Below are 144179 nucleotides of genomic sequence, written 5' to 3' on the forward strand. Positions count from 1 at the left end.
ATGACTAGTCAAGATCCATCATCCATCAACACTAGGAGATACTCTAGGACTCATACTTCGTTTAAATGTTTGACTAAATTCAAAGGTTTTGGGGTTCAAAATTATGTTTAGGGGGCTGAAAATGCTAATTATGTTGGTTGGATATGCAATATGAAAATTTCCTAAGATGAAAAATAATATTTTGGCTGCAAGATGTGGTTTTGGGTCATGTGAAGAATGAGGACCTCAGAGGCTCCTAAATGCACTTTTAAGGTCCCAAAATGCAGTTTGGAGGCCTAAAATGGTCATACAAGTGCCCAAATGCACTCTGAGAGCACTAAGTGTTCTCTAATAGTACCAACTAACACCTATGGTGTAGTTGGGTAGGTGTAGTTGGGGCCAATTTGGGTGCATTTGGTAGTTTCATGGCGTAGTTGGGAGACTAGGTTGAAGGGTTGCTAATTCTGAGTGGGCTGGTTGCCAAATTGTTCTACTAGAGAGCAAGGATGATAGGGTTGATGTTGTGATGGATAAGGAGATGTATAATGAAGATTATAATGTAGGGAATTGTGTCCTAAGTGAAGAAAAAGAATATTATGGGGTGCATCATGCAAATTATTGAATGCTAATGCAAGGGGACCTATCTAGGGACCTGTGAACACCTCTGAAGCCTCAAAATGCTATATGGAATCCAAAATTGGGTTCTCAAACTACCAACTATTCTTAGATAATACAAAGTGAACCTATGGTTTAGTTCGGGCTAGTTTGGGTGCAATTGGTCATGTGAGAGCACAGTTAGGAAGTTGGACTAAAACTAAGGCAATTTTAGGTGCTAGGGTTTCTAGATTTATGTCATAATGAGCTAAAAAATAGAGGAAAATGCTAAGACAATAATTAAGGTTCAAAATGACATTCAGGACACCTAGAATGATGGTTAAATTGTGCAAGATGAAGGTTGGGTATGAAAAAATGCAAGATGGAAGATGAAAAGTGCAAATTTTGAGGTGGAAATGCAAAAAACTAAGGGATGCACACTAAACCCTAATGAATGAAATATGAAACATGAGGTATACTAAGTGAGGAATAAAATATGTAAGATTAATCCTAGATGATTCAAGTATTAGGCATAAACTAGGGTGAATGAAAGTGGGTTCTATGCAAGTATGAAACCTATGTTATGCTAAACACATTTAGGATCACAAGTTGCCATGTTTTCTAAGCCTTAAATGTATTGTACCAAAGTTTGCAAATTTTTGACCAAGGTTTTAATGTTTTTATAGTGGTTGATTTTATCCAAGGTGTAAATTTGAATGTTGTCTTTTATCTTGATTAGTTTTTCACACACACACAAGACACATTAAGACAAGAATAGCTATTGTTAAAAGTGAACAAACACACCACAGCCTAGGCTTTAGGATTGTATCCACTGAATTCCTACTTGAACCAAAGTTCAACCACACTTATCTAGAGTGGAAAACCTAGGATCTTTGCACCACAAGCTCCCCCTTATAGCACACTCACTTCTCAGGACTACCAAGATCCACTTTCCAAGGGGCATAGCTTCCCAAGGGACTGTTGTCTCTACTAAGGACCACGAGAATGTAGGATGTCTTCATGGGCATCAATGACCCTTTTAGCAAGTGGATAGAAATGATTTTGGCCAATAAAACATAGTTTTTAGTAAGGGAATTCCAATTAATTGCAACAAATTTCAACAATGCATGATATTCTATATTCATTCTTCTAGGTGAGATTGTGTAAGATTTTTTAGCATCAATGTTTTGGATCATACTCCATGATCCATCATTAGGATGTTAATGAGAGAGCTAAGAATGTAGAATAATGATAAAATTTCATTCAAGAAGTGAATGATAAACTTCCTTAGAAGGTCTCCTAGCCCCGAGAACTGGGGTTTAATGCACCACAAGGTTAGTGCAGGAGAGATATCACTCAGCAATACTACTAACATGACTTTCACCATAATAAAATTTTATATAGTGCTTGGAACATGGACTTGGATTTTTTTCCATTACTACTCTCAAGTCATCCCTTAGCATACCCAATATCGAGTATCTTGGTCCAAGCCAGGCTTCTTATAGAAGTCACATGGATTTTTCTTACACCCAAGATCCATGAATCGTGAGGAAAGAGGATACATCCATGTAACCCATAGGGTTTTAAACACCATATAAATGCCAAGAAGAAAAGAAAAGGTTCATTTTATGCACCAAATGAAGTGTTATCTAATCTAGGAAATCTGCACACAACTTTTTGACAAACACACAAGGTCTTCGACAATGTCTTGCAAACAAGCATTAGTAGTTTTTCAATGATTAGTTTTCATCTAATGATCACCACATGCTACAAATAGACCATTAGTAATAAAAAATCTAATCTATGTCCTAGAAGCAAATGGAAACCTTAGATGTAGATTCTGAGTTATGTGTGTGTGTTTTCTATGAACCAAGTGTGCTCTGACAGAGTAGATTGCACCCTAGAAAGCCAAAATGGCTTAGAATGCCCCCAAGTGCACTCAAATAGTGCTAACTACACCCATGGTACACTTGGGGCCTAGAAGGGCATATTTAGTAGTTTCTAGGCGCAATTGGGAGGTTAGTTGTAGACTGTGGGGAAATGGTGCCCGCACAAGACCTAGAAAGTAAAATTTTGAAATATATTGTCCCAAGTGCACTGAGATAGTGTAGACTATATGCATGGTGTAGTTGGGGCCTGGAATGGTATATTTGGTGGTTTCTAAGTGCAGTTGGTAACTTGGGAATAGTAGACAAGTGTTATGGTGGCTCCTAGACTCCTAAAACTACCTTCTAGAGGTCCCAAGTGCACCCTGACAGAAGAAAGTGCACCCTAGGATAGAAAGCTATCAAAATGCATGAAACAAGAGCACACAAGCATGTTATTGGACCCCATAATTAGACTAGGTGTGATAAAGGAGAGTGAATAAGTTTTATACCCCTTTGAGTGAGCTCCTTCCTTGCACCTACAAGAACAAACACAAGCAACCCAAGTTAGTTAAGCATGTTCACGTTGGGTTCACCAATTGTAGGACCAAAAAATGGGCTAATTCATAATATACTATGAGAAAATCACAAACTCACTAACATACATTGACACCCTCTAGTCTACCATGAAAGCCAAATTAACAAAAAGGAAGCAATACAAAGTTAGAAACCCCCTCTTTCATTTGTAGCCCCCATGTGCTTCTTTCTTCTCCATATCATGTAGCTCCAAATTTCCTATGGTGCACACAATGTTGAAGCAAAAGCCTAATATAGTGATCATGCTATGAGAATACTAGAAGTTGTGATTTTAGTGTGAGAGGAAGAGTGAAAATCCAAAACTAGGGACCTGAAGACACTTAAGAATTAGGACTAGAAATGAGAGGAAGAATGTTCATTTTATAATCAATGCGCAAGATGAGAGCATTGGAATTATCACCTTGGATATGCAACTTGGCAAGAGATTCCTTTGAGAATCTATAACACATATGACACAAGATTCCAAGTGTAGGATTGGACAATGCTTGGAAGTCAAACTTGGCTAAAGATGGAAGAGGATCTATGACATATCATATGACACCTCAAACCCACTTAAAGCCAAGAATCCATGACAATGTAAGCCAAATATGGATGTGTCTAAGAGAATAATAATATTGGATTACGACATATGTTAGCTAGGTGTCAAAGGAGAATCCTTGAGGTTTCACACCCATGTTTCACAATGATGTCAATATTTGGTGAAATATTTGAATTGAAAATCCCTTATTCCACACAAATAGATATTAGTGAAAATGGAATTAATGGTGGAAAATATGACTTGGGAAATTGAAAATTTCCATGGTTTGTAGACAATGAAACAATTAATTAATAAAATATCAATTAATTGAGAAGATTAGTTAAGAAGAATAATTAGTGAAATGACATAGGATTAAATTATGTGTTATTTAATCCTTTAGAGAAAATTAGTAGATGATTGGCCAATTTGATTAAATAAGTGTGATAGTATCCTTCGATGAAATGTGATGATAATAAAGATTGACTAGGATGATGGAAGATAGACCAAATCCATGGTCAATTTGATTGATTGATACAAATTGATAACATGTCAAGGACACATGACATGAATTAAAGACACATAACACTTAACTAACATTGTAAAATGCTAAAAGATCAATATTGGTTGATATGGTTGATCATAATAACATTGATGAATGCTATCAATTTTGTTAAATGGTTTATAAGGCCATGATCCAACACTAAGGGACTCGATAATGTCAAAGATCAGATGATGTGAATGATAGTTTGACCTAGCACTAAGATTCATGATAGTGCTAAGGTCAAATTGATAAGATTTGATAGATTGATATGATTTCGAGGCACTAAAAGCCACAAAAATGCCTAGGATTGGATGAAAGATAATATATTTGGGATGTTTGACATGTTTCAGGTTGATTAGGACTTATTCTGAGTGATTCTAAGTTGATTTTGGGTGATTCTAAGTTGATTTGAAATGGTTTTGAGCTGATTTGAAATTGTTTTTGATGATGTTGAAATGATTCCAAAATGATGTGAAATTGATGTAAAAAAGGATATGAATGATGATAGACACTATTGAGATATAATTAGATTGGCCAAAAGATTAGAGTTAGTGGAATTAGAAAATGGTATGAACTAGTATGAAAAGTGATGTCGATTTATGGGCCAACAAGTATTTTCAAGAATTACCACCCAAGATAGTGACTAAATAATGAAAATAATAGCTCAATTTTTTCACAAAAAAGATACAAATCCAATGCAATTGATGATTCATAAATTGGAGATAAAATGCAAAATTTAGGCCCTCGAGTGTGCAACATAGGGGATATGGGAGCAGTTTCGAGCATCTTACTACCCCGAGTGCACGCAAAATGCACCCAAGTGCACACTTGGTAAGCCCAAGTGCATTATGATAGTACCAAGTGCACCCATTGTGCACTTGGGAACCCCAAGTGCACTCAAAAAATGTAGATTACAACCTAGAAGGATCTAGGGGCCAAAATCAACTTGACTAGACTTAGAATGATCTAAAACTTTGTGTGCATGTCCAAAATGTTGGAAAGATGTCATAACATGAGTAAAATCACTCAAATATGGTCATATGTGATCAAAATTGGTCAAACAAAGGTTAAACTAAGGCTGGACTAGGTGGAAAGCCACATAAGGTTGATAGATATTGTTTGGTGATGCATGAATGCAAGAATGTGAGATGAAGATGATTTGGTGCATTAGAATACATGATAATGGTGTTGGATGAAGAGATGAATGATAGAAGACCGAGGAGACATGATGAGTACTAGATAGAATGATGTGAACAATTTTTATTTCAAAAAGTGTGCTATATATGTCAAATGGAGCTTCATTTTGATGAAACCGTAGACACGAACCATTTTTGAGCATCTACACCTTCTCCAAGATTGGAAAAATACCTAAGTTTTAGGTTCCAATGTTTCTTGAAAATCTTAACCTAGAGGAGTCGATCGATTAGATCAATGAATTGAAGGAGTACTTTGAGTATGAATATACTGAGGATCCTGATAGCGTCAAGTTTGTGAATGCAAAATTGAAGGGACATGCAAAGATCTAGTGGTAGGAGGTTTAGTTGGAGTGAAATAGAAAGGGAAAGGACAAAATCACTAGATTGGATTGAATGATAGCTAAAATGGAGTAACAATTCATTATTATGGAGTATGAGCTTGATTTTTTGAAGAAAATGCAAGGGTTTTTTAGCAAGCGAGAAAATATGTTCAAGAGTAAACCTAATAGTTCTACCATGTTCTCATTAGAACCAACCATGTAGAAGCTAATAATGAGAAATTAGATTGTTATCTTAATGCTTTAAGGCCACGTATTCAGGATGAGCAGAGTCTAGTTTGAATTAATATTATTGAGGAGGCATACTAGTTTTCCCTATGGGTTGAGAAGAAAGTGAGCAAGAAGTTTAAAAATAAGAATAACAAAAGTAGTCATGATGGAAGATTTGGTAGATGATCTTATGGTGGTCGAAATGATGATAAAAAGAACAAGGATGAAGCTAGAAGTAGCAATTAGAACCAAAGGGGAATTGATTCCAATAAGAAGTTTAAAAATAAGAATAACAAGAAGTTTAGAAATAAGAACCGCATGAAGTTTAAAAATAAGAATAATAAGAAGTCTAAAAATAAGAATAGCATGAAGTTTAAAAATAAGAATAGCAAGAAGTTTTAAAATAAGAATAGCGAGAAGTTTTAAAATGAAAATAGCAAGAAGTTTAAAAATAAGAATAACAAAAGTAGTCACAGTGGAATATTTGGTAGATGATCTTATGGTGGTCAAAATGATGATAAAAAGAACAAGGATGAAGCTAGAAGTAGTAGTCAAAACCAAAGGGGAAATGATTCCAATCATTTCCATGATCAAAAGAATAGAGATCAAAGAGGAATAGGTAGAGGACAAGGATCTAGAAGAGTATGCTTCTATGGGAAATTTTTTCATTGTAGAGAAGAAGGGCGTAGAGAATTTGAAATTTTTGCAATGCGAAGGAAGGATAGATCAAATAATCGAACGCACGGGCCAGAGTTGCATATGTTGATGAAGATGTAAGATCATCACATTCTAAAGATGTTGAAAGAGAAGAAGTCCTAGTTAATAGAAGATACCTAGTATGTGGTAAGAATGAACCTGATCAAAGGAAGAGGTTGTTTCACACAAGGTGTAAATGTGAAGATAAATTCTCTAATGTGATCATTGATGGTAGAAGCACTGATAATCTGGTGTCAAAAAATATGGTCACAAAGTTGAAGCTAAAGAGATAGAAACACCCATGTCAATACCATATTGCTTGGGTGCAAGATGACCATAAGGTCATGGTCAATGAGAAATGCTCAATAAAGTTCAAGATTGGAAGCTAGTAGGATAAGGTACTATGTGATATCATACCTATGGACATATGTCATATGTTGATGGGTAGGCCATGGTATTTTGATAGGCATGTTGTACATGATGGGTGAGAAAATACCTACACTCTAACCAAGGATGGAGTGAAGCATAAGTTGAAGTCATTGAAGGAGAAAGAAGAAAAGGTATGTAGTGCTTCTAGAATATGTTTTGTTGATGCAAAAGAGTTTCTAAAGGTATGAAGCATGAACATATATGTTTTGTTGTAATTCCAAAAGATAGTAAAGAAGAAGTAGAGAATGTACCTACAAAAGTTGTAGATATATAGGAAGAGTTTTTCAATATTATATCAAATAATGTACCTGATGGATTTCCCCCAATGAGGAAGATCAATCACCAAATGGATTTGATTCCAGGATCCAATTTGCTTAATAAGGAAATGCATACAATGACACTAGTAGAAAGTGAAGAGTTGAACAAACAAGTTCATGAGTTATTTCATAAGGGGTTGATTTGAGAGAGTCTAATTCAATGTGTTATACCTGTGTATTAGCACCAAATAAAAATGGAGGAGAATGAAGGATGTATATAGAGGAGAATGGAAGATGTACATAGATTCTCATGCTATCAACAAGATCACAATCAAGTATAGATTTCCAATGCCAAAGATGGATGATATTATGGACTATTTGAGTGGAGCTAACTATTTCACAAAGATAGATATGAAGAGTGGGTACCATCATATTTTTATCAAAGAAGGAGATGAATAGAAAACATATTTCAAGATAAGGGAAGGACTATACAAGTTGTTAGTCATGCCTTTTGCATTAACCAATGCACCAAAAACTTTCATGAGGGTCATGAATAAGGTACTAAAGGAGTTTCTAGGTAAGTTTTTCATTGTTTACCAAGATGATATTTTGATCTTTAGTAAGAGATTGGAGGAGCATTTGATGCATATTAAAAAGGTGTTTGGTAAGTTTAGACAAGAGAAGTTTCTGATAAATCTTTAAAAGTATAGTTTTGTAAAGGAGTTGGTGTATTTGGGATTTGCAGTATTAGAAAAAGGTCTAAAAATTAATCCCGAGAAAGTGTAGGCTATCCTTGAATGGCCTACTCCAAGGATTGTGACAGAAGTAAGATCTTTTCATGAACTAGCCAATTTTTATAGAAATTTTATAAGAGGTTTTAGTACTATTTGTGAACCCTTAACTGAAATAATGAGAGGGGATATGGATGAATTTAAGTGGATTATAGGAGCAAAAAAGAGTTTTAATGTACTAAAATAGAAAGTTATAGAGTAGCTTGTTTTAGCACTTTCAGATTCTAACAAGATGTTTCAAGTAGACTGTGATGCTAGTGGTACTACAATAGGAGTTGTTTTGAGCCAAGAAGGCAAACTTGTTAATTATTTTAGTGAGCAATTTAATGATGCAAAGAAAAAATATTTTGTTTATGATTAGGAATTTTATGTTATAGTTCAAGCATTGAAGAAGTGGAGACACTATCTTCTTCCTAAGGAGTTTGTTTTGTATACTAATCACCAAGATTTGCAATATTTGAATAGTCAAGGAAAATTAAACCAAAGGCATTTGATGTAGGTTGAATTTTTGTAGAGTTATACATCTATTTTAAAACACGGGAGTGGGAAGTCTAACAGAGTTGTAGATGGTCTTAGTAGAAGATACCTTTTTCTAACAAAAATCTAGATTGAGGTGGTTAGATTCAAGGAGCTCAGTCATTTGTATCCAAATGATTCTTATTTTGGTGAAGTGTGGAAGGCTTACATATAGAACTTGTTAGACTTAATAGGACAATTTTTTTGAATTTCATGATCTAGGATAGTATGTTGTTCAAAGGGAGTTAGTTGTGCATTCTAAGAAATTCTATGAGGAAGAATTTCATTAAGGAGAAGCATAGTGGAGGATTGGCTAGAAATTTTGGTAGAGATAAGACCATTTCTTTGGTTGCTAAGAATTATTACTAGCCATAGTTAAAAAAAGATGTGAAGAATTTTGTTCTTAGATAATTACGAAGAATTGAGTGAGGACATGGTTCTATTTTTGTGGTGGTTGATAGGTTTTCAAACATTACACATTTCATTCCTTGCAAGAAGATCAGTGACATTGTTCATGTAGTAGAGTTGTTTTTCAAAGAAGTGGTCAGACTAGATAGTCTACCAAAGAGTATAGTATCATATCAAGATACCAAATTTTTTGGGTATTTCTGACATACATTATGGAAGAAGTTGAAGATAGATTTGAAGTTCAGTTTATTGCATCATCCATAGACTGATGGATAGTCAAAAGTTGTAAATCTGAGTTTGGGAAACTTGCTACAACACTTGGTTGGAGATAAACTAAAAGGATGGGATTTAATTTTTTTACCATATGTAGAATTTGCATATAATAATTTTGTCAAGAGGAATACTAGTCAATCACCATTCCAAATTGTATATGAGAGTAGTCCTAGAAATACTTCTAAATAGAGGCAGTTAGATAAAGGAGAGATAAGTAGTGCTAATAATAAAGAATTTTTTGAACATTTGAAGAACATCCATGTGGATGTGAAGAAGCACATTATAAAGATGAATACATAGTACAAAGCTAAGACTGATGTGAAAAGGAGGTATAAGGAATTTTAGATTGGAGATGAAGTCATGTATCATTTGGGGAAGGAGCATTTTCTAGTGGGTACATGTAATAAGCTCAAAATGAAGAAGTTTGGACCATGCAAGATTGTAAAAAGGCATATTTTTGGGAATGCCTATGAAGTAGAGTTTCCTACCGAACTAAATACTGCAGCAGTATTTAACATTTCAAATTTGATAGAGTTTTATGAAGGAGGAGATAGAGATGTACCTGCAGAAGAATAGTAGAGTATTCCAAAAGCTACTTTAGATACAAAGGACAATAAGGAGATATTGGATAGTTATTTGGGAAAAGTACAAGGAACAAAACCTATGAAGGTTACTTAGTCAAAGGGAAAGGATGATTAGTCAAAGATTCGTCATGGCTAGCAAGGGAGGAGTTTGACCACCTTGGTCTTCCTATGAACATTTGAGACATGACAATGTCACTTCTCAAATTACCCTGAGTGTGTGATGCAAGAGCATATTGGGTGTGAGGGTAATCTTGCATCACCCAAAAATATTTTAATTTTAGCTTGCATCTTTCTTGTTTTAGGCTTTTCTATTTTAATCTGGTCTAGACAAGGGGGTTACTATTTTTGAGAACTTTCCTTTTTAGGAATTTTTCATACAACCTCAGAATGTTCTAATTTTTTTCAAGCAGGTTCTTTTCATAATTATAAGCGTACCATAAAAAGCATATGGCTCCAGCTTTCGTATTGGAGAAGTTATTGCAAATTTTTGGTGGAATTTTTTGCAAAAATATCTTTGAACTCATATTTGAAGGCTTTAGGGGCCCCACAATGGGGTCAAATGTCAGCTAAGTGCTCCTTTGCATCTCATGTGATGTAGTTCAGGATCCGCCTTTTACAAAAAGTGGTTATAATAGTCAATTGGAGCTATGGTAAGTGAGTTATGATCTTTGGAAGTTTTCTTACCTTACTCATGGTCATAAAAATTAAATTTGTAATTATTTTGAGCTGACTCTAATTTAATAAATGTAATTTATGTAATTTGGGGTTTGTCGACATCAATGGTTAATTTCTAGAACCTTCCTAGGTAGCATAAAATTGTCTATTGAAGAAAGGCCAGTAGGATTATTTAGGACACTTTTGGGTGGCTCTGGGTGAAAGATTTTAGCTTTGCATTTAGATTTCTTTAATGAAAATGCCCATGTGGGTTAGCATATTGTAATCCTAAATTTTGTAATACTACATTTATAGTCATAATAGAAAGCCCATATTTTGTTCTTGCAACTTGTTGTTTCTTTGCTTTCTTTTATCTGTTTACAGTGTTAAGGGGAGAACTCTTCATTAAGAGTTGTACCATTGTATTTAGGGGTCTTTGATAGATTAATACCCTAACCCATTATTTTATTAACTCCTTTGTTTTCCACTAGCCATTGGACATTTCAAGAGTCAAGGTATAAACCATAATATTAAGGAAGAAAAATTGTTGACCAACATAATTGAATTCTTAATTTAGTTTACGAAGTTGATTCCTTAAAAAATGACAATATGTCCTTGGTAGAAAATCACATCTCTTTCATTCACTGGTGTCATGATTTCATTCTATTTAAACATTGTTATGAAAAAAATTATAACTGGACTTTTCACATACTGTGAGCAATGCACTTTCTCTCACTTATCTAAACAACCAACAATTTATAGTAATCCAATGAACCAGAAAAATGTAAGGAAAATAAAAAAATATTTTTTCTTCTTTTCATTTTACAATTCAATAATCAATTAATATGTAAATTCTTCCTTTAAGAATGATGTCGCCTACCCAAAATTTCCATTTTGTATTTTTGAATTTGATGCTTTCCTTATTGAAGAGGATTATATTGATAGGTATGTTTGCATGGCATATGTCACTTTCATGGTTCGAGTTGATATTATAAACTTTTGTAGTTTCCATTTCGTATAAAATATTTATTAAAGGTTAATGAGAGTACTAAGATAAAAATTTATGAATGTTATTCTTTGATTGAGAATTTTTTCTATAACTTCCAATTATGGTGTGAATTATGTTGATATCTTCTTGCACTTCATTGACATTCCTTTCAAATCTATTTTTTTTAAAGAGGGGTAAACGCTTTGACCTAGAGCTATGAACCAGTGAGGCCACAAATGGGGGACCTCATCCCCATGAGATTCGAACTTTGATGGCAAGGATAACAACACAACAACTTAACCATCTCAAATGCCACTATTGGCAACATTCCTTTCAAATCATTGTACTATGCGATCAAGTGTATTTTGAATGACACAATTGTAAATATTATATGAGGTAGTTTGAGTGCTTGGGTTGGAAGTCTTTGTATTCTTGTCCAAGTTAATTTCTTTTGTTCAGAGCTTGATTAAATGGTCTAACTTTTAGGGCTACACATGAGCCTTTTTTTTCTCTTGGTAACTTTATTGAAAGACTTATGGAAACTTGTTATGCTAGTGAGTTTTGTTTTTAACTCATCTTTTCTCTACAAATTTTGGGAGTTAGTTATCATGGAGAAAATTTTGATAATCATGGAAAAATGGGGCCTCAAGTGGAAAAATATCTTGTTAGAATGAGGCCTTCTTTGAGGTCAAGATCAATTAGGATTCAAATAAAAACTTCCATATGTTGAGATGTTTGAGCTGAAATAGTAACTCTATGAGGATTTTGAACAAGTGCAAATACAGAATCACAACTTCATCTTTATATCTAAAGTCAAATTAAACATACTAAAGAATATTGATTAGGTGAGGAAGAAAAATAAGGTTTGAAACTTAAAATTTTCTTATTGCATTGTAAAGATAAATAGAATGCAGACATAGATGAACAACAAAGTTATGTATTGTTCTCCTGTGAAATAAGGAATTATATCTTTCTTTGTATAAAATAGAAAGTTGTAAATGATAATAGAATTGATTACATATTGAGTTGTGATTTATTTGGATACTATTTTTTTACTTTATTTTCTATTACATCTCCTTATAAGGTTACATTATTGTGTTAAAATTGTGTTGTCAAGCTATAGAATTGGCATGAAAGATTAAATTCTTAGTTTTTGATGTTATAGTGATACTTGTATAGTAATTTCAATTATAAAAAGAGATCTGTGCCAAAATGAATTAAATGTTTAAATAGTGCAAGCTTTGTTTCCATGCTAAAATAGTAAGAATTTCTTTGCACTCTTGATGTGTATTCTATTGGTTGGATTGAAATATTGGGGTGGGAGTTATCGTCTAAATGCATTTGAAAGACCTTGTGTGTTATTTATCTAATAAATTATGATATGAGATTGATTATTTTTATCTTTTTCGTGAGAGGATAGGAAACTATTGGAAGGGAATTGAATGTGGGAATATAGAGAAATGTAGCTTAGAATAAGTGGTATCTCTCTTCCTACTTGCTAGCAGAAGTTTGATTATAAAATGCTTTGGGCAAAGCTATATAATTGCATATGCTCTTCTATGCATGGTTATGCTTCATCTCTCTACCACAAACGTGATTATGTTCTACATTCAAGCATATGTGCTTTATCTAGTATAATGATTGCACCAAATCTATCTTATTCACCAGTTCCATGTTGCTAGGCTTCTTGGAATAGGTTATGGAATTCTTCGTGTCAAGGAGAACCCCTAGGGGAGCGAACCACTCTGTAGTTGTGTAGAAAAAGTTTTTAGGCCACACTCTTTTCTCATGATAGTAGATGGACATTGTGCAGTGTCTTAGGATGGGTTTTGTTTGATGTCTTAAGACACAAGGATGGATGCAGATGGACAGAGGTCGGATAGCATTTTTCTTATGTAAATATTTTATTTTGGTGATCTATTACTAATATGGGGTACTTAAGTTATTTGAGGATTGTCATTTCTTCAATATGTTTGTTAATGCGTGACACACCTGACTTAATATATGATGTAATCTCTTTGTGCAATGAAATTTAGTGTCTAGGTCAACTTCTTCATTTATTTAATTATATGTTGCATTTATGTGATGACATTTTGTGTTTGAAGATTTGGTTGACACTTTACATATTAAATATAATTTATACTGTGTACTTATTTAACATATAAATCAAAATTTTATAAAATTTTCTTTATTATAAAATTTAATTGCTAATCAACGAGACTGTAATTATTGATTTCAACATTTCTACATTTTGATACATACATGCATACACACATCCGCACACATATATTGCATAAAAATTAATTTTGCCTTTTTATTTCTTCCAAGACCTCTCTCCCAACACTTCTAGAGATACTATGGAATATTAATTTTATTCAAACCACCAAAATGTATTTGTTATGCATTAGACCATAAAATAATAACAGTAGTTAAAATGATCAATCAGTCAGAAGATGGTGAACTTCTACGGGTATATTAGTTGTGGATTGAACTCCAGATACGAAAAGAGGATCCAGTCTTAATAACTAAAATCAGATAATATGAAAGAACTGACAACAAAGCCAAAAACGTCATTAAAGTGTTACAAGTGCGAGGAGAATAAAGGGAGATCGCAGCTGGCCTATTGTTATTTTCAGACAGAAAGTTACCCACGTGAAACTCGCCATCAACTTTATCTACAACAATATATGAGTACAGCTTTATTCACTAAATATATAAATGAAATGAAAGAAAGGAAAATGAATACAGTGAAAGCCAGGAAAATTGCTGCAAAATTGGAAGATGCTTCCACTTTTACGAACTACTTTATAAATCTTTATATTGATTGGTTTGTTTTTGGTCGATCGAGGATCTCGTGTAAGCAGTTAAATAAGGCTAACATTACCAATTGAATGGTTGTCGTAGAAAATAATTTGAGCATTGTGAGAAACCAATGAAATGTCATCTAATAGAATAAAGATGCCATAAACAATTATACAATTAATTGAATTAATAAGTTTAATTCATATACTAAATGATTTTAGATTTTGACAATTTTTTTAAGTTGTTTTTGTATGCAACTTAACTATTTTAAGTTAAGATTTTAACTTCTGATCAATAATGATGCACTTTACAGAAGATGGTATATTTAAGAATAAAATATTAGAAAATAAAAGTGTTGAGGGATACAAGATTTCATTACACTAATGATTATTTACTTAAATCATCATAAAGTTCTAATAGTAGTTCACAAATTTCTAACAGTCACAAATCTTTAAAAAATACACAAATAGACTAATAATAAAACAAAAAGTTAAAATTGATAAACTATTAATAAATAAATGATTTAATGCGCGTAACTGTATTGTGTAACAACAAATAAACAATTGTTACACCATAAACCACTACTAATCTAGTTGCTTTACTAAAAAAAAGTTCAATCATGATGAAAGGAGGATGAGGTGACTGAAGGATTATGATATTTATATCACGATTCAAATAAATAGTTTTTCTAGTCAAACTCATTGACTAATGTTTCATGAATAGTAGTTTGTATGAGCCCATCTCTAATGAGAACGAATGGAACACTTAGTAGTCATTGGATCTAGGTGATGTTCACATAGGTGGAACCCTCAAACTTTGGAGGAGGTCATCCATCTCAATACTACTCATACTTGAACATAGAGTCTTCTCTATAATTAAACCTACTCTAGGATATCATTTGTTATACATTAGCCATGGTTGGCTTTTCCAATTAGAACTTAACCTTGTCCAATTGGGGAGCATCTACTCAAAGTACACAAACCTTTTGTTTACTATAAACGTAAATGACTATTTGAGATTTAATGCAGAGAAAGGAAGGATGAGAGTTAATGCGTGTGAAAATTTCCATTACAGTCGCTGATTATTAATCTTGTATCATAAACAATTATTAAACAACCTAAAATAAATTCCCATCTAATATCAAAAAATAACACAACTGCATCTTCACCAATAAAAATATGGAAAAAAATCACAACACAAAGAACACAATATTTTTGGACAAATCGTCCCTAGAAAAATTCCTAAGGGAAAACTAGTTCTGTAGATGAGGAAGTATATTAGCTTCAAAAAATTAAGAGATTCAAAATTCCTTGCCTCTCACTAGTAGAACTCTAACAATCTCATTATTTCTCCTATTGATATTCCTCCACTACTCTCCCAAACTCTATCACTGCGCCCATGCTAACACTGCAAGATAGTTTGCTATCACTACAAACTCATTTCCTAATACTGCAAATGCTTCTACTTTCTTGTTCAAGCTTCTCAAAGCTTCTTGTTCTCCAAATACCCCCCTTGACCCCCTTTTATACTACTCCTGTTGGAAAACCAATGGCTGAGATTGATTCTCAATTGACAGTCAAGATTAAATCAATTTAACAACCCCAACCAAGTTAGTTTCTGGTTGCTTCCAAAAGTGGTCAATTAATTAACAAATATTTTTCCCTATACTAATAAATTAGTTAGCAAAACAATTATTTTCTAATGTACTACATATGGATGAATAGTTGTCCAAGCTACGAAAGCTAACACTCCCTCTTAGTGAGGAAGCTATTCTACATGACACCTAACTTATCTTTGAAGAAGATGAATTTTTCCTTCCCCAATGCCTTAGCTAAAATTCCTACTACCTTCTCCTTCATAGGTATGTATTATAGCTAAACAACCCCCCATTGTACACAATCTCTAATGAAGTGATATCTTATGTCCATATGTTTAGACCTATCATGAAATACTATATTCTCATACAACTTGATACAAATTTGATTATTGCAGTGTATCATAGTAATCTCAACCTTCTAATCAAACAAGGCTACTAACTACTTTCAAAGCCATATAGCCTCACATGTCGTCATGCTAGCTACTTTGTATTCTACTTCTACTAAACTCAAAGCCACAGATTTATGCTTCTTGCTAAACCAAGATACAAACCCTGATTCCAAACTAAAACAATGCCCTTAAGTGATCCTTTTGTCCATTGTACTTCCTGCCCAATCTGCATTAGCATAGCCTATCAATATGATACCATTACCTCAAACATATCTGACCCTATACTCAACTATACCACACAAGTAACATAGCACATGCTTGGTCAGTGTCCAATGCACTATCTTTGGTTCAACCATGAATTGACTAAGTGAGTTCACTAAAAATACAATATCCAGGCTACTATTCACCAAGTGCATTAATGAACCAATCAACTTCCTATATAAAGTGGGATCTACATCCTTTTCCTTAGATGTATCAACCTTCCTCCAATTCATGATCATGGGTGTAGACATGGCTTTGTAATCCTCCATCCTAAAAATTTTCAAGATTTTAATGCAATATTTCCCTTGACCAAGGAAAATCTCTCTAGCTATTTGCCACACCTCCATGCCTAGAAAATAGTGCATAAGTCCATCTCAAACTCTTTTGCAAGGTCCCTCTTGTAATCCTCTATGAGTCCTAGTGCACCTATAAGAAACAAATCATCCACATAAAGAACAAGAATGAGAACTTCACCGCCAACCACCAAGTAGTAGAGGTTAGCATCTACTTCACTCTTCACAAAGCCAATTTCATGTAAGTATGTATCAATGAATTCATACCACACTCTAGGAGCTTTCTTGAGTCTATATAAAGCTTTCTTCAATCTACACATGTGGGTCTCCTTGTTGTGTGCTACAAAGCCTTTTAGTTGATTTATATATACCTCCTCCTTCAAGTCACCATTAAGGAACATTGTCATGACATCCATTTGATGGATTTGTCATCCCATCTGTGTTGCAAATGAGATTGCAACTCATATAGAAATATACCTAGCCATTGGAGAAAATGTCTCCTCATAGTCTATTCCCTCTTTCTGAGAGAACCCCTTGACCATGAACCTTGCCTTCAATTTCTTGATGCTACCATTTGCACTGTGCCTTATCTTGTAGATCCAATGTGATCCAACCACTACTCTATCTATTGGTCTATGCAGTATCTCCCACACATCATTATGCATAATTGAGTTGCACTCCTCAACCATAGCATCCTACCATACTTGATGTTGTGTAGCTTCTTGATGGCTAGAGGGTTCACTATCTACCAACTAACTAACTAATGCCACATAGTCATTGAAATTGGCTAGTTATCTCCGCTCCCTAATACTCTTCCTAGGAGCTCCCACAAACTCTTGAGTGTCCCTTTACATTTCTTGAATCTCACAATTCCAACTATGAACTATAGAGGATGAAATATCAACCACTAAGTCTTGTAGATGCATTTCTTGTTGCACATGTTGATCCATGCTCTATGAAACTTCACCACTTGAGCTTACACTTGTACCAGTAACTATACTTTTTCTTTGCTACCCTTGATTTGGCCTTGGAGCTTATGTTGGCTACTCACTCTAATCATCTGCTAGAAAATCTTTGGACCTTCGAAATGCCTTTTCCTCCATGAACTTAACATCATGTGTGACAATAATTCTTCTGGTCATAGGAATAAAAATCCAATATGCCTTTGAGGTTTCACTATACCCAAAAAAGTACCCCTTCTCTACAATCTAATCTAACTTGGTATGTGTATCACCTAGAATATGAAAATATGCCAAACTCCCAAACATTCTACAGTGACCAACATCTGGCTTTTTTCCTATGAAAGCTTCCTCTTATGTCATCTTCCCTAGTTCCTTGTGTGGAAACCTATTCTAAATGTACACTATCGTAGTACACACCCTTTCCCATAAATAACAAGGCATGTCTTGGTCATGTAGCATAGCCCTTGCCGCCTCTGATATAGAATGGTTCTTCCTCTCAGTAACTCCATTCTGGTATGAATTATAAGGAACAATTCACTCTCCCTCTATTCCTTGCCTAGTGCAAAACTCTTGGAAGTTATTTCCTTTGTACTCTCCTCCATTATCTGAATGAAGAACCTTTATCTTCTTTCCTATAGAGTTCCCCACAAGAGCCTTAAACTCTTGGAACTGACGAAAAACCTTATCCTTGGTCTTCAAGAAGTATATCTAGGTCTTCCTAGAGAAATTGTCAATAAAAGTAACATAGTACTCATATCCTCTAAGAGATTTTGTCAATATCGGTCCACATACATCTAATATACTAGATCAAGAACACCTTTAGATCTATTGTCACTCCTTGGAAAAGATGCTTTTGCAAGCTTTCCCAACATGCATCCCTTACGTACATCATCATTCTCTATGCTCACTTTTGGAACACCTATCACCATCTCACAAAGCAATTTGAGTTCTCCGTGGTGAATATGGACCATCCTCCTATGCCATAGCTCTCCAAGATCTCTAAGATTGTGGTTGCTCATGAGTTCCTTGGGAGTATCAAACTGCAACCTATAAAGGTGACCACTCCTAACTCCAATAATTATGGATGATTTCCAATCCTTGTGCTTAATCAACACATAATCCTTGATACCATTCTCTTCCAACAATAAAGAAAGTCTACCCTTCCAGAGACCAAAATTTGAGACACCATCCAATCTATCCTAATCTCTCAAACCAATTGAAGCCATATCAAGGGATTAAAGCAATAATAAATCTAAAGAGAACAATCTAAGTTCTATAAACCCTCAATTTATTTCTGAGGGAAAAACTCTTCTACCCTCAACTAGTCTCTGATACCATGTGAAAATTCCTATTATAGTTACTGATTATTAACCTTCTATGGTAAATGCTTATTAAACTGCCAAAAATAAATTCCTAGCTAATATCAAAAAATAACACAACTACAACTTCACCAATAAAAATACGGAAAGAAATTCACAACACATAGAAAACAATATTTTTAGACAAATCATCCCTCGAAAAACCCCTAAGGGAAAACCAATTCCTCAGATGAGGAAATATATTAACTTTAACAAATTAACAGATACAAAATTCCTTGCCTCTCACTAGCAAAACTTTGACAACCTCCTAATTTCTCATCTTGATATTCCTCCACTGCTCTCCCAAACACTATCACTGCAAACTCATTACTAACATTGTAAATGCTTCTACTTCCTTGTTCAAGCTTCTTCAAGTTCTCAAAGCTTTTCTAAGCTTCTCAAAACTTCTTGTTCTCCAAATACCCCCCCTGACTTTATTTTATACTACTCTTGTTAGAAAACCAATGGCCGAGATTGATTCTCAATCAACTGTTGCGATTAAAACAACTTAACAACCCTAACAATGTTGATTTCTAGTTGCTTCCAAAAGTGGTCAATTAATTAAGAAATATGTTTCCCTATACTTAAAAATTAGTTAGAAAAAAAATTATTTGTTAATTAACTACATATAGATGAATAGCTATCCAAGCTACCAAAACTAACAATGTGTTTGTTGCCTGTACAAATGGTGATCTGAGAAGTATTGAAAATATTTACATAGAGAATCTAGGACTTATCCATGAGTTTATATTTGAAGGAAACAACCTTCTTCACATTGCTACAAGGGAAGGGCACACTAAAATTGTTTCATGGGCTCTCACCCATTTGAGTGGTTGCCTCTGTATGAAGAAAAAACCAATACTGATAGAAATACGGGATCACATGGGGCTGCTAAGGATGGTAATGGGCAAGTGATAAGAGCTATGCTCACCTAGAACAAGTTTTCCACCTATAAACTCAATCAGTTTGGAAAGATAGATCTAGTTATAACATCTAAGCATGGTCATGTTGAAGTAGTGGAGCTCTTGTTAGAAGCCACTCCTTGGTTTTGATTATATGGCCCAGGAATGACTACCAAACATGTCTTCACATCACACCTTACAAAAACCATGTAGGTAATATTTTCATGGTTTTAGGGTTTCTTCTTGTTGTCTTTCTAAACTTCTTATTGTGATTTTACTTATAATGTTTCTGATTTTGATTTTGATTGTGTATGTAGTTTCTGTATCAATTTTTTGGATTACATTTTGTGCTACGTCATTTTTTTATTTTTGTTCTCTTCTATTCTGATGATAGATCCCAAAATATGATCTGATCTAAAAATTGATATAAAAACTACATTATAGTTGATCTCTAGCTTTGGGCTATTTGAACTCACAGGGTGATCTTGTATCGCCCGGCCCCTTTTTTGTGAATATGTATCTTTAAAGTTTTAAATCAATGGAAAGGTTCTATTCATCAAAAAAATCATGAATTGTAAAAATATAACAGCATTAACCTTATTTTAAGATAAGTGTTTTCTTATTGAGTGAATTGATCGATCTTGCATTTTTAAAAGACACGTCATCTCCCATTATAGTAGTAGCATAAAATAATGTCACTCTCTTCAAGGATTTTGATCATTTCGTTCAACTAATCCATAAATGAGCTAATGATTAAGGTAATAAAGTTCATCTAAACATTTATGGTTTGTTGATTGAAATCTTATAGTTTAAATTATTTTTTGGAATCTTATGGTTTAAATTATCTTATACTTATTATTTCATTTTGATAGGTAATACAGATGTGGTCAAGTTGATCCTAGAGAGGCCAAGCTATTAGTCTCCATCTTATATCCCTTGTTCCTGATGTGCATGGTGACAATTCATTGTATCTTGCTATTCATGGAAGACATCTAGATATATAAATATAATAATGAACACACCACTAAATTCATGGTGGTGTAAGCTTTGGTTCAATAAGAGTTTTATGACAAAAAAGGATAAGCTTGGTCAATGCCCAATTCATGTGGCAATGTTGAATGGTTTTTCTGAGGTAGTTGAAAGGCTTATATCTATAATGCAAGATTGCATAGAAATTCTTAGCTTAGATCTGAAAACTCCCCCATATTTTGTAGTGAAGTATAATTAATTTGATGTGGTATAAATAATCCTTTCTTAAGTCAAGTCAAAAAAAAGTAACAATGTTGGTGAGCTATGATCATGAAATAGTTGGCAGTACATCTTTGCACTTGACAGTTATGGAAGTAGTGGAACCTCAAGTTTTTCTTCCTTTTCTAAATATTCTTTTTTTCCATATTATCCTTATCCATGTTTTATAATTATGACTCATTGTGATATCCCTACTAATAAAAGATCTATAAAATAAAATTAATAATTACTATATAAAGAGAGATAATATACCAAATAATGATATAATTAAAATCATATTATAATATGATACAATATATTACATACTAAATATGTTGAAAGAACTTCGAATAGTGAAAAAACTGCCATATGCGAAAATGAAGCCTATGGGAATATCAGGCACGAAATGGAGGAAACAAAATCAAAGACTGCAACTCAGAGATTTAGAGCAATATAATAACAATAGGAAATCAAATGATAGATATTTGGTCTCGACAACTAATAGCTTTGTGGCCTTAGAAGAACAAGTAGAAAGAAACCCGATGCATTCATGGGTAAATTGGCAACAAGAATCTTCAGACCATCCAATAACCCCCAAGAAACCCTCAGGTAGCTGTGAAACACTAGCCCATCTCCCTTTCTCTACTGTAGAATAGCTAGACAACCAAATCAGAATCTTCAATCTAAAAAAATATCTGCAAACCACATTTTTCATATCATCATCCCAATCAAAGAATATTTCTCATGTGAATGTGGTCCCATTGGCGGAGCCTCTCCATAAGTCCAATTCCCCTCCATCATACATTCCTCCACATCATAGGATAACTAAAACCACTAGGCAATCTAACCCTAAAGTATCTCCAAGATCACACCTTGTTAAACCCCAAGATAGGCCCATTAATATTGCCATGAAATCCATCAACAAAACATGGTACAATTTCCTTACGGGGTCTTTTCCATCTGGAATAGTCTTATAAAACATATCCCTCTATTAACAGACTGGTTAAAGGATAACTATTGGGAACAAGTAAGTATCTTCCATTATTTGGATAATATTTTGCTTTTAAAATGTGAGGAAGAATTTATTAAAGAAGAGTTAATATTTGTTTCTAATTGTTTCTTTAAAGGTCATTATGTGAAATTTATAGAATGGTTTCATAACTTTAACATAGAAATGGTTGATTGTATGATTCCCTTATGGTTTACCTTGACTTCTCTTCCCTTGAAACTGTGCGATGTAGATATTATTTATTCCTTAGGTTCTGCAATTGGGGAAGTAATTGCTATAGATACATCCTTTTTCTATTGTAATAGTATCAAAATTCTTATTAATGTCAACATTAAACAACCATCTATAATCCAAAAGAAAATCGAAGCTGGTCAAGCCTCTTGTGATATTAAATTCCAACTCTATAAAGGGAAAATCATTGATATCTTGAGATCTGATAATTTACATCAAATTAGACCCAAGATCCTCCCCCTTACCATGGATTTCAGAAGAAAATTTCCAAAATTGAGCTCTGGGTTAAACCACAGGAAACAAGAACAGGGTGGAGAGTACTACCATCCAAAGCAGCAAAATGGGCAAGATAACTAGAATAATCAAAGAATATCCTTAAACAATATCATAGTGGATAAGGGGAAAGAGTTTGCAGCTGCACCATTGTTAGACCCCATGGAGAAATTGAAAGGAGGGAAGGCTCGGAGCTCCTCAAAGAAAGTTGAAAAACACAAGAAGAAAGGAACATGTATTTCCAAAAAGGACACTAACAAAAGTGGAAAGGTCTTGAGTAAAACATAGCAATAGATTACCAAGGAAAACAATACTGAGACTGGAAAGGAATTTTCTCCTAAACACTTCAAAGATACTAGCACTATTGAAAACCTAGGAATCTACATAGATATTGCTCCATCAGTCATGGGAAATGAAAACATTAGGACCAACAAAGAGGCAGGGGATGATTTGGAAAAGCTCAACACAAATTTTGACCCACCTATGAGACACATAGTGTAGGGTGAACAGGAAGAACCCACAAGCAGTGATAAGGAAGACACAGTTACAACTACTCCTATGTTGGGGCTTGCAGATATGTTAGAAGTAGAAAATGCTCTACTACTTTTGACACTAGAGATGGGAAGGAAGAAAATTTCATTCTCTTCAGAGGAGCAAGTATAGGTCAGATCACACAACCAGAGAGAGTCTAAAACAAAGCATCTTAATCACAACATCAAAGAAAATAGAGAAATAAGAATTTCCAAATGTTGGCAGACCCCGGCTGAGTATGCTTCATCCCCCTCTACTCTAGAAAAGGACTAGGAAGAACCCTCTACATCGCATCAAACAGGAAAATTAGAGGACAATCAATTAACTCTGTCTCTTTCTCTAAATATCTTGAAGAAACCACCCAGAGTGCTCAAGACATGTGGGCAGAATCCCACTATAGTTAATAGCTCAATTGATACGCATTACAACATGACCCAGCAGATGCACGAAGGAGAGACTCAAGCAGAGGATTCTCTAATAATTGTATTACAAGAATTTTTGAATGAAAAAGGAATCTCAGATCCTTCAAACACTATAATAAATATGATAGAGGAAGAAGAAGTAAAGATTGACCAGCTTGCCAAAGAAATGGCCCAAGTTTTTTGTCTAGACAATCTTGATAAGACATTGGAAGCATAGAAAAAGGAACTTGTTCTAAGCATCCTTAAATTGGGTGGCAAGAATTATTCTTGTGAAAATCTTAGAAGAGACATATTGAATATCCAAATGGAAGAAAAGGTAGCAACATCTTTCAAACAATCGAAAATAGCTAAGTACATTATTGAAGAAAGCAACTCAAAGGATCAAGAACATTTATCAGATAAGAAGATTGACATAGTTTAGACTGCAGAGGGCAATATTGGACTACTTGGTATCTACATGACACAAGAATGGCCCAAGGTTCCATGCTATGGGAAGCCAAAAGGCAAAAGAGGAAGAAATTCATTAAAGGAACTTAGAGAATCAGAGAGCCTCATCAAGGACCAACAGAAGATTGACCAACTATTCCACAATGGGAAGGGGAAGTACCTTCCTGCTCAAGTATGAAGCTTACTTCTTGGAATGCTAGGGGCCTTAATGCCCCTAGAAAAAAGAGATTATTTAAACATAACCTCAAAGAGTTCAATTTTGATATTTTTTTTTATTCAGGAATCTAAATTATATTCTGTAGAAATGGATAAATTTAGTAAAATGCTTGGAGTATGGTGCTCTGTGTTTCAAGAGTCTATAGGGGCCTCAGGGGGTTTGGGCATTCTTTGGGATCCTAGGAAGGTTAACATTAATATTCTTAAATGAAAAAAAAAATTCGATAAGTGGGAAGGTACATAGTTTAAAATTGGATCTTAATTTTATTGTCATTAATGTGTATGGACCAATCAATAACTCGGAAAAACTCATAGTATGGAAAGAAATTGGGCATTTCTTGGAAAGTATAGATAACGATCTTTGTATTTTAGGGGGTGACTTTAATACAATCTTAGATATTAATGAGAAAATAGGAGGTTCACAGGTGCTTTCACAAGCATCTAAAGACTTTAAAGATTGGTGCACCTTGCATAACCTAGTTGATACGCCTACTAATAATGGGATCTATACTTGGAACAATAAAACAAAGGACTTTGCCTACATCACTGAAAAACTCGATAGATTTCTAATAAAAGGTGAATTGGATACTTTTAACTTAAACTTTCATTCTTCAATTCTCCCCATTTCTAGATCCGATCATTTTCCTATTAGGTTTCAATTTATTGAACCCATCAAGCCATCGAGAAACCCGTTCAAGTGTGAAAAGATGTGGTTTCTTGACCCAAACTTTCTCAACAATATCAAAGCTTAGTGGACTCAAGACAACTTTGTAGGATCTAAAATGTTTATTTTTACCCAAAAATTAAAGATGTTAAAGGAGCGTATTCTCATATGGAATAGAGAACATTTTAATAACATATTTCAAGAAAAATTGGACTTAGAAAAGCAACTTAAAGATTTAAATTCAGAAGTTATTAGTAAGGGGATGGACAACAAAAGGTATTATCTAGAAAAAGAATTGCTAGCAAAGCAAGAATCGATCCTATCCAAAGAAGAAACATTCTGGAGATAGAAATCAAGAGAAAGATGGTTGGCTGAAGGTGATTGTAACACAATTCACCAATGAAACCATTCTTCCAAGTAAGAGTGAGATCTTTGAAGCTTGATCCCTCAAGAGCATCTTAAATACATACATGGAGGCCTTAGGATAGAAGGTTAATGCTCTCAAATTAGATATTTTTTTCATTAACACCTCGTTAGATATGGAGTCACAAATATGTAGGATTATGGGCTTCAAGAAAGGATCCTTCCCTTGTAAATATCTGGGTATAACCTTAAAGAAGGGACAAAAATTAGGCAAAGTGTGGGACAATCACTTGAAAAACTAGACTCTAAATTATGCTCTTGGAAAGACAGATGGCTCACCAAGGTTGGCTAATGCACTAAGATCTGTGCAATCCTTTCAGCCATTCTAATTTATCCTCTATCATATCTTCCTCTCTCCAATCAGAATTTGAAAAAATTTGATTCCAAGATGAGGAATTTTCTTTGGAACCTTGGGACAAAGAAAATAAGCTAGCTCTCATTAAGTGGGAAAATATATGCAAACTTAAAGCCCTTGGGGGCTTAGGGATTAAAAACTTACAATGGAAAAATGAAGCCTTAGGGGCTAAACTCATTTGGCAGCTATACCACAAACATAATCGTAAGTGGGCCAAAATCCTCTATAATAAATACCTTATCGTCGAAGATCCACTTTCTATTTTTTGTATTAACTCTCTTCCTAAAGGATCAGAATGTTGGAATTTTATGGTTAAGTGTCACCCTTTGATCAACAAATTTCTAACTTGGTATGTTGGATCTGGGGATGAAGCACTATTTTGGGAAGATTCTTGGGAAGGAAAACCCCCTCTATCTTCACACATAGTTCCTCTTACCCTTAAATCTAAACTAACTGATCTTTGGGGTAATAAAGTAAAGGACTATTGTGTTAGGACAAACTCTGAAGGTTCTCCAATTTGGCAGTGGAAATCCCTTAGTGGCTTAGATTTTGATGAAGCATCAATTACCCAACTTGAGAAGAATTTGGAAGGTAGAAAACCTTTGCAACCAAATAAAAGAGACACACTTATTTGGGTTGTGGCTAATAATGGTAAATACAATGTTAAAGATGGCTATAAGGCCATTTTAGTAGCAAATAGACCAATAGCCATAGATATCCCTCTGAAGCTATGTTGGGATCCTTCCTGCCTCCCAAAAGCTGGATTCTTTTTATGGCTTGCCATTCAAAATAGGATTCTCACTATGGATAGATTGAACAATGTTGGCTTTCAAGGCCCCTCTAGATGTTTCCTTTGCTAGCATAGCAATGAGAATGTGGATCATCTTCTATTTCTTTGCCCATACTCCCAAATATGTTGGGAAAGACTCAGACAGATGTTAGGTTGGTCCTCCCCCTTTCCTAAATCCTTAGTGGATTTACTCTAGGGATGGCCATCAAACATGGGCAAAAGCATTTATAGAAAGCTTTGGAACATCTCCCTTTCTATCTTGATGTGGGAGATTTGGAAGAAAAGGAATTGTCGCATCTTTCACAATATGGAGCTCAAACCTAAGAATCTTAAATCCAAAATTGAAGTCTATATAGTAGAAACCATCAATTAATACTTAAAGAGGGTGAATATAGAAGAAGGATCTTTTTCCAATTGGGATGGCCTCATGAAGAAACTCTGGACTAACTTGATCAATCCCCCTCTATACTATACTAAGGTTAACAAAGAGGCTAGGAAAAACTGCAAATGGGAGCCACCTCCCTTAAGATGGGTCAAAATGAACTTTGATGGGGCTGCTCAGGGTAACCTGGGTACAACTAGTATTGGTTGCATCATTCACAATGAGAATGGTGATTGGATCACCAAAAAAGCCTCGTCTATTCAGCCCACTTCTAACAATCTAGTGAAACTTGAGGCCCTCCATCAAGGCATCAAGCTTTGTCACAAGCTTAATTTATCTAAAGTTTATATCGAAGGAGACTCAAAAATTATTGCTAATGCTATTAGGAAATTGTCCACTCCAAATTGGGTCCTCCACTCCCATCTTCAAGTGATCTTGTCTTTTATAGATAAACTTGATGATTATAGGATTAGCCATATTTTAAGAGAAGGCAATCAACTTGCTGATCAATTAGCCAATTCAAGAGTAGAAGGTATTAATTCCTTGCTTATAAACAAGAGCTTTTCCCTTATTCCTTAATTTCTTCTTCCTTAATGTGATCCTTTATTTTAGTTCCTGGAGCTTGTTTTTCATATACATTTTCAATGAAAATGAATCCATTTAAATTTAAATTTTTTAAATTTTTTTTTAAAATTCTTTATTTATTCGACTATTATGTTTAGCTAAGATGATACATCTTCTCTAGCTATTTAGTGTCCTTTCATCATTTTTGATCTTGTTATGAATATGACCTCATCACCATTCATCATTAACTTTTAATTGTTTATGGCTAAGGTACAACACTCTTCATTCTGATAGCAGCATTTTAAGTAAAATTACCAAGTATATCTAGTAATCATCATCCATCATGGTCTCTCACGAGTGCAGGTATTTTGCACTTATTTATCACGATTTTCTCGCACTCATGTATTTACCTTTTAAGTTCTCTTGCCTTTCTCCAGCAGTTCATGTGTGTTGCTCCAGGGAATGCAGTTTGGGGTGTATCCTTCATCTTTTACCCTTAGCTATGGAATCTAACATATCCCTCTTTCATGCTTCTGAAAACTGCACTATGGCCTTTTGTGGAACGGTGAAACCAGAAAGATGGAATCAGATTCTACTTCCACTGGACAACATGTCAAGGTTTTCATTAAATAAATCCTTGGGTGAAGGGGTTTTTGACTATCGTTTCACTTGGAGAACCAATAGTGACATTATAGGGTCACTGATAGGCTATTTGGTTAGAGCCAAAATTCAAGCTAATGACATAGTTAGGCTATGTTGTGACCTATTCATCCTTGCTTGGAGAAAGGGGCTCAAACAAGCGGTCTATAGCATAGATTCCAAATTTTGGATTTCGTTCCCAGAAAACTATATGAACCTTCCTATTGGCTATCTGGATTTAGTTATAGCTCCCTGCCATCAGTCTTTGGTTATTCGTGAGAACTTAACCTTTTATCGTGAATGGACGAAGATGGAGGCTATCCTAAACTTTCTTCTCCGCTAGAGGGGCATCATTATGGAAGATAATGTGGAATGACTTTTTAGTTATCTACATCTTTTTAATGCCCATATTCAGGCAGGGGTGACTTTTGAGAATCTGGGCGAGTTGGACCTTTTTATTCCTAATGCAAAGAAAACAAGCAAAAGGAAGCACGTCACTGAGTTCCCCACGAATCTCTAGGTAGAGCATTCTAGTGACACCATGGATGTGATCAAGGTTCTGTGGAAGGAAGGCAAAGGACCGACTGAAATGTAACTATCTATTAGGTTTAGAAGTATTATATTAGATCTCTGCTACATAGTTCAAGCAATTTTGTTAAGTACGCCCAAGTTTCATCGACTCTAGTGCTATAGTTGGTTTTGTTTATATAGTAAGTCAAACAATCTACTCTTTGCTGTGTACTCAAACTTTTTGGGTCAGAAATATCATGTGGCTAATGGTAAGATAATTACACACTTATCCACTTGTATATTTGAAATTTTGGATTTTATATATATATATATATATATACAATATAACTACTGTTAAGGAAAGCTTCGATCTTAAGCCCACTTGATGTATACTTCTAGGCTAGACGATTGTTTGCTCGAAACCCATGTAGGTCATGATTCAAATTATGCTTTCTTTAAGAAAGTTTTACTGTGGTCTGGAAAGATATCCTAATTACATCTTTAATATGGTTTCTTATGCACCCTGTGAACAATTGCTTATCATCAGGTTTTTGCTACCAGGTTTAGATTTAAATTTAATGGTACCTGCCAATTCTTTAGATCATAGATTATAATTATGACATGAAGGATTCTCTTTAGTTGTTGAAGTATTTTTTAGGCTGCTGGATCCTTAGTGAGAATTCTTGAATTGGATGTTAGTGAATGGATAAACTAGCTATCAAATTTGGGTACAACACATGGATTTTTTGTTGATATGGTGATTTTTTAATATCCAAAGGGCTTGAATTTTGATTTATGGATCAATGCATATAACTGACGAAAGATTAACCTTTTAAATATTGTATGCATTGTTTATAATATTTTCTCTAACTCTTCTTGGAATGATTCTACTAGTCAGGGTCTCATTTTGTGAGAAGAGGGATTTGGAAGGGATTTATGGCCAGTCATCTAGCAGAAACCCTTCCTAGGATGGCTTTTTGAGGTTCTATAAGGATTAATCTTCTTTGGCCTATCCTCTCTTTAGTGATTTACATTGCTCTTTCAATTATTTGATTAAATAGGATCTCTTCTTACTCTATTTTGATTTCTAGTTTATATCGGATTGAGCTATTTAGAACAGATCTATTTATAGTTTAGCTTTAGTTTGAATTTTTAGGGTAATCCTCTTATGGTCTCATTTAGTGTCCTCTTACCTTTCTTGTTTGTATGTTCGGTTGACCCCCTATGGCGGGATGTTCCCTTTCTCTCCCCTTCTATTGTTATATTATTAGTTTTACTAACGTTTTAACTTTCCTAGCTAGCTGGTTGTCTTCAAGCTACAGACGTACGTAGAAATTGATGTATTTAGGGGCATTACCATCTATTGATGATATTTTGTATTAATTAATTATTTTTTCTAGTTTTATTTTACTGGGGTATGCCCCTTTCATTCTATAATAAGAAAGGACATTTGTCCCAGGCAAGACTGGAGGTTTTCTTCTCCGTTCTTTCCTACCAATGCCCATTTGAACGGAGAACGCTATTGTAAATTATTCTTTTCATATAATAAAATTATTATTGCCTAGGCCATTTACCGATCAAAAAAACTATATATATAGTACATACTAAATAATGTTACAATGTTCTAATAATAAACTAATAATCAATTCTAAAATATATACATAATATTTATATTAAAATCTAAATATATATGAATCAAAGATTAAAGAATTATATATATTCATAATATAAATATTAGTTAAATATTATTACTAATAGTAAATAATAATTATAATATTAATACTAATAAATTAATTAAATGAAAGGACACACCCCCTCTCTAAGTAAGATATATAATAATATTACACACCAAAAAATAGAATCATGAACCTAAGCAATGGGCAAAAAATTGAAAAGATCAAGTAATGGCAAACTAGGGTCATTACAATTGGTATCAGAGCATGTTCCTACCAACTTGAGAAAAAGAGAAAGCTATGAAATGATAGAGATGCCTCTAAAATAAGAAATCACCTACAACATTATTTGGCAAAGGACATATTTGAATGCATATAGATGGAGTGTACATAATGCTATGATTGCAAATTATAGAGAATGAATTCAATCATTAAATTTTCAAGTCAAATTCTATCACCATCTAATCAACCCATGCCAAAATGAAGTTATCTTTATCTGATAATGTCATTACAATAGTCTGATGAGAAAGTATTGGAAATGTGATGCCCTTCAATGAATTTATTAAATGAGAACACTATAGGGCTTGATAATGAGCTTCTAACATTTCTCTAGTGTTACCTCATGAAGGTCATGCCTTAATTTTGAATGACATGTAGATTCATCACTATTTAAATCTACTCTTCCTTGCCATTTCAATTAGATAATATAATGCCCTATTTTCAAAAGAAGGGGGTATCAGGATCTATAAATCCTCTTTTCTCAAAATCCATGGCATCTTTTAGTCTTTACAAAGTAGACATTGACAGAGATGGACTAGAATGAATAGCTAATTGACAAAATAGAAAAGTACATGATGTATCTATGCATAAGAAAATAAGGAACTATGATTATTATATAGAATCCATAGCACAAGCATTGAACATTGAAGAAATTGGAGAGATTCGAATAAAATTAGATTAAGTTTTATAGATCAAGTTGAGGAATTGATTTCCTATTAATGGTGCAAATGCCCAAGTAAATAAGTGATACACAAAAAAAGGACTTAGTATAGCAAGAAATGTATTGAGGGTAGTCAATGTCATGTGTCTAAGTCACTTATGACTATGTGATTATAGTATTATAGGTTGTGACATATACATACATACATACATATATAGATATATATATAATAAAGGACAAAAATTGTGAGGGATTAAGAGACAAAGGGATTAAATTTTGAATGACATTAATGTTGGAACTTTATAAATATTATTCCCACATTTGGATGATAAAATTATAACAGAGGAGAATAATTCAAATAAAAACAAATACTTAACTAGTTTCAAAAGCAAAGGGACCAACTGTTGATGATATCTCAATCAACTAAAAAGAAAAAACATTTCATTGCCAAAACTAGGCTATGCCACACATTACCCAGACATTATATAGGGAAGGGTAGTTTATATTGTTTCTGTAGAGATTTGTGAGATGAAGCATTTGTTGGACTGCAATAGTTGGTTCACAAGCCTTGGTTTCTTAGTCCAGTGTCATCATGATGCCATTATTTCAATTAATATCTTTATCAGAGACCAAACATGGGAAATAAAGAGAAGTCTGATCTGACATGGTTTTCTATCAAATATGAACACTATTTTTCCATTGTTTGTCAAGCTATTTATAAGAATGAAGATAGTACCAAAGTCATCAAAAGTGAATACTCAAAATGAATAATGAATAGTTAAATGTGGGTGGCGTGGCAAGGACATATGCCACGTGTGAAAGGAAAGATCCATTGATAACTAAGGAAAAATCATGAGGCCAACTCACATTTAATGTTTCCAAAATCATTCAAGATTATTAAAGGTGACCTAGAGTACAATCATCCAACGTCACATTACTAGTATGATATTAACCAATGTGGAAGATTTATGAATGGGTTTGAAAAAGGCATAGACCCCATAAGGTAAGTATATATAGAATTGATTTTACATACATTTTGATAAATATGACATGTTATGATTTGGTTGAAAATAAATATGTTAACTTTATTAATTTTGAATTATATTTATATTTTATAAATGTATTATAATTAATCCATAATATTATAAATAATTTGAAAAACTAAATCTGATATACTATACATCACAATTATATACATGTATATAATGTTATGAAACATGTCTAATCAGATTTTTTTAATGTAAATTGAAAGGTAAACTATTAGTGAACTAGAAGAAAATCCTTTTTGTGTATTCTTGCATAATGATTAGGGAGTATGCATAGGGGATGAGTAAATCAGTTACATTGGGGCTAGAGAATCCCAATATGGATAAAGATTTAAAGAAGCCCCAAGTTGAGCATGTCCAAACTCAAGAAGTAGTAAATCTATCATCCATAACATAATTAAACATGTACCTAGTGGGTAGGGAGTGTGCACAGGGGGAGAAATAAATTGATCATGTTGGGGTAAGAGAGTCCCAATATGGAAAAAAATATGAGGGAGTCCCAAGCTAAGTGTGTCCAACCTCGAGAAACAATAAATCTACCATCCACATCAAAATTGAACAGTTTTCTAGTGGGTAGGGATTGTGCACAAGGAGGGGATTAAATCAATCACATTGGGGCAAGAGAATCCTAATATGGATTTAAAATATGAGGGAGACCCAAGCTAAGCATGTCCAAACTCAAATTGTAGTAAATCTACAATTCACTATCGAATTATAAACCCTATTATATTACTAGGTATAGAAATGTTGTTAAAAATATGCATCTTCAAGAACTTTTAATTTCGAGACAAAAGAAAGGAGCATGATATTCACCACAAACAAAGTGGTAAAACATTTCCTTACATTTTCCTATTTTAAATTGTAAGCAAGACTCTAACATGTATACTATGTGTCTACATCGTGTGTTTGTGCATTAAAATGTTTTCTTCATGCCTTCTTCATGTCATCATGTATTCATGTGTCTACCTCATGTTTGCATCATGTCTTCTTGCATTAATGTATCTAATTTGTGTCTTTATTCATAGACCATAATATACTAACATGTGTACTTTGCAAGTATTTTAACACATATGCAGGAAAAAAAATGTTTTTTAGTTATAAATTGCCCAAGAGGACAAGCAAATTAGAGAGGGGAGGATTGTGATATCCCCTCTAGTAAAAGATCCATATAATTAAACCAATAATTACTATATAAAGAGATATAATATACCAAATAATGATATACTTAAAATTATATTATTATATGATACAATATATTACATAATAACAATGTAATGTTTTAATAATAAAATAATAATCAATTCTATAGTTTATAATTTATATAATAATTATATTAAAATCTAAATATATGAATCAAAGATTAAAAATTTACATATATTCATAATATAAATATTACTTAAACATTATTGCTAGTAGTAAATAATAATTATAATACTAATATTAAATAATAAATTAAATGAAATGACATACCCCCTCTCTAAGTAGGATATATAATAATATTACACACCAAAAAATGGAATCATGAATGCAAGCAATTGGAAAAAAATTGAAAAGATCAAGTAATGGCAAATAGTGCACTCATTGAGAACCTTGTTTGTGCATAAAAACTAATGTATCAAAAGACCAACATAAAAATTGATGTTTTTAGATCATTTTTTTTTATGTACATTAAAATTAATCTACTAAGTTTTTAATGGTGTAGCTTGACCAATATTTGCTATCATTTTCATGTGTAAAAGTGAATGTTCTAAATAGTGAAGGCCAAATTGCACTTGATATAGCTACTAGTCTGGAATCTAAAATTAACCTCAATTTCAACAATATTTCAATGATTCTAGAAGAAGCTGATGTCACTCATAGTTCTCTACAATATTCTAAATGTATGAGTCAATCAGAATAAAGTGCAAACAAGACAAATGATAAAGAGGATAAGGTGATGTTATCGAACACTCTAGTTGCATCTCTAGTTGCAACTGTAACATTTGTAGCCATGTTTGAAATGCTAGATGGAAGTGGTAATGATAAAGAAGTATCGAAAGGGCATAGTAAAGACAAACATAATGACATGGCATTCGAAACATTGTTTCAAGTTTTCTCATTTTTTGATTGTCTTTAGCTTTTTTGCCTTCATTACAGTAGTCATGGCATAGATATTTAGAGAAAGACTAGAGGAAATGCTTTCCATGGATAACTCACCATTGGCTAAGCTATTCTTGTTATGTTTGGAAGTCTCAATAATGTCAATAGCCCTTGCATTTCTATGTGCAACCATTTTGGTCACAATACCTCATCATCTTAGTGAAAATCAAGGAAATGAAAATTTCAAGGAATATTGGTTTATCTTTGGAGGTGAGATCTTGATGGCATGACTTGTACCTATAATTTGTGTATTCATTTTGGGCCTTGTTTTGGCTTACAAATATTATTTCAAGGCAACAACATAGTCTCAACAAAAGCATAGTGTCATATTCAAACAAGTTGTAATATAAATAACTCCACTTTTGTACTCATATTCATAGTGATCATCATCTATGGATTAGAACAACTAAAGCTAGATAAAAAGAAACATACTAGCATCTATGACCAAGATGGTTTTCCTGTGAAGATGCCATATTCTCTAGCATAACTAAGTCGAGAGGCTTTCTACAGTAGAAGCATTCATCAATGTAAACTTTTGTCACTTTTTAAAAAATTGACGTTCATTTAAGAGTAAAAATATGAAGTGATATTCTCAGTCTTTTTAAGCAGATAATAAGCACTTTTGGTATAGAAGTAACTATTACACTTGGGTTGTTATGCGGCATGCAAACAAATGACATTCCCTTAAATAGATTAAACACTTCCACCTAACACATCAACTTCTATCACCTTGTACCAAATTCCAATCTCCCTCCCATAAATTTGGGTGCTAAACCAACCCATTCATCATTCCTTTGAAGCCATTATCTTAACATTAAATTGCTGCAATGGTTAAAGTCTCAATTATTTTGTGCCAAGTTTCTCTTTGTTGGATTTTCATATTTTTGTTTCTTTTGTCTAGGTAGTAGAATGCCAGAAAGAAGCTCCAAAGACATGAATATGTGCTTTCTCATAAATACTAAAACTCAATGCATCATATATGTGGAGGTTGGTAAAGAGTTTGTTGATTTTCTCTCTTCTATTTTCTTTGTATGCCCATAGGTGCTACCCTCAAATTTCTCTATGCATTAGAATCCAAGAGGAGAATTGGGTCAGTCTCCGATCTGTATGAAAGCATGCAAAAAATTCCCTCTTAATTTATGAGCACTGATAAATCCTAGCTCCTTGACCCCAAATTTTTTACCAGCTACTCTAATAACTCTCTAAGGATTGAAGGACGAAATTATTGCATTTTCTATTACATGGGAAATTTTACATGTGATGACACAACTCACAATATGAGCACATATGATGGATATTTATGCATCTATAGAAATCCCATCAACTGCCTCATCCAGCTATGGCAGAATACCAATATCAATATTGTCAATGGAAGTAGCAACCAAACTATAGGTAGGGGAATGGTGGTTATGTCAAGGATATGATTACATTTATCATAATAGATGATATGAAGATAACAGGGAGTTCAATGATTACTAGTATAATGTTGCTCAATAAACTCAACATCAAAGATCTAACAAACCTTCAAGAGCACAACACAATTGTTGGGGTGAGGTAAGGAAACCCACAAAGGTAGGGTAAGGAAACCCACTCATTTACGTGCCTCAATTAATGGTTTTCATTCTATAATGGGCATTTATTATTAGATTCTTGATGATTTAGGTTGGAAGCACATTAGTTTGGGATTTTGTTGTATTTGGCTACCCGAGGTGAGTTAAGGATCAGAATTTGTTCCTAATGCAAAATCTAGTTACATTGTGCTCATTCACAAGGCCAGGAAATTTGCCTCAAATGATGGAGCCCGTCTGACAATTGTTTAAAATTGTTGGGGGAGCCATTTTATATAGATTCATTTTTGTATTCTTAGAGTGCAAAATCTGGTTACTTTTTAATTTGAAGGCCATGTAAATTGTCTTCTATATTGTTAAATCATAATTAAGTTTGCAATAGTTTGTAAATTATAGTCCATAATGAAGTTTTGAAGCATATAATTTAGGTAACTATAATTCACAACTCAAGTAAGTACAATTCACAATTTATCTACTAATACTTTTCCCAATATTTGTAGAAAACATGTCATCCATGTGCTATGACTTTTATGTGCCATTAGTAAACAAATGAGTTACAACAAAGATATGTTGTAATATTAAATGCCCAATTCTATATAATTTTCCTATACTTTTTTTTATAAGAATCTTTTTTCTTTTCAATTAAACGAAAAGAATATTAGAAAAATACACAATAAAGAAACTTCTTACTATGTAAATTGAAATTGAAGATGTTTCTAAAGTAGTGAAAAACTTTCTCTTTTCCTAATGTGAATAATAGAAAAATGTGTTTTTATTAAATATGTAAATAAAAAAATATAATAACAACTTTATTATTTTTTAGTATCTTATTTTTACAAAGTTTAAAGAAGATCTAAAAAAGCTTATAGGAAGATAAGATATTTCTAAAGTTTTCCATTGCATGACATGTTTGCATGATGTTTCTCAGATTTAAAGATTGTGCTATTTCTTTAAATATGAATAATGTTTCTATATTTTCCAATTTTCTTAGATTAAAAAATTGATGTTTCTTAGATTTAAAGATTGTGTCATTTCTTTAAATATGGATAATTTATATATTGTTAGCTTTTTACTGTTTTATTTTTAATTAATAAGTTATCTTTGAAAAATCATAAAATATTTCTTGCTTTCTATAATTAATACTTGTTCTTGAGTTGTTTGAAAGTGAATAAGTATGATTAGCACATAAATGAGATAATGAAATTTATGGAAATATTAATACATAACCCTAACTATAATCAAACCATACCAATAATGAAATTCATACAATAATGGAAGAGTTCCCTGTAATTGACCCCAGACCTAATTAACCTTAATTATAACCCTAATTGTTTTTTGATCTCACTCATACCTTGACTTTGTCTTTTCAAATCCAACACTGTTGTTGGAGGTTCATTCTATTTATAAAAATAGTCACCTTGAGAAGGATATCTCTCAGCTTATTTTATATAGATAGAATATATATAAGCTAGTAAATACTTCGAATTGTAGACTTTATAGTAAGTTTTTTTTTTTTTGTAATAATGAAAGATACTTTTCTTTGAGAAATGATTAGAATAAGCTTTAAAAATAGTATCAATTAATTACAAATAATATTTTTTATTACAAATTTTAATCTCAATGTTTCTTTATTTGAATTTACTATAATTTATTCTAACTACAATTAACAAATTTTTCTTTATCTTCTTGAAATCAAATAATTTTCTTATAAAAGAATAATACAAATAATATATGCACCATGAATCATATGAACCAAAGAGAATGGTCCTTTCATTGTTCCTAATCATAGAGTATGAAAACATGCAACATACCACACACGCACAAGGGAGAAACACCAAGATGTATTAGAACCATAACATATTCAGTCATCAAACTCAATGGGGACAAAAATTTCACCAAATAAGAAAGAGAAGGGATAGATACAATAGAAAAATAGGGAATTGTAAAAACACATTCTAACCAAATAGAAAGCTCTCGAAAGAAAATATTTAGATGCCTCTCAAATTTAAATGGGTAAAAGCCAAAAAAGGTGGAGCAAGCACTCACAATAGAAGAAATAAAAGGGCCCAAAACTAGTATTCTCAACAATACAATTATAAGCAGAATTGTTTAGAGACCATCCAATTTCTCTTAGATTCACCTAGATCATGTCTATCATTGTAATCTTCCTCTATGAATCCAAAATTTGAAAATCCTCTACTCATGTTCAAACTCTACATCTCTATTAAAACCATTATATTTCTTTATTTACCACATACATGCATATTTCTTTGATAAATGACTCAGCAGTTTGAAATTTTCTTGTATGTATAAGAATAAAACTAACAATAATAGATTTAGTTTTTTTTATAATTAAATTTGATAAAATCACGTAAAGAGTAGTCAATTTTATAACACTTTTTCTCTTAGAATTATTTAGAATAACTAAGGGGGGGGGGGGGGGGGGGGGGGGGGGGGTGAATTAGTTATTCAAGGTCCAATAATTTTTTTTCACTTATCATAGTGAGCCCATTAAACATTCATACGTCCAAGCTAATCACATTAAACTTACAAGTTACTAATAAATCAACATGCAACAATAAAACATGAAAGATCAACACATAACACAATGATTTACATGGAAACCCAATTTAGGAAAACCACCAGTAACATACTACTCCTTTTTCACTCTTGTGAAGTGATGCCCTTTAAAAGTCTAACCTTATTAAAGGTTACAACACACACTATTAAATGTGACACAATTAGGGGATTTCAATGACCCTATTAGAAGTGAGCCTAGTTAAAGGACTTTAGGAAATTCACTTGGAATGCCACCATGTTAAAGGATTTTCCAATGATTTTTAAGTTGACCTTAGTCCAAAGGATTTTACCCTAACTAATACAATTGCTAGAGAGTAAGAATAAGGGCTATTGATTTGATGTGACTTACAACTTGACTCATTTTTTTAAGATCACAATTCGATTCACAATTCTACTTGGCATTTAGTCTCTGTAGCTCTAACTACTTGTTCACTCTTCAAGATTCTATCTCCTTAAGCTTCATGTTGGTTGTACCAATGCAATCCCTCCTATGTTCCTTTGATGAAGCAGAGCATCTATACTCTATTTTTCCTAGGTCTTCTCTAACCTTCTCAATGTCTTCTTCTTGACACCACACTCTCCAACCACTTTTCTGCCTCTTGACCAAACATCCCTTAAGTAGGAATTTAGAATACTTTTCTCACTCTAATTTCCATCATCCAAATTAGGGTTTAGATGGATTAGGTAGGATACAATGTATCTATCCCTTATCTTGTTTCTTCTAGAAACTTCATCTAGAATCCATTTGAAATCATCTAAAAATAGTTAAGCTCAAATTTTGTACCACCGGCTCATCATCCTTATCTTCCATCTAGTTCACAAAATTCAAGGTAACAAACTTATTGGCTCAAATTTGGAAAATCTTTGACTTTTCAAATAATGTAGCAGCTCGAAACCATTATCTTTCTGATGCTCAGCACATGCTATGTTACTCGGCACCCATTGTGTTCTCATTTGGCATCAACTACAATTTACTGATACCTAACACCTATTGCATTTTTCTTGAAACTAACTATGTTACTCAGCACACACTAAAATTTTCTTTTACTTGGCACCAACTGATAATCTACTGAGCATGAACTAACTTTTTTTAGCACCTACTAAAAAACTCAGTCAAGCTTTGTAGATAGTCTAAGTATTACCTATTCTTCTAAAGTTTCTAAGTGTAGCCAAACTTTGTATCTTCAAGTATATTGTCAATATATTATTTCACCATTGTATTAGTTGATCCTTGCACTTCATTAAAAAATCATAACTCATTCTTTCCTCTAGGTATTGTTGATACATCTCATTGATTAAATCCTCTGAATCAATTGACTAAGTGATAGTACTTGGATCTCATAAGCAATTGTCTTTCAAAAAAATAATAGGTTTGACATTAGTGACAAAACAATGATTGAAACATTCTTCTTCAACAATCTCTCTTTCTCAATAATGATCTTTTCAATCAGATTTCAACAATTTCCCTCTTTGGCACTAATGGCAATCCAACCTGATCAACCAAGTTACCTAAATGATAAAGCATTAAAACTAACTAGGTTAAAATAGTAAGGCAATGCCAAAAAGAAATTTTTTGACAAGTGTTATTTTCATCAACAACTTCCAACTTCTTATGACTCCCTCTTTGTTGATGCATTATCTCCTTCTTTCCTTCTTTTATTTCATCAGTAGCTTCCAACTTATTATGACTTCCTCTTTGTTGATACTCCCTCTTTGATCTGTTATCATGATTTATTTCTTTGATGCTCCCTCTTAGCTATTATTTCTCCCTTGATCATTCTCCCTTGATCAGTTCTATTATTTCTCCCTCTTTTTTCTATTTTCTCCCTCTTTTCTAATCCTTTAGATTTGATTAGTTTCTATTATTCCTCCCTCTTTGACAACAATGCCAAAGATATAACATTTAGCATATTTAATATGTAGATATAGAATTTGCAGTAGCTCCAATTTCACCCTCAGTCACCTTGCTTGTGACTAATTTGGAATTCCAACACTTTAATTACTTTAGGAAAAACCTAAAGTAAGATCCTCTGCATCAATTTATGTCATTTAGCAATCAGCCTATTTGATTTAGAATAGTCCTATTGTTACTTAAATAGAATTTGATAGGGGTATCACCCCTAACTTACCTCTAAGATATTCATATGCATCTTTAGGTAATGGTTTTGTGAAGATGCAAGCAATTTTTTCCTTTGAATTCACATACTCCATCTTCACCTCTTTGTCTTCCACTAGCTCTCTTACATAATGATACTTAATTGCAATGTGCTTTGATTTGGGATGCATCACAGGATTTTTTGATATGTTGATGGCACTAGTATTACCACAAGAAAGCATCAAAGGTTCTATTATCTCTTCCTTCATACCTTTGAGTAGATTCTTGATCCAAACAATGTTTGTACAGTTTATGGTAGTTGCAACATATTCAGCTTCAGTTGTGGGTTGTGAGGTACAAATTTATTTTTTGCTAGTCCAAGTAACTAGTCTTTTACCTAAAAAGAGTTCTCCTCCACTAGTGTTTTTCCTATCATCTATATTTCCTTCCCAATCAACATCGGTGTGGGCTCTTAAATCAAAAATTTTAGTCATCTTATATTATAAGCGAAACTCTATTATTCCCTTTATGTACCTCAGTACTCTATTTACTGCCATAAGATGATTTTCTCTTGGGTTTGCAAAAAATATTGCAACTATTCCAACAGAAAATGCAATGTCAAGTCTATTGTATACAACATATTGTAACTTTCCAATCATTGATCTATATACTGTTTGATTCACTTCAACTAACTCATCATTCTTTGATAACTTATGTCCTGTTATCATTGGTGTACTAACAAGTTTTGAATCTTCCAATCCAAATGTTTTTAGTATCTCCTTGATGTATTTTGACTGGGTGACAAATATGCCATACTTTAATTGATAAACTTTCAATCCAACAAAGAATTTGATTTCACCAAACATTGACATCTTGAACTCATGTTTCATCTGATCAGAAAAATCTTTGCATAGAGCATCTTTTCCTACAAATATTATATCATCAACAAAGATTTCATATATTAGAATGATTTTACCTTTTTCTATCTTGATATATAGATTGTAGTTTTCATCAATTCTCTCAAATCCAATCTTTACAAGATATTTGTGAATTCTTTCATTCCATGCTCTTGGTGGTTGTTTTAAACCATAGAGAGATTTGTACAATTTACATACCATATCCTTGTTGTTATCATCAAAAAATCCCTCTAGTTATTCTATGTAGACTTCTTCTTCTAGTATACCATTCAAAAATGTGAACTTAACATCCATCTAGTAGACTTTAAATCCTTTGTAGGCAGCATATGCAAGTAGAGTTCTTACTCCTTCCATCCTTGTAATAGTTGAAAATGTTTCCCCATAGTCTAGTCCTTCTTCTTGGACATAACCTTTACAAACTAGTTTGGCTTTATTTCTTGTGATCTCATCATTTGCATCTATCTTGTTCCTAAACACCCACTTGGTACCAATCACTTTTTTTTCATCTAGTCTTGGAACTAAACTCCAAGTTTTTTTCTTCTCTATCTGCTTAATTTCCTCTTCCATAGCTTTCTACCAACCATTTTCTTCTAGTGCATCTCTTGCTATCTTGGGTTATAGCTTGCTTAGTAGGCATGATTCATTCCTTAATTTGTTACTTGTCATTGGTCTGGCATTCTTGTTTCCAATGATTTGTTCAATAGGTTGATATCTTCTAACATACTTGGACAGTCTTGGTTCAGTCCTTGTTTCTGCATTTTGTCTTTCAAATTTAGAATCACTATGCATATTTCTTTGAGGTAACTCAGCATCTTTGTCATGCATGATAATTTTCTAATTAGAATGTGCATTTTCTTCATTCTACAACTTGGCATCTGAATGCAACTTAACTTTCACTAGATGTGACTCAACAGTTACTAAAACTTGTTGTTGGTTGTCTATTTGATTGGCAACTTCTTCATCAGTAGGCATTCCCTCGTAGAAGTATACAAATGATCTATTTTCTTGTGGTCTTTTGATGGTGTCACCTAAAGTGTCACCTAATATTTCTTGTTCTTATGATGTTATTACACATTAGTAGTGACGTCCTTATAAGATACTTCTGACTATCTAATTCATAGTTTGAGATGTTATGTGTGGGGGATAGCTAGGACCTTCAAGGTTTCATGATGCTATTATAGTTGTGAGGAACCATGTATTTAGCTTGTTATTTATGTACTTTGTGATGTTTCTTATGTTCACCATGATTTTTATTTCAATGCATTATTTTACTGCTATGATTAGATGGTTAGATTCAACTTCCATTTTTTAGATATTGTTTCAAGTGTCTACACCTCGATTGTGGATCCAATACTCCCCAGTGTGGAGGTTCTGACTTCTTTTATTCTATTGTTTTCCACAGAGCATATCTTTCCTTTTCTAGGTGACCATCCTTCAGCATTATACAATACTTTAAAAGTATCACATGCCCAAGGAAGAAGAATTTTGAAATATTGAAAGGTATTGCATGCACATAGAAACTCTAGTGTACAATACTTTGAAGTATCGCATGCCCATTGGAGAAAGGTCATACAATACTAGTAAAGTATCACACACCTTCAAGAAAAGTGTCACCTAAACCTTGATAGTTGCACAATCCTTCTTTAAAAAATTTTTATGATAACAGAAAGTATTGCACATTGTTGTTTTAAAGTATCACCTAAAATTCGAAAAAAAAACCTATTTGACTGGGCAACGGGCACTATTCGGTTTGACCAAAAAAATTTAGGAGGTGTTTTGGATACCATTTATGATATTCTTAAATACCTTGGAATTAAATTTTGAATTTGGAATATTTTTATATTCGAAATCATTTGTGTCCTTCGATAGTTAGTTGTTTCAGTTTGTAGTGGCATTTGCAGATCTATTGGTGTTTGGATGTTTCTTTAGTCTTCTATTGTGATATTTGTGATCCTCATATGTTTTATGTCATGTGCATCCATACTTGTTTGAAATTTTTTTATCTTGACTTATATTTATCCTTGTTCCAAGGATCTCCAGGCAAGGCATTACATCTAGTATCAGAGCCCATATTGCAACCTTAGGATCTTTGTGTTATGCTTCAACTATGGTTTTATTTTCTATATGTTTATTATTAGTTACTAGTTATTATTTTGATATCTTGCTATGACTCTTATGTTGGTAACTCATTTGTTTTGACCTAATCTTTTTGCTTCTATAGTGATGCCTCCTACACATAGACCTAGTGGTTGGGTTGGTACCCATAGTAATAACCATGGAGAAGAACACCAAGAAGAGGAACATCAAGAAGGAGAAGGATAATAAGGTAATAATGAACATAATAGCATTAGGTTATTGATGCCAGTGCTTTAGGAGATTCTTGCTTGGTTGGGCCCTCATGTAGAGGAATGCTAACAGGATCATGATCAGGAAGAGGTATCCCATCATGGGGATTCCCATCAATCAGAGAATAGAAAGGTAGAGCATGAATGTGAATATTCCCATGCTTCATGTGGGGGCCGAGGGTAACATTAGGGTGGTAGGGACCATAATAGTGAAGATTCTATTGGTTTGGATATCATGAAATCTCTTCAAGAAACCAAACCATCATTATATGATGGTAAGGGAGGTTGTCTCAAGGAAGAGACTTGTTTCTTGGACATGGAGTGATGTTTCACCATTTACCCATATGCAACCAGTATGAAGTCCCATTGTATGGTTATGTAGTTAAGGGACCATGCATTCATATGGTGGAATATTGAGGGTCAAAAGCTCCAAGTCAGCGTTGCAGATCTCACTCAGGAGATCTTTAAGGAGAGGTTCTAGGAGAGATTCTTATATCCTCAATTTAGAGAGGCTCATGCTAATGAGTTCCATGAGATTAGACAAGGGAACATGATAATGGACCAGTACAAGATCTAGTTCTTTGAGCTTAGGTAGTACTCATGCTACAACCATGATGATTTACTCCTACCTCATCACTTCATCTAAGGTCTTAAGGATGCCCTATTTGGAGAAGTTCATACGAATCGGCCTAGGACTCTAGTTCTTACTATTGACAAAGCACAAATTGTAGAGAATAATTTGGTTAAAGGCTATAGTGGTAAATTAGGTTCTATGAACCAAAGTGCATGGAACTTAGGATAAGTTGCACAGATTACTCAGTCCTTAGGGAAGGGTCAATCCCAATAATCACCCTCACAAGGTGGTAGTCATCATTTCCAACCAAATGGAAAATGGCCTAAAGGTGGACAGAGTGTAGATGATTCCAGAAAGAAAGGAGATAACCAAAGCCATGCATAGAAATCTCAGTAGGATTGTCCTCCTCAGAGTGGTCAAACAAACTCTAACAGGGGTAGTGCACCTTATCCTAGTGCTACTCAATGTGTCCATAGAATAGGTTCCAACTTCAAGGGAAATTGTTATTCTTGTGGTCACTCAGCCATAAATATTTTGAGTGTTCTATTACACCACCTTTTGGACCTGGTAATAGTGCAGCTAAAACTGAGTCTATAGTGGGAGATAATAGAAGGAGTCATCGATCATTTACAGTGGTTGATAATTATCAAGCTAAGCATTAAGGTACAGTATTCAAGGCTCCAAGTACATTGTGTAGCATTTTATCTTCAATTTTTTTGACTCTAATACCTTAGATTCTTTCATTTCATCATCTCTTCTTCAACAACGTGGACTATTGGTTGTACATCAAGTTGATAGGTGGCAGGTTGAGCTAGCCATGGGTTCCAAAGTGGCTATAAATTCTTTGGTCAGTGGTCGTATTTTGAATTTGGGAACCTTCACCACCATAGTCGATCTTCCTATCCTACCTCTAGGATTGTACAACATTGTGTTGGGCATGGATTGGTTAGCTTCCCATAAGTTGAATATCGATTGTTGTTGTAAGTTGGTATAGTGTGTTGGTGACATAGGTGGGAAGGTGGAACTTTTGGGAGTCTAGAGACCAATCTCACTTCAAATGATCTTGGCTAATCAGATAAAGTAGAGTGTAAGGAAGGGTTATCAGTTGTTTTTTGTTTCTTCCAGTAATCTTGAGAAATTTGAGAGTTGTACAATGATAGTAGATGATCACCCACTCCTTTATGAGTATGTAGATGTGCTTCTTGTTGAGATACCAGGTATGCTACTATAGTGTGACATTGATTTTTAGATTGATCTCATACCAGGAGTGGAGTTGATTTCACGAGCTCCTTACTACATGACCACTCAAGAGTTGAGTGAGCTTAGATTGAAGTTGAAGGAATTGTTGGCCTAGGGCCATATTCATCCTAGTTTATCCCCATGGGGTGCACCAGTCATCTTTGAAAAGCAGAAGGATGGATCTTTGTGTTTGTACATTGACTACTAAAAGTTGAATAAGGTGACGATGAAGAACTAATATCCTTTATCGAGGATAGATTACTTGTTTGATCAAATGAAGGAAGCATGAGTGTTCTTAGAGATTGATCTAAAAATGGGATATCATCAGCTTTGTATCCAAGAGGCAGACATTCATCAAACAACATTTCATACATGGTATGGGTATTATGAGTTTAGGGTTGTACCCTTTAGGTTGACCAATGTGCCAATGGTTTTTTATGAGTTTGATGAGTGGAGTATTTCACACTTACCTTGATCAATGTGTCATTATATTCTTGGATGGCATATTGATCTATTTGAATACTATAGAGGAGCATGACATCCATCTACATCAAGTATTGCAATGCTTGAGAGACAATCAGTTGTATGGCAACTTGAGTAAATGTGGGTTCTTCTAGTCAAAGGTGAAGTATTTGGGACACATCATTAGTGGTGATGGTATTGCAGTGGATTTGGAGAAAACTTGTGCTATCATGGACCGGTCGATATCCACTAATGCCTCACAATTTCATAGTTTCATGGGATTGGCAAGTTATTACCATCGCTTTGTGAAATATTTCTCATTAGTAGCTCATCCCATCACTTGTCTTTAGTGGAAATGGAGGAAGCGTGTTTATTTAGATCATTGTGAGCATTTAAGGCTTTCAAGGAGTGTTTGACTAATGCACTAGTCCTTGTAGTGCCTAATCCTATAGGTGATTTCATGGTTTGCATAGATGCTTCATTGGAAGGCATGGGTCCAGTGTTGATGCAAGATAGTCATGTGATTTTATATGAGCTTAGAAAACTCAAGGACCATGAACTCAACTACCCCACTCATGATTTGGAACTCATGGCTCTAGTGCATGCTCTAATTCATTAGAGGCATTTCTTTTTGGGACATAGGTTTTAGTTGCATAGCAGTCATAAGAGCTTATAGTATATTTTTACTCATCCAAACCTGAATGCATGACAGTGGAAGTGGATGGAGTTCTTGTGTGAATATGACTTTTATGTTAATTATATTAAAGGGAAGGAGAATTTTACCACAAATGCCTTGAGTAGGATGCAACACGAGGTATCATTTCTGACATTGGGAGTAGCTTTGCGAGGCAATATCTTGGAGCATTTACCTAGAGAAACTTGGTATTAGGAGATGAGGGTGGAGATTGAGTCTGGACATGCCCTTGAGGGGAAATTTTTTTTTATACTTTTTTGAGTCCAATATTAAGCTAATATAATTAGAGAAATATCATCCATAAACTATAAATGAGAGTGGTAACCCCCTCTTTCACTTCATCTCCAGCTCCAAATCAATCCTTGCCTCACTTGAAACTTTATAAATAAAGAGGCTCTCTCAGTGAATACCCTAGGAAGCTCTAAATAGATTTGAGTTCTCACTATTAATGATAATGGAGAGACCAAGAGTGACAACTCATGGACCCCTTGATCCACTTGTTTCCAAACCAAAAAGATTTCAAATCTATGAATAACCTCTATTGCAACCACAACCCTATCCATATTTATCTACCACCAAAAAAACATGCTTGCTCCTCAAAAAAGAGAGAGTCAATCTTTCAAATTTAATGGTAGTTTAGTACAATCATATGGTTTAATCCATGGTTGTAACCATTTCCACTTTGTGGTCAACATGATAACTCAATGGCATGGTATGAATCATTGGATCCAAAGTTGTTTCTTCATTATAACACCCACCTAATGACTAATTTTTACATTCATTGTGATCATTTCTAGGCTACATGATAGAATCAAGTGATTCACCCTTGTTCAGTATACCAAGAATTGTGTGAAAGGAATTATATCCTATATCTCTTGTGAAGGAGAGTAATACTTTTCATAGATGATCATTATGGCTTTATTTATTGCTAAGACACAAGGAATCTTCTAAGTTTTTTCTTTCCATCCTTATTTATGTACAGAAAACCATTCCATAATGTGTAATTCTACTACCCATAACCAAAACTAAAATTGAACTAAAATGATAATAACTTCTCTTTAGCCTATAGGTTTGCAAGATCACACACTTATACCATTGAAAGTTCCCTTACCAAATTTGGCCTCAAAATTAGAGACTCAAGGAACTTAAATAAATACATTGCAAAAATTCTTTGTACATGTTGTTTGAATGTTTTAGTCTATTAATGATTTCTTAAAATGATGTCAAATGTGGTTTAGATGATCTCAAATTGTTACTAAGATGTCTATGTAAAGTACAATAATGAAGATGCAATTTATTTTTACTTTTGAGTGCATATAGATGATCCACACTATGTAAATATGCCAATAGACATTAATACAAATAATTTTCATGCAAACTAAATATAAAAGAGATAACTTTTCAAATTTATACTCCTTGTGACTTGACTACAATAATGTTAGAATGCAATAAAATTGCTTACATAGTGAAATGATGGGAAAAAAGGTCAACTATTATCTTACAATGATATATCTAATGTAATTACCAAACTCCATAAATTCCTATCATAATGATCAACATTGAATTGAAACATGCCAAACATATAGTACTTTATTTAATTACATTTGTTAATATAGTGCAACTTCATTCATGTAGTTGAAGTATGAACTACTTGCTTCTTAAACTCTACATCCTACTAGAAATACCTTCTAGCAAGTGATGGATATTTTTATGGTTGGGTATAAGCCTATATGTCTTCCATATTCACATAGAAATCAATCTTCTAATAAAAATATGAAGTAGATATACTCGACCAAATATACATTTTGTGATGAGATATTTAGGTAGATAAAATGGGTTATTAATGGTCAAGGTAGATACAATGAGTTATTGATTGAAGGGAAAAATACATTTTGGTATTAGATATTTAGGGAATTATGAATTGATGTTGTATGGATATTTCTTTAGAATATGACTTGTTTGACAATGATATGCCACTTAGTGTAAGTCTAGTTTAACTTTTACAAGTTTTGTTTTAGATAAACTAGTAAATACTAAATTCCTTATTATTTTCTAGACATTAACACAAGGTCATGATTTATTTTTCATTTTTTCCATATAAACTTGAAATAATAGTAGTGCTTGATATGAAGTTTAAAATGTTCTTAGTTAAATTGTGTATTGGCAGGACCATGAGAATGATGATGCAAGGGAGGAGGAAAAAGATATTGATGATGAGATGGAAGATATTGAAACTCTTAACTATGATGATTTGGACAATGTGTCAAAGCTACAAAAAACACAAAGCTATATTGATATCGTGCAATTATGTGTAGAAAAAATATAGAATATATGAAAAGAAAATAAACAAATAACCATTGAAAACTAAATAACTCCCACAATATTGTGAATTTTTCTTAATAATTTCCAAGTGATAAAATCATTTTGTGTAAGATTATTGGATTGAAGATGATTTTAGAAAAAGTGAGATTTATCCTTGATATAGAGCCCCCTATGGATGTCACTAGACTTAACTCTTTCTTGAACATATTGGGTACTTCCAGAAGTTCATTATGAACTTTGCATAAAAATCCTATCGGTTGGACAAGTTGGCTCAAAATGGAAAGCCATATGCATGGGAGATTGCACAAGGAGATGCTTTCAAGGAGCTCAAACAAGGCTAGTGTGTACACCCATTTTGGCATATCTAAACTAGGACAAGGATTTCTATGTTAGAGGCATCCACATGAACATAGAAATCCTTGTTCTAATTTAGATATGCCAAAATTGGCATACACACTAGCCTTGTTTGAGCTCCTCAAAGGCCTCCTTGTGCAATATCCCATGCGTATGGCTTTCCATTTTGAGTCAACTTATCCAACCAATAGGAATTTAATACAAAGTTCTTAATGAAATTTTAGAAGTACTCAATACATACAAGAAAGAGTTAAGTCTAGTGACATCCATAGGTAGCTCCATATCAAGGATAAATCTCACTTTTTCTAGAACAATCTTCAATCCAATTTTTTTTTTCCTTAAAACAAAGTAGGTTGGTTGAAACTCGAGCAATGTTGCTATGCATTCATCAAAATTTGCAACAAACTTGGTTGAATTTTTGACCAACACATGGACCAAGATATCATTATGGGTTTGGCATCCTATTCGATCAAGTATTAGATTTGGTCAAAAATTTTACTAAACTTGGTCAATTTTTTTTATGAATGCATTCACATGGATCAGAATTGGTCACAATTTTGACCAAACTTTGTCAATTTTTTGATGAATCCAGCCACCAATGTTCTCATTGACAAGGAGGAAATTTTTTACCAAAGTGTTTTTTGATATTTTGATGCTTAGAAGACATGGGAAAAATTTACAAAATTATGGTAAAAAATTTGACCAGTATGAGTCAAAAATTTGACCAATTTTGGTCCAAAAATGAGTCAATATGTACTAGTGATGCATGTTTGGGAGGTGCACCAATGAGTAGAGAAGAGAAACGTGTCTCTATCTTCAATGGAAACATCTAGTTCTTTGTCATTTGGACTATAGTAAGTATCCTTGTACTCCCATCCTTTTCATGAATGACACTCATGTCACTTTCCATCAGCACCTTATAATCATTTTGAACAAGTTGTCCAACACTCATCAAAATGTGCTTCGTACCCAAGAAAAATAAACATTTTGTATCTCCTTCTTCTCACTTTTCTTGGTGTGGACCATGATATGTCCTTTGCCAAAAATGGTAATGGTTCCATTTTTTCCCATTTTAATTTTAGACTTGAAATTTATATCAATGAAAGAAAATAAGCTTTCATTACCACTAATGTGGTTGCTAAAACTAGTATCCAATTATCATATGTCAGGGATGCCTTCTTCACCAATGTTACATATGATGAAGGCTATGGGATTCTTTGCATTTCCCATATTCACATCATCCACATTTGCATTATTTCTTAATTGATCACCTTGCTTCTTTCAGCATTCACTTGCATAATGCCCAAATTTTTGACAGTAATAGCATTCTACATTTCTCTTGTTGGAGTTATAGTTCTTCTTATCTCCTCTAGAGTTTTTTTGAGAGTTTCTTACTCCCTCTTGAGTTCTTTCTCATCCTAAGCTTTCTCCTCTAGCATTCCTCCAACCATTTCTTCTACAACCTCTATTGCTTGAGCCTCTACTAGAGCTATTTCTTCCTCTCCCACCGCCTCTTGAATTTTCTTGATCTTTGAAATCTTTCTCTTGGGAAGATGTAATTGACCTGTTACTCTAGTGCTCATGGGTTTGAAGAGTTCCAATCAACTAATCCATTGTCAATGTTGTGAGCTCCTTTGAGTCCTCAATGGTCATCACAAGATTGTCATATGTTTGAGGTAAACTCCTCAATATCTTCTCCACTATCATTTGCTCTTCATTCTCTTCTCCATTTGATTTGAGCTAGTTTATCAAAGTAGATATTCTTGAGCTAAAAGTTGCAATAGGCTCATTATCCTTCATTTGAAAGATCTCAAACTCCCTTCTAATAATTTGTAGCTTAACTACTCAAACTTTGTCAGTTCCTTTGAAGTTTCTCTCAAGAATATCTCAGGCTTCCTTTGAATACTTAGTTGTTGCTATCTTAAGAAAAAAAAGTCTTTTTCATTGCTACCTCAATTAGACTTAGGGTGTTTAGATCACTTTTTCTTGACTCCTTTAGCTTAATCTTTTGAGGGTTGGTGAGGGTAGCATACTGTGTTAGGTCATTTACATCATTAAAACCATTCACCACAAACTCCCATAAATCATTTACAACCATAATTGTTCTTATTTTCTTTGTCCATTAAAGGCTGATGGCTATTGCCATGTCTTTTCTTCATCTCTTTCCATGTCAAACACCCAAAAAAAATGTACAAACTCACAAGGATGTGCGGACTTAAAGCTTTGATACCATGTGAAATATAAATTCTCAAAATAATTTCTTGGAAGTCAAGTTACACAATGAGTTTTGAGTTTCTCAACACCTTAAGAGCTGAGTGCCAAGAATTTCCATGTTGCTTGGCATCAATGGGATCTAAGTTACTTAGTCTCCAAAGGAAAGAGCTCAACAATAATGGGCTTTGTCAACACTACACCAAGTAAACTCAGTTGACAAAGGAATTGAGTGATATCATTCAACTTGGTCAGGTAAGGACTGAGCAAGGTTGGTAGATTGAGATGATTCAATAAAAAATGGAAGAACTTGGTTAACACAATTGTAGCTTAGTTTGCATAATACAACCAAATACTAATTAAGTTAGCATAGAGATCTTGGTAGAGAAGGGAGCCAAGTGAGTTGGTAATACACTTATAGTATAGCTTCTTCCACCATTAAGATATAGAGATAAGAACAGAGACTTGCAACTCTATTTTGCATAAATACTATTTACACAAAGAATAATAGATAGAAAGAGAGACAACAATAAACCAAACAACCAGAGATTGACTAATATGTCTTCTTTCTTTCTTTCCATTCAAAAACTAATCCAACCATTACAAATTAGAGAACATATAGTTTCAACTAGAGTCAAAATACATTAACCTAAAACTTCTATTGATAATATAAACTTACAACACAAGGTGGCTACATACAATAATGCCTAGAACAATCACTACTTCAATAGGACAAACAAAATGAACTTACAAAGATCAAAGAGATCAAGACCTTTGTTGTTACAACCTCTAATCTTCTTCTTTCTTTCTTGAACCTTCCTTCTACTCTTTGAAAGCTTTGTTGTCTTCAACTGATCTCTATCCTTCTTCTTATCAAATGAATGAGCATTCTACCACTTTGTCTTGTCTCAAAAGAATTTCCTTGTCATTTCAAATTTGAACTCACCTACCATGATAAACTCTTCTATCAAGTAGGTGAGTGTTTGGCTGAAGGGGCAGCCAACAGTTTTCAAAATATTATTGATTAAGTGAGGAAACAAAATATGATTTCAAACTTTATATTGTATTAATGTCTTAGATAAATAGTATGTAGACAAAATGAACAACAAATTTATGTATTACTCTCTTGTGAAATAAGAAATTATATGTTTCTTTCTAGAAAAAAGAAAGTTGGAATTGATAGCAAGATTAATTACTTATTGGGATGTTGATTGTGTTATCTTTCTTGTAGTTTAGTAGCTGTTACAACTCCTTATAAAGTCACATCATTGTGTTAAATTCATCTTGCCAAGCTATGCACTTGGCATGAAAGATTGATTCCTTAGTTGTAGTTATTATAGTGATAAATGTACAATAATTTGCATTGTCAAACATAACCGATATCAAAATAAATTAAATGTTTGAGTAGTGTAAGCTTTGTTCCCACATTGAAATAGGAAGAGTTTCTTTGCACTTTTGATATATATTTTATTCGTCATAAGTGGACTAAAATATTGGGTGTGAGTTATGTTTTCTACAATTTATTTAATAAATTGTGATATGGAAGTTGTTACTTTTATATTTTTTGTGAGAAGATAGTAAATTATTTGGAAGGGTGTTGAATATGGCAACAATGGAAGGATAGAGCTTAGAAAAGGTAATATTTTTAAAAGGTAATATTTTTCTTCCTATCTACTAGTAGAAGTAAGGCTATAAAATAATTTGTCCAAATCTATATAATTGGATATGTTCTTTATGTATGGTTTTTTCATGTTTATATTCTACATTCATGCATATGTTCTTATTATTAGTATTATGGCTACACCAAATCCATTTGATCGACATGTTCCACATTACTAGGCTTCTTCAATATGGTCAAAAAAATCTTTGTATTAGGGAAAAATTTAGGAGAGCTAACCATTTTGTGGTTGTACAAAAAAAATGTCTCAGCTCCACTCTTGTCTCATGATAGTAGATGAACATCATTCGATGTCTTAGGGGACATGGATGCATGTAGATGGAAAAAGCCTCAATACCATATTTGTTCATATAAATATTTTATTTTCATGATCTAATACTTATATGGGGTACTTTTTGTATTTGACAATCGAAAGTCAAAATTTCCTCATTATGTTCATTGATGTATGATAGGCCTAGCTCAATGTATGATGTACCCTCTTTGTTCAATGAAGTTCAATATGCAGATCAATTTCCTTAATGTATTTAATCAAAATTTATATTCATGTGATCACATTTTGTGTTCACTTTGTATATTGAATGTAATTTATGCAATAGATCAAAAACTTATATAAAATTCCTAATGATAAATTTTAATTAAGCCAAGAGGCTTTCTACAGTGGAAGCATTCATCAATGTAAACTATTATTACTTTTTTTTTAAATATTGAAGTTTATTTAAGAGTACAAATATGAAGAGAGGCTCTCGTCTTCTTAGGCACTTGCTAAGCATTTCTGGTATAGAAGCAATGGTTACACTTGGGATGTTATGTGGCATGCAAAAAATGGTATTCTCTATAAATAGATTAAATGCTTCCAACTAACCTATCAACTTCTACCGCCTTGTACTAAATTTCATCTCCCTCTTATAAATTTGGGTGCCAAACCAACCCATTCACCATTCCTTTCAAGTGATTATCTTAACATCAAATTGTTGCAATGATTTAAGTCTTAATTAGTCTGTGCCAAGTTTCTCTTCATTGGCTTTTCATATTTTTGTTGCTTTTGTCTATGTAGCAAAATGATAGACAAAAGCTCCAAAGTAATGAATGTGTACTTTTTCATAAATACTTAAAATCAATGTGTAAGAATTTTCCTAAGGGAAAAATTAACCCAAGAACTAAGAACTCAATCACAAGCATAAAGTAGACCAAAGAGCAGGCGAGTATGATCAGAATGACAATGTATTCAATATGCCATAATTAAGAGTGCACTAGGAGTGCTTGTATATAAAGGCCTCTCAGGAAGCACCTAGAATATCTCTAGAAACAACCAGAAGATAAGACAACTAAGCACCTTATCCAACATTCTAGATGAATGGATAATAATGACAAAGTGTCATATGTGTGTAGAAGATTCCTGTGTTGTAGACAACATGTGCTTAAAAGAGGTGCGGACCCCTGTGATTTCATCATGACAACTCACAAGAGTGCACAAACTCCTAAGTGTCTCACAAATAAAATAATGCATTAACCTAAGTAAACTTAAGTAAGTGTAATAAGTAAATAATTATTTACACCAACACCCCCCCCCCCCCCCCCCCCTTAAGTGAAACTTAGGGGAATGCCCTTAAGCTTATGAACTAGGATGAAGATTCATAATGGGTCCCGGCTACAAGGCCATATTAGGTACCCATGTACATAATGAAGATGCAAATCTCTCATAAAGTTTGGAAAGACAAAAAACCTCATGGGAAAAACCCTACCCCAAAAAGAGAGATAAATAAGGATGCATTGATGGATGGAGTAATCAAGACCTCCCCATTATGACATACATCCAGTATATACATAAGAGAATGAGAGAAGGAAGAAAGACAGAATAGGCTCTCCCCCCAAAAGAAGAAAGCCAACAAGTGAAAGCTACTCTGATGAAGAAGCTGGTCCATGAATACAGAATGGTGTTCCTCCCCTTAGGAGGAAACAAAGGCAAAGTTACACTCCTAAAGATGTATGGTGGCCCTGAAACCTGCTCAAGTATCCCTGTACTAATGCTGATGTTCACCCCTTTCAACTGTGTTGAAAAGAATGAATGTATATCTGGAAAGGATGTCTGTTGAACCTATTCCATTGAACCATCTATCTCCTCAACTAAAAAAGAGACCTCCACTATTTTTTTTTCATAAGGATCCACAATCATGCCAACCTATGTAGATTAATCATGTAGAGAATGGACATGAGGGTCAAAGTGAGCCCTCGCAACAATTGTAGAAGAATCACCTTCATCAATGAGAAGATGTAAGTCCTCAAGTTTGTCTCCCAAGTCAATGGAAGTTGGATCTAGAAGATGAGATGTATCATGATGTGATGGACCTTTCACTGTGGCAATATAAGCATGTAGACTGGACTAATGTGACCTCTCACTGCAACTGTCGATAGAACCCCACATGGTTGAACCTGTTAAAGCACTATCACTAGTGTCACTATTAGTTTCTACTATCTATGATGTGTGGAGAGGAGTAGAGGATAAGATAGGAGAACTTTCCTCAAAATGAACATCCTTCTCCACAAAAATTGCATGTGTCTCTGGATGCATCACTCTATAAGCCTTCACATTGTCTTCATAACTAATGAAGGTACAAGGCCTAGGTGTCGGTGCCTTGCAACTCGTAGAAGATAGGTTAGCCCATGTTGGGAAACCAAAGACTATAAGGTGTCTCACAACTAGTTTTCTACTGCACCATGACTCAAAAGGAGTCTTTCCATCTAAGGTTGGATGAGTACATCTATTAAGTATGTGAGTAGCACTACTAATGGCTTCAACTTCTAATGTAGGATCAAGAGACTTGGCCTTTATCATGCAACTTGCCATGGTCTTGAGAGTCCTAATCCTCATAGTTGCAACATTGGTCTTGTGTAGACTAAATGCTGGTGAGTTATGAAGTTCAATCCCCTCAATTCTACAAAAGTTCTTAAGTCTTCTATCTACATATTTGTTCTCATTGTCCACCATTAGTACCTTGATAGCTTTCCTTGACTTGTGTTCAACATGAGTCTTGAAGTCTTGAAGCTTATGAACCAATTCATTCTTATGATGAAGGAAGAAGACCCAAGTGAATCTCAAAAAGTCATCAACAAATGTGAGTATTTAGTGGACTTGGCTGACTGAAGTCACTATAAAGGGTCCTGCTAATACCATGTGAACTAGCTAAAGAGCAACTGGAAGTCAAGGTGACTAAACCGCTCATGCCATAAGTTGATGTTTGAAGTAGAGTGAGTTAACAAGGCTTGGGAAGGACTCTTAGGCACAAAGTGGGAGAAGGAATAAAGCTTCTTGTCATCATTGACTTTCCCCACTACAACCAATGAATCATCTTTAAGACTTTGCACCATCATAGAATCTAGAAGGAACTCAACCTTATGACCATCTCCAAGGTGAGTGATTTGGTAAACTGATAAGAGATTAGAGCTTAGATTTGGAACATAAAGAAAACACTAATACATTTGTAATCATTTTTTGATGGCTATGTACGTCACAATTATGACTGAAATGTGTCGCCACTACAATAGTCATAGTTGTCACTATTTTTTAGTCACAAATTACAATGTCTATCCTATACCATCATAATTATGACACATATCCGTTGCTATGCAACCACTTTATTATGACATCAACCCCATCATAATTCTTGGGACTGACATTGCAATAGTGATGAACATTAGGTAATTGCAACAGTAGTTGGGCATCACTGCTACAGCAACCCTGTCGTAATGCTTGTGGCTAACATCACAATTGTGACACACACCCTTGCAATTGTGATGGCAGTTGGGTGTTGCCGCTACAGCAACCTTATCACAATTCATGTGGCTAACATCACAATAGTGATCGATACAAAGTAAAACAAAAAAAAATTGTCAGCTTCCAGCTACATCAAACCAAATCAAACCTCCTAAACCTTGCATAACTTCATTTGGTCACATCTTATATTTGAGCAGGATGCTATCTTATTGGTGCTTCTTCCATTATTTCATGATATATTATTATCAGGCCATCCAATCGGCTATAGGACAAAGATGATTCCTGAACAATTGAATTAGCAATATGATCGATCTACATTGTATTTGGACACTTGGTTTGAGGTTCATCTCATCGATTCCCATTCATCATAGGATCTTTATCTGATTGGACCTCGATAGAAAACATTGAGATTTCTCGAACCCCAAGCCCAAACAATGCAGGCTTCAATCTCCACATATCATAAAGCTTGTATATAGAGTTGAGCATCACATAGCTAGAAGCTTCACCTGCATCAGCTCTCGAATGGTGTGAGAATGCTTAGCTCTATATACATGCTTTATGATATGTAGAGATTGAAGCTTCCATGATTTGGGCTTGGGGCTTGAGAAATCTCAATGCTTTCTATCAAGGTCTAATCAGATAAAGATCGTATGATGAATGGGAATCGATGAGATGAACCTCAAACCAAGTGTCCAAATGCAATGCAGATCGACTGTATTGCTAATTTGATTGTTCAAGAATCATCTTTGTCCTATAGATGATTGGATGGCTTCATAATAATATATCATGAAATAATGGAAGGAGCACCAATAAGACACCATCTTGCTCAAATATAAGATGTGACCAAATGAAGTTACGTAGGGTTTAGGAGGTTTGATTTGGTTTGATGTTGGAGGTAGTTGAGAATTACGTAGCTGGAAGGTTCACCTCCCTTGTCTCCTCCCTTTTCCACACTCCTTCTTAGGCCTTAATATGTCATACTTATGTTTCTTAAATCATTGAGTACTGACAATTTTGCTAAAATTGATTCCTTACATTTCTCTTTTCAGAAGCTTTCCTATAAAGATAAACTATGATAAAAATAATCTCTTGAACATGCAAACACTTTTCCAGCTATGGTGGACTAGGAATGTGCAATATATATTTTGTGCACTATAATATCATGTAGTGAAACCGATTATACAAATATAGAAGTAGTGAAACCATGGAAGAAAAAGCCAATAAAATTGGGAAGGTTCAATAAAAACAAATATTATGAAGAAACATTGCAATGATGTGGCATTAGATTGAATACATTGATATATGTAATTGGATCAAAAATATCTCTAGATATTAATGCCAGTAAAGCAACATCATAATTTTCTAAGATGTGCATATTGATCTCATCATTTTTTATTTAATTAACGTTACTTGAATGATTTGAACAAAAACTTACACAGAATAATAAAGCTACTTTGATTTTTAATCCATGTCACTTAGGTAGAAGAAAAATAGAACAACTTTCTTTTTTAATATGTATAGCATACTTGAAATGCACCCGTAAAGCCCCATCTCAGTTGATTTTTTGTCAATCTTGGGATTAAAATAGAAATTACTGGCATAGTAGGCATGTTCTTAGCAATCAACCTAGGGAAAATAAAACATAAATATCGTGTTGAGAATCAAAATGCGTAGATGTCTTATCTGTATATCAGAAAACCAAATTTAGATATAGAACAAACCTTAATTGCATCATGAAATTTATTTGAAAGTTCCAACCATTGTTGTTGCCCTTCTGTTGAGACCTTTCTACATTCTTCCTATCAAAAACAAAGCCCAACCATTAAACTATCATGATCATACTTTAAAAATTTACTATTTAGCTTTTGACTTCACATTTTAGAAGTTAAATCACAACAACAACAAAACAAAGATCCGTTTTGCAAATTTCATGAACACACCTGAATCCAGAGGGGCATGCTTGGGAAGTAATTTGTTCCCTATCACCTTAGAACTGAAATAAGAAACTAGTTTGTGTTCAAAAGAAACATTGAGACCATAAACAAATAAAATGACAAAATAACACAAAATTTAGATATTATAATTTATCATCACAGTTTGAAATAGAAAAATTTCATAACAACAAATGATTAGGGAGCTCCATGAAGGTTGGCTTACATGTGCTTTTTAAAAAATTTAATTTTATATTAGCCCTTTGCAACTTTCACTAAAATAAATACACAAAACATATCGAGATACAACCCAAGCTAACTTCGGTAAATAAACAAGAAACAATGTTTAGGAAAGCCATGAACAGTAATAGCTCTTTTAAGTAAAAGTTGCAAGAAATAGCTTATATAAAACACCCTATTAGGAAGCTGTGGTGAAATTTAGAAAAAAAAATGAGGATACAATTCATAACTTTGTTGAATGTTGAGGACACAAATCCAGTTAGGACAGGCTTGAACGAGAAGATAGTTGGATCGAAAAGATTAAACATTGAATCCGTAAATTTTTTTTAAATGTGGAGTATATAAATTGAATAAGGATATATTTGCATCTTTTCATTAAAGAAATTTTTAGTCAAACCCTATCAAAATCTAATAGTTAAGATCGATCTTTAATCTCTTCAATCCAACTTTCCTACAATTCAACCCAGCTTCTTGAATGCTTTTCTACTTGAGCTTCAACCCATATCAATGGCTTTACCTGCAAAGTAATAAAAACATATGATATAAAACCTACTTTAGAGAAATAGAGAAATATTCAGTATCTTATTGAGCTTCACTTTTTTTCGAGAATAGTTTAATATTCTCTACTAAACAGGGCCAACCACGTAAAGGTGGAAGCTCATTTGGCCCCACCCCCCTCCTCGTAACATCACTCTACATTCCCCGTTAACATCTAGCATTCATTCATTCTTTCAACCATTAACAAAATGTAACATTCAATCAATATCACATGATAACATTCATTAACACATTATATTCATTAACACGCAACATTCATCAATATTCTGCATTAACACATAATTAATGAACATTCATTAGCACATAACTAAATTCATTGAGACATAAAATTCAGTCATTATCAACTAAGGTATGCAGATGAAAATCATTTCTTTTTTTTCTTTCTATTTATTTTTTCTATGTAAGTTGTAAGAGGAGCATCAGTGTCATCATCAATTCCCTACTCGTCAGTTGTTTTGTTCTTTGTTCTTGATGATCTCAAATTCCTATGCTGTTGCAAAGGGGGGTCCTCTGCAATAACAAATAAAAGACTTAAATTAAAAATAATTTATTATAATTTTTACAAGTATTTAATTATTTTAAATAACATAACTGTGGTGCTCTTTACCTGATCTGACCACATCATTTTGTCTGGACTCAATGTCAACACACTCGTGAACATCGACCCCTCAATCCTCTACAACTACTATATAAAATGTTACGTTAATCTAAAAACCAATTGCAATTACATATAAAAAATTTAATAGCAAATGTATACCTCCACCACTGGGATGCACATCATGCGAACCTTCAGCATCCACAGATTGTGTAGAAGGATTTTCAGGCTGCATTCCAACATCCTACACATTGTTATCATTGCTTGCTTAAAACAGATATACTCACTTTATATTGGAACTTAACATTAAATAGACTAATTGGTAAAGTATTCAATTTGAAATAAATTTCATTTAGCTTATTTACATGTGGCTCAGATGCATCATTATTAGAACCTTCCACACTAATTTCAGCTCGTAGCCATTTAGTCATGGCTCTATAGCCTTGTTGGAAGCCAATCCTCTTATCCTCTTCTGTGAGGCATCTCTTGAACTCTGAGGCCTGAATTTTTGCATGGTATGGTGAATTTTACTTGCATTGTTTCATCAACCAATAGAGGGTAGTTAAAATATCAAAAGGAAATACAAAAAGTTGCAAAGTTGCATTAGCAACTTTTTGCAAAATGTTACAACTCTTAATAGAAACCACTCCCAATGGCTGCAACTGCCATGGGGTGGTTCTACCCACTTTGTACAAGCCTATAAAGGCTCTAAACATCCATGGGATGAATAAAAATCTATGTACTTTCTTTAAAATCAATAAAATTTGTTGTTTCTGGGAAATTTTCACTTTTTTCTGTACTATACAGACTCCTAAAGGTTGTACGGTGGCTATTTTACATTGAAAAGTTGGAGTTTTCATTTTAAGAAGTTTTTGCATTGGTTTCAAGGAAAGATCTTTTTGCATTTGCAAGTTATCCATTTTTCTTTCTTGTTGCCTGTGAAACCCTCAAAACAAGGGTTGTGGCCAAAGAAATGGCCCTAGTTTGAATTCCCATCGTTGGAATTTTCTCCAATTTGGTATGGAGCAAACTAGGGCAATTTTTTATCATATGTCAAAAGTCTAGAGGCAGGAGGTTGCAGTAGGTAATTTTAAGAGCAAGCCCTATGTCTAATAAGACTCATGTATTAGACCTTGTTTGTTGCAATTTGATGAGTTAGAGTGAAAAAGGGAAGTTGGGACTTGGTGTGGAGGCAAGGCATCTCAAATTTGGTTAGGAGGACATACTGAAGTTGAATAGTTGACCCATGCACCCATATTTTTAACCCTTTCATTGTAAACCAAGCCTAAAGTTGCTAAGTAGGCCTAAGTGCATGATTGAGGTTAGGGTATGCTGGAGTGGAGTAGAATTTTAAAACTTTGGAGTCTTTTGGCACTTTTAAAAGGGTGTTTGAATTTTCTTTTTCTTTTCCTTGTCCTTTGCAAACATTTTGAGTTGTTGGTGAAAAATAGTGTTAAGAAACATAAGTGATTGTTAGGTTGGTTGCAGCAATTGGCATGGTAAATAGTTAGTAGGGTTTCCAACCCTTGTTACACCTTATTTTGGTCATGTTGGAGTTGTTCTAAATTGTCTTTGGTGTTTGGGAGTCCTGGAGGATCCAATTGCACTCTTGGTTGGGTGTGTAGAATAAAGGTCAAGTGCTGCAATCTGCCCTGTGACTGGTAACAACAAGTTTTCCTTAGACCTGATTTGTTTTGGGTTCTGTTGATGTTTGTTTTGGTTTCCATTTATGTCAGAGGGTTGGAGTTGTCCAAAACACTTGGTGACAAGGTTGGGTGTATGAGGCCTTGAATGGTACAGGGGAGAAGTAACTAGTATGCAGCCTTATGTGATGAGTTGGGTCCATGAATTAAAGGAGTAGTTGTAATAGAAGATTAGTTCCTTTTTTGAAGGTGAATCAAGCCTTGAATTTTCTTGTGGAGAATAGAGGATTGGGGTGATAACTTCAATTTCTTAGTTGTTCCAAGGTGGTAGGAGTTTGTTGGTGCTTCCAAAGTGTGTTAATTTGCATCATATATTGGTGTGGAGGAACACTGAGATCCAAGTTGAGGATTAGGAGCATAGACAATCTAATCTATCCTATCATTTCCCATCACAATATATAAAAAATTTGATACAATTTTTCATTTACTAATACTTACAACTCATGCATGAAGTTTTGAAAAACCACTAGAGCTGAGCTTGTGTGTCCCATGCTTTTCTAGTCTTTCCTTTGATGTGTTAGGAAATCTATGAAAAGTTTAAAATATGTTAGATAGCATAAATATAGAGGTTAATTAGTACATAATTACATTCTCAACAGTATCACATACCTTGCTCTACTCTCTACTGGTGTAATTTCTTTTTCATGTCAACTTTAAACTTTCCATCCAAAATTAGAGCTTGCCACTCAGCCTCAGGAACATAGGGTAGACGCTCATACTTGGGGTTAACCTATAAATTTATTTTGTACTAGTTCCTAATATACTTCAAACATATACCAGCTTTTTCAAGGAGTTTGTTTCTCTCAAATGCATGAGGTCCAAAAAGTTGGGACATGCTCTCTATAAGATCATCCTTCAACTTTTTTTTTTAGGTTATTCCACCTTTTAACTAAAAAAAACATGTTACACTCATAAATGAAGTGAAGCTACCTTTGATATACTTCAAGAAATGGATGAAAAGGGAAACTATTCTAGAAATGATATGAAATCAAAATAGTGGCTTGGGGTTTTAGTTAGGATATGATGTTCCACCAGGTACGTAGGGTGGGCCCAAATATTCACAAACACTCATCACCAAATTTTCTCCAAAAAACATCATTCCCTACAAAATAATCATGGGATCATTAGTCGATGAAGAGTGATCAAAAACTAAATTACTATTATATCACTATAGAATAATAATAACTTTAAAGTACCTAAAACTTTGGCTACTTTTAATGGAATACCTTCATCGTCGTTGATGATCAATATGACATCCTTCACCATTCCCGTACTAGGAACATAGAAACATCCAGGAAATGATGTTGCAACTCCTATTGCAAAAATTTGCATAAGTTTCATATGTCTTTGTCACAAAGTATAAAAGAACAAATGATAATTGATGTTAAAATGTTGTAAAAAAAAAACTATTTGTTGCTGTCATAAGACAGTTATGAAGGGTAGTTGGCATCCAAGGAGTCTTTGTTTAGTTTGATGAGTCAGTTAGATGGGGAAAAGGCTTGAAAAGAAAGGCCTTTATAAGACACAAGTTTTGTAGTCAAGAAAAGGGGTGTGTGTACGAAGAAAAGATATAAATAAAAGAATTTTGCACTTCACTATCATAGGGACAGTTTTCTAATTTGCAAGATTCAGACTGGTAACTCAATAAGGTTCTTTCCATTCAAAAGTTACTATTTTTCTTCTTGAAGAGATTTTCATGTTTGGTTAACTTTTTGCAAGGGTTTTGTAAGTTATTCTCAAGAAAAACTGCTTTTTACATCTCTGTTGTCATAGGAAATGTGACAATCTATCACTGTTTTGAAGTAATTTGGGAAAATGTGCCTCTCCCACTTTCTATGATTAAAATGTAACTTGTGGGAGAGGTACTAAGGCTTGTAAATATGATGACTTTAACATGATTTAGATGAAAGTGATAGTGAACAAAGAAAGGAACGGTAGGGTGACTGTTAAACCAAATAGTGAAGGTGCATTTGCAAGGCACCACATGGTGAATATGATGATCTAAGGGTTGGAATGACTAAATACTACTTGAAAACATCTGAGAGGATTTGTTTAAAAGTGTTTGAGCCATTAGAAAGATTTTATAAGTTGATTTAGGGTCTTTTCTAGGAAGCCCTAGGCTAGAAACCCTTAAAGGAAGGATTTGATGGAAAAGTATCTAGAAATGTATGGAGGGTTAAACAAGTTGAGGAATCCCACTATTTATTAGATGTCTTAAGGTTTTGTAAAGGTTTGGGAGGTTGATAATTAGCACAAAAGGTAGTTGCAAGGTTCATCAGGGTTCATAGAAGGGTTCATCAGTCACAAGTTGAAAGGTTGATATTTGCAGGGGTTTAAGAACTCATTAAAGGGTATTTGAAGAGGTGGAGAAGTTACCATGGTGTTTGATAAATTCGGAAGAAAAATGCAATTTTCTTCCAAGACAGGGCTAATAGGATAGTCCTACAAAAGGCAATTTTGAAGATTGGTATAGATTTGATACTTTGTAGAGGTTGGAACTCCTTAGTTATGTTGTTTGAAGGTTATTGAGGCATTGGAAGGATCAGGAGAATCCTTGAAGATAGAGATCAAGTGTTGATTGCATGAAGGGTGAATTAGGAGTGTTCCCAATGAAAGGGAAGTTGAAACATGGACAAAGTGAATTGAAAGTTGTTCAAAATGAATAAAGGCACTGAACCTATTACAGAGGAGTGTTTGGTTGATATCCTAAAGTTAGGGACTTCTTATTGATCCTTGAGTTGAACTCTAGTTCCTTGAGTGGATTGCAAGACATTGTTGAATCCTCGAGTAACTTATGAAGGGTGACTATTGGGAAGACGAAAAATCAGATATAGATCAGAGTCAATAATTACAACATAGTTTTGGCAATGGATATATATATGTATTGAAGATGATGAAAGAATTGACTACTACTAAGGAAGATCAAAGCAAGACAACTCCATTTATCATGAAGTAACTCTTACACATTAGAAACAAAATCATACTTGATGTAAGTTTATAAGGCTCATCTGAAATATCAACTACATCACTGTAGATTTATTATCACGTTAACCATTCTATGAAATCAAGGACATTATATGAGACAATTATTTCATCAATAAAAGTAATGTTCATTCACATCTCATTGCTTGATCAAGCACATGAATATGGTGCAGGGCACCAAACCTAGGAGGTCTTGGGAACCCGCCTAGTCCATCCTTCCTTGAAGCCCTAGCCTAACTTGATCAACTAGGCCTAGGTACCGAGCAGCAATTTGGAGGGTGCTAGAGCAAGATAATCCTAGAAGCTTTTGGGATTCTAGCAAGTGTCTTAAGAGGTACCTAAAATAGTGGAGAATTCCCTATGCCATAGAGGGATAGTTGGTGAAAATACAAGAAAATAGATTGGAAAGACTACAAGGATTGTAGGCCTAGAAGTGCAAAGGATTGTTGTGGATTTTGTAGATTCCAAAAAAAGTGAGGATTGTGGTTGGATTGAAGGTCTTGGTTGCTATCACCATTTCTTGTGTTAGTGAGTGAAGTTTTTCAAGTGGATTGCCCCATTTGGGCTTAGCAGTTGTATATACCCAATGTGAGTAAGGGGATTTATACCAAGTCCTAGATCCAAAAATTGGATTGTGAAAGCCTTCTAAAGGCTAGTAGAAGAAGTGGTTGCTAGACTCTACATCAGAATATAATTGTGATAATATACTACAAGAGAAGATGATCTTCAATATTACAATCTTTCATAACTAAAGATAGCTAATTGAAGTTTGACCTATAACATAACCTTGTATATCCAAGCTATGAATGGAGTCAAGTTCTTATGGTTTGGAATCATAAAATTGTGAAAAAGTTTAAATGTTGAGTGACTACCAAAAGGGGGTAATTACAATCTACATCGTAAACACATAACACTTAAACACATAACAAAAGAGAGAAAAAGAGATATTTGTGTATCAGGAGATGGTGCAAGAGTCAATGCCTGTAAGCTGTGTGTTGTTGACTCAATAGTCAAAAAGAGATTTGTGGCTATCCTGGATGGAGGTGGCGTTGTCATAGGATACAATTGATTTCAAGCTAAAGAATAAAATTGTTAGAGCATGCATAAACATAGAACACATGGACTAGCATGGACAAGATTGTTAGAGCATTAAAAAAAGGATTGTTCGAGCATGTATTGTCAATGATTATGATCATTCCTATATATATTCAGTGGAAAACACAACTGGAGAATGGAACATGCAATCTACCTAAACCACCTGTAGCACCCTCATCATGGGAATGGGGCTCAAAATCATGCAAAAAACTTTGTAAAGACAACACATCCATATTTTAATTAATTCCATAAAAGAGCATAACATAAAAGGCATTTTTGAACTCTTGTTATAATTAAAAAATTCATTAATACTTACTTTTAAGGTTTCAGAGGTGTGTAACAATTCAGATCCCCTATCTTTTATTTCTTGAGTAGTAGGCTTTATGGTTGCCAAACATATAATTTGTCTGCCAATTTTATTTAGCACCTTTTTAATCGAATTGATCGGGTCATCGGTCTCTACTAAATCAATATAGAAAGTGTCCTCCTCAAGGGGGGGATGCTGAGGGACTACAAGTTCCTTTCCCTCCCTCTGACCACTGGCCCTCTGTTACAACAATAGTATTAGTATTATCAAAATTACTCCAAAACAATGAAGAAAATAACATTAAAAAAACAACATTTTGCTTCTATCTAGTTTGCACAATTACAATGAGTATTACCCGCTCATCTGTAGATGAGCCAGGAACATCGCCAGCATCCCCTCTAGGCAGTTGCTCCATATTGTGCCCCTGTGTCAAAGATCAAGTATAAAAATGTTAGCCAAAAATTTATTGACTAAATGGTATGTTAAAGTCATTGATTAGAAGTTGGTTTAATAGTATGTACCACCCCCATGATAGTAGCCTCATTTGTATCTATGCAGATCAAATTGTAATCAATAAGAAGCTCTTCCCCTGTACGTATTGATTTTATCGCACAGATGAATACACGATTTCCCTCGCACACCTCGAATATGCAATTGGGTTGCTTTATAGTTGACCCAGGTCGTGTACTATTTATAAAACCTGCAATACTCCCTATTTCTTTTGGCCTTCCATCAGTGTATATAGCCACACTTTTACTTTGATTATTTTCTTGCAGTTGTATATAATTTTATGAGAGGGCATACCTATGCATACTTTTTTTATATTGTACAATATGCATCCAACTTTTGTAATCGTAACATGGTCCAACATACTCCATCAATTTAGAAACTTTGTCGTAAGACACCTTTATGTCATCCATAGAAAATAGGCCCAAACCATGTAATGATGATGGTGCTATGCGACATATCCTCTCATTAACACAAAAATTAGTGTTTATTGGAGGAAGTTCCTTGGGTACCCAATGTTTTTATAGATGTTGGTACCTCAAGGGCACCTCGATGTCACCTTCCATCTCATCATCATAAGAACATGACCCCCCTTGAGCAAGGAAAAATTTCATGTATTTATTCAATTTCTTTTTAGTCCTTTGACCTATAGTTAATCTCCTTCTTCTAGATAAATTACATGCCTCACTTTCCTCTTCTATTCCTATATTTCCCTTACTCAAGAAAGACACTTATGAAAAATACCTATTCATCGGTACCTGCAAATGGGAGAGATCTTAGAAGACATCAATCTTACTATTGATAAGTGTATTAAATAGACTATCTATAAGGAGTATTGACTTATACCTGTCGATCCATGAGACTGTGCGAGATTCTCTTGAAACGGGTTCAGTTTCCTGCAAATGTAATTCAATTAATGTGAGCATAATCACATCATAATCATAATCACATCTATCATAAGAATCACATAAAAAATAAAAACATTAAAAGGTACACAATAAAACACTTAAATCGGGCTCACATTATAAGCCTACTGTTGCAAATGATTGAAAAGATCATGAGGAAAGTTGTTGGAATGATCATATGGAACTGGTAAAGATTGTTCTCAATTATTGTTTTGTCATTAATGTCAAACTTGCTACTTGCAGGAATGAAAATTGCTTAAGTGATCCTAATACTATCAATTAGTTGATTGACAAGGAAGAGGCAATCAATAAGATGTAACTAGAACCCCAAGAGAAAGGTTGAAGTTATGATGTTGTAATGAAGTACAAGGATCAGCTAAGCCATTGATGAAAGAATGTATTTGATGACATACTATAAGACATAGAAAATGGGCACACTGAAACATATCAAAGATGTAAGGTTTTAGCTAAGTCTTTTGTAAAGCCCAACTAAGTTCATTAAAGAGAGGATGTCGAGCAAGCTAGTAGGTGGTGAACAGATTCCTAGTTGAAGCTGAGCAAGTTCAACTTCAAGTGCTGAGCAAATACAAGTGCCGAGAAAATATAAGTATTGAGCAGATATAAGTGTCGAGTAACACAGAGGTGCCAAGCACTAGTAAACCAATAGTGTCGAGTAACACAGAGGTGCTGAGCCCCAATAAATCAATAGTGCCGAGTTGCTACATTATTTTGAAAATTGAAGATTCGCCAAACTAACCCGACAAGGTTGTTATCTAGAAGTTTGTGAATTAGATGGAAGATAAGAATGATGAGCTGGTGGCACAGAATAGCATGTAGAACATTTTTTGGAGATTACAACTAGAGTCTAGATGAAGTTTCTAGATAAGAGCAAGATATAGGGTAGATACATTGTATCCTACCTAATCTATTTGAAACCCAAAAATCTTAGAGGGAGAATCAAGTGGCAAAGGAAAACCAGATCTCTATTTAAGGAGCCATAAGGTCATGAAGCAAAGAGAAGATAGAGGTGGTCAAGCATGAAAGCATAAAGTGTTGAAGGAGGTACTAAGGAGAAAGAGAGCACAGCTACTCTATTTCGATAAGAAGACCCTAGATATGATTGCATTGGCATGATGAGTAAGAAGACTCAAGGAGATGAAGCTTGAGAGGAATACAAGTAGTCAAAGTTGAAGTGATTGAAGTGAAGAAAAAGGATAGAACTGAAGTGTGATCTGAAATCTACAAAGTATGTTGTAAATTGTATCAGATCAAAAAGTCATTATCGTTACTCTCTAGCAATTGTAACAGTTAGTTTAAATCCTATGGACTTAGGTTGGTTTAATAGCCATGAGGTAAATCCTTTAACATGGTGACATTCCAAGTGAATGTTCAGAAGTCCTTTAACAAGGCCCATTCCTAACAGTTTGGTGAAATCCTCTAACAAGGTCACATTTAACAGTGTGTTGTAAGCCTTTAACAGGCCAGGCTTTTAACATGGCATCACTTTAGAAGAGTGAAAATCAAGTAGCATGTTATTGGTGGTTTTTCCCAAATTGAGTTTCCACGTAAATAACTGTCATGTGTTGATCTTGCATGTTTTATCTCTGCATATTGATTTATTGTAACTTGCTAATATGGTTGATTTATGTTTGGATGGATGAAAAGTGTATGGATTCATTATAAGTAGTGAAAAAGTATTATTAGGGCATTTGAACCTTGAATAACTGATTCACCCCCACACCCCCTCTTAGTTATTCTAAAGAATTCTAACAATTGGTATCAGAGCTAAACTGTTGCTTTAGTTTAAAGGGACTATAAGCAAAAAAGATCAAAATGCCTAAGAGAGAAGTTCCCAAGCTCAACAAAGACAACTTTTTTGCATGGAAAAGTTTAATGAAACTACATCTTGGATCCATAGGAGATTATGCCCAAAATTTAATTGTTACTGAATATGTTGATCCAACTAGTACTCTTACTACAAAAAATATGAAAAACAAATAGGAACACAATCAGACAATGCTGGAGATTGCTTCTACACTCAACTATGCTGAATTTGATGATATCAAAGGATGTGACACTGCATTCAAAATGTGGAAAGCCCTATCAGAAATCTATGGAGGAGATTAGAATGTACAAAAAGCAAAAAGAGAAAGTCTCAGAGGGAAGTTTGATGATATGAAAATGGAGGAAAATGAGAATGTTGCTCAGTATGGCGCAAGAATAAAAGAAGTGGTAAGTTCAATAAGATGCTTGAGTGGTCAATTGGATGAAGATACTATTAATAGTAAGTTCTTAAGAACCTTGCTCCCTACTTATGCTATTAGAGTATCAGCAATACAAGAGCTAAGATGTGTACTAGGAAACAATCTAAGTTTTGAAGGTATAGTGGGTAGACTCACTGCATTTGAGTTATCTAATTTTGACAACTAAAGACCAAAGAATGTTGAATCTGCTTTCAAGGACAAGCTATCACTGAAAGATGCTAAACAGGTGAAATCAAAGAAAGGAAAAAAAATAAAATATGTATCCAGTGACAGTAGCACTAATGAGGAAGATGTGGAACAATTGGAAGCATTGCTTGCTAGAATATTTCATAGAGGTAAAGGAAAATTCAAAGGTAAGATGTCTATCATTTGTTTCAATTGTAATGAAGTAGGTCATATTGTTGCCAGGTGTACACAAAAAAAGGATTACAAGGAAGGCAACAAAAACAAATTTAGAAGAGAAGATGACAAGAGAGAAAAGACATAGGTAAGAAGTGTTATATTGTTGAAGAAAATTCTGATGATAATGATGATGAAGTTGTTTATGTAGCCATGAAGGACCAATCTAATGAAGGAGAGCCTACAACACTGGTAACATGTATGAACAAGAATGACAGGTGGATCATAGATAGTGGATGCTCACATCACATGATAGGAGACAAAAGTAAGTTCATTAACTTTACTCAATATGATGGAAATAGTGTTAGATTTGGTAATAATGCTCCATGTCAAATCAAAGGAAAAGCTTCCATTAAGCTCACAGAGAAAATTTCATGTGATAATGCATACTATGTTGAAGGATTAAACTACAATTTGCTGAGTGTCTCACAATTAGGCAATATAGGATGCAAAGTAGAATTTGGAAGTTCAAAACTGCAAAAATATATGATACTGATGGTAAACTGATAGGAAAAGGAGATCAAATAAGAAGTAATTTGTTTTACCTTGATATGGATGGTGTTTCTTGTTTTACTGCAAAATTTGATGATGAATGGTTATGGCATAGAAGATTATGTCATGTCAACTTTGACAATCTGGTCAATATCAATAAAATGAAGAAAGTCAGAGGTTTACCAAAATTGAACAAGCCTGATAATATCATGTGCAAACAGTGTCAGCTAGGAAAGATGACAAAGTCAAGTTTCAAAAGCAAAAACTATACAACTAAAGAAGTACTTGAGTTAGTTCACACTGACTTATGTGGTCCAATGGAAGTACAAAGCTACAAAGGAGATAAATATATAATGTTATTTGTTGATGACTATTCCAAGATGATGACTGTTATGTTCTTAAAAAAAAAATCTAATTCTTTTCAAATGTTTAAGTGGCATGTGGCTAGAGTTGAAAAGGAAATAGGAAAGAGTTTGAAATGCCTAAGATCAGATAGAGGTGGTGAATTCACATGAAATGAATTCGAGATATTTTGTAAAGACAAAAGAATCAAAAGACAAACGTTAGCTCCTAGAACTCCCCCATAGAATGTAATTGCTGAAAGAAGAAATAGATTTGTGATTAACTGTGCCAGAACATTAATGATGGAAAATATTATTGCTCTAAAATACTGGAGAGAATTTGTAAGTGTAGACACCTAAAAACTTTTAGAAAATAAAGTATTTTTATTTTCTGAAAAAGTCCTGATGACATCATCATTTATTAATTAATTAATTAATTAATTTTCATGCCATTAAATCCATTTATCTTAATTAAAAATATTTAATTAAGGAATCCCTCCCAAAAATGTTTAAATCTTATTTAAACATTATTTCCTTATTTATTAATTATTTAATTAATAAATTGACCAAAAATCCTAAAATAAATAAATAATTTATTTTTTGCCCAAAACTTGGCCAATTTCCTTAAGACCACTAACCTCTTCCAAAATCTTCTAATCCTTCTTTAATTTCAATTAAAGGCTAATCTCATCATTTCCTACCCCTAACCCCAACTCAAAATATTTAATTAAGATTAAATATTAATCCTCATGTTTATTAAAAAAGTTTTAATAAATATCTCCTCAACCCAAACCCTTGAAATAAATAAAACTTTATTTATTTCCTAAAAATCTACTTTATCCTCATCCTAAGAAGTTCTAGACTCTTCTAGAAAGTCTTCATCCTCATCCTAGGAAATTCTAGACTATTCTAGAAAGTCTTTATCCTCATCCAAAATCTAGACTCTTCTAGAAGATGTCTTTAAACCTAATCCTAATCCCCTCCTAACCTTGTCACATTCCCTAAACATGGGTTAAGAATTACTAACCCAAGCCAAAGTTAACAAATATCTCCTCCTTCACCCACCCTCATTAAATGCCATCCACTTGCCTATCCCTAAGCTAATCCTAAACCATCCTAATCCATCCTCTAATCATTTGCACAATTCTAAGCAAGCTTAAAACCTTCCTAATCAAGTCCAAGTTGAAATTGCTCTCATCACCCTCAAAATATCTCAACCATAAAACTTTATGAAGTCCACTAGGTCATAAATGACTCTTACAAGCCCTTTTATTGCTCTTACAAGTCATTATGAGGGTCTTTATGAAGATTTTATCTCTTGAGCCTCCTTTGTTGACTCATCCTTCCCCTTTCCTCCATCCTCTCACCATGTGACATGTGTCACTCCTTGATTGGCTATAAGGAAGCACAATCCATGTGCTCTCTTCTCATGCAATCTGAGCCCTCCATGAGCTTTTTCCCATCCTTGCATCTTAGCTCTCAATCCCTCAAGCCTCTTGCCTATAAATTGGATCCTTCCCCTTTGCAAAATAACAAAATCCATGAAGTAAAGTTATAATGCTATTTTGAGAGCCAAATCCATACTAAAGCCATCTATCCACACCAAAAATCCGCAATCATCCATTGAAGCCTTTGGAAGCATATTGAGCATACATCCTATCCATTTAGATAAAGCTACTCAACAAGAGAGCTTCTTATTGAGAGGGTCCATTAATGGCTCATATTCTCAATTGAGAGCTCATCTTAGTCTATCTTGAAGCTTATGAATTTTTTTTAGTTTGTAGAAGCTTTATTTAAATTTGGTTTCTATTAGCATACTAACATTGCTCATATACAGTAAGTGTAGCTATTCATACACTAAATCGAGTAAAAGTCAAAAAAGGTACAAATACAACACCTTTTGAATTATGGTATGGTCACTCACCCAATGTAAAACATTTCAAAGTGTTTGGTTGCAAATGCTTTGTCCTTAAAGATACTAGAAATGGAAAATTTGATGCAAAAAGTGATGAAGTCATATTTCTTGGTTACTCCACTAGAAGTAAGGCATACAAGTGTTTGAATACTAACACTAAAAAAATTGTGAAAAGCATAAATGTAAACTTTGATGAGCACCTAGAAGTCCAAGCTGAAGAACCAAAGAAAATGGAAGAGTACAGAACCTTTGTGTATTATTATGATGGAATGCATGTTGACAAGGATAATGTCAATCAAATTGAAACTCAACAACAAATTTTAGTTTCAGCCGAGTCACAAACAGTGAATGTCGAGTTGCATTCAGAAGCTGAGTTGCAGAATGAAGAAAATGCACAATCTGATTCTAAAGACTGTACACATGAAATAGATGAAGAACATCCTGAAAATGAAATGCATAGTGATCTTGAATTTGAAAGATCAAACATGGAAACAAGGACAGAGCCAAGATTATTCAAATATGTAAAAAGACATCACCCTGTTGAACAGATAATTGGTGACAAAAATGCAAGACCAATGACAAGGAACAGACCAAGGCATGAATCATGTCTGATCAGCAAACTTGAACCTAAGACAGTATATGGTGCATTACAAAATGATGACTAGCACAAAGCTATGGAAGAAGAGATTAATCAAATAAAGAAGAACAAAACCTGGAGTTTGGTTCCTAAACCAGTTGAAAAGAATGTGATTGGCACCAAGTGGGTATTCAAAAACAAGCTAGATGAGAAAGGTGAGATTACCATAAACAAAGCTAGACTAGTATGCAAGAGTTATGCTCAAGAAGAAGGACTAGACTATGGGGAAACATTTTCCCTTGTTGCTAGAATGGAAGGAGTAAGAACTTTACTTGCATATGTTGCAGATAAAGATTTTAAAGTCTATCAAATGGAAGTAAAGTCTGCTTTTTAAAATGGTATACTAGAAGAAGAAGTCTACATTGAACAACCAGAAGGATTTGTTGATGAGAACAACAGGGATATGGTTTGTAAGCTATATAAAGCACTCTATGGTTTGAAACAAGAACCTAAAGCATAGTATGAGAGACTTCACAAGTATCTAGTGCAAATAGGATTTGAAAGAACTAATGATAACAGCAACATGTACATCAAAGTAGAAGAAGGTAAGGATATTATTGTATTTGAAATCTTTGTGGATGACATAGTGTTTGGAGGAAAGGAAGTACTTTACAAAGGCTTTGCCAACAAAATGAAACATGAATTTGAGATGTCTATGTTTGGTGAGATCAAATTTTTTGTTGGATTGCAAGTACATCAACTCAAACATGGTATATTTGTGACACAATCAAAGTACATCAAAGAGATTCTTAAAACATTTGGATTGGAGGAGTCCAAACCAAACAGCACACCAATGGCAATAGGAAATAAGCTGTCCAAAAATGATGAATCAGCTGAAGTCAATCAAACAATGTACAAATCCATGATTGGAAAACTACAATATGTTGTACAGAGTAGACTAGATATAGCATTAGCAGTTTAAATAGTGGCTAGCTTCTCTATTAATCCTAAAGAAAATCATCTGATAGCAGTAAAAAGAATAATGAGGTATCTTAAAAGAACTGATAACTTTGGTCTATACTACAAAAAGAATGGAAATTTTGAGCCCAATGCATATACAGATGTAGACTGGGGAGGCAACATTGATGACAGAAAAAGAACAAGTGGAGGTGCATTATTTTTAGGCAAAAGGCTAGTTCCCTAGACTAGCAAAAAACAAACATGCACATCCCAGTCTACTGCAGAATCAGAATATGTGGCAGAAATAGTCAATTGCACAAACATTGTGTGGCTCACACATCTATTGAAAGGAATGAAAGAAGAGGTAACAAAACTGGTGATATTGTATTGTGATAACACAAGTCCTATAAACATATCCAAAAATCCAGTAATGCATGCAAAAACCAAGCACATCACAATCAAGTATCACTATGTCAGAGAATTGGTAGAAAACAAACAAGTAAAGTTGGAATACATTCACACAAAGGAACAAACTACAAATATCTTCACCAAACCATTTCCCAAGGATGCTTATGAATATCTTAGAGGCAAGTTGGGGGTAATACCCCTAACTCAAGCAGTTTAAAGCAACAAGGAAGCTTCCCTGCATCAACAACAATAAATCATTGAAATATCAGAAGAATGATGCAGAAGATGATAGCAGGAGTAGAAACTCCAAATCAGTCACAAGCATTGTGATAGAGGGAGAAAATATCAAGAAGCCAAAGCTTATATTTTGCATGATAAAGATGCTACATCTTTGGCATTTATGTCAAAGAGGGAGAAATATGTAGAAACCTAATCAACACAAAGCAAGAGGAAGATATATATGAAAGAGGGAGATATATGAGATCAGTAGTAAAGATGCAATAGCAAAGAAAAGTAGTAAACAACATATGCAATCTTTAGTGCTAACTAAGTTGATCAATTGATCAGTTTGGTTTGCCATCAATGCCAAAGAGGGAGATTGTTGGAAATGATTGAAAAGATCATGAGGAAAGTTGTTGGAATGATCATATGGAACTGGTAAAGATTGTTCTCAACCATTGTTTTGTCATTGATGTCAAACTTGCTACTTGCAAGTATGACAATTGCTTAAGTGATCCTAATACTATCAATTAGTTGATTGAAAAGGAGGAGGCAATCAATAAGATGTAGCTAGAACACCAAGAGAAAGGTTGAAGTTATGATGTTGTAATGAAGTACAAGGATCAGCTAAGCCATTGATGAAAGAATGTATTTGATGACATACTATAAGACATAGAAAATGGGCACAGTGAAACATATCAAAGATGTAAGGTTTTAGCTAAGTCTTTTGTAAAGCCCAACTAAGTTCATTAGAGAGAGGATGTCGAGCAAGCTAGTAGTTTCCAAATAGATTCCTAGTTGAAGCTAAGCAAGTTCAACTTCAAGTGCCGAGCAAATACAAGTACCAAGCAGATACAAGTGTCGAGTAACATAGAGGTGTTGAGCACCAGTAAACCAATAGTGTCAAGTAACATAGAGGTGTCGAGCACCAATAAATCAATAGTGCTAAGTTCCTGCATTATTTTGAAAATTGAAGATTCGCCAGACTAAGGTGACAAGGTTGTTATCTAGAAGTTTGTGAATTAAAATGGAAGATAAGAATGATGAGCTAGTGGCATAGAACACCATGTAGAACATTTTTTGGAGATTACAACTGGAGTCTAGATGAAGTTTCTAGATAAGAGCAAGATATAGGGTAGATACATTGTATCCTACCTAATCCATTTGAAACCCTAAAATTTGAGAAGGAGAATCGAGTAGCAAAGGAAAACCAAATCTCTATTTAAGGATTCATAAGGTCATGAAGCAAAGAGAAGAGAGAGGTGGTCAAGCATGAAAGCATAAAGTGTTGAAGGAGGTGCTAAGGAGAAAGAGAGCATAGCTACTTTGTTTCGATCAGAAGACCCCATATATGATTGCATTAGCATGATGAGTAAGAAGACTCAAGGAGACAAAGTTTGAGAGGAAGACAAGCAGTCAGAGCTAAAGTGATTAAAGCCAAGCAAAAAGATAGAACTGAAGTGTGATCTGAAATTTGCAAAGTATGTTGTAAGTTGTTTCAGATCAAAAAGTCATTATCGTTACTCTCTAGAAATTGTAACAATTAGTTTAAATTGTATCGACTTAGGTTGGTTTAATATCCATGAGGTAAATCCTTTAACAGGGTGACATTCCAAGTTAATGTTCAGAAGTCCTTTAACAAGGCCCATTCCTAACAGTTTGGTGAAATCCTCTAACAAGGTCACATTTAATAGTATGTTGTAAGCCTTTAACAGGGCAGGCTTTTAACAGGGCATCACTTTAGAAGAGTGAAAATCAAGTAGCATGTTAATGGTGGTTTTTTCCAAATTGGGTTTCCAGATAAATCACTGTGTCATGTGTTGATCTTGCATGTTTTATCTCTACATGTTGATTTACTGTAAGTTGCTAATATGGTTGATTTATGTTTGGATGGATGAAAAGTGTATGGATTCATTATAAGTAGTGAAAAAGTATTATTAGGTCATTTGGACCTTGAATAATTGATTCAGCCCCCCCCCCCCAGAGTTATTTTAATGAATTCTAACACCTACTAGGGAAGTAGGCCTAGTGAAGGGCTAAAATAGGGTTTTTGTATCAACTGATGAGTTGAGGGCTTAGTCACCTTGTGGACATGCTATTTGAAGTTTTTTGATGTGTGTGGAGGTGAAGGAAACACCTAGTTAAGGTGAAGTCAAGTTTGGCATCTATTGAGGCATTGAGAGCATTTGATAGTTTGTTGATTAGATTGCTTGGATGAATCCATTGGATGGATTGAGGGACATTCATGGGATTATTCCAAAGATGTAGAACCTAAGGTGGCATAAGGATTTGGTGTGCACTCTGATAGGTTATGGAGTTGGCTTGGATCAAGGAGAGGGATCTTATGAAGATGCTTGGTTGGTGTTGTGAGAACACTATGAAAGTCCCTCTTGTTATGAATGATTGCAAGTCCACCTAGGGTCTCTACATCACCTATAGAGGTAGAATTATTAACCAAAAAATTGGGTAAGCACTTATATTATGTTTTCCCTATGAATTTTATTCTAGGTACAACTCCCTTTTATAGATATTTAATGAATTCCCTTTTCTAAACTAAAAAATTACAAATGCTTTTGACCTGAAAGAAAATAAGGCTCAATACATTCACACATCAATATGTGTTTTGAATAGTTTTATTTAATTAATTTAGATTAATAGTTAATTTAGATTAGTAGTATTCTATTTGTAGTTGAAACTTATAGATTTTAAATAGATAATGAATAAACTATGTTACCATATAAGACAAATATATTTCTATCAAGAAATGAATATTAAATAGATTAAGGATTGATGGCATAACTCTAAATTTCATCATCATAATCCTTGTCATTGTCATCATCTTCATCATCATCATCATCATCCTTGTCGTCGTCATCATCATCGTCATCATCATCTTCACCATCATTATCGTCGTCGTCGTCGTCATTGTCGTCATCATCAACATCATCATCATCAACATCAATATCATCTTCATCATCATCACTAGTAGCAGCATCATTGTCATCATCTTCTTCTTCTTCTTCATGAAAATTTGTGTCAAGAACATCATCCAATAACTGTCGATCGTGATCACCATCTACATCATCTTCTACTTCTTCGATATCTTCTTCTTCCATCGCATTATACTTTATCGGCCTTCCTCTCGATTCATGTCTAACAACAAATGACCAACCCAGTTTATGTGGAACCTCTGAGTAAAATACCTACTCACATTGGCTTGGAATAACATAGGGCTCATCCCCAACTGGCTCAAATGACCTTGTATTAACCATTGTAAATCCATTATCATGCTCAATAATAGTTCTATCAAGATCATTTGGATTAAGTCATAGCCTATACCATTTGAAAATGAAGAGTACTAATTTGAAGGAACTAAAGTCGCACTCAAGTATATCATCCAAAATGTCATAGTATCAATTTTTAGACTCTCGAGGATGTAATTCATTTCTAGATGAAATATTAGCCACTTGAAAGATTGTAGTTATTCCTAAATCACAAGTTTTCTTTGTCTCATCCAACACTTTAAAGAAAAATTTTTGACCATTATAGAACATATCCTTGTGGTGTTTAACCTACAATAATATGTGAAACATGTCAAAATTATTGTATCGTGAGTTGATAAACATACAGGTGATTAATAAATTTGTACATACCTGGAAATCTCTTAAACCATGTGCTAAATCTATTTCCCTTTGCGTAACATTAGAATCTCCATTACAATGAACTTCTTTAACTAATGAAGATAAACCTTCCCATGTTTATGTGTGACCAGAATTTTGACATCGTTCAATCCATACTATCATCCAATCAAGATTGTTTGCAATATACAAATGTAGTGCATCCCACTCTCGAGCACCTGTACAAAAAAAATAATAGACAACTTACAACCGATTTATTTTGAAGATTAAAAAATAATTTATTACAATAACATCTTATAATTTATTACCTCTCACTTTCCTCAATGTACCTTTCCCAATCAAGTACTCCCCTTCTAATTTTTTAAAAGGCTCGACATCCCAAATGTGATCTACATGGATATTTGATGCAAACTTAGGAGGATATTCAGTAATATACACTATAGTATGGTATACCATATATCCCTCTACCATAGAACCCTCAGGATGTGCTATTTGTTGAACCAAAGCCTTCAAATATTTCAAGTGCCTCTCAACCATCCACATTGACCTAGTGTGTATAGGTCCACACAATTCAATCTCCTCAACTAGGTGTATGAGGTAGTGTTCCTGTGCATTGAAAAAAGTTGGAGGTAGACACTTTTGCATTTCATGCAATAAATGAGGAATTCTTCTCTTCCAATAGTTTATATCTTCTTTATGGATTTCTTTAGATGAAAACCACCCACATTAAGAGATTCAAGTCACAAAAAATATATAGATATGAGACTTTACAAAATAATATACAATAGATTACATAGCAAGAAAAAAAAATTATGAATATAATAAATATATACAACAAATTAAACAGATATTACTACTTACCTCATGTATTTTCCAAGATCGTATATCACTTGTTTGATGTTATTGTTGAAGTACTCTGGGAGAGATAGAGGAAGCATGTACTGCAGTAATTATAAACCAACCATTTCATTTTTTTCTAACATAACATAACGAAAAGTACACATAGTTTATGAATATATTATAAATACAGAAGAACATAACTTACCTTGATGAAAGTATGCCAATCATGTGTTTTGAGCCCTAGCCCAAATTCACTTTTTTTATATATGAGATTGTTTATGTTCATAGCAAATGCTGTGGGAAATCAAATTTTTTTATGACTTCTTTTATGGCATCACTTTGGTACTCCACTAATAACCAAGGAAGGGCATTTATATTAATCTGATCTTTGTTGCTATTTGAGTGAATGAAATTCTTCAATGCATAATTGGATTCATGAATGTCATTACAAATTTTGACAATTTTTTCTTTGTCATGCCTTCCATCCAATATTTTCCCCAATGTCTCTGTTATATTCTTTCCAATATGCATAGTATCAAACAAATACACAATTTGTAAGTGTTCGTAGTAAGGCAACCTACTAAATTGTCTAGGATAGCTTTTTAGTCCCTTTGGAAGGTTGTCAGTACTGCCTTGACGACCTTCACGACCATCAATTACACAATTAGTAAACAAAAATCACAATAGAAATATATAAATTACAAATATAAATCATTAGGTGGAACGACATTACCTTGATTAATTCTATTATATTCCATCATCCATAGGCGAGGTGTCATTCTTCATGGCTTTGATGTAGTCTCTTTTTTCCCATTGAAAAGATGTTTTTTCATACTTCGATACTTATGATTCCTATGGAGGAAGTGTCTACACTCATCAAACACCTGCTTTCCTAAACTCTTTGAATGACAAGATTTCATCTTTGGACCACAAACTGGACATGCAAATTTTCTCTTTATTTGAAGACCTGCAAGATAATGATATAATTGGATTATTAAATATGTTGATTTTTATAATTAGAATTATCATGCACAACTTGAATTCACTATAACATACCACAAAAATGTGTTAGCCCTGGGGCATCATGTATTGTCTATTCAAGTATTGCATGGAATTGAAATTTTCTTTGTCCTATTGGTGTAGACATGTCATACATAGTGACATCATTCCATAAGTCCACCAACTCGTCAATAAGAGGCTCAATATATACATTCATATCTTTTACTTGATATTTACCTACTTGAATGAACAGTAACATTACATAATTATTGTGACCATTTTACTGCAAGATTTGTAAGTACATGTAAATTAATAACTATCAAATGATTAGATACCTAGAACAATCATTGCCAACATAATGTGATCCCTCTTTATTGACATCCACAAAGGAATGTTATTGTTGATAACAAAAATAGGCCACACCGAGTAAATAGATCTCATCTCTCCAAATGGATTGACATCGTCCGCTACCAATGAAAGCCTGAGATTACGAGGTTCTTCTTTGAAGTGTTGCCACTTTTCCTCTATGTGCATAAATGTCAAACCATCTACAAGGATTCCAATAATGTCATCTCGACTTTTATTGCATGCATGATAATCCATAAATTGAGCCAAGCTACTACACCTGTATAATTGTCGCATCTGTGGAATAATGGGGATGTAATGAAGAACCTTTTGAGGCACCTTTTTTGTTAGTCAATCTATTTGATATCTACTCGTATGACATACAAGGAATTGTGTTGCAAATTCATGTTCTTTATAATATTTAATATGATCATTGGGACAAGCATGTATTGCTTCATACTCCATTCCAATATCTTTCATAATAGCAGATAATTCTCGATATGAGCGAGGTAGAATATTTGATGGTGGTAAAAAAAACTTTCCTATCAATCTACAGCAAAAAATATAAGTTATTAATATAAACAATATTAGTGGTACATTATTCACCCTTTGTTAACTATAAAGACATATATGACATACCTTAACATATGTGACATTGTTATGTTGGATAAACCATTCATAACCTTCAAATTCAACAACAATATAGCAGAGAGAAGAGTTTTTTGGGAGTCTTTGTATAGGGGCTCATATGCCTTCTCAAGTAGAGCTACATTGAGGCTATCATCATCATCATGATCAGATATGCTTGGACTAAATGTGTCATGGATCAATGTATTTATGCCATCATCATCAATTGTGTTTTTTGGTGCATGATCGTCATCTTCCATGGGATCATTATCTTCACCTTGGATATTCGCACCTCCATGTTCCTCCACTTCAAAAACCATATTCTTCATACTGTTGTGGTTCATATCATGTACTTCCCTGTGGAGATCAACCTATATAAAATTGATTAACATAAATAAACCATGATCATCAACTCATCATCAAGTGATTTCATATGTATATAAATTGTTAAAATGATATAATGAACAACTTACCAGTGGATGATAGTCATGCCCCCCTTCAATGTGAGCATTCTCCCTACAATGTCTCTTAATTGTTTTGATTAGCAGTCTTCTACGATTTAAGCCCTTACAAATTTTGCAAGGACAATAACATTTTCCATCACCTTTTCTTTTCAAGTTAGACCACAATCTAGCGATTGTCTCCCTATTTTGTTCTTCACTTATATTATCTGACATGATCATTCTTTGTAGGAAGCAAAAATCGGGCTATGAAAAATTCAGTCTACAACTTTCACAAACTAAGAAAAACTATAGAAAGTACACAAATCTTCTTAGACCTAGCTAAATACTTTAATATTTTAAAAATACTTTCTTTGACTTTATTCCTAAGACATTTAACCCAATCACCTTTTATAACATTCAGTCAATTGCTCTAGGCAAATTTGTGGATAAAATTATTTGTAAAACTTTGACCAATGGCCTAAAGGTCTTATTTAAAGAGACCTTACAACATTAAGCCACTAAAAGAAATTTCAAAGCATATAAGCTAAAAGTCTAGTTAAAATATACATTAGATTAAAAAATATACTTCTCTCCTAAAAATGTGCATAAATGGATAGAATATGCATCTCAACACAATATCCAACATCTCTATCTCTCAAATTGCCTTACAAATAATTTCTTTACTAATCACCCTACTAATCCAAGATTTGTAGATGAAGATATCCCTGATCTCTTTTCATGTTTACGTCTTGTCACGCTTAATCTGGGTGACTACATTCTCACCAGCTTTCCAACTGGTTTTCTTGGGTTCCCCAACCTCATTAGTTGTTACCTCTCTCATGTTCAAATGACAGATGATTCTTTAGCCTCCTTGGTATCTTTTTGTCCCCTTCTTCGGAAACTTGTCATAACATATTGTTTGGGGCTAATTCATGTAGTAAAATCTTCATCATTTATAGAAGATCTTAATAACTGCGACGTTGAGTTTGTATTAGTTGATTGTTCCAAACTCAAAGGTATGGATGTGTTTATGATTGAGGGTCTGAGAGTAAATGGTAATTTGTTCTATGAGCTTTCTTATGCAGTTTCTCATCTTGATATGTATTGTGGAGACACTTTAAGGGAACTGTGACTGGAATCCACACCTAATGATGGCTATCTTAGATATAGGGAATTTCCAGAAAGGTTTCTTGACATTATAGGTAATTTTTAGTCCCTGAAGAAACTTCACATACTCTTGCAATGGGAAGAAATGGCTTTTGCATTATTCAAACTATTTCACAGACTTCCAAATCTTTACATGTTCTTTGTGTTTGGCTTAAATATTTAGGTATGTTCAAACATACAAAATCACGTATCAATTGTATAAGTTTCTTTTCTTAGGTAGTATGTCTTGAATTGAGGTAAATAATAGATAAATGTGGTTCTTTTTAAAGTAAGTTATCATAGTTTGTCTTAAATTCTTAAATTATTCATTGAAATGCAGGAGATGGTTATACCTATTTACACATCACCCCTCCACATCCTAATCTCAAGAAAATGACCATCATAATTTTTTAGTATGGTCAGAAAGAAGTTGAAATAATAAGTTGCTTACTTTAGAGTATGCCCTCTCTTGAAGCATTGGAAATTAATCTTGATGATGAAGATGAAGACTATAATGATAATGAAAATCAATTTTTGAAGCTCTTGGAAGATATTAGGCTTTTCAAGAGACCATCCCTACCTATCCATGTAGTGAACATGAGCTCCTAGCCTATCCATGTACTAGGCTGTATGCATACTCCAACCCTATCCAAACAATAGGTTGAAAAAATATGGCCTTTGGCTGTTCTTTTTTGGTTATTTAATTTTATATTACTTTTCATTTGTATGTCAAAAGTTGTTTATGAGAAATTGATTTTGTTTATGCTAATTATGTTCCTCATGCAAATTAAAATGCATTACATAAATGATTGTTGTTTGCATTCTAGACTTAGAGTGCAATTTCACTTTCTTGAAATTTTCAAAGAATTGAAATATCTGATATCATTTTAGCAGCATTTTTGTCCATTGATATATTCTAATTTCTCAATGTTTATATAAATTCATTAATGTATGATGTAATGTACTAAACTTTCTTAATATTTTCATATTATCTTAGTTGAAAAAATAGTAGACACATTTTGAAACAAACTAACAACAATTAGTTGCTTTTTTAGATATGTATGCAACATTAACTCGGTTACCTATAATTTTACATTGTTGCTGCTATTTATTTCTTACGTTAATTGGAAAAAAATTCTCTACAATTTTATCCAAACAAAAATTGTCAATGATTTCAAAAATTTACTGAAAATTGTTGTCATTTTAAAATAATTTAGATTTATGTGTTCTCATTTGACAGCAATACTTTACCATCATAGTCTCCCTCTATCTAAAGATTCTCCAAATCATATGCACAGGAATGGAAAGACACCCTTAGCATTTCTCCACATCCTCTCCCAAGACTGTAAAACCCACACTCAACAAACTGAATCTGAAGCATAAATATCCTTTACAAACATTAGTGTAGAAATCTCATGATAGTTTAAAATAGCTCATAAGCATTTCCTTGTTGCAGGGCTCAAGAGACCATATGAACACCTCATATGTATTGAAAATTTTTCATTACAACTATATCAATAAGTTGTAACCCTAATAATGTCTAATAAAACCATAACTCTAGCAACCAAATATAAGGTTTTGGTATAGAAATTAAAATGTACAAAATAATCACAAATCACAAAAGAGCACTGGCCATTACCTTGGAATGTTGCCTTGTAAACACAAGCCAAATCCCCCTCCTTTAAACTGTAGCACCATGACCTACGCACTGGTCTCCATTGCGCATGCTCTCCAAGCATTAAAATGGTGGCATGCCATTGAAGAATAGTGCACCCAATGCTTGAACACAAGCACATATTTGAAACATTTCCCTCGTCAAATGAAAGTGCAGGTAATATTCAAAACATAGGCTTTCCCAGCTTGGAATGTAGTGTCCAATATCAAATGGAATATAGGCATGTGCAAAATGTAGCTCCCATTTGATAAAATGACGTAGGTTGCAAACGGTGAATGTGCCTCTGCCTTGAAAAATGCAGCCTCAAAGCAAAACAGTGCACCCTTCTCTAGAAATGGCGGATGAATATGTCACGACAACAAATGTTTGAAATGGTGGATGAATATGTCATGACAGGAAATGTTTGAAATGGTGGATGAATATGTCACATAGCATATATTGTATACCCACAGAACAAAACCCACAAAATGACCAATGCTTTTTTTTTTTTTGAAATTATAGCTTGACGACGTCACAATTACAACACCTATGTTGCAATTGTGATGTCATTGGGCTATAATAGAACAAAAAAGCCAAAAACACATTACATTTTCCTGTCGTCACAAATTGACCCCTAATGTATTAATGACATCCTTGAATTCCCCATTTTCCATTTCCACATGTCCTTTCCCTTCAACTTTCATCTTAGCATCATCTCCCACGAAGATGTGTGGTACCTTTGACTGCTTCAATGAAGAAAAAATGTCCTTTGAAGAACGCATGTGGTATGAGACACCCAAGTCAAGTATCCATTCTGAAGAAGAACTAATGTTTGCCATAAGTGCTTGACCTTTACCCTTTGAAGAGGTTGGAGTGGAATCCTTGGAAGTACCTAGCACTTGAATCTTGTTCTTCTTGAGTAGATTTTCTAACTCATCGATTCTTTTTGTCTTGCAATGATGCTTGTCATTATTTGGCTTTTTGCAGTATGCACAAAAAATTTTGTCCTTCTTTTCATTACTTCCCTTTTTGTTTGAAGAAGAACTGCCTTGTTGAGAGGAGGATTGTTGTGTCTCAGATTGTGATTTTTGCTTCCACTGCTTCTTCTTCTTATTGCTTGTCCCCCCTTGACTTGATTTGTGATCATCACTAGCCACCAAGGCTTTGGTCTTTGATGACTTGAGAAATCCAAAATCCACCTAGTGAGATTGTTCAACAATCAACATGTCTGCAAATCCATCAAAGGAAGACTTTTGGTAAGCAGATCCCATGGTCAACCTATGAGTATTAAAACTCAAAACAAAGTTGGCATACTCAGAAGGTAGCCTCTTCAAGATATGAAGAATCAACCTATCATCCTTCATGGGATTTCCACAATCTTTAAGAAGTGTTCTATACTCATTGACTTCAATGATGTAATCCTGAATTGTGTCATAATTCTTAGGATTCAAGAGAAGTAGATCACCTTCAATCTGAAATCCCTTTTCTTCATCCACTTTACCATACAACTGTTCAAGTTTATCCCAAGCTTCTTTAGAGTTTGAACAATTTTTAATGTAAAAGAGAAGATCCCCATGTACACAACTCCTAATTAATCCTAAAGCCTATTTGTCTTGAATTTTCCAATAAATGAGTTCTTTAGCATCAATAGGTTTGGTAATTGTACCATCAACATATAGACTATATCCATTTTCCATTAATCTACTCCATGCAATATCTTTCCATGTAGAATAGTTGTGTGAAGTTAGAGGAGGACATTTAAAACCCATGATGCAGAAAATGAAAAGAGCACAAAAGAGAGAAACAAAAAACATAGTACACACCAGCCCCCCCCCCCCCCCCCTTTTCACTCAATCAAAAGACCCCCCCAAAAAAGATGTTGTTGGCACTTTACAAGTAGTGCATTTACAATGGGCCACTTGTCAAAATGAACAAAGTGGACTTTCTAATTTTTCTTTTACAATTGCCCTATAAGGCTGAAATCTTTCACTTAAGCATTGTAGCTTAGTTTTAAAACAATTCTAAAAAAGAATCAAAGCTATACAATGCTGAAAAAGACCTAATTCTGAAAGTGAGAAATTGGTTCACACAACCCTAGAATCTAACTTCAAATCTGGAAAGTAGACCAAAAAAATGCACTTTCAAAAAAAATGGAACCTGAAAAAGTGATCAGATATGCCCATATAGAGCTTCTAAAGTTGCAAAATATAGGATTATGCAAGTACAGTCACCGAAAAATGCAATTTTTAAAAAATCTGTGTGCCAAAAATAGAAAACAACACCACACTTAAAAAATTTAGGAAATTCTACCCAATTTCAAAAATAATTACACCTAAATCAGAGTCTGGATGTCTGAGTTATGGGCTTGCAAAGTCAGGCTGCCAAATTGAAAAGCAATCTGAGGAGGGGTCTAGAGCAAAAACTGTCATCAAATTTAAGACAGTATTCTACTGACATCAGCAAAAATTCTGCGCCCTGGGGTGATGTGGCAAATGACTGGCTACTAACTATGTTGTTCATATGGTACGAACTGACATGTGGCAAAAAGGTACAATCCATCTATCCACGTGGGTGATGTGGAAATTATGGGCTAATGTGTCGCTGCCTGCATGTTAGTGACATGGAAAATTAGATGTATCTACATATCTGATGGGGCAAACAACACGTGGCAACTCCCTACAGGTCTACATGTCCAACGTTGATGTGGGTGGGAGATTAAATGGGCAAGAAAGAAAACTACATGGCTATAAAAAGCCAGTCGTCACCCGGAGCTGGAACCAGAATATTACAACATGCTCAGAATATGCCAGAGCCTGAGTTGTTGATTGAAATTTCAAATGATGTCAAATACTATTAAAAGTGAACACCGATGCCAGAAATTGGAACAGTCATCGAAGAATGTGTTCAGGCCACCGGGAATAGCTTCAAACACCAGTGATTAAAAATGATCCCACATGTGCAACGGGGAGAGACTTATAAGTGTTTAAAAGCATTAGGTTTTGGAAGATTTAACAAAGAGGGAGTGTCAAATTTGGTAAATGGTAACCGACCGGTGACTTGTTGGAGGTTATTCAGAATATTCACCAGGTAAGAGCTCGATGTCCCAAATTTATGGTACGGCCGCTATGCAATATGAAATCCATAATATTGCATGCAAATAAAATAAAATATACCCTATGCAGGCTGGGAGCTCAAAACCCAGTTTTGTGCAAAAAATTTCTCTGCTACCAGCTCGTAGGGCTAAAAAAAAATTTGAGAAAATATAATCAAAATAATGAAATTGTAGAGAAAACTAATAAAAATCCAAAAATAAATTATAGATCTAAAAATAATGACCATACCCGATCTGCAAATTGAGGCCTCTATGTTTAGATTTGCAAAAAACATTTGCCTCACGGTTGACTTTGGGGCAAGCTAGCCAAGCTTATAGTTGATTTTCACCAGTTCAGCATTCCAGACACAATGGTGAGGTCAAATCTGGCTCTAAATGCTCCCAATTTTTGTAGTACTCCAAATTTGGGCTGAGGTGCTAAAGCAAGCGAGTGGTCTCGAATGGCTATGTGATGAGAAAAGCTCCAAGTTTCTCTAATACCATGTAATAATTTGCCTAAGGGAAAACTTCACCCAGTAACTAAGAACTCAAACACAAGCACACAGTAGACCAAGGAGAGAGAGAGAGAGAGAGAGAGAGAGAGAGAGAGAGAGAGTATAAGCAGAATGACAATGTATTCAATATAACATAATTAAGAGTACACTAGGAGTGCTTGTATATAAAGGCCTCTCAGGAAGCACCTAGAATGTCTTTAGAAACAACCAGAAGATAAGACAACTAAGCACCTTATCCAACATTCTAGATGAATGGATAAGAATGACAAAGTGTCATATGTGTGTAAAAGATTCCTGTATTGTAGACAACATGTGCTTAAAAGATGTGTGGACCCCTGTGATGTCATCATGATAACTCACAAGAGTGCACAAACTCCTAAGTATCTCACAAATAAAATAATGCAAATTAAATAAATAATGCATTAACCTAAGTAAACTTCAATAAGTGTAACAAGTAAATGCTTATTTACACCAACACAATGCATCGTATATGTAGAGGCTAGTACAAAGTTTGAAGATTTTCTCTTCCATTTTCTTTGTATGCACATAGCTATTGCCCTCTAATTGCTCCATGCTTCGAAATCCAAGAAATGAATTGGGTTAGTCTTTGCTTTGTATGAAAGCATGCAAAAAATTCCCTCTCAATTTATGAGCACAGAGAAATCCCAACTACTTGAACCCAAATTTGTTACCACCTAATCCAAAAACTCTTTGAGGATTGAAGGAGGAAATTATTGTGTTCTATCTTACATGGGCAGTTTTATATGTGATGACACAACTCACAATATGAGCACATGTGATGGAGGTTTATGCATCTGCTAAAATCCAATCGACTGCCTCGTCTACTATGGTAGAATACAAAAATCAATATTGTCAATAGAACTAGTAGCCAAACTATAGGTAGGGGAATGGTGGTTATGTCAAGGAGATGATTACATTTATCATAAAAGATGATATGGAGATAATAGGGAGTTCAACAATTACTAGTATATTGTTGCTCAATCAACTCACCATCAAAGATTTAACAAATCTTCAAGAGCACAAGACAATTATTGGGGTAGGTTAAGGAAACCCACAGAGGTAGGATAAGGAAACCCACTCATTTATGTGCCTCTATTAATGGTTTTTGTTTTGGAATGGGCATTTATTATTAGATTCTTTTTTATTTAGGTTGGAAGCACATTAGTTTGGGATTTGGTTGTATCTGGCTGGAAGGTGACCTAAGGAGTAAAATTTGTTCCCAGTGAAAAATCTAGTTACATTGTGATCATTCACAAGGCTAGGGAATTAGCCTCCAATGATGGAGCCTATCCAACAATTGTTTAAAATTGATGGGGGAGCCATTATGTATACATTCATTTTTTTATTCTTAGAGTTCAAAATTTGGTTACTTTTTAATTTGAAGGCCATTTAAATTATCTTCTATATTGTTATATCTTAATTAATTTTGCAATAGTTTGTAATTACAGTCCACAATAAAGTTTTGAAGTATATAATTCAGGTAAGTAGAATTCACAACTTAGGTAAGTATAATTCACAATTTATCTACTAATATTTTTCCCAGTAATTGTAGAAAACATGTCATCTAGATGTACTATGAGTTTTATGTGTCATTAGTAAACAAATGAGTTACAAAAAAGATATCTTGTAATATTAAAATCCCAATTCTATATAATTTTCTTATACTTTTTTTATAAGAATTTCTTTTCTTTTCAATTAAACAAAAAGAATATTAGAAAAATACACAATAAAGAAACTTCTTACTATGTAAATTGAAATTGAAGATGTTTCTAAAGTAGTGAAAAACTTTCTCTTTTTCTAATGTGAATATAAGAAAAATGTATTTTTAGTAAATATGTAAATAAAATAATAAGAACAACTTTATTGTTTTTTAGCGTCTTATTTTTACAAAGTTTAAAAACGATCTCAAAAATCTTGTAGGAAAATAAGATATTTGTAAATTTTTCCATTGCACCACATGTTTCTATATTTTTCAACTGCATGAAAACATTGTGTTATTTCTTTAAATATGGATAATGTTTCTATATTTTTCAATTGCATGATGGTTCTTAGATTTAAAGATTGATGTTTCTTAGATTTAAAGATTGTGTCATTTCTTTAAATATGGATAATTTATATATTGTCTATTTTTTTATTGTTTTATTTTTAATTAATAAATTATCTTAAAAAATTATAAAATATCTCTTGCTTTCTATAATTAATACTCTTTCTTGAGTTGTTTGAAAGTGAATAAGTATGATTAGCACATCAATGAGATAATGAAATTTATGGAAATATTAATTCATAACCCTAACTATAATCAAACCATACCAATAATGAAAGTCATACAATAATGGAAGAGTTCCCTGTAAGTGACCCCAAACCTAATTAACCTTAATTATAATCCTAATTATTTTTTGATTTCACTAATACCTTACCTCTGTCTTTTAAAATCCAATACCATTTCATTCTATTTATAAAAATAGTCACCTCAAGAAGGATATCGCTCAACTTATTTTATATATATAGAATATATATAAGCCAGTTACTTATTATTGAGAGACTGTATAATTGTCCCCTTCAATTCTTAAACATTTAACATTATGTATAAATAGAATGAGAGAGCAATAAAGAAAATGCTCTCTTCACAACAAAATAGAGGAGGATCAGTGTTAATGTGGCAGTGAGAACTTCTTTATCTAAGTCTATCATACTAAGCTTGAAGTGGGACAAGAAGTTTCAACCCATTATTTATGAGAATGCGGGTGTGTTTTGCCAAAAATGCTCATCATTTGGACATTTGATTGTTGATTGTAAGAAGCTGGATAGGATGGCTAAGGAGAAAATCATGGGAGATGTTGAAAGGGGGGCTCCTTCGAAGGACTCAGGTTTAGTGGGAGTTGGGCCTCTTGAGGGTGACATAAGGGTGAATCTCTCTCCAAGGAAGGAGATAGAAGTAAAGAATCCTTAGATGGATAGGTATAAGGGGTTGACTTCCCTTCCTAGGATGGAGCAAAATGATAACTCTCAAGATTGGTTCAAAAAGATAAGGATGGAGGAGTTGGAGGGGAAGTCTTGTTTGGTCCAGGGATCGAAAAAACTTTTCACACTTGAAGGGGAAATGCGGGGAATGGAAGAAGGGGAAATTGATTCTTTTCCCTTTTTACAAGGTATTGAGGAGCTTCTCAATACCCTTTCAAGGAACTTGGTGATTGAGGAGGTCTTCCGAGGGGCATCAAAAAGGTTGTGAAGGAGTGAGAGGGGAATGACAGGGTGCAGGGGGAGGTAGCCAAAATACTTCATTGGAATGAGGAGGAGTTGCCAAATAAGATGGTGGATTTGGCCTAGTTAAATGGGAAAGAAGGGAAATGGAAAACACAGAGAAGATGAACAAGGGTTTTGAGGAAATTTGAGGTGATAGTTGATTTGAAGTTGGATGTAGGGAAGTCAGGCAAACAAAATAAGAAAGTGAAGCAGTTGGCTAGGGAGGTGGCAAGTGGCAGGTAGGCCACTTTGGAATCTTTGACAAAAGGTAGGAAATGACTTTTCTATCTTGGAATATAAGGGGGTTGAACAACCTGCATAAGCAGTTTGCCCTCAAACAGTAGCTATCAAACTAGAAAATTGATATCTTGCTTGTCCAGGAAGTTAAAATGTCTATGGTTAACTTGGAGAATATGGAAAGTTTTGTTTGGCCAAGGGAAAAATTTTGTTATAGTGAAGTAGAAGGAGCCTTAGGAGGTGTGGCTACCTTCTAGAACCCAGATGTTGGTAATGGTAGTCTAATCTATAATTCAAAGTTCTATCTTATAACTAAACATAGGATAGGAGATAAAAATTGGAATGTTATTAACATCTGTGCTCCTAATACGAGAAATGGTATTTACAACTTATGGGAGTAGCTATTGGTTTTTATCTCTCAAAATAAGAACACCTTTTGTATGGGTGATTTCAATTCACCCATGTACCCTTCAGAGAAAATTGGAGGAATGGTTGATTTTACTAATACTATGAAGGTCCTAGTTGACTTTATAAATAATAATAATTTTATGGATATGGAGATGCAGGGTGTGAAGTTCACATGGTTGAATAATAGGAAAGGGGTTGACCTAATCCAATTTAGACTAGATAGACTTTTGGTCATAGTAGGGTGAGAAGGATTAACTTCCTCCTCTCTTATGGGACTACCTAGAATGGTTTCAAATCATGCCCCTATCCTGTTTAATTGGAAAGAAGATTCCCTAGGGGGCCCAAGACCTTTTAGATATGAAATTATGTGGCAAACTCATCCTGATTTCAGCTCTAAGGTGTTTTTGTGGTGGGGGATAAGGATAGAAGGGACAATGATGTATAAACTCTCTATTAAACTAGAGAATGTGAGAAAAAATGTCGTGCCCTGGAAAAAAAATAGGTATTATGGTGATATTTTTAAGAATAAGGTGGAGGTGGAAGGGAAGTTAGTTGAACTCTAGAAAGTTATGGGGGAAGGCATACCCATGGATAACATTATCTAGGAGGAGGATAAATATCGAAAATTTTGGAAGGAAACAACGAGTAGAGAGGAGATTCACTGGAAGCAAAGATCAAGGGAGTTATGGCTTTAAGTGGGTGATAGGAATACTATGTTTTTTCATAGATCTACCTCAATTCATAAATGAAGAAACACAATTGATAGCACCAAAGATAACAATAATGTGAAGTTGAACAAACTAGAAGAGATAGGGAATCTGGCAATGGCTTACTTCAGTAATTCTTACAAGGAAGAGTAGATGGACTTCAAAGAGGAGGGTAGGTAGTGGTTGATTGAGATGATTCCCATGGTGATATTAGCTAAAGAGAACAAAGAGCTAGTGCGGATGGTAATTGAGGAGGAAGTCCATAGAGCTATGTTTTCCATGAAAGCTTACAAATCCCTCAGACCTGATGGTTTCCCATTGGCATTCTTTTAGCACTTTTGGGAGATTATCAAGTTAGATCTCCTTCGGGTAGCCCGTGACATTTTTAGGATTGGGAAGCTTCTCAAATTGCTCAATAAAAATTTTATTGCTCTAATTCCCAAGGTGAAAGATCCTGAAGTTCTCTCTAACTTTAGGCCAATCAGTCTTCGTAACACTAGTCACAAGATTTGCCCTAAAATTATGGTGAATAGGTTGAAGTCGTTGCTATATAAGTTCATTGGGAAAACCCAAAATGGGTTTGTCCCAGGATGAAAAATCTTGGATACAGCTATAATGATGCATGAAGTTTTGCACTTTATGTGAAAACTGGCAATCCTAGTATGGCCTTGAAACTTACAATCTCTAAAGCTTATGATAGGATTAATTGGACCTTCTTGCATAAAATTATGGAAAGAATAGGCCTAAGTCAGAAGGTTATTAGAATGGTAAAATCGATGGTGGAAACTATCAACTATTCTGTGATAGTTAATGGGTCATCTTGGAGAAACTTTGGTGGGGAGAGAGGTCTTAGGCAAGGAGACCCTATCTCTTCCTATCTATTTATCATGGTTGATGAAGTTCTAGGAAGAGAGGTCAAGAGAAAGTGGGAGGGGGGGGATAATTAAAGGGATAAAACCTGTGTCCACTTTACATCCTAAAGTGATCCAACAATTTGTGGATGACACCTTCCTTAGTGGGGAGTCCTTGGTGGGTGAAGCAAGAGCTTGGAAGTTGGTGCTAGAGATATATGCCATGAATGCAGGACAATAGATAAATTTTGATAAGAGAAAGTGTTCTTCTTCAACATCCCTCTCGACCTTCAAAGAAGGATTGTTAATATTTTAGCTTGTAAAGTTGTTGAGTTACTAGATACTTATTTGGGTCTTCCATTAACTATGAAAGAGGTAAGTAATAACTTATGGAATGGCATTTTGGAAAGAATGGAGAAAAAGTTGATGGGATGGAAAGGCAAAACTCTAAGTAGTGTGGGAAAACTGCAACTTCTGATCTCCTCTCTCCAAGGATTACCAGTGTACTTTCTATCCATATTTAAAATTACTCAATGTATGGCTAATAAATTGATGAAAATTCAACGTAACTTCATTTGGTCTGGAGGAAGCGAGAAGTTAAGAATAAGCTTGGTCAATTGTGATATAGTTTGTAAACCTCAATATAGGGGAGGATTGGGAGTAAGGAAGATAACTAATATGAACAATGTGCTTCTCACAAAGATGAGGTGGAAACTGATGGAGAGGGAATCTAATTGGTGTAATATTATGAGAGCTAAGTATTAGGAAATCTTAATTTCTCGCACTGTACTTAGGAAATCTTAATTTCTCTCACTATTAGGAAAAGTTTCAAATAATATCATAGAAGTTATGGCTCTATACTGGGGTATAATGTTAGTCATTAGTGTGGGATGGAGGGATGTGCAAGTTGAAGGTGATTCTAAAGTGATTATTGAGACTGTCAAAGGCGATATGCATGAGGGATGGGCCATCAAATGGGTAATTGATGATATCAAGTACCTATTAGCCATCCTCAATAGGTTTGATTTGAATCACACTTTTAGGGAGGGAAATAACATGGTGGATGGTATGGTGGTGATTGGCTTAAAGATGAAGGGGCTAAGAGTTTGGAGGAATTGGAAAACTCTGCCAAATTTTGTGAGGGAGTTAGTGAATAATGAAAAGATAAATGATGAATCCTAGTTGGTTACTTTGTTTAGTGTTGTTGAGCTAGCAAGGATGATATGTCCTTGATGCTTATGTGGTAGGGAGTAAAGGCTTGGGTACAGGTAATAATTATTACTCATGGCCCAAAAATTGGAGGTTTGAAATGAGGAAAACTTTATTTATTTCCCTTTATGGATCATCATACGTCGTGTATAAAAAAGATTTATTTTTTAAAGACTTGAGGTGCATTGGGAATGATGGAAATGATTGGGGGATAAATCGTGGTGGCTAACACGTGATCTTTCTCACTAATTTGGCAAGCTTCATTATTATTATTAATTGTAATTATCATCTCCGCTTATATGTTTTTCTTGCTAAGTGTAAAGTATTTTTTAGAAACTGTGTCTAGGCTTTGGAAAGAGGGAGAGGAGAGGAAAAGATTATAGAAATGGGAGGTGATCTGATGTGCATAGAACTCGCAATGATCAATGACAATGTGAGGAATCCCCTAGTGTGGTACTTACTAAAGGATGGTGGTTTTGTTTCATTCATGGAGGCTCTCAATGGTCACAATGAGAATTGTTCTATGCAATTTGTTAACTCATGGGAGAATCCCAGAGTGACAATAAATGGTATCTCCTTTCATGTTTCGGAAGAGGTGATTGCTATGGCAACAGGATTGGCAATGAAGGGTAGGAAATGGCAAAAGGTGATGAGGGTGATTGATGAAATGAGTCTACAACATTTCTTTGTGGAGGGTGAGGAATCGATTCATCATAGAGGAGGTTTTATAAGGGAGAAATTGCGTAACCCATGAAATGAGATTCGTTTGATTCTGTTGAAATATCTTACCCTAGAAGGAAGGTATGGAGTTTTCTATACTACCAGTTTCCTCTTCTCAATCATTCCATCACTGTGATTGTATTTTGCTTCCCTTCTTCTTGCTATATGATCTTGAGGATACTATTATTGATGTGAAAGATAAAATGAGAAGGGGGGTTAATTTTACTATTTTGCACCAGGGTTTAATTTTTAGGCTATATCAATTTTACCTTGCCCTGGTCCCCCCTAGGATTGTGGAAATTGATATTCCTATTCACCCAGACCCCTAGCCCCAAATGGTCCCCGTTAGGATCATGGGTCCTAGAGCCCCTACGCCTCAGCCCTCTCCCAGTGGGTCCCCTGTGAATCCCTCCCCCAGGGGGAAAAATGGAAGATAGGATAAAGGTAAGGAGAAAATTCAGATGGAGCTAGAGGAAGAAGGGAGAGGAGGAAGGAAGAGGTCGAGAAGGTTGGCTAAATCTAAGGCTAAGAGGAAGTTGAGGGAGGGAGCCTCACAGGAGGAGTCAGATTCTAAGGATTTGAGCTACCCCAAAAGAAGAATGAAGGAAAAAACTGTTAATTTTGGAGTGGGAGATACAGAGGAGGTCAAAGAGGAGATTTCTATCTCCTCCAGGTCGAACTCAGGAGATGGCAAGGAGAATAAGGAGGTTTTGCATGTCTTGGCAATGGTTGTATCTGTGTGCGTGGACCTAATGAAAGATCAGTTCCTTGAAATGATGGACAAGATGCTTTCCCCCACTATGATCTCCTTCCCTGTTAAGGAAGGCTCCATTAAGGTTACTAACCCCCTAGTTGTGCAGGATACTCAGGCTGGTTTGGATAGCAATCTGGGCTAGTTGCACAAGGCTAGTAATGAGGTGTGGGAGAGAATCTAAGCATTGGAGGAGAGAATGGGACTGTTAACGAAGTTCATAGTTAAAGTCACTCATGCGGCAACTACCACTCTGTGCCTGTTGAAGGAAGTTTATGGGGACCTGTCCAAGGAGGACTCTAAGTTGTTCTTTGACTTCCTGGCAGAAAACTGGCCGAATGTCCTTCTGAGGAAGAAAGAGATCAAGAAATCTTAAGGGCTCCCCCCTTCTTTTATTTTTGCATGTTGTTAATCCATTGGTTTATAGACTTTTTTGGTTTTAAGGCTATCACTCCTTTGTTTTTGCTAAGCGACTTAAGTTTGATAACAGGCATTTTGTTTAAAGCATGTAGTTACTTTTTTAATTATAGTCTAAACTTCTATTTTTGTTTTAAAAAGCATTAAGAGGTAGTTATGTTCTAATGGTTTTCTACTGGTACTGGACCAACTTGCTTGTAATGGACCAGCCCTCTTATTTCGATTGCATTTATTTTAGAAACAAAATAGAGAAAGAAAATCCATTGTACCTTTTATACTCACATCCCACATCTTTTCTACTCGAAAAGAGCATGAAATCTCATTTTGCGTTAACTAAAATGGCCTCGATATGCGTAAAGAGGGTCCAGCCCTAATAGCTAAAATCAGAGAATATTAAAGAACTGACAACAAAGCCAAAAACGTCAGTGAAGTGTTTAAGTGCGACGAGAATAAAGGTACATCACAGGTAGCGTCTTGTTATTTTCAGAGATAAAGCTAACCAGGTGAAACTCTCCATCAACTTTTATTTCCATCGACAATATATGAGTACAACTTTAATAAATATATAAATAAAAGAAATGAAAAAAGGAAACAAACACAGTGGCAGCCTGGAAAATTGGAAGATTCTTCCACTTTATAAATCTGCATGTTGATTGGTCTATTTTGGTCGATCGATGATCTCGTGTAAATAAAAATGAACAATTGAATGGTTGTCGGGGAAAATAAATTGAGAATTATGCGTAACTTATTGCAATGTCATGTAACAGAATAAAGATGCCATATAAACAACAATTATACAATTAATTGAATTAAGTTTAATTGATATGCTGTAAATGGTATAGATATTGGCCAACAATAATGTATTTTACAGAAGATGAAGTCATAAGGGTTAAATTGATACAAGACTTCCATTGTATAATAATTATTCATTTAAATCATCGATATCTATGAACAAATGTTCTAATAATAATAGTTCAGAAGTATTTTACAAATTCGTAAAGTGTAGAATAGACCAATCATAAATCAAAAAGCTAAAATATGATTAGGTACTAATATATAAATGATCCACTACATCTATTTTTCTTGTATGATGATAAATGAAAAGTTCTTAGACCACAAGCCACTGCTAATTCAGCCCCTTCAATAGCAATTTTTTGAAGTCCTGCGAAAAGAGAGATGTGGGGACTGATCTTTAATATATCCAATGATGCCCAATCACTATCACACACTATCTAACCAAATTTTTACCATGAATTCTTCATGATCTGAAAAACAATTACAGCATGTCTACTCAGAGTACGGAATCCTTTTGATTACTATTAAATTTAAACGTCTGTGAAAGATTTGACGCAAAGATTGTAGTGAGTAGTTGGAAAATTTTGGAAGCAGAAGAAAAGAACGATGAGAGCAAATGTGTTCATTGCATGTAGAGATGGCGATCTCAGAAGCATTGAAAACATTTACGTGGAGAATCCAGGGCTTCTCCATGAGTTTACATTTGAAGGAAACAGTCTTCTTCACATCGCTGCAAGGGAAGGGAACTGTGAAATCGTTTCATGGGCTCTCACCCGTTTGAGTGGTTCCCGCCGTATGATGAACGCATGCAATACTGATAGAAATACGGCGTTGCATGAGGCTGCTAAGGACGGGAATGAGCAAGTCATAAGAGTTCTTCTTCGCTACAACAAATCTGCCGCCTGCAAACGTAATCAGTTTGGGGAGACGGCTCTGGTTATAGCATCTGAGCAGGGTCATGTTGAAGCAGTGAAGCTCTTGTTAGAAGCCACTCCTTGGATTTTTATTCTATGGCCCAGGAATGACTACCAGACATGTCTTCATGTTGCAGCTTATGAAGGCCATGCAGGTTTTCTTGGGTTATTGTTTTATGGACTGTTGTAACTTTAGTTAATATGGTTTTGGATTTGATTGTGTATATTGTTCGCATTATAGGTAGTTTTGTATCAATATTTAGGATTAATTAGATTATGTGACATATTATCTTTTATTTTCTTTTTATTTTTGTCATTTTGATGATAGATCACTGAATATAATCTGAAAGTGGTTGCAAAAACTATGTACACAATCAAATTCACAAATATTCTAATTGAACTTTCATGAATTATGGGAATCTAATGACATCACCTCTATTATAAGATTAGTGTTTTCTTCCTCAGTGAATTGATCAATCTTAAGATTTTCAATAATAATGATTAATAGAATTGTACAGTTATCTAATTATGTTTCAGGATAGTGGCTCATGAAAGATAGTGGCTCAAGAAACTCTCTCTTTGATAAGAATGAATAGATCCTTTAATATTTAGTATATAAAATTTTGATTTACGAAAAAATAACTAACTAATAAGATTATAATGTGATGTTCACACTGTTGCATTTTTCTACTTTTATGAATAACAGATAGGAAAAGATACATTAAAAGGGTGAATTTCTGGCCTGAAATCTATAATTTTCCTTATAAATTCAAATATTATGAAATCTAAACTCTATTTTACTTTGTAAAGAAAAGTCTTGTTTATATAGGACATTCATGATATGTCAAGCGACACATCATCTCCTTACATTTCAGCAACAGCATAAAATAATGTCACTTTCTTAGAGGATTTTGAGCATTTCATGCAAGTACTCTAGAAATGAGCTAATGCTTAAGGTAATAGATTTCATCTAAACAATTGTGGTTTGTTGTTTGAAATCTTATGGTTTAAATTATCTTATTTTTGTTTAATATTTATTATTTCATCTTGACATTTAATACAGATGTGGTCAAGTTGATACTAGAGAGGCCAAGCTGTTTGGATATTCTCCAGCTTATATCCCTTGTTCCTGATGTGCATGGTGACACTCCATTGCATCTTTCTGTTCATGGAAGACATCTAGATATTATAAATGAAATAATGAACACACCACTGAATTCATGGTGCTGTAAGCTTTGGTTGAACAAGAGTTTCATGACAAAGAAGGATAAGCTTGGTCGATGCCCAATTCATGTGGCAGCGTTGAATGGTTTTTCTGAGATAGTTGAAAGGCTTATATCTATAATGCCAGATTGCATAGAAATTCTTAGCACAGATCTGAAAACTCCCCTACATTTTGCAGTGGAGTATAATCAATTTGCTGTGGTACAAATAATCCTCTCTCAAGTTAAGTCAACAAAAGCTGCAAAGTTGGTGAGCTATGATCGTGACATATTTGGCAATACATCATTGCACTTGGCAGTTATGAAAGCAGTGGAACCTCAGGTTGGAATTCCTTTTCTAAATTTTTTTTTTGCCATATTAGCCTTATCCATGTTTTATAATTATGATACATTGAGAACCTTGCTTGTGGATAAAAACTAATGTATCAAAAGATCAACTGAAAAAGTTATGTTTGTAGATTATTTGTTTTATGTATATTAAAACTAATCTAGTGAGTTTTTAATGGTGCAGCTTGTGCAATATTTGCTATCATTTTCAAGTGTAAAAGTGAATGTTCTAAATAGTGAAGGCCAAACTGCACTTGATATAGCTACTGGTATGGAATCTGCAAATAATCCCAATTTGAACAAGATTTCAATGATTTCAAGGATTCTAGAAGAGGCCGATGCAACTCATAGTTCTCTACAATATTCTAAACGTATGAGTCAATCAGAACAAAGTGCAAACAGTAGAAATGGTAATGAGGATAAGGTGATGTCAGTTGACACTCTAGTGGCATCTCTTGTTGCAACTGTGACATTTGCAGCCATGTTTCAAGTGCCAGATGGAAGTGGTAATGATAAAGAAGTATCAAAAGGGCCTGGTAAAGACAAACATAATGACATGGCATTAGAAACATTGTTTCAAGTTTTTTTATTTTCTGATTGTCTTGGCTTCTTTGCCTCCATTACAGTAGTCATGGCATGGATATTTAGAGAGAGACTGCAGGAAAAGCTTTCCATGGATCGCTCACCATTGGCCACGCTATCCTTGTTATGTTTGGAAGTCTCAATAATGTCAACAGCCCTTGCATTTCTATGTGCGGCCATCTTAGTCACAATACCTCATCATCTTAATGAAGATCAGGGAAATGAAACTTTAAAGGAATATCGGTTTATCTTTGGAGGTGAGATCTTGATGGCATCACTTGTGCCTACAATTTGTATATTCGTTCTGGGCCTTATTTGGGCTTACGAGTATTATTTTAGGGCAACAACAGATTCTCGACAAAAGCATAGGGTTATATTCAGACAAGTTGTAATCTACATAATTCCCACTTTTGTAGTCATATTCACAGTGATTATCATCTATGGATTGGACCAATTAAAGCTAGATGAAAAAGAAACGTACTAGCATGTATCACCGACATATATTTCCTATTAATATGCCATATTGTCTTGTATGACTATTATCTTGTTGATTACTTCAAGTCTATGGTTTTCCTAATAATAAGTTTTTTTTATTAGTGAAAGATACTTTTCTTTCTGCAATTATTAGAATAAGCTATCAAAGTAGTATCGCTTATTTAAAATTAATAATTTTTAAATTACAATTTTTTATTTCACTTTTTTAAACTTTTAATTTTCTTTAAATTAAACAATGTTATTATAAAATAGTAATACAAATCATATATTCACCTACACACCATGTCACCGCAATTGGACAAGAGAGAAACACTAAGATTTTCTACAACTGTAACATCTCTAGATGTCAAACTCGGTGGGGATCAAAAGGTCACCAAACAAGAAGGAAAATGGGCATACATTTGACAATTGTTCAGTAGATAAATAAGGAAATGTGAGACTCTTTGACCATAAGAGAAAGTCCAACAAAGACAATATTTAGATGCCTCTAAAATATAGAGGGGTAAAAGTCAAAAAGGAAAAGCTAGCACTTTGAATTAAAGAAACAAAAGGGCCCAAAACTAATGCCCCAACAACACAATCACTAGTAGATGCTCCAAAACTATTTCAGAACCACCTAAACTCTCTCAAATCCACCTAGTTAGTGCTCATTATCGTGATCTCCCTCTGCAGTTCGAGAATTTGAAAATCCTATACTCCCCTTCAAACTCTTAATCTCTATTAAAAGCACTTGATTTTGTTTACCACATAAATACACATTTCTTTGATAAATGGCATTGTTAAAAAGAACAAAGTAGCTTGACTTTCCAAGTTTTCTTATATGTATAAGATTAGTACTAACAAAATGATTTATTGTATTTATACTTAAATTTGATAAAAATAAGTAAGCTATTATCAATTTTATAATATTTTTTCAATATTTCTAAATAAATGTCTAATAATATTATTAGAATTGAACATCATATTATATTTTGAATAATTACTTTTATATTAAAATCTACATTTAAATTATTGAAAAATTATAATAAAAATAGAAATCCTAGAATGCATAGATTAAAAATTGTATGGATATATCCTTGTGCAAGAATAAATATTTTGAAAGAAAAAAGATATATTAAAAAGTCATAATTTATTTCCTTTCTAAATATACTACTAAGAGAAAATCCCCAACATAAATATTTGTTATATTTTACAGTGAGATTTATTAAATATAGATGATTGAAAATAAATTTTAAAATTACATCCATTCAATTGTATAAATACATAACACACACACACACACATATTAAATATACAATATTAAACAAAACTTTTATATTTGTAAACCTAGTATAAATTACTCCAAGCTAAAAAGAAAAGTTGTTATGTAAGTATTTGACTAAAATGAATGGTTTGAGGATAGAAAAAGCTATGATATTGCTATCAGGGTTTAACTATGTAGATTTTGAGTGAAATTTTATGAGTAGTGATTCAAATGAATCCATCTCTCATGAGAATAAATTGAACACTTAGCACTGTTTAGATCTAGGTGATGCTCACATAGGTAAAGCACTAGGACCTCTTGGGAGGTCACCCATTCTAGTACTACTCTAGGTTAAGCACACTTAACTAAAAAGTTTCCTCCATGGTTAAAACCATTGTTCTTGTAACCCCATTTTCATAACCTTCACCAAGTGTTGTGCCTTATGAACCATTCATTAGAAAGCCCCTTAAGCTTGACATACATGGAGTGAAACATTGGGTGGGAATTATTTTTTACATGCATTTAAAAAATTTCTTACACAATTTAATTATATAATTATTATAGGAGAATGTAATTTATATATTTTTGTGATACGATAGTAAACTATAAGGAAGGATTTGAATGTGGTCAAATAGGGTGGAGTAGCTTAGAAAAAGTTGTATTTTTCCTCCTACCCACTCATAGAAGTCTAGTTGTAAAATTATTTGGAGAAAGATATCTAATTGCATATGGTATTATATGCATGGTTATGTTTCATCTTCATTTCATGTCCATCATTATGTTCCTTATTCATGCATATGTGTGTATAGTTAGTATCATGGCTGCACAAAATCCATTGTATCCACTAGATCTGAGTTTCTAGTTAAGGAAGAATCATAAGGAAACTAGCCAATTAGTGGTTTGGTGGAAAGAGTTCATGAGCCACACTCCTATATCATAAAAGAAGACGGACATCATTTGATATATTAGGAGATTGAGATACATGCAAATGGATAGAGGTATGATGACATATTTGATTGTGAAAATGTTTTATTTTGATGATCTATGATTTATATGAGGTACTTATGGTATTTGATGATTAATGTACATGGAAACATCCATTAAGTGTATTTTTTTAATGTATGACACACCTTGCTTAACATAATATTTATTCTATTTGTGTAATGAAGTTTGACATGTAGGTCAACATCCTCAATGTATTTGGTCATATGTTGTATTCATGTGATGACATTTTGTATTCAATAGTTTGGTTGGAACTTTGTATATTGGAAGTAATTTATGTAGTATCTAATGTATTAATGTGTAATTTAAAAACATGTAGAAATTTCATGATTATGGAATTTATATAATTGTTGATGAGACTATGTGATTGTTATCTTTTTTACTTCATATTTTGAATTTTCCTTATTTGACAAAAAATAATCATATATAATATTGTTTAGGTCAATCTCAAACTAGTTGATATATATGTTCCATTTAAAATAGATGTCCATAATCACCCATTAGTCACAAACATTATAACCAAACCACTATGTCAACACACTCTTTAGAGAAAGGAATAGAGGATGAAATCAAGCGAAGGATGATCCACCCAAATGTTAGCCCAAAAATAAACCACTATTCCATCCCCAATTACATTGTCAAAGGAGAGAAATAGTCTTCCTTATATTGTTGCAAATTATAGACCCTTGCAATGGGGGGGGAGCATGATTAGGATGGAGTCAACACCATTATTTACATATTTGGCCCTTAAAATATTATCCGAAACCACATCTAACCTCATGAAACTCCAACCAATTTTTGCAATGAGCGCTAAATTCATAAGATGTGTATCTCTTATATGGAAACCACCTTGATTCTTAGGAACACAGATTGTATCTCTTTTAACTAGTGATAGTCATTTCTTTCCTCAACACCTAGCCATATGAATCTCCTTTTGATTTCATCCAAATTATTAACCCAAAGGATACAAATATGAAAAAGGGACAAAATATATTGACTTGTTCTTTGAAGAACCATCATGACCATTTGAAGCTTACCAGTGTTGTTGAGAAGAGAACTCTTACAAGAAGCCAAATTTAATTGGATACACTCTAGGAAATTTGACCAAACCATTTTGTCCACTTTTGTAATAGTTAAAAGCATGCCCAAATAGACAATGGAAAGGTAAGTGATTTGACAAAAAAATCATAGCAATCTGATTTGAAGCCTACCTAAAGTATTAAAACACTACATGGCACTTTTCATGAGGTTTAATCTGCAAGTATGCTCTTCCAATATTTAGCTTCAAAATGTAGCCTCCACAACAACTAGAGTGTCATCCAACAACTACTGATGGGACACAATCTTAGAGTTCAAAGAGGGTATAAATCCTTTTATCAAACTAGTAGCAATCATCCTACTAAGATTTAGATACCAAGTACAATAGACAAAATAAGGTAAGGGGAGAGAGGATCACCTTTCCTTAAACCACTAAACGCACAAAAGCAATCTTTTAAGGAGTCATTTACATTATAGAAAACTTAGGCATCGTAAAGAACATGTTCATCAAATGAAGAATTCTACCTAAGAGTTTTTCTTGCTATTAGATTTTATAACTTGACTCTTTGATACCCAATGTTTTGGAGAGGCAAAAGGATGTTTATCAATGAATGGTCAGTGTATGTATTTTATCACTACCCTCTACATTACTAGGCACAACTCCCTTATGATTTGCAATGGTATGCAGTGTCAGTGCAAGAAGTTGGGTCTCACTTTTGGCCAAAAGGTAGGAAGTGTTTTTCCTATTTTTGAAATATTTTGTAAATTGATGCCAAAATTTAAGCCATTTAGACATTAAATATAAAAAGAACACTAGAAATAAAAATTGTAGTGCTAAAGATCTTCTTTTTGAATATGTAATTTATTTGTATACCCATATGATAGATTTTTTTTTGGTATAGATCTTTAAAAACCACTTTTTCAAAATGCCTATTTGAGGACCATACCACACTCGTGTACAAACACCATAATTTGACACAACTAAATAAATTTTTGTGAATCCTTTTAAAAGAAGTTACCTGACACACCAAAGATTGATGAGAATATTTTTCTTGAATTTCTTAATGAATATATTTTTATTTTTATTTTTGATTGGCTATAAAGGTAAATTTTAAAACCTCTCGTGTACGGACACCATAATTTGATCAAAATTTCACCTTTTTCATTCTTTTTAAAAACCTTAAAAGAATTGAATGCAGATTGATGAAATATAAATTAATTTAAGAAAAATCATAAAATAAAAAAGTTATTAAAGTTTTAGGGAACGTTGCTATTTTACATTTAGGTACCACCTTTGATTAAAAAATAATACAAAAATAGCAAATAAAATCATAACACTATAAAATTTATATTTCTGAAATCTAGATGGTGAGAGCTCTAATGGGTTTTTGTTTTGTAAAAAAATTTGATCGGGAAGACCCTCTAAACATTATGGCAAGGCATGAATTTGTCAATTCAATGCCTTAGCCAAATCTTGAGAGGCCAAGGCATAGGCTTAGTCTCACCAAGCCTATCCCATACCAAAATCTGAGCTAGGAAAAAAAATCCCATCTCATGTTGTAAGAAACAAACACCCGTTATTTGAAATTCAAAAAACAAGTACCCATTTTGAAAAACTAAAAGCAGCATGTGAAATCCCTCCAAAACTTTAAAAAAATGATTTTTTTAGAAATGGGTACCCATTTTTTACTTTTAAAAAATAGGTACCTGATTTTTCAAAAATGGGTACCTATTTCTAAAAAATTCAAATTTTTAATTTTTAAGAAATGGGTACCCGATTTTTAAAAATAGGTGCCCATTTTTTAAATTTAGGATTAGGTACCTAAGCCTAAAATTGGTGCCCAATTTTTAAAATCGGGTACCCATTTCTATGAGGTCTCATTCCACAGAATTGCGACCCAATTTTGTGCATTCACCCTACAATGAATATGTTTTATGAGATCAGTAGTTTTGACATTATAAGCTCTTAATCTATGAGCAGTAAAGAATACCAATTTGTTTGTAGGCACAAAAAATTTAGGCAAGATGGATTTTAATAACCTACCACACTCAATGGAATGACTATAATAGATTATCTTTATATTTTGAACCTTTACTTATATTATAAATGTAGATTAACCATCTAAATGATGAAGAGGAATGAAGTAGATGTGCACATGAGGGCAACTGGAATCACTTTCACTATCAACCTTGAATGAAATGGAATCCAACCAATTAAAAATAGATTCATACACATTTATCTTTCATTTCCCAATGAAACTATCAAACATGTTATGAAACTAACAAGAGAAGAAACAAAACCATATATGAAGAAATTAAATGCAATCATTATACTCCAAACATAAAAGTGGAATGGAATTAATCTAATTATTCATAGAATCATACATTATTTTCTTTCAACTCTTAATGCAAAATTACTCCATGCATGGGCCACAAAACATGACAACCAAATAGGGTAAGTAAAATTATAGACCAATTCACCCATCATGTTTTCTACCTTTGTATTATCAAATTAGGTTACATTTATAGTTTGTTGTTATCCTTTAGATTAGTAGAGCAATAGTCACAAAATAAAATAAAAAGTAAAATATGAAATTATCTAATAATATGAACATGTGGCATCTTTTCCATTGATGATTATGAATCTAAGGTACTTCTAAAAGTACCCAATGACTATTTAGCTTCATGCAATCTCAGGAATCCTATAGAAAATCATTGTTTTCTTCATATTTTGTTATTTTGCACCAAGTCTTTAAAATGTATAATTCAACGGTCACTATAGTTTTGAATTTCTATCATTGATCTCAAATCAATAGTCAAGATTAAATCATTTTAAAACTTTTTGTCTTCTTCCTTCACATCTTCCTCTATGGGTCCCTTCGTATACACACATTGAACTATCACTATGTCACTATAATTAACATTTGAGAAACTTTTTATAGTGACATAAAGATGAGAGTTGATCTCTTTTTGATCTAAAGCTGATAATAAAATATCTTAAACCTTTTTTTACTTTGTGATGTGGGTCCACTTTCTAGTTATGTACACCATGGCAAACAGTTAACAACATTTCATTGCTTGGAGAATCCAATATTGACCTTCTTTTCCTCATGGCAATATGTGACTAGGTTTTGACTATGTCTTGTGGAATGTGATGGGTCCAATAGGATATGTGTTCCTCTATCATTGTATCACCATGATTAACAATCGAGCAGCTTTACATGTTGACATAACGATAGCCATAGATTTTTTCTAAGATCAAAGATCTTTATTATGTTCTTTAATTACTGTGTATGACTCAAAGAAGGTCCCACCTTAGTTAGATCCCATGAACAGGTGTCAACTTGTCCCTATCTTGCCATGACTATTCCTTGTGCAATTTTGGAAACTGACATAATGACAAGCATAGATCTACTTTTTGATCTGTCGATTAGGAAGACATATCTCTAAAGTTAGTTATAATTATATCTTAAAATACTATCCTTTGATCTAGTCTTCATTTGACAATCTGGACTTAATCTCGGAGCCATTTGACTTGTCAACTTTGCAACGTAGATAGTTGGATAAAATATGAGCTATCAATTTAATTTTAAAGAAATTCATACCACCTTTGACCACATTCTTTCACCATTTCTAAGGATTTATCTGCTTCTCCTACATTCAATCCAATTTCTCTAATCTCCATGATGTTCTTGTGATCCACATATCATCTTTTAGCCTCAATTCTCATATTCTTTGTTACATTTTCTCTCAATATGCCTATGATCTCTCCATTCTACTTATATTATGCCTTTAATAAAACACTTGATCATAGAGTTAGGGTTTCTAAATAACTTCATCCTCATCTGGGAAATGCATAAATTTACCCTCCCTTTCCTAATCACCTCATATGAACAAATGCATTATATTTCTTTGAATTCCCACCTAAGTATACAAAGGCGTAGATGAGAGGAGAAGTTCCTTAAGGGTAATCTAGACATAAACTCAATAAATTGACACCTGACTTGACTATAAACCCTAGATAAGAAAGATATGAACTTAAACTTGGGCAACAACTGACTCTATCTGGGGATTTAAGCATGATAATGCTTGAAAGAACACTAACAATCTCTAGTTCCACACAAAAGGAGAAAACTTGAAAACAAAAAAAAAAATACTAACTTAGGAAAACAACAACAAACTAACTAAGAAAGCAAGCAACTAAACTAAAGCAAACTACATGAAAGGAAAACCTACCTATCTAGCTACTATGCAGGGGTTACCTACTTTCAATTTCATATTTGATACAACTTCAAATCCTACCCATTATAAGAACATGGTAGGGTTTCTCTGGTAGGATATGCCAATTTGAAAGAATTATTCTAATTCACTTGTATGATCTGAAAAGGCCTCTCTACAAAGACTGAAACTGAGAATGCATACCTCTTAACTCATGTCTCTTATCCCATAGCAACACCAAATCACCTTGTATGAATCTCCTAGGTCTTTCTTTTCTATCAAACAACTTATTTACCTTTCCTTGATGCTCAATGATTATATCAAACATCTCTTCCCTTTCTTCTTGTAGTATGGTAAGGTGTAGGATCCTCTTCTCTAATTCATCTTTCAAAACATCCTCTTTAATCACAATCTTTAGTTTACATTAAGCAAGCTCTAAAGACAATGACAAATTAGCTTCCAGTCCATAGAATAATTCAAAAGGTGAGACACCTATATCTCTTTTATGTGTGGTTTTTTTAGCCCACAAAGCATCATGAATCTTCTTATGCCAACTTTTCTGATTATCTTAGACCAATTTCTTCAAAATATTAATCAAAATCTTATTACTAGACTCAACTTACCCATTTCCTTGAGGAAAATAGTCAAAGTACTGGCCAACTTGAATACCTTTATCATAGAAAAATTTCATAATATTTGAAGAGGAAAAATAAGATTCATTATCCATTATAAACTTTACAAGAACTCCAAATCTGATCAATATATGCTCTTTGAGAAATTCACATACTACTTTTGATGAAGCCTTCTTCATTGGCTTTGCTTTAACCCATTTATTAAAATAGTCTTTGGCAATTAATATATATGAAAGGAGGACTAATTGGACCTATAAAATCCAAACCCCATTGATTAAAATGAGCTTTAATTATCACTAGCCTAAGAGATAGGGCAACTAGTTGAGGTTTACCAATAAACATTTTGTGTTTCTCACAATTAGCCACCCACTTATATGCATCTTTAAACATGTCAAGCCAATAATATTATTGCCTCAAAATTTTAAATATAGTGAGAGTAGAAGAGAAGTTTCCTCCACATGCCTCATTATGAAAAGATGCCAACAACTGTACTCACTACTCCTTATCCACACATCTTTAAAATGTTCCACCAATTTTTCTCTTGTACAAGACATCATCATGAATCACATACTTTAAGGATTTTGGTTTTTAGATCTCTTCTTTTCTTAGTAACTAATCCATCAAGACATTCACCATATGTCATAAAATAAGCAATGTTTGAGAACCAAGGATCCTAAAGACTTATCATAGGAACTTTTGGAGTATCTTCTTCTTTGCATTGTTGATCCTTTGCCAAGGCTTTACAGAGTGCATTACCTATTACAAGTTTGGTTGGCTTAATTTCTATATCATATTCTTGGAATTTTTCTATCCAAACTCCTCTATTATTATAACCAACCTCTTATTCTATCTAAATACTTTTTACTGTAGGATTTGGCACATATTTCACTAAATGAGAATGCATCACATAAAACCTAAAAAATTTAAGGGCTAACACCACTACATATGCATGTTTTTCCATCTGTGAGTATCTCAATACTTGATTGTCTAATGGTATACTCATAAAAGCAATTAGATTTTCTATTTTTTCTTTGTTTTCTTGCATCAACATAGCTGACATTGTATGTTCTAAGGCATAACAGTAAATAATAAACTCTTTAGTGTAATTAGGATGGACAAGCATAGGGACTTTGGCAATGGCACTTTTGATATCTTAAAAATCCCTTTTCCCAATATCACTCCATTTGAAGGTTTTATTTCCTTTCATCATATCAACTATATATTTAACTATTTTAGAGAAGTCAAGCACAAATCTCCTCAAGAAATTTACATAGCCAAAGAAGGATTTTACCCCAATTTTACTCAATGGGAGACTTAATTGTTGAATAGCTTTAACTCTATCTAGATCAATCTTCACTCCTTCCTAAGATACAATATGACCAAGTAGCTTGCCTTCTATCACTCAAAATATTGAATTCTTTAGATTTAGTGAGAAATCATGATCTTTACATCTTTGTAACACTCTTTCTAGATCTCTGATATGATATTTTCTCTTCTTGGAAAAGACTATCAAAACATTAAGGTATATGACAATAATTCTATCTTTCAAATCTTCAAAGGCCAAATTCATGTCATGTTGAAAAGTTGCACCTGCATTAACTAGGCCAAAAGGCATTTTATTGTAGGCAAAAGTACCCCATGGTATGGTAAATGTAGTTTTGAACTAATCTTCTTCATTTATCTGAATCTAATTATATCCTAAAAATTCATTTAATATGGACATCATTTCTAATCCTACAATAGTCCATATTAGGGAGAGAAAAATTATCTTTGAGTGAGGCTTGATTTAGATTTCTAAAATGTACACAAATTCTTATCTCTCCATTCTTCTTCCTCACTAGCACAATATTAAAAACCCGAGTGGAATGATGAATAGCATATATAATCATGGCCTACAACATTTTTTCAATCTCCTTGAAGACTGCTCCTTCAACTATAAGGTTATAGTTTCTTTGTTTATGCCTGAATAGTGTTTCTTCTAGTTTAGGAGGGATTTCATGCTTGAACTTTCTACCCATGAAATTCTTTAGGTCTTCATAGCTCCAAGAAAATACATCTTGAAATTCAAAGAGTAATATTCTTATTTCTACCCTCTCCTCCGATGTGCAACACTTGCCTATGTTTATTATCTTTGGACTAACATTTGTCCCTATATTTATTCCATCATATTCACCATAGATTTTTTCTTTCTTATCTCTTTCTCTCTTTATTTATGCATCATTTGTATGAAAAAGAAAATCTAATAAAATTAGATGAGGTGAAATTTTGTTACATTTCAATTGAATCATATGAGGCTTTTTTTTCTTTTTATCACCTATCACTAAATCATCACCATTTTCATTAGTGCTTCCTTCAAAATACAAGCATTCAAAAGTATCTTCTCTTCAATGAATTTTATTATGTGCTTTTCATCTTCAAACACCTACCATGAATCTTCATTATTAGGGACATTAGGCCTAAATATAACTTCTACTTTATAAACTTGATCTTTGAAATTAGGATCTGGAAGAAGTAATGATGCAAAAACTACTAAAGAATCAGCTCTTGAATTGAATCCTTAAGTTACTAGTAATTGAGAAAGCATCAAAACTCTCAATTTCATCCCATATATCATTATAATAGCTTCTCAATCTTGAGTTCTTTACTGCATATTGATTTTTGACTTGTCTCACCACCAACTCTATGTCTCCTTGAACTTTAAGTATCTTGACTCCTTTTTTTAAAAAATGTTGCCATTATTCCAAGGAGAACTGATTCATACTCTGTAGTATTATTAGTATTTTTAAAATCTAACTTATAAGCCAAGCAAGTCATTTTCTCCTAGGTGATGTCAATAGTACTCATGCACCTGAACTAGCATTAGGAAAACTCCCATCAAATTCCAAAGTCCATAACTGCCTTTAGTTTCTTTTGATTCTTCTAAAATATTAGGGGTATTAGAGAAAAAATATATAATTTAAAAAATGCATTTCATGATGAAAGATTTGAGACCTAGGATCATCTAATTTCAGTACAGTGAATTTTGCCTTCTCTTCTAGTTCTAGCTTCAACTTTTTATGTCCAACTTGGATAGTAGCACAAGACTAATCTAGTTTTATTTCCCCACCCATTTCTTTGCAAAAACTTCTACTTAGGGGAATTACATAGCTTACAAGGATTTCTTCTAATAGAATAGTAAGTTTTAACCTTTTGGAAGGACAAGTAGCAAGGCCAACTTGAGTATCTTTTATCTATCCAAGCAAAGGAACTTATTTTGTATCCATTGACTAACATATACCAAAAGTTTTAGTGAATGGAAGGCCTAAAGCTTTTTCTATAGAGGTAGGCATTACATTATTAGAAGCTCCTAAATCTATGATGCAATTACTCAACCTATTTCCATTGATAAATAAGGAAATGTGGAATAGATTTGGCTTTTGATTTGGGAATGTGGCTAAGAAAACCAGTTCTTCTTTTTTAAACAACTTAGGGAATGAAAATCCTTCATCATTCAAAGAAGTTCCACTAGTGCTAGATTCATTGTGATGATCAACATTAGCATTAATATTGATATGGCCTACATCTTTACTATTACAATGCTCAACTAGTCTTTTCAATTGATCAGGATTAGACTTTAAAAAATCCAATGGAGATATTTGGATTCTTACCTCTTCATAGCATTGCATGATTTCAAAGGAATTAGCTTATTTACTTTTGTGCTCCTTTTGTAAAGATGAATTTACTATGCCACTATCTTTATCAACTTTGTTTGATTGTGCATTATGTTGGAATATTCAAATGGGAAGAGTACATCTGAGAGGGGGGGTGTGAATCAAAAGTAACTAGTTTTTATCCTTTTAAACCCTCTTTAACACATAACTAAAACTAATGTACATGCATGTAAACATATAAGCAAACATAAAATGAAAGCATGCATCAACACATAACACAAGAGATTTGGTAACCCAGAAACCCTCCAGGAATAAGAAGGTAAAACTAGGGTGGAGATGATATCCACAACAATCAATGTTCAACCACTTTTGATGGTATACCCTATGAAAGGCCTGCCCTATTAAAGGCTTTGCACTGTGTCAATAGTGACTTGGTTAGATGATTTACAAACACTTACATGAAGTGCCACCTTGTTAAAGGATTTACAATAGGTTTTTAAACCCACCTAATACATAGGATTTTCAATCACCTTCTCCAAAGGTTCTCTTACCAGCTGTTAAGCTAACCTATCAATATAGGATTTAAGCATCTAATACAATGGTGAGAAAGTATTACAAAATTTGACTTGATAGAGTGCAATCTTCAATTGCTGGGTTCAGGTACTAGATATGCTCTTCTTGTTCTAATCCTTGCTTGATCTTATCTCTATATGTGTTCCTTTTCCCTTGTGTTTTTCTGATCAACTTGATATAAAATTGCTACTTTGTTCCTCTAAGTCTTTCCTTCTTCTCACTAAAATTTTTCTATAATCTCCCCATACATTGTTCTCATCCACACATGCAATGGGTTTTTGACCTCCTTATAAAGAATTTGAAGACTTAGGTTTAGGTATGGATCTACGATCCATATTGAATCTCAAATTCTCACTCATACCTTGCATTCTTCTCATTGGTTGCATGCCTTCTCCATTTTTCTGATTGGTTGCATGTTGATTTCATAGGTAATTGCAAGGATTCAATCTTAAGTTCTTATCCTTTCATGAATCATGCAAAAAAAAAATTACATCTTAGTTTGTGATGGCACAAACTCTTATTCTAATCCTGAGCTACTCAACACTCATTCATTGTTGATGCTTAGCATGAATTGATTCCTAGATTACTTAGCATCTATTGCTTTCCTAGTTTTCTCAATGTTCAACACCTGTTAAACACTATATTGCTTGGCACATGTATGTTTTGTATTGCTCAGCACACATATATATTTCTTGGATCACTTGGCACATACTACGTTCTAACTTTCTCAGCACCAATTGTGGCTCGGCACCTATTGAAATTCTGGCTTGGTATACATTGTGTACTAGTGAAAATGGTTAAGTGTGTAGACACTCAATTGTCAAGACTATTCTTTTGACAAACAATCTCCCCCTTTGACGTGAATGTCAAAAACACTTAACCAAGAATTTATGAACTTAACCTTATTGAGCATATTCTTTATCTACTCGACGTGCATGCAAATTTTCAAAAATATTATGAGTAACAACATACCTTATGACTCCCCCTAAGTTGATTATGCCTTGTCCAAACTTGAAATTAAAATTCTGTTCTAAAGTGCTTGATCCTCTCTATCCTTTGTCCGGTTTCTACATTCTAAGCCTATATGCTATATCTGATCTATGTGAAGTTCAAAATTTTGCATCTCCCCCTTTCTCCTTATTACTTGACTTCCCTTTTTTTTGGCTATTTACAAAATTTCAACTCTATTCTCAAAATGAATGAAAGAATGTAATAAAAAATGGTTCAAAATTTGGTATTCTCCCATAGTATATACATATATACATATCTCCCCTTATACATATATCTCCCCTTACTTTATCTCCCCCTTTTTGACACTTATGTTTAAGGGTTCTATGGAGTAATACCATGCTTAGCCAAAAATGTGCTATTTACCTCCAGGAGTATTTTTAGAGCTACATCCCAATTTTCTAGTGCAATGTCCAATGACTTATGTTGGATGGAAATCTCTAATGTTAGATGTACAATTCCATCTAAGGTAGAAAGATTTGAATCTTTCTTGAAAACTGTTTCTGCATACATTTGCCTATGGAGTACCTCTAAGTGAGGGGTTATAGAGGACTAAATTTGCATCAACTTAGCTTTTGTATTTTCCTCCTTTGTTGTTAATATATCTAATTCTCTTTGAGTGTGAAGTGTTTGAGAAAAATGCTTGTCACTTTGAGCTAGATTTGTGGGGAGTTGCATACTAGAAATCTTTAGATTTCTTTCCAAGCTCATTATTCTCTAGCTAGTCTCCTATGTAAAATTGAAAAAATCACACAACTTGTTGTACAGGGAGAATATATTCCCAAGTACAATCTTTACTCTTTCCAATTTCTTAGCCAACTCAACTTGAGATAGTGCTATATCACCAAATATTTTCTCATTAACTCTACCCTTGAACTTTCTCTCTGACCATTCAATTAATTTGGCATTCGTATCATGGTCTTCATGTGTCACCTGGTCAACTATGTCAGGTAGTTGCTCTACTATTGGCCTTGACTCATTAGGTGTCTATAGGCTGAAGCCATCCATAAATATGTCCTTTATCTCATTTAGTGCTTTCCTATATTTATATTCTTTTCTCAATACCTCTTGTCTTCTTCTTCTATCCAATGCACTCTATATTTCATTAATCTTGTCCTTAGTGACAATGCTAGATTCATAGTAAGGTATTGTGATTTCCTCATCAAGCTCAAGAATTCCATACTGAAGTTTCTCGGCTAATTTTTATGAGCTCAAACCTAGTGTTCTAACTTGCAATGCTAGCATTTCAGTGCTCAGCTTCTGAAGAGTTTGAGTGGGAGTACCTATTTTAGGTAGTTGAACCAAAGTTTGTATTGCAAATTCCTCCTTATCTCTTGTCTCCTCCTTCTCATCTATTTGTCTCTCTTTTTCACTACCAATGGCTAGGTGTGTACCAACTAACTATACTAAGTTTTCTTTTTCTTCCCCTACTGCTTCACTCAGCACTTGAAGTGCATCTGTGATTGTTTTTGGTGGAGATAGTGCAAGAAGAAATAGGATTCCATTAGTTTGAGTGGTCAAGGGTGGTTCTTGTGTTTTCACCTTGACTTCCTTTGATTTTACCACTAACTTTTGCAACTCATCAACACTAACTAGTATAGGACTTGTGCATAGTCTAGCTACTTGGGTTGATTGGTCAAGGATCTTTGCGAGATCCTCTACAATTAATGGATTGATGTTTTGACAAGAAGTGTCAATAAAATCCTTTATTTTGATACTCTTTACAGGTGTGACAATAGCATGAGGAGGGCTAGGAGGTGATAGTTGTGTGTCCTACACACTTTGTTTTCTTTATTCTTCTCTTCATCTTTCTTTTCTTCTTCCACTTTCTTCTTTTCCTCAATATTCTTCTCTTATTCTTTCTTTTCTTCTCCGTTCTTTCTTGTTGTTTTTATTTCCTTTATCTTGGCACTTTCTTTTTCCTTGTATTCCTAATCAAAAACATCATCAATTTTCTTATAAATTATTTTCCACAACTGTGTGGATTTGCTCACAACATGTTCAATTTTATTCTGCAAAATACTAAATGCCCTATGCTTTGGAGTAAATCTACTATTGTGCCTCTTAACTACATTAGTTATTTGACCCTTAGTAAAATTAGGCAACAATCTAGCTAAAGTAGATTCCCTTATTTCCTTTTCCATTTGTAGATAGAAATGCCATTTGTCTTCTGCTATTTTATACAATTCTTTGGACATTGAGCCATCTAGCTCTAGAGGTGTGTGCTTGTACTTGGCCATCATAGCATACATAGATTCCTCTATTTTATTTTTCTCTTCCTTAGTGAGCTTGTTAAAATCTAAATTCTTTAAATCTAAATCTAGTCATCATTTCTAATATTTGTACACAGTTTATATATGGCAGACTTGGGTGGATGACTTACCACTTTGAACCGACTATTATCATCTAACTCTGTCTTTTCTTCATCTAAGTCAGGTTAAGCTACATATTTCCTTCTCTTCCTTGGCTCCTCATCAATCTTCTTGGTGGCTTTCTTCTTCTTCTCTACCTCTTCTTTGGCCTTTTGAGCAGTGGCTTTGGTGGTGACTCTAGTAGTAGGCTTCTTTTTTGTAGGTTTTGTCACTTTCTTTGCCTTGGGTTGAGAAGCAAGTGGAGTTTTAGCCTTCGTCTTGGTGACTTTAGTTCTAATAGGTGCTTCCTCGGCTTCTTTTTCCTTTGCACCTTCTTTATTGACCTCTTCTAGGCCCTGTGTTAGTTATTCTGGCTCTTGCCCTTGCTCGCCTTCTTCCTCATTGTCACCTCCTACTTCTTCTACCTCTTCTTCACCTGCTTCACCTTTAATATCTACCCCAGATTTCTTCTTTATTTTCCTTACCATTTTGTCTTTCTTCTTCATTGTAGATGCTATCTTCAATTCTATTACCACCCTAGATTTGACAATATCATAGGTTCCAAAATGAGGAGCATCCTTGTCAATTTCTTCTACAAGTAAAGTTGTTATTGCTGCTAAGACTTGATCAACATCAAGTTCATAGCCTAATGGCCTAAGCCATCTCACTCTAGGTATGACTACTTGTATAGAAGTGTAATCAATATCCACTAGGAAAAAAATATCCTTTACATGTTGTTCAACCAGTGAGACTAGTATCCTCATCCTCTATTTCATTGACTTCTTAAAGTCCTCAAAATAGCAAGTCATTTGGGTGTCAAAATTCTCACCCATCTGCTCAATGAATCCATTTATTTGCTCAACAATGGTCTTATTCTAATCCCATTTCACCTTGCCTACTAAAGGGAATTCTTTCATAATATAGAAAAACATACAAACCAAAACTGAGCCAAATTTGCATTAAGCTCCCTTAGACTTCCTTATAGCTCCCAGATTCTCATTGATCTAATGTAACATGAGCTCTACAAGATCATATGTATGATATTTATTCACCAATTTATAGGCTACATCTACTACAATACATGGTACATTGTTTAGTCTACTTGACTAGTAGAATTTTTGGGATATGACTCTCAAAGAAAAATCTAGTAGGGGTTTTTTAATGGTATCTATTGTCATTCCGCTATTATTCCATTTGGCACCAGTGTTCTTTTCTATGGCCTCCTTTTTATCACTTATCAAGGTCTTGGGCCAATCTAGGGTTGGAATACTAGTAACCCTATGGATAGTTTTCTTTGTAAACTTCATTGGCCCTATCTCCAACCAAAAGGCTCCATCGTGGATTATGCTCAACACTATGCCTATCCATTCAGTCTTAAACACAATGGGGAAAACTAGGGCTTTGGTTAGACCCTTATTCTCAACTATGAAGAATTCATCTTTAAGTTTTCCATTATCACACAATTTATCAAATGCATTAAAAATCTCCAAATCTCATATGGCTCCAACTTTATAATTATAACACTTTTGAACGTCTTGAACCATAATAACTTTATCAAGTATTACGGATAGAGCACCAGTGGGATCATTCTTATAGGTGACTTTAGGAATGGGCCTAAATTTTGGTTGTTTGACTTCATTACTGACTAGTTGAATTTCAAGATCTTCCATTCCTTTGGTATATTTTGACCCAGATGCCATCGTTTACCAAACTAGGGTTTAAAATTAAATAAGCTTGCAAACTTTGTGTAGCTTGGCACTTGAATGAAATACCTATCAATTGATGAAATCAAGTTGAATTGCTATTAAAATCATTGCAGATCACTATTTGATTAGTATAGAATCACCTCTTCACTCTGCTCAACTTTGCTTTGTGTTCAAATGATTCAAAAATAAACAATTTTTAACTTTGTTAGGTTCAAAAACCTAGCAGTTATTGCATTTGTGATTACAATTGTACACTCAGCATCTAAAGATTTTATCACCTCAACTTCAATTGAAGTTCATCTACTCAGCAACTACTATCTAGTTTCACTCATCATCAACTGAACTTTTCAATTGCTCAGCAACCACTAACATCCCTTACTCGACATCCACTAGTTTGTTCAACTCAGCATGTACTAAAGTTTTACTCGGCAATCAAAGTTAGCTCAGGATCATCTTCTAACTTTTAACTTGGCATCTTTTCTCATGCATATTTCTTCTTTGTAGTACTTCTATGTTTTCTTGGGCTAATGTATGATACATCTTTATATGTATCAGCCCCATGTATCTGTCTTGTTCTTAATTGGATGAGGTGTGATCACTTGACTTCTTGGGTGAAGTGATCTCTCCATTTGATGTGCTACATTCACCTTTCTTCTTCCATGTCTTGTTCATTTGTCCTCTTATTTTTTCAACATCAATCTTCTCTTTTCCTTTGTTGACTTCAGCCTTTGGTGCTTTTGACTTTTTAGGATAGTTTTTGTTGATATGACCAATCTTCAAACAACTAAAACATTTAGTTTAGTTTAGCCACCTTTGTAACTTCCCTTGAAATGTGTCCTTATGCAATATTCAAGAATGTGTCCATACTCTTGACAATAGTGACAACTATACCTAGTATTGTAATCCCAATTATAGTTATTTGCATGATTGATTCCTCTTGCAAACTGATTAGGTGTCCACATAGGCTTTGATCTACATTCAAATGCTCTATGTCCATACTTTTTGCAGTTGTAGTAGTGGTCTTCAAATCTTTGTGTCCTCATGGTCTTGGTTCTGTAGTCTTGCACATTGAATGTCCTTTCTTTTTGCACTTGTGACAAAAGTTTGCATTTGTAGGCTTATCATGCTGATGACTATTCTTGCTTCTACACACATTAGAGGTATGTCACTTTTTACCATAAAAATGACTAGTAGGTTTAGTGTTCTTACATTTGTTGCTTCTTTTTTCTATAGTCTTGGATGATTCTCCTTGTTTAGTGTTGATGTAGCCAAGTCTTGAAGTATCATTACTAGCCCTCGGTGATTTCAGAAATTGCTCAGAGTACTTGATGGCCTAATTGGGTTTGTTGTAGCTTTTTGGTATTTCCTTTTCTCTCTTCAATTTATTCTGCAATTTTTCATTCTGCATCTTAAGGTGGAGATCTCAATGTCCTTCATGTTTAGCTCATGATCAACATTCATCATCTAGCTTAAGGTGTCTAGCTGCATGTTTGAGATCTTTTCAAATTCAATTGTCTTCTCTTCCATTTTATTGATGAGGTTTCTCTTGTCATCTTCTATCATGGCCTTTTCTTCAATAGCTCTTTTCTTTTGTTCAGTCACTTCACAAAGCATTCTGGCTTGTGATTCTTGTTCAAGCTTGAGTAATCTAATTTCTTCAGCTTGTGCTCTTTTTTTCTTGATTAATTATTCTATTGCAACATCAAATTCCTTAGAATCTATTGGAATGTCTCAATGGAAAGAATGCTTCTAAGAGAGGGGGGGTGTGGTGAATCAAAAGTACTAGCTTTTATCTTATTTTTAAACCCTTAATAACATTTAATTGAAATGAACATGCATGCATATAAACATTAAGAAATCATGAGAAACAAATATGCATCACCACATAACACTTGAGATTTTGGTAACCCAGAAACCCTTGAAGAATAAGAAGGTAAAACTGGGGTGGGGATGATACCCACAAAATCACTGCAGCAATAATGTTTGACCACTTCTAATGGTCTGCCCTATCAAAGGCTTTACACTATGTCAATAGTGACCTAGTTAAAGGATTTACAAACACTTTACATGAAGTTTTACCCTGTTAAAGGATTTAATCACCTCTTAAAAGGATCTACAACATAGTTGTTAAGCTAACCTATCAACATAGGATTTCCTTTCTAATACAATTGCTAGAGAGTATTAGGTATAATAAACTTGATAGCTTACAATCCTTCATTGCTGAATTTAGGCACTTGATCTTCTTTCTCTGATCTTGATTCTCTAAAATCAAATATCTGTTTGTATTCCTTGCTTAGTTCTGATCAACTGAATATTTAATTGTTGCTCTTTTCCTCTAAGTCTTTTTAACCTTCACTCTGAACTCCACTATAGTTTTTCCATACACTCCTTTATCCATCTCGTGATATAATAAGATTTTGTCTTCCTTATAAAGACATTCAAAGACTTAGGGTTAGATGTGGATCTATGATCCATATTGAATCTCTATTTCCTGCTCATTCCTTCCACTTTTATTATTGGCTGCATGCCTTCTCCATTTTTCTTATTGGTTGCATGTAGATTGCATAGGAAATACAAAAGATTTGATCTTATCACTTAGATCCTTCGAGATTCATCATATGTCGGCCATAAAAATAGTTTACATCTGAATTAGTGAAGTTACAAACTCGTATGTGCATTAAGTGTTACTCGGCACATATAAGAGACTAGCTCGCTCGGCTGTTGTAGTGATTCTATCCTGCTCGGCATCATCTATGACTCAGCACCTAAATATTACTCAGCATGTGTATCATGCTCGGCACCTGAAGTCACTCAATACTTGATCTTCACTTGACACCTGAAGATCACTTGGCACCTATTGGATTTTTTGATTCGGCATACATAGTGTGCTCAGCTCTAATGTAGAAAGTGGTTAAGTGTGTTGGCACTCAAATGTCAAAACCATTCTAAGACTAGCAATCTCCCCCTTTGACATTAGTGACAAAAACACTTAACTAAGCATTATTTATTTGAACTTATGAGTATATTCACTAATCTTCTCAGTATATATATAGAAGTTTTAAAAAAATGTGATCAAAATTGTTGTACCTCCCCCTGAGTTGATTGTGCCATTATCTGTGTGCTAATGTGCCATTATTTGTATGCTAAATACGTCTCATGCTGATATAACATTATATCTCCCCCTTTATCTCATTTGCCCCATTCTCTTTATTATCTCATCTCCCCCTTTTTGACACTTATGTCAAAGGGTACTAAGCGTTAAGACCATATTTTTCCAAAAATGTACTATTTATCTCCATAATCATCCTAAGAGTAGCATCCCAATTACTCAAAGCAATTTCAAGAGATTTTTACTAGACGACAGACTCTACAGCAAGATGAACAAGTCCATCTAGAGTAGTAAGATTAGGGTCTTTCTTTAGAACATTTTTTGCATAGGCTTGTTCCTTATGGAGGATTTCCAAGTGTGGGGTGATGGAAGATTGAAGCTGGAGCAATTTGGCTTTGATGGTGCCCTCTTCTATTGTTAATTCAGCCAATTCCTTCTGAGTACAAAGTGTTTGAGCAAAATGCTTCTCACTTTGAGCTGGATCCTTAGGTAGCTACATGCTTGAAATATTTAGATTCCTCTCCAAGCTCATTATCTTCTAGCTGGTCTCTTGTGTGAAATATGAGAAGTCACACAACTTTTTGTATAATGAGAATATATTCTCAAGTACCTATTTGACCTTTTCAATTTTCTTGGCTAGTTCAACTTGTGAAAGTGCTATTTCATTTGCACTTTTCTTGTTTACTTTCCCTTGAAAAAAAATTTCAGACCATTCCATGAGTTTTACATTGGTCTCTTGGTCTTCACTTTGTACCTGTTCCACTATGTTGGCTAGTTGCTCCATTATGTGCTTTGTTTCATCAGGTACCTGTAAATTGAAGGCATCTAGAAATATATCCTTAATTTCTACTAATGTTTGCCTCTGTTTGTACTCATACCTAAGTACCTCTTGCTTCTTCTTCCTTTCAAGTTCCTCTTGCACTTCAGTCATTTGGGAAATGGTCATGATGTCATAGTCATACCTAGGAATGACTATTTCTTCATCAAGAGTAGGGTCTCCATAGTGAAGTACCCTTGCAACCTTGGTAGAACTCGAGCCTAGTATAGATATCTGCAATGGTACTGCATAGCTCAACTGCTATGAAGTTTCAGTGGGAGTCCCTATTCTAGGCAAGTTGGCCAATGTTTGAGTTGCATGTTGCTCCTACTCCTTAGGGCTCTCCCCTTCCTTGTCCTATTCTATTCTTCCTTGATCAATGATAGTCATCTTAGGCAATCCACCTTGTGTTTGTGTTGTAGGTGAAAAGGTATCTTTCTATCTAGTTTTCTCTTTTCATGTCTCCCCTATAGGTGTACTTACTGAAGTCTCAATCTTAGCAGTTGTATCTTTGACTTTGTGCTCTTTAGGTTGAGTACTAGTAGCTGTAGGACTTTGTGAAGGTGGTTCTTGTGGATTCACCTTTTCCTTGGTAATTTTAGCTACTACCTTCTGCAACTCATCTACACTCACCAAAATAGGGCCAGTGCACAACTTTGATTGCAATGTTGTTTGGTGAAGAATCTTCTTAAGATCCTCTATAGTGAGTGGATTGATGTTCTGACAAGAGGTGTTAGGAACATCCTTTATTTTTACAGATCCTACAAGTGTAGTGGCAATATGTGGAGGATTAGGTGGTGGCAATTGGGTGTCTTGGACACTCTGTTCTTGTTGTTGCTCCTTAGCTATTGCCTATTCACCTTCTTGGGCATCTTTCTCCATGTCTTCCTCATTTTCACTTTCATCAATATCTTCTTCTTCATTTCTCCCTTCAAAAGGGTCCTCTTCTCCCTCCTTTCTTGTAGTCAATCCATAGATTACCTTCCATATTTGTGTTGACTTTTTGACAACATCTTCAATTTGGTTCTACAAGATACTGAAGGCTTGTTATTTAGGTACAAATTTGCTTGCATATTTCTTGCTTGCCTTACTAATTTGACCTTTTCAAAGTTCTGGCATTACACGAGCCAAAGTTGACTCTCTTATTTCCTTTTCCATTTTGAGGCAGTAATGCCACTTATTCTCAATTAATGTTCTTAGCTCCTTGGGTATTGAGTCATCAAGTTCAAGTGGAGTACTCTTGAACTTTGCCATCATAGTGTAGATTGACTTCTTAACTATCTTTTGTTGTTCTATAGACAACTTATTGAACTTTATGGTCTTAATACCAGGTAAATTTGCATTATCTCTAATATCATTACACATGCTTTCTAATCTAGATGAAGTAGATTGTCTTACCACCTTAAATTGTTCATCATCAGATTTTGTTTCTTCTTTCTCCAACTCCTATGGTGCAACAAACTTTATTTTCTTTTTCTCTGTAGGCCCACCTTGCTCTATTGCCTTCTTTTCTTGTTTCTTTTTTTCTTGGGCTATTCTCCTTGTATCTGCCCTTGTAGTTGGCTTAGCTGGGCTAGATTTTGTCATAGTTTTTTGTGCCTTAGTCTACTTAGGTGGTTGCTTCTTTGTTTTCCTTTTCTTGGGCTCAGCCTTGGGTGCATCCTTCTTTGCACTTTCCTCTTCTTCAGCATCTTCACCCATGCCTTGGGTTAATGCAAGTGGTCCTTGCTCTTGCTCTTCTTCTTCTCCTTCTGCTTCCTCATCCTCTTCATCCCCTTCTGTTGTGCCTTCACCAAGTTTTTCCTTCAGCATTTTAACCAATTCATCATTTTTCTTGAGTGTGCAGGTAGTCTTTAACTCCATATTCACCTTTGACCTTACCACATCATAAGTGCCAAAGTGTGGGGCACTCTTATCTATCTCTTCTACCAATAATGCAGTTATTGCTGCAGATGCTTCATCTATGTTGATCTCATAACTAAAAGGCCTCAACCATCTCACCCTTGGTATGATAGCTTGAATATGGGTATAGTCAATATTCACAAGAAAAAAAACATCATTTACATGTTTCTCCACTAGAGAAAATAGAATCTTGAGTCTTTGCTTCATTGATTTCATAAAATCTTCAAAAAAACTTGTCATCAGTGTGTCAAAATTATCTCCGTTGTTCTATATATTCATTAATTTGGATTATGATAGTTCTATCATTTATCCATGAAACTTTTCCAAAAGAAGGAAATTCATTCTAAACATAGAAGAATATACAAACCAAATTTGCATTGGGCACCCTTTGTCCTTCTTATAGCTACTAGGTTTTCATTAATCTGTTGTAGTTGTAATTCTGCAAGATCATAAGTATGATCCTTTTCCACCAATTTGTAACCTACATCTACTATAATACATGGCACACTATTGAGTCTACTGGATTTGTAGAATTTATGGGCAATAACTCTAACAACAAATTCAACAAGAGGATCTTGGATGGTGTGAATTGTCATTCCTCTTTTATTCCACTGGCCACCTGTGTTTTTCTCAATAACCTCTTTGGACTCACTTCACAAGGTCTTGTATCAATCTAGGGTAGGATATCCAATTACCCTATGAATGATTCTTTTCATGATCTTAGTGGGAACGACTGCTAGCCACAGACTACCATCATGAATTCTGCTTAACACAAGTCTAATCCATTCTGTCTTAAATATGGTGGGAAAACTCAAAGCTCATGTTAAACCCTTCCTCTCAGCAATTTTTTATTCATCCTTCAAAACTCCATCGACACACAACTTCTCATAGGCTTCCCTTATTTCCATATCTCCTATGCCTCCTATCTTACAGTTATAGCATCTCCTTACATCTTGAACCATTACAATTTTTGGGGGTATTTGGGAAAGGGCTCCAACGGGATCATTATATATGCAACTTTAGGGATGGGATGAAAATTAGGCTGCTTAACCTCATTAGATACTAGTTGGACCTCGAACAACTCTTTGTCATGGGTTTTCTTAGAACTCGAAGCCATTTGTGCAAACTAGGGTTTCCTTTACAAAGAAATATTGAGACTGCGTAGCTCAGCACAAATGAAAATAGCTCAAGATCGATGAAAACACATTGTAAGAGGTTGGAATCTACTTGGAACACTAGATTCTCTGCTATGAAGTCACTCTTCTCTCTTTCTATTCTTTGCTTCTTGATTTTGATGAAGAAAAAATGATTAAAATTGCAACAATATACCCTATTTCCATCGCATTAAATGCTAAACTTCCCACTCGACTTTTGAAGGATTTTTTACATTACTCATCTTGCACTACATTTCCACTTCACTCAGCTTCGACTAGAGTTATTCAACTCGACATGCATTGGGACTTCGCTCGACATCTGAGGACAACTCGACAGTTTTGTAAGTATCTCCATATTATGACTTGGCATCTTTGCTTATGCTGATTTCTTCTTTTTAGTACTTCTTTGTCTTGGGACTAGTGTATGATATAACTTTGTATATCAATCCCATGCACCTTTCTCATGCTTAGTTTGATGAAGTGTGATCACTTGACCCATTGGGTGAAGTGATCCCTTCACTTGATGTGCTACACTCATCTTTCTTCTTCCAAGTCTTATTCATTTGTCCTCTTATTTTCTCGACATCAATCTTTTCTTTTCCTTCAATTTTTGGTGCTTTGGACCTTATAGGACAGTTTCTACTAATATGATCAGTTTTCAAGCAGTTGAAACAAGTTGTTTGACTTAGCCACCTGCTATAATTCCCTCTAAAGTGTGTCCTTATACAATTTTCAAGGACATGTCCATATTCCTGACAATAATGACAGTTATACCTGGTGTTGTAATCCCAACAGTAGTGATTTCCATTGCCTTTTGTATTTGCTGGTTGGTTTGATGTCCATATAGGCTTTGATCTACATACAAAGGCTCTATGTCCATACTTCTTGCAATTATGGCAATGTCCTTGTGACTTTAGTCTTGCAATCTTGTGCCATATGTCCTTGCATGTTGTACTTGTGATAGTAACCCTTGCTTTTAGGTGTGATTGGCTGATTGATTCTTCTACTCCTGCACATATTAGTAGTATGCCCTTTTTTATTACAGTAATGACAAGTGGATTTAGAATCCTTACCTTTGTCACTTCTTTGCTCAACACTCTTTGATGATTCCCCAAATTTAGTGCTATTGTATCCAAGTCCTGATGTATCATGGGCTAATCTTGGGAATTTCAACAACTATTCAAAGTACTTGATGGCTTCACTTGACTTGTTGAGATTCTCTGCTATCTCTTTTTCTCTGTTCAATTCATTCTGCAGTTGTTCATTCTACATCCTCAAAGTAGACATCTCAATATCTTTCATATTGAGTTCATGATGAAGGTTCATCATTTGGGCAAGTGTATTCATCTGCATGTTTGAGATCCTTGTTAATTCAATACATTTTTCTTCTAGTCTATTTGCAAGATTCCTTTTGTCATCTTCCATCATGACTCTATCCTCAACTGCTCTTTTCTTTTGTTCGGTGATTTCACATAACATTATGGCCTGTGATTCATGTTCCATCTTGAGAGATCTTATCTCTTCTTCTTGAACTTTGTTTTTCTCCATCAGTTCTGCTATTGCTGCATCAAAATTTTTAGTGTCTTCATTGACAAACACTTGTGTGGTATCAATCTCCTTGTAGTTTATATCATTTTCAACTATGGCTATCTCCTTTGTTCTTTTCAAGGATTTTCTTCATTCCTGTCTAGCTTTCTCTACCTTGTGTATAGCGAGATACACATCTATCACCTAGTTCTCAATGATCTCTCCAAGTTTGAAAAATTCCATCTTTAGATCTTTTCCTCCAAGCTGTTAGGCTTCTTCTTGAGAGAACTTTTCTCCAATACCAATTGTTGGAATGTCTCAATGGAAAGAATGCTTCTGAGAGGCGAGGAGTGATTCAGAAGTACTAGCTTTTATCCTATTTTTAAACCCTTAATAACATATAATTGAAATGAACATGCATGCATATAAAAATTAAGCAATCATGAGAAACAAATATGCATCACCACATAACACTTGAGATTTTGGTAACCCAAAAACCCTCCAGGAATAAGAAGGTAAAATTGGGGTGGGGATGATACCCACAAAATCACTGTAGCAATAATGTTTGACCACTTCTGATGGTTTGTCCTGTTAAAGGCCTACCCTATTAAAGGCTTTACACTATGTCAATAGTGACCTAGTTAAAGGATTTACAAACACTTTACATGAAGTGTTGCCCTATTAAAGGATTTAATCACCTATTCAAAGGATCTACAACCTAGTTGTTAAGCTAACCTATCAACATAGGATTTCCTTTCTAATAAAATTTCTAGAGAGTATTAGGTATAATAAACCTAATAGCTTACAATCCTTGATTACTAAATTTAGGCACTTGATCTTCTTTCTTTGATCTTGATTCTCTAAAATCTGATATCTATTTGTATTCCTTGCTTAGTTCTGATCAACTGAATATTTAATTGTTGCTCTTTTCCTCTAAGTCTTTTTAACCTTCACTCTGAACTCCACTATAGTTTTTCCATACACTCCTTTATCCATCTCATGATATAATAAGATTTCATCTTCTTTATAAAGACATTTGAAGACTTAGGGTTAGATATGGATCTACAATCCATAATGAATCTTTTTTTCTTGGTCATTCCTTGCACTTTTATTATTGGTTGCATGCCTTCTCCATTTTTCTTATTGGCTACATGTAGATTGCATAGGAAATACAAAAGATTCGATCTTATCACTTAGATCCTTCAAGATTCATCATATGTCAGTCATAAAAATATTTTACATCTGAATTAGTGAAGTTAAAAACTCATATGTGCATTCTGTGTTACTCAACACTTACTATTTCCTAATACTCAGCACATATAAGAGACTAGCTCACTCAGCTGATGTAGTGATTCTATCTTGCTCGGCATTATCTATGACTCGGCACCTAAATATTACTCAACGCTTGTATCATGCTCAACACTTAAAGTAACTCAACACTTGATCTTTACACGGCACCTGAAGGCTACTCAGCACCTAAATATCACTTGGCACCTATTGGATTTTCTGACTCAGCATACATAGTGTGCTCAGCTCTAATGTAGAAAGTGGTTAAGTATGTTGGCACTCAAATGTCAAAACCATTCTAAGACTAATAGAATCTCCATTGGAAAATACTTGTGAGGTGTCAATCTCCTTGTGGTGTATGTCATTTTTAGCTATGGCTATCTCCTTCCTTCTTTTCAAGGATTTTCTCAGTTCCTCCCTAGCTTCCTCTACTTTGTGTAAAGCTAGTTGCACATCAATCACCTCATTGTTAGTGAACTTCCCAAGTTTGAAGACTTCCATATTCTGACCTTTTTTGCAAAGTTTTTAGGCTTCTCCTTGTGAGAACCAATGCTCTGATACCAATTGTTTAAATATTCAAATGGGAATAGTACTTCTAAGAGGGGGGGTGAATCAGGAGTAACTAGTTTTTATCCTTTTAAGCCCTCATTAACACATAACTGAAAGTAATGTACATGCATGTAAACATATAAGAAAATATGAAATTAAAACATGCATCAACACATAACAAAAGATATTTGGTAACCCAAAAACCCTCTAGGAATAAGAAGGTAAAACTATGGTGGGGATGATACCCATAAAAATCACTACAGCAATCAATGTTCAACCACTTTTTATGGTCTACCCTATGAAAGGCCTGCCCAATTAAAGGCTTTAAAATGATTCAATAGTGACCTAGTTAGAGTATTTACAAACACTTACATGAAATTCCACCCTATTAAAGGATTTACAATAGGTTTTTAAACCCACCTAATACATAGAATTTTCAATCACCTTGTCCAAAGGTTCTCCTACCTAGATGTTAAGCTAACCTATCAATATAGGATTTCAGCATCAATACAATGGTGAGAAAATATTAGAAAATTTGACCTAATAGAGTGTAATCTTCAATTAATGGGTTCAGGTACTAGATCTGCTCTTCTTGTTCTAATCCTTGCTTGATTTGATCTTAGTATGTATTCCTTGTCTCTTGTGTTGTTCTAATCAACTTGATATAAAATTGTTTCTCTTTTCCTCTAAGTCTTTTCTTCTTCTCACTTTAATTTTTCTATAATCTCCCCATACACTATTCTCATCCACACATGCAATGGGTTTTTGACCTCCTTATAAAGAATGTGAAGACTCAGGGTTAGGTATGGATCTACGATCCATATTGAATCTCAAATTACCACTCATACCTTGCATTTTTCTCATTGGTTGCATGATGATTTCATAGGTAATTGCAAGGATTCAATCTTAACTTCTTATCCTTTCATGAATCATGCAAAAACTATTTTACATCTTAGTTTGTGATGGCACAAACTCTTATGTTGATCCTGAGTTACTCAGCACTCATTCATTACTGGTGCTCATTATGAATTGATTCCTAGATTTCTCGGCATCTATTGCTTTCCTAATTTTCTCGACACCTATTAAACATTGTATTTCTTGGCACATGTATGTTCTGTATTGCTCAGCACATGAATATTTCCTAGATCACTTGGCACATACTACATTTTGACTTGCTCGGCACCAACTATGGCTTAGCACCTATTGAAATTTTGTCTACGCATACATTGTGTACTAGTGAAAATGGTTAAGTGAGTTGACACTCAATTGTCAAGACTATTTTTTTTACCAACACATTATTCTTGACAAGAATTGAATTGTTAGTCTAATTTCTATTCTTCTAGCCTCTGGTCATTATTGTTAAGTAACGTCCTTCTAGAGTAGGAAAAAAGTCGCCCCCTACTTCTAAATTTGATTCATACTCCAAGAAATAATTTTTAGGGTCATCACAAGGAGCATGATCATCCTCATTTTTAGGATATTCAATTGTTTGTTCTTTGTTACCCACTATTTGCCTATATCTGATCATATCAACACATGTATATCCATCATGATCTTCCCTTAGATGAAAAACACACATATTTTATCTTTTTTGGATACCTTCAATTGCTAATCTTTCTTTAATAAGTGGTATTTGCAATTCTTTACCTCTATTTGGGTTTCTATAACCTTCTTGATGAGGTTGATGATAAAAACAAGCAGGTCTATTGATTTGTTTCTTCAATAAAATGAGCTCATTAGATAATTTTTGAAGCATGGCTTCTATATTATTTGAAGAACTAGTTGTATTACCCATGGTTCTATATTGGAATTCTCTTTTCCAATTTCTAGAAGCTATCATATCATCCCCCATCTCCATAGCTAGTGTCTAGGTAGCTTGCAAGTTTGCTACATTGTCTCTCCTAATTTGATATCCCAAATCAAGAGACATAGAGCTAATGTAGAAAGTCTTTTTATTATCATTTGTAGGTTCACTTACAATAGGTATTTTTTGACAAGTTTGTTGAATTTTGCATTAAAATCTCTCATGGGAACTGATTGTGCTTTCTTTATCTATGTCAATTGCAACAACAATACTTATATCCTCTATACTTTTATAATGTTCCTCAAACCTTCATTTCATGGTATCCCAATTTTTGATGCATCCTATAGGCAATTCTTGAAACCAATCAATAGAATTTTCTATAAGTGTATCAACAAACATTTAGATAGCCACATTCTCATGTTGAGGATTTACTACACCACAAGCTTGATGGAAAGTAGTTTAGTGTTGTTCTACAGAAGTGGTACCATCAGCATTGAATTTTGGAAAGTTCTTGCTTGGTGCTCTTGGTAAATCATTATAAGCCCCATCAGCATGGTTGTGTGATAGTTGCTGGTATAATATTCTAGTTTATCTAAAAAGTAACAAAAACTAGAAGTGTCACACCATTCAACAACAAAGCATCAAAAGTAGGAGGAATAAAGGTCTTAACAATGGGAGGAGGAGAAGATTGACTTCTCTATGTCCTACTTCAAGGAATAACTACAGAAAATTAAGTATTTTGAAGTTGTTTACTCACATATTCCCTTGTACATGCTCTCCCTCTCCTACAAAGATCTTCTAGGATAGGAAAGTTAGCCTTCTTGAGCTCTTCATATGTGGGGTCAATCCTTCCTCTTTCCTTGGCACTACTAGTATATTTGGAATCCAACATGTATCAAATGTTCAAAAAAAATAGTGTTTTGAATTTATCTTTACCAGTCTTCAACTTTGGATTTGCATCTTTTCTTTAGCAGGTTGAGTCTATAAAATTGGTATCAAGTTCTTATGGAAAATACCTGACTAATACAAGTCCTTTCTTGCAACTCAAATATATAGAATTAGATTTCAATTTAATATAAAAGAAAACTATTTAGAGCTTTCACTTGAATTCTCCCTAGTGGAGTTGCCAAAAACTATTGGTTAACAATTTTTCCTCCTATTAGATTTTATAACCTGACTCTTTGATACCCAATATTTTGGAGAGACAAAATGATATTTATCAACAAGTGGGTTATTATATGTATTCTATCACTTCTCTTTGAATTACTAGGTACAACTCCCTTATGATATGCAATGAATATGTTTTTTGAGATTAGAATTGTTGACATTATAAGCTCTTAACCTAAAAGCAATAAAGGATAACCAAATATTTTTAAGGCCCAAATAGTTTTGGATAGATGGATTTGAATAACCTATCACACTCAATGGAATGACTATAGTAGATTATCTTGATATTGTTAAACCTTCTATTCTAAATGCAGATTAACTATCTAAATGTAGAAGAGCAATGAAGAAAATATGCACATGAGGGAAAATGGAATTGCTTTTTCTATCATCCTTGAATGAAATGGAATCCAACCAATAACTAATAGATTCATACATAGTTATCTTTCATTTCCCAATGAAACTATCTAACATATTATGAAACTAACAAGAGAAGAAATAGAACCATATATGAAGAAAGTAAATGGAATCACTATACTACAAACATAAAGTGACATGAAATTCATCTAATTATTCACAAAATTATAAATAATTTTATTTCAACTCTTAATACAAAATTACTCTATGTATGGGCCACAAAACATGACAAGCAAATAGGAAAAATAGAATTACAGACCAATTCATCATCAAGTTTGTTAACCTTCGTATTGTCAAATGAGGTTACATTTATAGTATGAAAAGAAAAGAAAATATAATAAAATATGAAATTATCTAATAATATGAACATGTACCATCTTTTCCATTGATGATTATGAATCCATGGTACCTCTAAAAATACCCAATGATTGTTCAGCTTCATTCAATCTCAGGAATCCTATAGAAAATTGATCTTTTCTTCATATTCTTCTATTTTGCGCCAAGTCTATATAATTCATAATTCAATGGTCAATGTAGTTTTGAATTTTCATCATTGATATGAAATCAATAGCCAAGATTAAATCATTATAAACCTTTTTGTCTTCTACCTATACATCTTCCTCCATGGGTCCCTTCATGCACATGCTTTGAATTATCATTATGTCACTATAATAAACATTTGGGCAACTTTTTATAGCAACATCACAATAAGTGTTGATCTCTTTTTGATTTGATAGTGGCAATAAAAGACATTAAACCTTTTTTTATTTTGTGATGTCGGTCCACTTTATAACTATGCACACCATGGCAAATAGGTGGCACAATTTCATTTCTTGGAGAATCCAACATTGACCTTCTTTTCTTTGTGACACTATGTGACTAGGTTTTGACTATGTTTCATGGAATGTGATGGGCCCAACAAGACACGTGTTTCTCTATCACTATGTTTCCATGATTAATGATCAAGAAACTTTACATGATGACATAACAAAGTCATAGATCTTTCCTAAGATCGATGATCTTCATTATGTTCTTTGATTAATGTGTATGACTCAAAGAAAGTACCACCTCAATTAGTTCCTGCAGATAGGTGTTAGCATGTCACTATCTCGCCATGACTATTACTTGTACAATTTTGGAAAGAAACATAATGAAAAGAGTAGATATAATTTTGATCTGACAGTTAGGTAGATATATCTCTAAGGTCAGTTATAATTCATCTTAAAATACTATCCATCAATCTAGTCTTCATCTAATGATCTAGACTTAATCTCTGAGTTGTTTGACTTATCAACTTTGTAATGTAGATAGTCAAATCAAATATTAACCATCAATTTAATTTCAACAAAATTATTGCCACCTTTGATTGGGTTCTTTCACAATTTCTAAGGATTTATCTGCTTCTCCTTCATTCCATCAAATTTCTCCAGTTTCCATGGTATTCCTGTTATCTGCATATCATCATTTAGCCTCAACTCTCATATTCTTTGATGTCATTTTCTCTAAATATGCATATGATTTCTCCATTCTACCTATATTATGCCTTCAATGGAACACTTGAGAATAGAGTTAGGGTTTCTGAAAAACTTCCCTCTCATCTGGGAAATGCATAAACTTACCCTCCCTTTCCTAATCACCTCATATGAACAAAGGCTTTATATATCTTTGAATTCTCACCTAAGTACACAAAGGGATAGGTGAGAGGAGAATTTCCTTAAGGGTAATCTAAACACAAACTCAAGACATTAACAGCTGACTTGACTCAAAACCCTAGAGAAAAAAGATATGAACTGAAACTTGGGCAACGCATTTAAATCCAACTTTCTTTCTTTCCATAAGAAAGTCCCAAGAGACCAGGTCATACACTTTAGAGATATCCAACTGAAGGATCATACTTTCCTTTCTCCCTTTTTCCATTGAGTGGATAACCTCATGCATAGTAAGCACAACATCCATAATCTACCTCCCAGGAATGAAAACCTACTACTAAGGAAGAACAATTCTTTCAAGGAATGGTTTGATGTGTGAGACCAAAATCTTAGAGAAGATGTTATGTATTATATTACACAAACTAGTTTATCTAAAGCCCTTTGTTTTGTTAGGTCCAACAACCTTGGGAATGAGAAAAATAAATTTTTCAATTCCTTAACAATAAGCCCCTGAGGAGATGAATTATTTGGCTACCCAAAATACATCTTTATCAATTATCTATTAATATTTCTAGAAGAACAGAGGAGGAAATTAGTTAGGCCCTAGTGACTTATATAGACTAAGAGAAAAATTAGAAACCATGGCCTCTTCCAAAGTGACATATTGTTCCATCATTAAGATATCCTCTATCATAATACTAATCATAACATGGTGGAGTAGAGTACTCATTCTACCATTGGTGATGGGATTAGATAGAAACAAGTTTAACATATATTTGAAATAAGTGACAACTTCTTGATCAATCTCCTCCTTATCAAAAATATTTCCTTGTTCTATGACTAATTCCTTAATAAAATTTCTCTTTCTATATATTAACATTGACTGGTGGAAAAACCTACAAAAATTATCACCCTCTCTAATCCATTTTACCTTAGATCTATGCTTTTAGCAAGTTTCCTCAAGTTCAAAATAATATTATGCAACTCTATTAGCAATAACTTCTCCTTTTTTCTCTCTATCCTAGTCCTACCCTATAGATTTTATTTCCTTCTATGGAGAATGTAAGTTATCCTTCATTGTCACTTTTTGTTGAAATATGTTGCCAAAGGAGTATGTATTTCACTATTTTTGATGAATTTTAACTATCTTAATTTTACAACCCAAATGGGACATGTTAGTTCCAACCATCTTACAATTCCACCATTATTTTAGCCATGTTCCAAAATATTGGCTTACGGTTCATATAGTCTCAAACCAATGAGGGAATTTATCTAAAATAACATTGGGGTCCCATTTATAAAACATAGGATGGTGATCAAAACCATACATTACAACCTTAGAAATAGAACTTTCATAAATAATGTTCCAATTATAAGAGAGCTGATATTTTTCTAGTCTCACCTAATTGAGACTATTTTCAAAACACATATTAGACCAAATCTAGCTACTACCCTATAGCTCCAAATGAAACAACTTTCCTTCAAAGATAAAATTGGGATCTTAGATAGAATCTATATATTTAGTATTGTCACATTTTTTCTCTAAGGGGTAAAGAAATATATTAAAGTTTCCCATCTCTATACATTAGTCAATTTTTGTTGCTCTTGTTATCTTGTAGAACCTAACCCTAATACATATCCCTAGCTCCCACTGAACTAGATGCATAAACATTAATCAAATTATATACAAGGTCAGAGTTAGAATGAGATAATCTCATATGTTGAAACTATTTATTTTGACAGATGTCTAAACTAGCTAAAATCATTGGCTTCCACAATATAGCTAGGCCACCAGATGCTCCTTCAAAATCAATAACAAAGCATTGAGCTAAAGCCCTAACAAATTTTATAGATGAAGAAAAGACATTAGTAGATAGCTTAGTTTCCTATAATAAGGAAAATTTTGGATTAAGATCCTTAAAAATTTTCTTTACCACCATCTTTTTTTGTAGACTTTTGAGACCTCTACTATTCTAGGATGTAATAATCATTGAGAAAGTATTGGTCAATAGTTCTCTAGCTCACATTAGCAATATCATTTCATAGAGCTTTTATCTCAAATCTCTTCTACAGTCCCTTCCACTTCTTTGGAAAAATCTAGATCTGTAGGATTACAAGTTTTTAGAAGAGAAGAAAGGGGAAGGGAATCAGGGAGGTAGGGGGGAGAGAACAAGGATAACTAATACCAATGGGTGGGGGTGAGGGGTATCAACTAACTAAGGGAAGGAGGGAGGAGAGGAGACATAAGGAAGGGGGTAGGGGTAAGAAATAAAGAGACTCAAAAAGGGAGCTAGACCCTCAACCCATGAGAGGAGAAGCAACCAAACAAGGAATAGGGAGGGGGGGCAAAGAAGGAAAAGGAGAAGGAAAATTAGGGGAAGGCATCAGTGTGGTAGGAATGTGAAAAGAAGAAAATCTCTAACCCAATACTCAACAAGGTCATAGGCTTTGGACCAGCAACTATAATACCTATATCTGTCCCGTTAGCATTAAGAGGAGAAGACATGGAAGGGGGGTATTTTGGGCACTTAAAGAAGAGGTGATCCACATAGAAAAAAAGAAAACAAGTATGTCATATAATTTTCATACTCTAGAGATTGAGAGACTGAACCTATCCTAGATTTAAGGACCACTAAAATTGGGAGAATCATACTAGGGACCACTAAAACAAAAAACTACATATAAATAAAGTGAGGTCGATTATGAGTAACTACATCAACCCCTAGGACTTCTCAAATTTTTTTAGAAATCCATCCCAACACATCTTCATCTCAAAACTCTAGAGGTAGAATAGGAAACTAAACACACAAAGAAACCACACGTGAGAGATGAGCAAATAGACCAAAATCTAGCCTCTACTTATAAAGTTGGAGAAAAAGCTTCCCTAAAAATCAAGGATCAAATGTCTTGAGATACACAAATAATCCTCCTTGAGGGAAAAGGAAAATAACAAACATCCATTTGCGATCATCCAGACAATAGCCCAAAGATAGAGAGCCCATTTTCTAACAGACACAATATCATGTCTCCTACCCCTAAATTTTCCAACCAAAAAGGTAGCTGAGTAAAAGAAAAAACCTATGTCACCCTTTTGTAAAGGAAAATGCTAACAAAAGTATAAATATTCACCTTCAATGATATAAAATTGGTATTATTAATTAGAATTTGAAAATGAAGTAAACCAAAGAAATGTGTAGAATTTGATCGAGTTTAGGATTATAATTTTTAAGAATTATTTGGAATGAGAATTGATATATTATTATAATTTTATAGATAAATTTTTAGTTGTTGAAAATTAGGGGTCTAGTTGCCACCACAAAACTAGATGGAAATAAAATTATTTCCCTCTAATATTAGACTATGTTATAGATATAATATATATCTAGAATATTCAAAAATAAAAAATGGCTTTAGAATTATATTTTCTCTTTTATAATGATTAAAATTTCAACTTATCTAAAATTGATAGTTTTCATCTCCCACAACATTTTTCAAAACAAATCTATTCTAACTAGAATAAAAATTATATATTCTAGAAGATGACTCTCTCCTCTAGAACGTCATATAATTTTTAATTTTATTTTATATGATTTAATATTTTTTTCTTTCTTCAAATCAACATCTTTTTGAATGTTAAAATATGTGCTTCTAGAATTTTTTAACTACAATATACTATATCTAATTAATACACTATAAACTCTACATGAGAATATTCTTTACTTTGATCTCAATAAAATGGTGTTTATAAGTTATTAGAAAAAATTATAAAATGTAGTAAGAGTTATTGAAATGTCAAATTTTTGAAATAATTGTATTTCTTTAGTAATTGGATACAGACTAGTTTTAGACATGCATTTAATAGACATTTCTATTTGGAAAAGTGTGAGACCATATATAACTTAACTAGAATGAATTTATCTAGACAATATATTTGAATGAAATTGATTTTTTGATAGAAATACTCAAATTTAGTCATTCTAATAAGTCATCCTAAAAGGTGACACAACTTTGGACTTTTAACCAGCCATCTCAGAAATATTCTTGTCCAAGCAAGATTACTTGAGTTAAATACACATACCTTTCTTCAACTTTGAAAATAAGACCAAGAGGCACCTTAGAGTTATTACCAAAAAAGGATTTCAATTTTCTCAAAGGAAATGATTTACCTACAATAACCAAGGAGGGGGTCACAGAGGAAAAATCCTTCGAGTCTAGATCCACAACAATATCTAGAAACTAGAGAGTAAAAAATTAGATGCATGGGTTAAGAACTAGATTGTATTCAGTAACCCATATGCGTCTAGTCTGTTTATTCTTGCTCCAATATTAGCGAACTTCAAATCTTGTTGGATGTCAATTCCAACGTTTTCTCGCTTGTGAGTTGTAGAGACTATGTTGAAAGTTCTAATTGTTTGCAAGCATATAGTTAATTTATCTTTATGTTTAAAAGGATCTTAAAAATTCATAAATGTAATTGGATAGTATTTATGTCCAAAATTTACTTCTCAATTTTCTTCCCTATATTGGTGTTACATTTTTAGAAAGAATACAATCAAATAGATTGAAATATCTATCATGTTTTCTTCGGACAAACTATGTTTTAGTGAGATATTTTAATATTTTCTTGATACACAAGTTTTGGTGCAATATTTTTATTTCAATTAGGCATGTGAAGCTTTATCACAAGGTTTGGTTCAAAAAAATTATTCACATTAATCATGTGAAGCTTCGTCTCATTAAATAAACAAAATTATACGAGTAGAAAGGAATTCAATTTAATATAATTTAATAAGTAATCAACCTAAAAATTACTTTTACAATATGGCACATAATACAACAAGATTGACTCTAAGACATTAAAAAATTAAAACTAAACAATTTTTCATGACCAGATAATATTTTTAATGTACAAAAATTTAATATTTGAGGTTAAGGGAAAAATTGGAATTTTATCTTATATGAAAACATGCAAAAATTTCTTGTACTATATGAATGCAATTTAAAAAATAAATAAAGAGATATCATGATGCAATGAGAAAAAAAGATCTACAAGATTTGAAATATGATGTGTTTCCTTGGTTCCCATTGATATTTTAGTGCTTGTTGAGTTACAACATCTTGCTAGTGTTAGTCGAGTTACAACAGAATATAGTTTTATCAGAATTTATGTTTTGAATTATGTTGACATCTAAGGGATTTTTGATTTATTGTTGTGATAATTGATTCACCCTTCCCCTCTCAGTTACTTCTCTTATATTTCCAACACTAACAACCTTTGGAGTGACAATATTGAATGTTGCAATTCTTTAACAATAAGCCCCTAAAGAGATAAATTATTTAGCTACCCAAAACACATCTTTAACATCTCTTGATATTTGTGTAAGAAAAGAGGAGGAAAGTTGTTAGGCCCTAGTGACTTATATAGAATAGGAGAAAAAGTAGCATCCTTAGTGTCTTCCAAAGTGACAACTTCCTAATCAATCTGCTACTTATCACTAATATTTATTTTTTCTATGATTAATTCCTTAATCAATTTCTCTTTCTATTCTTTAATGTTGACTGGTGAAAGAACCTTAAAAAATTATCACCCTCTCTAATCGATTTCACCTTAGATCTATGCTTTTAGTAGGTTTTCTCCTTCAAAATGGAACATGTCAATTTCAACCAACATGCAATTCCACCATTGTTTTACCCCCATTGCAAAAAATTGGTTGAGGGTATTTTTCCAAAATCACTTTGGCATCCCATTTATAAATGGTGGGATGGTGATCAAAACCATACCTGACCACTACAAAAATAGAACTTTCATAAATAATGTTCCAACTATAAGAGATCGAGCATCTGTTGAGTCTTGCCTAATTGAGACTATTTCTAGAACACATATTGGACCAAGTTTAGCTACTAACCTATAGCTCCAAATCAAAAAGCTTCCCCTCAGAGATAAATTTTTTTATATCTAGCATAGAATCTATAAAATTAGTATTCTAATTCTTTCTCTAATAGTACAATATTTGGAGTCAAATTGTGATGGCAATTTTTGACGGTGTGTAATTTGTGGTGATTTTTATGTTTTTTTTGTGATTGTCCCTAATGTCATCACAATATCAATTTTTCCATTGTAATTATGATGCTTGTGTGAGTATAAAATAAAATAGAAAATAGAAGACATGATATAAATCATTCCCTATTTGTATTGATTGTGGAGAATTGTGTGCAAAAGAGTGTAGATAGCTAGGGATGAGGGTGGAGAGATCCAAATGAGGGTGGAGAGATTCGAAATTTTAATGCCCTTGTGATCTCTATATTTCATTGTCGCACCCTTACTCTATGATTTCATTGCTATGCCCTTGTGATCTTTTCATTTTGTTGTCATTTCCTTGCTCTATAATTTTCTTGTTGTGCCCTTGCTTGGGGATTTCATTACCATGCCATGCCCTTGTGATCTTTATTCCCTTTCTCTATGATTTTTTTGTGTTGTGCCCTTGTGATCTCTTTGCACTTGCTCTATGATTTTATTTAAGGACTATGTAAATGTTCTTTTCTTTTCCTTCTAAACATGTATCTCTTTATATTTCCTTCTAAATATGTATCTTGTTATATTTCCTTTTAAACATGTATATCCTAGAGATCTTCTTTAAGGTTCTTATTACATCTTAGCACAATAGAAAAATTTATCTAGCTAGATACGTATTCCAAATTCTAAATAATAAAACAATAAAATTCACTCAACCTGTGCTAAGTGAATTACCTAAAGATCCTGAACAAAAATAATGCAAACCAAGAAAAATGGGTAGAGTTCACAAGGAATTTTACAAAAACATATCATAGCTTGGATACATTTAGAAACTATCCATCACCTAGTTAAATGGGTCTAGTTGTTGATTATCTAGGTTGATTGCAAATTCATGTAGAACTTTCATTAGATTAGGTACAATAAAATGATCAATCAATTATTCCCAATTGGCATGATCAAATACAATTTTCCAAGGTGATAAAATTGCATATGCAAATGCATCACTTGAATGTTAGGCATGAAGTGCATTCCCCAATTTATAAAAAATGGTTGGATATAAAGGCTACATATGTTGGCCCAACAATAGAAGCCAAGGATGAAACCATGCATGTATTGGTAGACTCTCCCTGTGAAGATCCCAAGTATCTACTATTGCTATTAATTTGGACATCACTATATGATCCTAAATGTTATGAAGTATTGGAGCTGGTAGTAACTTATTCAATGTCTCTAGAAGATGTAGCATAGGTTCAAGGTCCCTTGGCTCCCGAGATTTTGTAGTATCTATTCTTGATACTGGAAGAATAAATTCAATAAAGAGTTGAATGTAAGAAGTTGAAGAAGAAAGTACTACTTCTATGTAAATGCCATAATCAAGAGGTTTGGTCCCTTACAGAAGCCTCTGCCACAATGGCATTACCTCTAAACCATACAAAGGATGTTGAAGTGGTTCCCAACCTTGAAACACTATTATAAGCATTTGATACATGAGATCATCACAAGGAGACTATGCTAATACTTGAAACACTCTTATAAGAAAATATAGATGCAATACATGACAAATTGTACAACTTTTAGTCCTCTCAAAATTTGGACCCTAAATTCTCAAAGACACTTACAAGGGATTCAACTATCATAGCACCTACCACAATACTTTCCTATATTATATCCAATGGCTCCTATAATATCCTCTATGTTGTCTAGCTATTGTTTTTATCATGTAGTCCCTTTCTAAAGTTGCTCCTTCTCCTTGTCTTTCTAAAGCAGTTCCTTTTCCTTCTCTCTCATGCCTTAAATTTTGACTATCAAACTTCTAAATATCTACCTCTACCGTATCTAAACTCAACATCACATTGTGTTGTAACTATAGCATAGGTGTTTGATCATCAATAGCTTTCATTTCAGCATTCAATCTTTCAATATTGGTCAACACCCTCGCTTGCGGACCTCTCATGTCAAGCACTTTTTGTAATATTTCAACACCATGTTCTTGCTTCTAAGCTAACAATTTTTTAGGTGCATTTTCTTGTAAAAGATTGATTTTTTTTAACAATTGTAAACTCTTAGAAAGTACATTTTTGTTTTCATGGATGTATGTATGTATGTATGTATGTATGTATGTACATATATATACATAAATATACATATGTATATGTATGTATATGTGTATATATACATGCATACACATATATATCTTTGTGTCTATGTATGTATTTATGTATGTATGTATGTATGTATGTATGTATGTATTTATACAAAGAGATCTTGTGGATTGTGGATTATGGATTATAAACAAAAAGAAAAGAAAACATGATATTAATCATTCCCCATTTTTTTTGATCAATTGTGGATAGTTGCACACAAAAGAGGGTGGAGAGCTTCAAACGAGGGTGGAGATCAGCGGAGATCTAGGATTTTGTTGTCATGCCATGCCTTTGTGATCTACATGCCCTTGCTTTGAGATTTTATTCAAGGGGAGAAGGCGTACCTATGTAAATGTTCTTTTTTTGTTCTTCTAAATATGTATCTCTTGTTCTTATATAATAGCTTTGGTCAAATTCAAGGATAACTCATTATGATGATTGTATGCATACGTACATGTATGTGTGTATATCAATTTACAGTGTGAACTACTTTACAAATATACATACACATTTGCATAGTACTTGTGCAAAATTAAATTAATCATTCATCTCTTGAATTCACACAAGAAATTATCCTTGCATTCAATTGAAACTATTCATACCAAACTAAGTATGCAAAAATATGTACTTATAGATTATATTATCTCTTGTTGACTGAGTAAAGATCTTGTGCATAATATTATCCATGTAATGATTGAATGCATTCACATTAAGTCATAATAGGATCGATTAGATGATCCATTTATGTTTATATAGATCAATGACTTAATACAAATCATGTTTAGTTAAGTATTCACTAAACTAACTAGTATAAGGTTAATAAGGTTAATATAACACCTTGGTGCAGAACATCAAGGCACTATTATGGATTTTGGTTTAAAGTTTTGGTTTCTCACCTAATCAAGCTAGTTTAAATAAGTCTTGGATGAAAAATTCATGGTTGTAATGAAAAGACACCTTCATGTGTGCCTAGGTCAATTTGGGCAAGTTATGAGCCAAAGTTGCTACTTGGGCAAAATTGGGCCTTTTTGAGTTTATGGTTAAGATATAACAGGATAGGTGTCTTTACTTTTTTTTGAATAATTTGGAACCTTTTCCAAGTCTTAGAATTGAAAAATTGTGAAAATTGTAAAAGTTGCACTTTTGTGCAAAATTGCTAATTTGCAAAATTGTAAAAGTTGCTAAAAAATTGTAACTTTGTTGAAAATGAGCTATAACTATTCAAACAATAGTGGATTTTCATTTTGATCGATGTAGGAAGGATATATACCTCATTTGTGAGGTCACAAAGGGCAGATTATATGGATTAGGAGAAGTTGTGATAAGAGATTTTTCAA

General features: G+C 33.8%; 1 protein-coding gene and 1 pseudogene across 1 annotated transcript; both read left to right on the plus strand.

Annotated features, from left to right (window-relative positions):
- Positions 1-13973: 13973 nt before the first annotated feature.
- LOC149558396 (uncharacterized) lies at positions 13974-96415 on the plus strand (annotated as a pseudogene).
- Positions 96416-98663: 2248 nt separating this feature from the next.
- LOC149558397 (uncharacterized) lies at positions 98664-101929 on the plus strand. Its single transcript, XM_089786130.1, has 3 exons — positions 98664-99413; positions 100322-100803; positions 100993-101929. The coding sequence occupies exons 1-3, from the start codon at positions 98951-98953 to the stop codon at positions 101872-101874; spliced, it is 1827 nt and encodes a 608-aa protein (XP_089642256.1). The 5' UTR covers positions 98664-98950; the 3' UTR covers positions 101875-101929.
- Positions 101930-144179: the final 42250 nt, after the last annotated feature.

Source organism: Cupressus sempervirens, chromosome 5, assembly GCF_028749045.1.
Source record: "Cupressus sempervirens isolate cs-2001-9-10 chromosome 5, ASM2874904v1, whole genome shotgun sequence".
NCBI classification, from domain to species: domain Eukaryota; kingdom Viridiplantae; phylum Streptophyta; class Pinopsida; order Cupressales; family Cupressaceae; genus Cupressus; species Cupressus sempervirens.

Coding starts and splice junctions, on each gene's coding strand:
- LOC149558397 (XM_089786130.1), top strand. CDS start 98,951: ATGAGAGCAAATGTGTTCATTGCATGTAGAGATGGCGATCTCAGAAGC. Junction 99,414..100,321: donor AGCTTATGAAGGCCATGCAG/GTTTTCTTGGGT, acceptor CATTTAATACAG/ATGTGGTCAAGTTGATACTA. Junction 100,804..100,992: donor TGAAAGCAGTGGAACCTCAG/GTTGGAATTCCT, acceptor TTAATGGTGCAG/CTTGTGCAATATTTGCTATC.